This window comes from Hypomesus transpacificus, chromosome 3 (genome assembly GCF_021917145.1).
Source record: "Hypomesus transpacificus isolate Combined female chromosome 3, fHypTra1, whole genome shotgun sequence".
Taxonomy (NCBI): Eukaryota; Metazoa; Chordata; class Actinopteri; order Osmeriformes; family Osmeridae; genus Hypomesus; species Hypomesus transpacificus.
In genome coordinates, this window is record NC_061062.1 from 4,514,837 (window position 1) to 4,657,670 (window position 142,834).

General features: G+C 47.1%; 6 protein-coding genes and 1 long non-coding RNA gene across 16 annotated transcripts in view; 5 read left to right on the forward strand and 2 right to left on the reverse strand.

Annotated features, from left to right (window-relative positions):
- Positions 1-4,066, forward strand: part of plekhh1 (pleckstrin homology domain containing, family H (with MyTH4 domain) member 1) — a gene marked incomplete at its 5' end in the record, with an annotated part of 11,871 nt that extends 7,805 nt beyond the window's left edge. Inside the window, 5 exons of the mRNA XM_047051444.1 lie at positions 1-50; positions 757-886; positions 1,371-1,454; positions 2,442-2,588; positions 3,686-4,066. The exon at positions 1-50 is cut by the window's left edge and continues 244 nt beyond it. Coding sequence (XP_046907400.1) covers positions 1-50; positions 757-886; positions 1,371-1,454; positions 2,442-2,588; positions 3,686-3,874 — 600 coding nt within the window. The remainder of the gene's footprint in view (positions 51-756; positions 887-1,370; positions 1,455-2,441; positions 2,589-3,685) is intronic.
- A 2,368-nt stretch (positions 4,067-6,434) lies between these two features.
- On the forward strand, positions 6,435-86,516 carry slc25a21 (solute carrier family 25 member 21). 8 transcript variants are annotated; one of them, XM_047018158.1, is made up of 11 exons: positions 6,435-6,607; positions 6,849-6,945; positions 59,012-59,060; positions 70,281-70,364; positions 78,583-78,649; positions 79,421-79,480; positions 80,828-80,935; positions 81,255-81,419; positions 83,580-83,761; positions 84,749-84,801; positions 85,215-86,516. In XM_047018158.1, exons 2-11 carry the CDS (start codon positions 6,876-6,878, stop codon positions 85,274-85,276), a joined length of 900 nt encoding a protein of 299 aa, XP_046874114.1. In that variant the 5' UTR covers positions 6,435-6,607; positions 6,849-6,875; the 3' UTR covers positions 85,277-86,516. The 8 variants fall into 8 exon arrangements, with proteins under 8 accessions (XP_046874114.1, XP_046874130.1, XP_046874103.1 ...); XM_047018174.1 differs by lacking the exons at positions 6,435-6,607; positions 6,849-6,945 and adding an exon at positions 9,043-9,079; XM_047018147.1 differs by lacking the exons at positions 6,435-6,607; positions 6,849-6,945 and adding an exon at positions 19,512-19,594.
- Positions 15,421-35,556, reverse strand: LOC124466375. The gene is made up of 3 exons (XR_006955930.1): positions 34,280-35,556; positions 17,413-17,584; positions 15,421-16,840 (listed from the first exon to the last, which is right to left on the reverse strand). It is a non-coding gene; the product is annotated as an uncharacterized LOC124466375 (long non-coding RNA).
- Positions 86,517-89,471: 2,955 nt separating the features above from the next.
- On the reverse strand, positions 89,472-97,946 carry pax9 (paired box 9). Of its 2 annotated transcripts, none has more exons than XM_047018121.1 (4): positions 97,774-97,946; positions 96,642-97,277; positions 94,506-94,645; positions 89,472-90,602 (listed from the first exon to the last, which is right to left on the reverse strand). In XM_047018121.1, exons 1-4 carry the CDS (start codon positions 97,775-97,777, stop codon positions 90,342-90,344), a joined length of 1,041 nt encoding a protein of 346 aa, XP_046874077.1. In that variant the 5' UTR covers positions 97,778-97,946; the 3' UTR covers positions 89,472-90,341. The 2 variants fall into 2 exon arrangements, with proteins under 2 accessions (XP_046874077.1, XP_046874086.1); XM_047018130.1 differs by lacking the exon at positions 89,472-90,602 and adding an exon at positions 90,877-91,044 and having other exon boundaries at positions 97,774-97,945.
- Positions 97,947-98,028: 82 nt separating this feature from the next.
- nkx2.1 (NK2 homeobox 1) lies at positions 98,029-120,789 on the forward strand. Of its 2 annotated transcripts, XM_047018144.1 has the most exons (3): positions 98,029-98,190; positions 118,968-119,202; positions 119,796-120,789. In XM_047018144.1, the coding sequence occupies exons 1-3, from the start codon at positions 98,155-98,157 to the stop codon at positions 120,467-120,469; spliced, it is 945 nt and encodes a 314-aa protein (XP_046874100.1). In that variant the 5' UTR covers positions 98,029-98,154; the 3' UTR covers positions 120,470-120,789. The 2 variants fall into 2 exon arrangements, with proteins under 2 accessions (XP_046874100.1, XP_046874098.1); XM_047018142.1 differs by lacking the exon at positions 98,029-98,190 and having other exon boundaries at positions 118,310-119,202.
- Positions 107,672-112,235, forward strand: nkx2.9 (NK2 transcription factor related, locus 9 (Drosophila)). Its single transcript, XM_047018201.1, has 2 exons — positions 107,672-111,046; positions 111,194-112,235. The coding sequence occupies exons 1-2, from the start codon at positions 110,893-110,895 to the stop codon at positions 111,733-111,735; spliced, it is 696 nt and encodes a 231-aa protein (XP_046874157.1). The 5' UTR covers positions 107,672-110,892; the 3' UTR covers positions 111,736-112,235.
- Positions 120,790-135,190: 14,401 nt separating the features above from the next.
- Positions 135,191-139,377, forward strand: LOC124466297 (MAP3K12 binding inhibitory protein 1). Its single transcript, XM_047018096.1, has 9 exons — positions 135,191-135,375; positions 135,879-135,995; positions 136,174-136,401; positions 136,987-137,083; positions 137,515-137,580; positions 137,783-137,950; positions 138,097-138,194; positions 138,675-138,713; positions 138,858-139,377. Exons 1-9 carry the CDS (start codon positions 135,226-135,228, stop codon positions 138,963-138,965), a joined length of 1,071 nt encoding a protein of 356 aa, XP_046874052.1. The 5' UTR covers positions 135,191-135,225; the 3' UTR covers positions 138,966-139,377.
- Positions 139,378-142,834: the final 3,457 nt, after the last annotated feature.

Below are 142,834 nucleotides of genomic sequence, written 5' to 3' on the forward strand. Positions count from 1 at the left end.
CGCTTCTACCCCAAACACTACAAGCAGGACCTGAGTGCGGAGCAGCTCAGGTGGGTCTGGAACGCACCTGGAACACACCTCTCGTTCTCCTGTAATGCTCCTGGAACACACCTGGCATGTGTCTGTCATGGAACGATACAGTAGTCATCACTGCTTATTCTGACAGATATGGTACAGTCCTCATACAGACAGGGATACTATAAGATACTGGCTCCGGATGTATGGAAGGATGGATGGAGTCCTTCTATAACAGAGATACTGCAGGATGCTCTCCTTGCGCAGAGAGACATTTACATTTACATTTAGTCATTTAGCAGACGCTCTTATCCAGAGCGACTTACAGTAAGTACAGGGACATTCCCCCCGAGGCAAGTAGGGTGAAGTGCCTTGCCCAAGGACACAACATCATGTGGCATGGCGGGGAATCGATCCGGCAACCTTCTGATTGCTAGCCCGACTCCCTCACCGCTCAGCCATCTGACTCCGGACCCAGCCCTTGGACGGGCAGAGAACCTGTGCAGCAGAGAGACAGGACCCAGCGCTTAGACAGGCAGAGAACCTGTGCAGCAGAGAGACAGGACCAAGCCCTTAGACAGGCAGAGAACCTGCACAGCAGAGAGACAGGACCCAGCCCTTAGACAGGCAGAGAACCTGCGCAGCAGAGAGACAGGACCCAGCCCTTAGACAGGCAGAGAACCTGCACAGTACACAGCCTCTCACCCCAGCGCTTATCCCTGTCCACTCCTGGCTCCGCAGAGACCTGTCTGAGTGCCTGGCCGCCAAGTGGACAGTCCTCAGGGGCTGCAGCGCGTCCGAGTGTGTGAGGATCTACCTGACCGTGGCCAGGAAGTGGCCTCTGTTCGGCGCCAAGCTCTTCAGCGCCAAGGTGAGTCGTCCCCAAAGGCTGCAGACGGCACGGGGCCGAGGAAAGAGGATGTCGCCCCGGAAGGAACACCGGCGCGGGTGTCTACTGTTCAGGGGGTGTCGTCGGCTGGGGAGGTGTTTCTGGGAGTGGGAATGTGTATGTGTGTGTGGGGGTGAGTCAGAGGACTGTGAATGGAACAGGGGAGAAGGGGAGTTCTTCTTGGAGGGGGAGGGAGGGAGAGACACGGACGAGTTTGTAATGCTCGCGACTATGTGGAAGACACGTGTCCAGACACATGCCTTATATCTGACCCCCCCCCCCCCTCCTCGTCCTACCCCCTCCTCTCCTCGTCTCACTCCCTCCTCTCCTCGTCCTACCCCCTCCTCATCCTACCTCCCCTCCTCGTCCTACCCCCTCCTCTCCTCGTCCTACCCCCTCCTCTCCTCGTCCTACCCCCTCCTCTCCTCGTCCTACCCCCCTGCTTGTCTCCCCATACTCTCCCCAGCCTGTACCGCCCTCCTCAGTGGAACAGACCCAGGTGTGGCTGGCGGTCAACGAGGATGGACTGTGCGTGCTGGATTATACCATGGTACGAATCGATCCTCATGTATTAGTTCACAAGCTTAGCCACGGCCCACAAGGTGATTGTTTGACATCATAAACTACTGATGACGTCCCATAGCTATCCACACTACGAGAGAAACGTATTTGTGGTAGTACCCTGTCTAACCACTAGGGGGTATTGCATCGTCGTCCCAGAAGTAGGACGAATCTTGGGCATGTATTGACAGACCGGTTTGAACATTGTCAAACACAATTATTACCTTTTCACCAAAAGAGAGAGGCTATTATTGTCAACTTTTCACAAGTAGCTGGAAGACGAAGGCATGACAGTGCCGTTCTTCTGGTCTGTCTCCAAGAAAAAGCCTTACTGAGAATCCAACCATTCAGATGGGATTCAGCTGGTTAGCTAACCATCTGTGTTTATGTTGTCTGTGGCACGACTTAGCTGTTATAGTCGAGGGATTTCTCTTTTAAAAATCTGGTCCTGACCTGGCCCTGGCTCTGGTCCTGGTCCCAGTCCCAATCCTGGTCTTGGCTCTATTCCTGGTCCTGGTTAGCTAGCCCCACATAAGCTATGGTTTGTTGATCTCCTGGTCTGGAATGATTTTGTGCTGCGGGGTTTCAAACACCAGCAGCCCCCAGGAAAGCAGGAAGAGGTCCAGACTCCGATTTGGCTTCTTCCACGCAGAGATATTCTAAAGTTCCAGGATATAAACAACGTCTGCCCAGAGCTCTGTCATTTCAAACAGCCCTTAGTCCTCCGTGTCATTTCTGGTTTGGCAGCCCACTCAGCTATGTACTCTCACTGGCTCTCTGGGGGGAAAAATAGGACCAATCAAAACAAAGCTTTAGAAAGATGTCATGCTACTCCACACACAATTTGTCTCTTTTCACCAAAAGAAAGACATCATATTTCATAAGCCGCTTCACTGGTGTGCTCCAGTGAGGGAGTGAACGACAGCTGTTTGTCTCTTCCTGTCTCTCATACCGCACTCTTATTGGTCATTTTCAGCACCCGCTGGTCACCTACTCCTACCAGTCGGTGATCACCTTTGGCGGTTGCCGTGACGACTTCATGGTGGTGGTGAGCCAGACCAGGGAGATGGGAGGCCGCAAGAAGAGTGTGGAGAAGCTCGTGTTTGCTATGCTGAAACCCAAGGTAAGAATCTGCACTGCATCAGTACTGCCCCGAGTCACAGAACTACTGCCCTGTCTCCACTAAGTCACTGTCTCCACTGAGTCACAGAACTACTGCCCTGTCTCCACGAAGTCACTGTCTCCACTGAGTCACAGAACTACTGCCCTGTTTCCACTAAGTCAATGTCTCCACTGAGTCACAGAACTACTGCCCTGTCTCCATTAAGACACTGTCTCCACTGAGTCACAGAACTACTGCCCTGTCTCCACTAAGTCATTGTCTCCACTGAGTCTCAGAACTACTGCCCTGTCTCCACTAAGTCACTGTCTCCACTGAGTCACAGAACTACTGCCCCGTCTCCACTAAGTCACTGTCTCCACTGAGTCACAGAACTACTGCCCTGTCTCCACTAAGTCACTGTCTCCACTGAGTCACAGTAGTACTGCCCTGTCTCCCCTTCATTTATATTTATGCATTTAGCAGACGCTTTTATCCAAAGCGACTTCCAAGAGAGAGCACTAAGTCACTGTCTCCACTGAGTCACAGTACTACTGCCCTGTCTCCACTTCATTTATATTTATGCATTTAGCAGACACTTTTATCCAAAGAGACTTCCAAGAGAGAGCACTAAGTCACTGTCTCCACTGAGTCACAGTACTACTGCCCTGTCTCCACCAAGTCATAATAGCACTGCCCCGTCACCTGTCCAGGACCTGGGGGTGTTCCAGCAGGTTTCTATTGTGGAGGTGGTTATGCCTGGGGCTGATGGAGAAAGCAGGTCCAGACTGTCTTTAATGTGTAAAGGATCTCTGAGGAGCTGGAGCTAAGAGTCACATTACTACAGTAGGAAGTGCTAATAAGGTCGTCCGTATCCATGACTGGTGGACAGGTGGGGTTTCCATGGATTTCTCTCTGAGTTATAGTCACGCTGTGAGCCAGGGTCGGCCACATCCCTGAAATCTCATGAAATCCAATCATATCAAATGGTAAAGCCATTTACTTTCTTTGACCCCAATCTCTTCCCTCTCCGATCCTCCCCTACTCCTTTGCCCCTCCCTCCCTCCCCCTCTTCTCCCCCTCTCCACTCCTGTCCTCTCGTCTCCCCCTCCCGTCCACAGATCCTGGAGCTGACCCTGTTGATGGCCAGCTACATCAACCACTGGACCCCCAGTCTGCCCTCCTCTGCCACCCAGCAACAGGGATCCAGCTCATCCGCCGGGCCCTGCGGGGACAACAAGCTTTGGGACGTGGACAGCCGCCATTTCCCTTCCATGAACTACACCACCAAGGGCCCGACACTGCTGTAGCCACACAGCACAACCACGCGCAGCATCCGAACTGTCGAGCAACGGTGAAGGGGTCTCATGTGGGAGGTGCAGTCCACAGAAGACTGGGCTTCAAACGATCACACCACTCCTGGGTCCAGTGGCGTGTTCAGGGAGTGGCCTAGGGTGGCACGGGCCACCCCTGAAATCTGATTGGCCACCCCAATATCTTAAAATATGATTGGCTATATGCCCAGTCAGAGGCGGGCCACCCCTTGTGCCACCCCTATCAAAAATGCCTGGACACGCCCCTGCCTGGGTCACACCTTAGCTGTCGTTCCCCTGGAGCGTATGGAGTTCTGTTGAAGGCACACAGTAGGTGTGTTTTGTTCTTTTCGTGTCTTTTATAAACGATTAGGGTGTGGGGGATATTTTTGTGGCGATAACTTATGGCGGTACACAATTGTTTGGTTTTTCGTTAGTCTAATGAATACACTATTTATATTAACAAACGAGTGTTCCAACTCTGCTTCGCCGACTAGCATGCTCACACTTTTCTTTGTTGTGAAAAAATGTGGGCCTTGAAAAATATGTGGGTTGCATAAAAACTGACTGAAGGACCAAAAGCTGGCCCCCACATGAGACGATATCCGCTTGGCGAGGAAATCATCTTAGTAGCTGGCAGCTCCTCCCGTCGACCTTCGCGGGTTCCAGGCTTCAGCCTCCCCGACGCGAAGGCCGGTAGGAAGGAGAGGCTGTTGTCCTTGTTGGTACTGTTTGGAGCGGATGTCTTTCAAGGGATGAGCTGAGAACTCCACTGAGGCAGCTCACTGCCTGGATACCACAGCTCTAACTTACATGATCAACATTACGGGGTGTCTTACTGACGGGCTAGGTTTTTTTTTTGTATTCTCACTAGGACGTGTCACCTCATACTTTGGTGGGTTTTATCTGTGTTTTTTTTTATATGCCTCTCACATAACATACTGTAGTTAGACAAGGTCCCCGCTGTCAGTGCCTGTGAATACACTCGTCTTTAAAATGTTTGAACATTTCCAATGCCGAGACGCTGAATGGATTGGATTTGTCTCCACTAGCACCTGCCTGGGTCAGTGGGCCGGCGCTAGGGGGGGTCATGTCTTCCTACACAGGCTGCACTTCTCACCTGCCCCCCCCCCCCCCCCCCCCTTCCCCCCAGATATATAGATATGTACATATATGAACAGACAGTCCTGCTGTAACGTGGACTTAGACTATAGAGCTACCAAAATGTTCTTAATGACTTGAATTGTTCTTGGATCAAACCACTGTCTTGATCGTTTTTATGGTTACTTATTTATTTCATTTCCAGCATTTTGGGGCTTTTGCTGAAAGGAAAATGTGTCTGGTTTGTTACATTTTGAAATGTTCTGAAATGTTACATATTTCCAGTAGCAGAATCAGTGGATGACTGCTTCTTTCACCACTAGTTTGCTGTATGATTTGAGAATAAAAAAAATAGCGTTTCAGTCAACACTGTGCATCGTTGCTTGGGGATGTGTGTGTGTTAAAAATAAACAGTATGAATTTGAAATAAACCGTTTTTGTTTGAAATACCACCCACTTCCCTGCTGACAGACCCAGACACCCCACATGGACACCACTGTTGGTTTTTCTTTCCCTTCTTCTAGAATGATCTGGTTGTATTTCTACAGAACACCTCCAGACCCTCCCTCCGTGGGCCCGTGTGGTGGCTGGGTGTGTCCGCTGTGGCGAGGGAGGCCGGGTCTGGTGATGCAAGCAGCTTTGACTCGCTTTCTCCCGACAGGTCAAAGTGGTAATGACGTTTTCTTGCCAACTGCACAGCTATAAATCCTTTTTTTATTATGAGAAAAACTCCTTGTTGTTCCAACAGTCACTTTCGTATGAACTGAAATACTCATTATTTGACCCACTCTGCGGCCATGGTGTTCAGTCAATGCTCATCTAGAAACATTTTATAACATTCCTATGGTGCTCCTTCTAGAGTTCACTTTGGTGGTGTTGCTGGGTTAGGATATTCCTTTTGAAATACTTTTCTTCATGATCTCGATGATTTACTCTAGTGATATCATATATTATTCCTTAAATGTATTATTTAGTGAGAATGACAACAATAAAGTTGTTTTTTATTCCAACAAGAAACAAGTGAATTATTCTGTCTCCAAATGTAAAGGTGCACTAATAAATGTCTTCAATCCCCGTGCAAATGTGGGCTATATAAATATAAAAGTCTATATTTTTTGTGTGTCTTTAAAGATTCCAAAAACGCATAACAATGAATTGATACGCATGATAATTATTTTGAAATAGGCCACTTTTGCTTATGTAGTTTCTAAATAATTTCCTAATCAGCACGTTTCTTTTGATAGTGTGAATTCTAAATTACCAATTATTTTTTATTTAACAAAAAAAAGGTGTTAAGCCTATGCATTGTACGGCCATAACATTCTTAGATACTATTAATTATATTATTAATTAGGCCTACGCCATATCATAAAACGTAGCCCACAAGACCTAATAACAAAAGTAGGCCTAGACGAGTTATTTGTGTTTAATTCAAATAAGCCAAGTGTTGTTAGGGTGTAGCCTGATCTCAGAAACGGGCGTTTAAAATGTAACCACGGAAAGTGACTTTAGCAATAAGGTTCACAAAACTCGGAATGATATTCATGCTGCGCTCTTCCGAGCGCGTGTGGAACGTCTGCTGAAGTCTTTTGGACTGTTTCAGTTGGAATAGGCTACATTTTTGGACAGGTAGTCTACATTTAAAAGACTTTGCAATAAGCTACAAACTAGCACTGTCCTATAGGCCTACATAGAAACAGTTTGCAGAAAGTGCTGTTGTCGGCAAAGTTGCTACTTTAGACTTAAGATTTAGCAAATGTTTCAGGAATTCCAGACATTTACAGACAATTAATCATTATAATAACGTTAGCTTATAATTTACGTTACAATTGAAGATATAATATTTTGTATTGTGTTTGTTCCTTTGCAGGATTCCTATTTCATTACGAAATTAAAGATGACCACGAAAAAACAGCAAAGTTTAGTCCGGGAGGCGTCGCATCAAATCATTGCCGGTGGATCCGCAGGTCAGTTTAAAAAGCGGGGTCTACATAAGAGCCTGCTTATAAATACATTTATATGTATTTTTTCCTCATTTTACACGCCGAAAATGTTTTGTCAAATTGTCTGCAATATCAGGGATTCGGTGATCATCCTAACAGTAGAGACTAAAACATGTAGATAGAGTTTCGACTTTTGATCACCGGATGGTCTCTGTCACACCGATCCTGCTGCAAAGATTCCAGTCACATTGGTTCCGCGTTCATGCTTGCAACTTCCATTGATTCCGGACGCATTCATTCCATAAAAAAATCACTTGTGAGTCTCTTGATACTATTACTCAAGCGGAGCCCGCTGCTTCTGCTGCAACACACACACAGGGTGTTTTCAGCTTGTGGATATCTGACGGGTCGGATCAAGGTCTGGCCGTTTACTTTATTCAAAGTAAAGGTGAAGGTACAGGTTTCACCACAGATGTACACTAATAATTATCTTCTTCTTTACCCTTCCAGCAGAACTTGATATTATTATTATACCAATAATCATTATATCATAAACACATTGGCTGTTTGTCATGAATCTACTTTGCTGTCTGTCTTATCCCGTGTCATTTCTAAATGATACTTTTTGAAAATTTCACAAGGAATCCTTTAAGTAACGACCAGGTTGTTACTTATTAAGCCATTTGATGTGTTATTTACAAAGTCTGAAATCATCACAGAATTAAAGTCAATGAATTACCCTACAAGTAAAGGGAGCTGTTGGGCCCTTATGGGACAAGCTCACGACCTGGTTAATCCTCCTAAGAATTCATCATAAATCGTCGAGGTGTGGGCCTAGTCTCTGGTGTCCCTGTTCCGAGACGCTCTGTGTTTCATGGGGATGAGGTGTTCTGTGTACTCTGGCATCACTGCTGGTTTCCCTCGGCTGTTGCGGGGCACTCACTGGCCCTCTGGGACAGGGACGTCTCCCCACCCCCGTCCCCACCCCTTCACCTAACCCGAGGGGCTCTCCTCTGCCACCCGTCCACTCAGAGAGAGGACCCGGTTCTGTGCTGGGGTGGAGCTGGAGGCCGGGACCAGATCTGGGGGCTAGAGGCCAGGGCTGAGTCTAGGATGGAGGCCGGGGGTAGGACAGTGGATAGAGGTTGGGGCCGTGGCTGGGGCGGACTGCTGGGGCCAGGGCAGAGGCAGCAGCCTTGAGTAGAATGACCTCAGTGTTTCCCCCTCACCTTCCCTCGGCCCCCAGGCCGCGGGCTCCTGGGGGTGTCGTTGGCGTCCTGATGGGCCTGTTAACGAGCTTGCAGAGAGACCGCCGTTCATTTATGTGAGGCCGGGTCACAGAGCCGGAGCTGTGCGTATAAATTGGAGGGAAAATGGCAGTTTGGTGCTCTGTAAAATCATCTGCGCGGACTCTGTCTGGACAAGCTGAGGTAATTTTTTTTACCTCTCACAGAGGTCAGCACACGCACTGAGACCCCCCCCCCCCCCATGCTCATTGGCTGTGGAGGAGATCTCTTTCTTTTTATTGGCCTGTTCGTTAGTCCGTCGCACTAGTATGCCATCAAGTCCATGGTCAGTCGAACTGTATATTATGAACTTGTGCACTGCTGCTTTCTAGTAACCGTTTAGAACGGATCATGTCTACATAGTGTGTCTGTTGCTCTGCGTAAATAGCCCATGTATTTTAGACCATAGATTTTATTCATTTAATAAGTGGCTTTATTTCTTGAAGCTTAGTAAAAATGGTGAAACTTATTTGTTGCTCCGATTTGCTTCTGATTTCTCTTGTTGTTAAGCAGGACTCAGGTTGGCGTGCATCCTAATGTCTTTTGCTGGTTTCAAAGCAGTCATTTCACCACTAGGGGGAAGCACTAGTTCATTCACTTGTCGTACTGACTGATATACCTGGCATATTACAATAAAGAGATTTTCCCAGCCTAGTTTTCTTGCATGTGGTTTAATAGTAATACTAGGTGTATACGTATTTGTGTAAATGTTCATGTTATTTAATGTTTATATACACAAACCCACGCGATATTATTTACTTTTGTCATTTTGAAATATAGGTTGGATAGAAAATGATGCTGTTATGAAAATGTACGTAATGCATAATATAGTAATGCTAAGAAATGAAGAATGTTCTTGAACAAACATCTTGGTGAGTAGTATTTTTCTAACCTTCATATAGAGCTAACTACTGTAACTTTCGCATTTTTTCTTTGGGTAAACGTATCCCTTTCCTGCAAATGGAGTGTGTCGACATAAGACAGACATCCTCGGTATGATTAGATGCACTCCCCTGCTCTGGAGTAGTTAAATTACACTCAAACTCTCTTTACTTTTAATTGGGTTTTAAACTGTGAAACTCGGATTTGGCGTCGCCGGACGAATCCTTCCACTTAGCTTAAATAAAGAAGAAGAAGAAACGAGATGGAGGGAAAGTCAAATAAATAAAGTCAAACAAGAGGGTAACTTTATGAGGATCATTCACTGACAGATATGTCCGTTAGCCATCAGGGTTTCCTCTCAGCTGGCTGCAACAATCACAGCTGAATTAGCCCTAATATTTATTTCCAGAAACAATTGTACATGTTTTAGCCGGGCTTTGATAGAACTCCCGGTGGACATGTTGGAGACAGATGTTTAGATGACCTCATGTTTGAAGTAATGTTGATTTTGGACGGGTGCTTCTCCCTCTCTCTAAATCAGCCTCCTCCTCTCTCCCCCCCCCCTCCCCCCCCCACCTTCCACCACACCACTGACATCCCTCCTCTTCCCCTCACCTCCCTCCATCTGCTTGACTGTGTCTCTGTGTGTGTGTGTGTGGCCTGGGGAGGTTTCCCGTCCTCTGCACGGTTTGAGCGACAGATGTCTGTGAAGTTGTGGCTGGCTGCGTGAACGTGGAGCGTGTCAGTGCTGAGGGATGACTGGGTCTGCCTCATACACACGTCTGTCTCCTGTCTGCCATCTGTCTGTCTCTCTCTCCAGCTCTCTGCGCTTCTGTCTCTATCCCAGTCTCTCCACGTCTGTCTCTCTCGAGGTGCCTGTCTCTGTTTCTCCAGGCCTCCGGATATCGGTCTCACTCTCCAAGTCTCTCCGGGTCTGTCTCGCTCTTCAGGTTTCTAGGGGCCTGTCTCTCTCTCTCTCAGGCCTCTGAGCGTCTGTCTGTCTGCTCTGGGTGCCTGTCTTTCTCTCTCAGGCCTCTGAGCGTCTGTCTGTCTGCTCTGGGTGCCTGTCTCTCTCTCAGGCCTCTGAGCGTCTGTCTGTCTGCTCTGGGTGCCTGTCTCTCTCTCAGGCCTCTGAGCGTCTGTCTGTCTGCTCTGGGTGCCTGTCTCTCTCCAGGTTAATTGACTGGCTAACCAGATTGGTCTGACAGTAATAAATAAACACAGCTTTGGGGAATCAGATTACTAATAGGATTCTCAGAGTTAAGATATCTGACACAGTCTTTGCTGTTTCAAAAACGTTTGAAACGTTTTGCCAGTAATGAGGTAGTTTATTTTTTGATGATGTCAGAGATTTACATCGAAGAATCTGCTCAGATGTTGCCTTGTGAAGCTTTTGCATGTTACAGAATGATCCATTAAAATCACTGCTCATTTAATATGGAAAAAACAACCTCCATTACGAAAAACTAAACATGACTGGAAAACAAACCAGAGAGATTTATTATCTGTCAGAACTAATGATCGTCCTGAGGAGCTGTGGAGGATCATAACATCACCAGACGTCAGCTAAACCGAGCATGATGGCTAACGCTAACCCTAACTACTGTAGTGTGGCACAGACTCACTCAAACGAATCTGATATTCGAACTAGCTAACTAGCATACTAGCACAGACTCACTCAAACACACCTGATATGCTAACTAACGTAGCACAGCAACACTTAAACACACCTGATATGCTAACTAACGTAGCACAGAAACACTTAAACACACCTGATATGCTAACTCACGTAGTACAGCACAGACTCACTCTAACACTTCAAACATGTAATATGTTAAATATGTAAATATCAAATATGTACTCATACTAAGTGACCTGAATCTCCGACGGTGATTGTAATTGTTACGTCTTAACAGAAATCATGATGTAACCTAGTAGTTATGGTCATCTCCCAACGTTTGATGATGTCATTGTTTAGGTTTTAGCAGAACTCCTGCCATCTTGACATACAGTGGTTGTTAAGGTTATGACAGTGACAGTAAACCATGCAATATGCTAGGCCATATGTCTCAAAGGAGGCACAATACAGTTTATTATAGTATAGAGTAGTATTGTATAATACAGTTTATTATAGTATGGGGCATTATTGTATAATACAGCTTTATTTCTTTTTTTTTAGGAATACCTTTATTTGACTTCTTCTTTAGCATCATGTGGCACTTACATCTTGTTGACTCCATGTGCTCCAAACAGATACTATGAGAACTGGTCGCTATTCCTCAGCTGTGTGTGTGTGAGTGTGTGTGTGAGTGTTTGAGTGGTTGGACGGGGGGACTCTGTGGCCGGTCTAGTGTGTGATTTACGAGCGTGTCTCCCGTTCAGGACGTTATCTTAATGACATGATCTAAGGACAGGAGGTCTGACAGAAGGGCTTCTCTGTGGCTCAATGATTTGTGACAGTAGAACTTACCATGAGGTAGGCAAACACACACACACACACACAGCACTGTGCATTTACCCACTTTCTTAAACTCTTGCGCATACTTTCTCTTTCGCACCCCCTCCCCACCCACCCCCACCCCACCCCCCCACACACACAGGCCATCCATCATGGATGCTAGGTCGCTGTTAGCAATAACAGTAATTACTCTGTTATGGTAAGAGCAGAATCAGGAGGATAATTATGATTGTTCGACATGGGAGGCAGCTCGGACCCCTGGCTTCTCGTTTCCAGCGAGCAATTATTAAAATGTGCGGCCGACGCAGGAAGTCGAGGCGCTTCCGACGTGGACTGTGACGTCTGAGAGAGGGGCGCCATTGCTTGGCGCGACAGGACGTTTGTCCATATCGGAGATCGACCGTTTTTTGGTTTGGTTTTGTTTCAGCCCCAGTTTCCCTCATCATACACGGTGAAAACGGTTGTGTTTTGGTGTCTCTGGGTCGAGAAGGAGAACCCAGGGAGCGAGCGGTCAGAGGACAAAGCTGCAGCGAGGCTGAGGGTGAGGCTGAGAGCGAGGCTGAGGGCGAGGCTGAGTGTAAGGCTGAGGGTGAGAGCGAGGGTGAGGCTGAGGGTGAGAGCGAGGCTGATGGTTAGGTTGAGGGTGAGAGCGAGGTCGAGGCTGAGGGTTAGGCTGAGAGCGAGGGGTGAGGCTGAGGGTGAGAGCGAGGCTGAGGCTGAGGGTGAGGCTGAGGGCGAGGCAATCTCAGACGAGGTGAAGACAGGGCTCCAGGCTGCACATGGCAGCAATAACAGAGCAGGGAAGGAAATCAGCTAAGCAAGCTCTGCTTAATGGAGCACCACCACTAAGTAGTCAAGGGGCAGGGTGAAAACAAGCCTAGGAGGAAAAGAGTATGTGTGCGTGTACAGTATGTGTGTGCATGTACAGTACGTGTATATGTGTGTGTACAGTATGTGTGTGTGTACAGTTTGTGTCTGTGTACACTGTACAGTTTGTGTGTGTGTGTGTGCACTGTGTGCCGATCTATTTGTATGTGGAATGCGTTTGAGAGATCTCTGTATTTTATAGACTCTGTTGTCCAGCCATGTTTCTCTGAACCCCCTAATTAAGTTCCAGTAGAAAGATGGTATTTTGGAGAAACCTTGCTGGATGCACCAACGTTCAGACTGATCATCATCATCAGTCCAAACAGACGCTAACCAACCGTCTTCTCTGCTCTGTGACGTCTAATGACGTCTGTTCTCTCGGAAGTAGTTTGACCGTGTGCAGTGTAAGGAAGTCTGTTTTCTATGAAGCATATAATACATTTACATTTAGTCATTTTTCATAATAAGAGTCTCTGCTCTATGGAGACCCTCTGTCTTCTTATCACCAAGGTCTTTATCAACTGTGCAGCGGCCCATCGTCTGTGCTCTGTGAGGTCAGAGATCGGAGGTTCTAGGCTGTTCCAACACAGACTTTCATTTGTGTCGTGCCCGTAGTGACATGGAGCAGTTTGACTTCACATTGAACCAGAGGTCAAGCACAAGCTCGGGGTCATTTGAACTGATAGAAGAATCAAGAGTCAGCGTAATGACAAACCCTCCGTGTTTCTGCTGGAAGAGCAGCACATATATATAAACATAATAAGTACTGTCAAAACAAGCCTGCAAAGGGGAAAAACTCTTGAATTACACACCGCTGTATGTGTCTGTGGGTGGGTGCGTGTGTGTGCATGCATGCAGACGAGCGTGCGTGTTCCTCCGGGTGACCCGGGAGGTCAGAGAAAACCGATTTTTTTTTTCATCCAGGCTGGCAACGGTGTAATCCCGCCTTCCCTTTCTTCTTCTCCTTTTTGAGCCCTCTCCATCCCTGCAGCTGAGGCCCTTCCCTGCTCCCCCCAGCCCAGCCCTCCTTCCTCCTCCCCAAGTTAACTCTATCAAGATGAAGAGTGTTTGGCCCAGTGCAGTCATCATAATGTGATTTGTTGTGCTCATGAGCCAATTACAGTCTTTACTGGCGGAATAGCCTCTGCCCGGTCGCCGGGAAGGATAGCCCTAAGAACCGGCTTTCATTAGAGAAGCTCGCGTTTATAGACACTTTGAATTATCTTTGAGGCAGAGCCGGGGCGGAGGGTGGCGTGGGCTGAGGGGGGGGAGGGCTTTGGCAGAGGAAGAGGTCAAATTCGATAATGAGAACCAAAAGTCAACAGAGGGGCCTGTGCCGAAATTTGTTTACTGTTCCATTATTGTTTCGAAAGGGGGAGAGCCTCGCGGGGAAAATCGAGACGGGCACACATGTCACAATCGCGAAAGGGTGCAGGGAGAGAACAAGGAGGGCAAGGCACCGCCGACTCTCTTCTCTTATGTTCGAGGCGGGAGCGAGGTCTAAAAGCGCTTGTCGGGTCATGGGAAAGGCCCGTGTGTCGGTTCCTGTGCTCTCCTGTGTTGGGGGTGGGGTCCAGACTGACCACACAAGCCCGGGAGGGGGGGGGAGGGGTGGAGGGAGGAGGGAGGGGGGGAGGGGGGCAGAACCATGGGGACCGTTACTGTTTCGATCCATCATAGTTCTTGACCCACTATTTGATGAGTCGTAGGTATTGATGCGCGGTTGGGTCAGTCATATTTATGGATCCACTCCTTGATCTATCCTAACGCTCTGCTGGGACTGTGAATTAAGGACGACTCATGGTCCAGCCTGAGAGTGTGTGTAGTAGCATAGCTTCCATGCTAAGTGGCTGTGCTCTTATCTGAACACGTGGATCTGCTCACTGACTAGAGGGCAGGAGAGAGCTGCAGTTCAGATCACCCTCGTCTTCTCTCCGGCCTCGTCCTCTCTCCGGCCTCAGTCTCTCTCCGGCCTCGTCCTCTCTCCGGCCTCAGCCTCTCTCCGGCCTCGTCCTCTCTCTGGCCTCGTCCTCTCTCCGGCCTCAGCCTCTCTCCGGCCTCGTCCTCTCTCCGGCCTCAGCCTCTCTCCGGCCTCGTCCTCTCTCCGGCCTCGTCCTCTCTCTGGCCTCGTCCTCTCTCCGGCCTCAGTCTCTCTCCGGCCTCGTCCTCTCTCTGGCCTCGTCCTCTCTCCGGCCTCAGCCTCTCTCCGGCCTCAGCCTCTCTCCGGCCTCGTCCTCTCTCCGGCCTCGTCCTCTCTTCGGCCTCAGTCTCTCTCCGGCCTCGTCCTCTCTCTGGCCTCGTCCTCTCTCCGGCCTCAGCCTCTCTCCGGCCTCAGCCTCTCTCCGGCCTCGTCCTCTCTCCGGCCTCGTCCTCTCTTCGGCCTCGTCCTTTCTCCGGCCTCGTCCTCCAGAATGTATAGTTAGTAGGTCTACATAATATGATTTGTAGTTTGTCTCGTAACTAGATAGTTTGTAGTTGTAAAAGTTGGTGTATGTAGGTTGTAGTTGGCAACAATGCCAGCTGCAAACAATGTTCGAATTTATTTGGACTTCCATCTCGACCTGCCCGTCAGATGTGATGCTTTGATAACTGCCACATGAGCGTATCCCTCCCAGCACGTCCTCGTCATTCGTCTCTCTCAGCCTCCGCAAGGTGTTGAGAGACCGGAGCAGGATAACAGCACGCTTAGGCGGACGCCATTTGGAACAGCGCCCCAATCCCAGGCTCTCGTCCGACGAGGCTGGGTCCCTGTTGTTCCACTTCCCTCAGCTGGGCTCCAGCTATGACTCACGGGTGACGATGACTCGGGGGATGTTGTTCCAGGACCAGCGTGGTGGTGGAACAGCAGCTCACGCTGACTCGGGCCTGGAGCAGAACAGGACCACACAGAGAGAACCCAGCCTGCTTCTGAAGTGAGCCCAAAGGGGAGGGAGGGAGGGAGGGAGGGAGGGAGGGAGGGAGGGAGGGAGGGAGGGAGGGAGGGAGGGAGGGAGGGAGGGAGGAAAGGAGGCAGAGAGAGATGAACTGGTGGAAGCCAGGATGGATGGAGAGAGGGAGGAGGGAGAGAGGGATGGAGAGAGTTATCAGTCCTCAGATGAAGGAAGCGCTCAGCTGGATGTCTGTGTGATCAGAGGCCTGACAGATGCTTTTTCCAGAACAGTCTCCCAGAAGCCTCTGCAGGAACACACAGGCCGGCGGGCCTTTGCTAAAGCGAGGGGGCCAAGGGGGTTGGGGTGGGGAGGGGGGGGAGTTTTGAGTATTGATGTTAATGTCTTCAAAAGTAGGAAAATGTGACTGCAATGGTAAGTGAAGCCTGTCAGTGGAGTGCTCCGGAGTCCAGGAGCACTCTTACATAACGTGTGAGCACAGGTGATGGTCCCCCCCCCACCCATCTACCTCACAGGAAGAGCCACAGTGAATCTGCCCCGTCCTGATTTGCAGTGCTCTGCGTTTCATTACGCTACTGGTCCCAGAGCGGACTGGAAGAGTAGCCCACGGGGGGCTGGGGAGGGACACCCCTCCCCCCCCTCTCCCCTCCCTCCCTCCCTCCTTCCTTCCTTCCCTCCTTCTTCCCTCCCTCCCTCCCTCCCTCCCTTACTGTTACTCTAGGTTGCTAGGAAATCTATTATCTCTTTTTACCCAAGGTTCATTGTGATTATACAATTATAGATATGATATTTACATTTAGCTGACAGCTCTCAGTACAGTTTGTGTTGATTTAGTTTGTTCATTTCCAATTACATTAGGAAATGTTTAATCATTTCTTAACCATCCAGTGTTCTGGGTAAATTGTTTTGGTTTCCAGTCTGTGGTCTGCAGCCTAAAATGATATTATGGTTATTATTATTAGCAGTATTAGTAGTAGTAGTAGTAGTAGTAGTAGTATATGTGCATATAGCGTGAAAGTAAGATGACTCTGGCTTTTCCTTGCTAAGTGCTGGAATGGGCAGAGCAATTACCCCGGGGCTGTTAGGAGAAGGAGCACTGGGAGAGGCACAGTCATTTTCTAACACAAACATCCTGGTCCTAGGCTGAGGCTGCGGCTGAGGCTGGAGATGGGGTCAGGGCTAGAGATGAGGCCAGGGCTGGAGATGAAAACAGGGCTGGAGATGAGGCCAGGGCTGGAGATGAGGACAGGGCTGGAGATGAAAACAGGGCTGGAGATGAAAATAGGGCTGGACATGAGGCCAGGGCTGGAGATGAGGCCAGGGCTGGAGATGAGGCCAGGGCTGGCGATAAAGACAAGGCTGGGGCTGAGGCTGGGCTGGAGATGAAAACAGGGCTGGGGCTGAGGCTGGGCGTGGGGCCAGGGCTGTGGCTGGGGATGGAACTGGGGCTGGAAATGGGGTCAGGGCTGGAGATAACTCTCTGGCAGGGACAGCCAGTTCCAGTCCTGGAGGCTGCATGCCCGCTTGCATGGAGCAGTCTGGAGAGAAACGGATCAGAGTTTGTTTGCTCAATCTGGCTTTAAAGGTTCTGCCAGATGAGCAGCACCTGAACCCCCCCCTCCTCCTTACACACACACACACACACACTCCTACCCCACTCAGTAAATCCTCTCTCTCAAACACAAGCTCCCTCAAAACGTTTGCAGGAACAAGTATTCAGACCTATAAGGGGTTTAGGTAACACTGGAGGAGGTAGATCTTTCAGGAATCAAATGAAAACAATCAACGACGTCAGAGAACTGGGTGTAAAGAGACAGACAGAGAGGGAGACGGAGAGGGAGACAGAGAGGGCGACAGAGAGAGAGAGAGAGAGACAGAGAGAGAGAGAGAGAGAGAGAGAGAGAGAGACAGAAAGAGAAACAGACAGAGAGACAAAGAGGGAGAGGGAGACAGAGGGAGACAGAGAGAGAAATAGAGAGAGAGACAGAGAGAGAGACAGAGAGGGAGACGGAGAGAAAGAGGGAGACAGAGAGGGAGACAGAGAGGGAGACGGAGAGGGAGCAGGACGAGCGGCTTGGAGAGAAGCGTAGAGGTGGAGCTCCGTCCATACCTGCATGCGGTATGAGAGGAGTCTGAAACCAGAGGGGTCTGGAACCAGAGGGGTCTGGAACCAGAGGGGTCTGGAGGAGCCGGAGCAGCTTCAGGGAAGCCTGTCGAGCCGTGACCGCTGTCGAGCCATGGCACCCATCGCAGAGCCATCCAGCCCTGCTTGAAGAGCTGAGCTGTGTGGGAATGGGAGAGAGAGGGAAATGGGGGTTTTGCGTGTGGGAGAATTAAACGTCATTCCAGCTGAAGTAGTAAGCGGACTAAATGACAAACCCAATCCGTTTATTAGTCATTCCAAAGAAGTCTCTCCCTCGTTCTTTTTTATTTGATTTTACATTGGTACTGATCTTGGTGTAATTTCCCCAGCTTGTGCTATTTGCATTCACGACTGAATGGAAATTAGTGTTGGCCCCCCTCCAACACGGTCTAATGAGCAAACAATGGAACTACATCATGTTGGGGTTTGGAGGGAATTATCTTGATTGCAGTAACCCTCCAGTCTCACCTTGGCTGGGGACCTAGGCAGCCAGAGACGTCTGTCAAACAAACCCTCTCTGGTTAGGGCCAGGGCGGGTCTCCTCTCCCCTCTGTGGTGTGTTAAACCGAGAAGAAATAGTCCGAGAAACGAGTAGCTGACGTTTGGCTGGGTTCAGTTTTTGTTATGTTGCTGGACGTGCAGAGCCGTTTAGAGGAGGAGGGGGCCGGAGGTGTATTTGTCACTGTGAGTTTGCACAGTCCCTTCAAGCCTGGCACCAGAGGGGCTTGCCATCAGCACTCTAAAAACAACAGTTCTCTCCCGCCAACCCTCCTGGATAATTAGTGAAATGTTTCACATGCTGCGTCACATCACAGAGGAGATGGAAAAGCCTCCCAGGAAGCAGTCCAAGTCAGGGAAGCTGGAGGGAGGAGAGGGTGGACCTAACAGAGGTGTTGGTCGCCGTAGAGACCTAACGGAGAAGTTGGTCGCCGTAGACGCCACACCTGGAGCATTCTTTTATTCATCCCTGCGTTCGTTCCACGGTGATAAATGGTGTATGTGCTGTAAATCCATTAGAGTTAATGGGTTCCCATTTGTTTATGGGTTAGGCCCCGGAACTAATTTTGAGACTTGAGATAGGAGCAAAAAGAATGTGTACAATTGTATTTTAATGAAAAAGTCCCTTGAATGAGATTCTTAGACAGCGAGTATGTTTATCTTCTTGTTGGAGCATTTCCTGGGAGGGTCGAATTGGCCCTCTAGATGGAATGGACTGTTTCATCTGATCAAAGTATGTCTGGGATTGTCTAAATGGTGATTATTTAAATCTTGCCTGTTTTGAATTGGCTGCCTCCACCCCTCTCTGCTCTCATTAATACTACATTTACATTACATTTAGTCATTTAGCAGACACTCTTATCCAGAGCAAAGTACAGAGACATTCTCCCCGAGGCTAGTAGGGTGAAGTGCCTTGCCCAAGGACACAATGTCATTTTGCACGCCGGGAACCGGCAACCGTCTGATTAATAGCCCGACACCCTAACCGCTCAGCCATCTGACCCATCTAATACTAACATCCCTCCCTGAGGTTGGCACTGCTATAGAGAACATAACCTCTAAACGTTTAGACAGATAGATAGACCTCAGACAGACAGACCTCAGACAGACAGACAGACACATCAAACCTTAAACAGACAGATAGACCTCAGACAGACAGACAGATAGACCTCAGACAGACAAACAGACAGACAGATCCACCGACCTCAGACAGACAGACCTCAGACAGACAGACAGACAGACACATCAAACCTTAAACAGACAGACCGACAGACAGACAGATAGACAGACAGATAGACCTCAGACAGACAAACAGATAGACAGACAGACCTCAGACAGTCAGCACTTTGTCAGTCCGATGTACAGAGAGTTACCAGTGGCTGCTAATAGAACGGCCGAATGTCCGCAAAGTTCAAGACTAAACAGCACCTACCCGAAAGTACACGCACCCTATCCGTCTCGCCCCCCCCTGCCCACCCCCACCCCCCCCTCCTCCACCACCCGCCCCACGTGGGGGTGAGCTGTCACCGCACTGGCCGCAGCAGTCTAGGGAGTTGAACTTGACTCAAACATATGTCTTCAATTTTAATAGCTCTGCGTTCCCCCCAGATGGCCTGGAGGAGAGAAGCTTGCCTGAGAAGCGGCGTTTCATGTAAGAATAATTTGTGTTAAGTAGCCGGCCGATCTGTTTGTTACGCTAGAGCTGACGGTTTGTTTGTGTTTCTTGAGCAGCATGATGGATGGGGCAGGAGTTGATGCTAATTAGGCTAAATTGTAGCGAGGAATGCTGAGGGCTAGCGACGCGCTGCCCAGGCCAGGTTCCATTGTTCCTTCCTCCTCGCACCCGGGACCTAATTGAATGGAGCTTGAGCCCATTCATCATGGTAGTATGACTGGGCTGGGCTGGGCCAAATGGATTGGGCAGGGCTAGGTTGGCCTTGTGCTAGGCTAATCTTGGCTGGTTGAGTGCTAAGCTATGCTAAGTTGGCCTAGTGCTTAGCTAGGCTAGGTCAGTTTAGTGCTAGCCTATGCTTGATTGGCCTTGTGCTTGATGAAGTTAGGTAAGGTTTGACTGAAACATGTCAGGCTGGTGTGGGCTAGACTAGGCTAACCTAGACTAGTCTAGGGCCAGGCTTGGTTGGTTGGTTTGTGCTAGGTAAGATTAAGTCAGCCTGGAGTTAGACTGAAACATTGAATATGAATAAGCGTGGTCAAGGCTTGGCTAGACCAGGCAAAGTTGGGAACATACTGGTCTTGGAGTCAGGAAATACATGTCAAAGAGGCTAAAGGAGGAGGAAGTAAATTGGGGGCGGAGCCAGTACTGGCCATTGATTGGTGGTGATGGAGGGTGTTCTGCTTTTTTCCGACCAATTAAGACGCTGGGCCCGTTGGACACCCTGAGTCCAACAGGCCATGAAATGAATGTTTACTCAGAGACGAGGCCAGGGAAGATTAGCAGCTTCTTAAAGCTGCCTTCCGCCTCTCTGACTGACAGACATGACCAACCGCAATGAGCCTATTATAAACAGTGTCACTGCACGCAAGCTCATGGAAGCCCATGTCATCTGTACCACTGGAGCATTTCCTTCACTGTCAGAAGTTTCTCTCAGTTTCTCCTTCTTAACTGCTGTAATCTGCACAGACCATCATTTTTGTACCTTGATTTATGGGACTTAAGTTATGACGTAGTAATGGAAGGTCAAGTATGTGGTAGTGAGCTGTAGTAATGTGTTAATTGATTGCAGTGTGGGGTACTGTTGTGTAATTGGTACTATAGTGTGTTGCAGTGTAAAATGGGAAGTTTAGCGTGTGGTAGTATAGTGTGCGTGGCAATGTAGTATGCAGTGGTGTTGTAGTGTGGTTTGGTAGTGTAGTTTGGTAGTGAAGTGTGTACCATGATTGTGTAGTTTGAAAGTGTAACGTGTAGTATGGTAGTGTGTCCTAGCGTAGTGTGTAGTATGGTAGTGTGTAGTTTGGTAGTGTAGTGTGTCCTTGTGTAGTTTGTTGTATGGTAGCGTAGTGTGTGTCCTAGCGTAGTGTGTAGTATGTTAGTGTAGTGTGTGTCCTATTATAGTGTGTAGTATGGTAGTGTAATGTGTGTCCCAGCGTATTGTGTATTATGGCAGTGTAGTGTGTAGTATGGTAGTGTAGTGTATGTGCTAGCGTAGTGTGTAGTATGATAGTGTACTATGGTAGCGTACTGTGTGTCCTAGCGTAGTGTGTAGTAGGGCTGCAACGATTAGTCGACATTATCGACAACGTCGACAATAAAAAATTGTCGACAAATGTTTCAGTTGTCGACAAATCGTTTGATCTCATAGGACCAATTTTGAGTGCCTGCAATAACGTGATTTGACCAGTGCGGCGCTGTAGTGCTATACTAATGCAGCCCTCCCGCATGCTATCCAATAGATAGAAGAAAACAGTGCTAAAATGTCCGCGTGCAAACGGAGCAGAATAAGTTGCGTCACTAAAAATACTGTCATCTGTAATGCGTGCAAGGCAGGAACTTGCTTTCCATGGGAGCACAACGTGAATGCTGGAACATTTAAAAAGGACACATCCAGGCACGAGAGGTGATGTTAACGGTGAGAAGTGAGTGTGCTCCAGGGACTAAGCAAGATGGCCAGTTAGAGACACCAGTTGATAAAAACGCATTACACAGTATTTCACGCATACTAACACCGTAGCAACATGTCCAAAGACAGCAGTTAATAATGCATTACAGACATGAAGCTAGGAATGTAAACAAATCTCTTACTTTAGGCACCAGCATTAAGAGCTTCATTTGTAAGACAACAGGGTTATGTTCAATGAAAAACAGTGAATAATTGGACAAAAAGAGATTGGCCTTTTCAGTTGGCTCAAAATGCAATACAAATATTTTTTTCAAAAGCTGAAGTGATTTCCTAGTTTTATTTATTAGTTAGAATAAGTATAACTCAACCTTTTAACACATTACAAAAGCTTAAGAATCATTCAAAGCCTACAGATTAATCAGTGAAAAAATTGATGATTAGTCGACTAACAATAATTGTTAGTCGACTAATGTGTAGTGTGTAAGTATGGTAGCGTAGTGTGTATAATGGTATCGTAGTGTGTATTATGGTAGCGTAGTGTTTAGTAGGGATGGGCATAATTAATCGACGATCGATTATCGATCGTTAAGAATTTAGTCGATAACATTATTTGTTCATCGATAAAACTAATGCGTGTTCTGTTGCGTAGTGTGAGTCTTGAAGGATTGCAATGGATTTCGCTATGTGGCAGCAATTAAACATTTTACCAAATGAAGCCAATGTTTGGAAAAAAACGCCACAGGCCCACTCAATAACCGGCGAGTTTCCATGTAGCTATTTCAAAAGTAAATATGAAGAGGTCACGGCGAAGTGTAGCGTGAGACTATATAGACTAAAAAATTACTTTTTTCACTGCCAACACTGCAAAGCTGAGTATAAATACAACTCCTCCACGACTCAAATGATGTACCACTTGAAGAACGTACATCCGACCCTGGTTAGTGGCGGTGCATCCTGCTCTTGGTGCTAGCACGGAGGAGCTGCGAGTGCGATGCACAACGAGCAGAGAAAATTACCCAACGGATCTGTAAGTCCATCGAGATGGATATGCTACCCTTAAGTATTGTTGAGGGCGAAGGTTTTTATGAAGCTCTGTTAATTAGCCGGAAAAAAAACGAGGGTCAGTTGAGTTTGAACACAGCTTCTAGCTGTCGGCTCCGCTTCTAGGAGTTACAGAAATAGTTGTTTTTGTTGTAATACCTAGTAAGGGGTCCCATTATCGTCCACCTAGTTCTCGACGCTCGTTAGCAATGTTACCAAAATGTCGTTATAATACAAATTAAAAACGTTAGGCCTATGTCACAGCATTATACTTTAATATATAGATACACACCTATATTATAACATTCCGGTATTGAAATCCAATCCGGATATGCCTAGAAATGTTACTTTCCTGATTTTAGCAGTTAGCCAGGGGGTCCCATTATCGTCCACCCAACCACTTTCAATGGAGAATTGTCAGTTTGACGCTGCGGAAGGCAGATGCTACACATACGGTTTGAGAGCGTATTTACATACTCAAATCTCGAAGTAAGAAGCTGTCATTTGGTGTGCAGCAATATAAGATGTGTACATATCGATGAGTTACTTTCTTTCGTTGCTGCTGCATATCTTCTTTAAGAAATTAACGGAAGAAACGGTTGTGGACGATAATGGGGCCCCGAACGTTGGAGATTTAGAGTGGACGATAATAGGGCCCTTTACACTACAGATCTCAATGCGGAAACACGCTGTTTTTTCTATTTTCACTGCATTTTAATATAGCCTATAAATTGTGAATTTTAATATAAAATTTTTAATGATTAATCGAAAATCGATCGTTAATTCTCCCGACGATCGATTAAGACAATTTAGTCGAATGCCCATCCCTAGTGTGTAGTATGGAAGGGTAGTGTATAGTATGGTAGTGTAGTGTGTAGTATAGTGTGTACAGCCTTCAGGGTGTCTGTCAGTGTCGCTCATCTTCATTTGTTTTTGTTTGGTTTCTTTAATCGTTTCTTTCCCCTCGTTTGCTGTTTTCCTGCTGCAGGAACTGCTGGAAAAGCGTGAGGAAATGACTTCCACAAATACTGAGACCGTGCCAGGCACCGACACACAAACACACCTCCCACCCAGAGCACACACACGTACCCCCCCCACACACACACACACCCACAACTCCCACCCAAAGCACACACACATGCCCCCCCCCCACACACACACACACGCACACACACATTGGTCCAGCTCAGAAGGAGAGAGGTTGCTTATTCTCCTGTGATTGTATTGTCGTTGTGGGACCCACGTAACCAAACATGTGTGCAGGCCCCACCTAGAACCCCTCCCAGAAGGACCCCCCCCAGCTCAGAGTAGCGCTGGCTAGTGTTCTCCCTGCCCGCCACCCTGGCAGGTTCCACTGAACCTGACCACACCTCACGGCTGACCCCCTCCCCAACCCATCACTCCCCCTGTCCTTCCCTCCCTCCCTCCCTACCCACCCCACCTCCCTCCAACATCCCTCCCCCTCCCTACCTACCTACCCACTCCACCTCCCTCCCACCCCCGCCCCTCTCCCCCATCACTCTCACCCCCCTCCCCCACCTGCCACTCTTGCCCCACCCCTCCCATCACTCCCCTCTCCCTCTCCTGTCCCTCCTTCCTTCACTCCCTCCACCCCCCCACCCCCCCCCATCCCAGCATGTTTGCAACACCCTCCCTGGAAACACACCCTGCGCGGCATCTGCTAGTCGTTAACCTTAAACACGCAGAATACAACAGTGTTGTAAACAACATGGCATCGCTGTGATCCCGGGGAAGGGAAGTGTGAAGGCTGGGCTAACAGAGAGCCGGGCCGGGCCACGCTGGGGGTAGACAGCCTTGCATGTTCAGGCTCACGCGGCAACCCACCACGGCAACATGCCACGGCAACATGCCAGGGACAGGGATTGGGTCTCTTGTCTGTCAGACTAGTTCAGGATGAGTAGCACACCACTTAGAGAATGTAGACTTAGTGCAGCCCTCTCGTCTGGAGAACTCCCAGCCCCGCCGTCCGCTGGCAGGGAGATAGAAAGAACCAGAGTTATTCTGCCGACTGAGATCCGTTCCGTTTGACATGGCATGACATTTTATTCATTTCTCGGACGCTTAAATGAACCAAAGGAACGTAAAATGTCATTTGTTCATCGCTGGGCATGGTTGATGAACGTACGCTGTCGTTTGGGATGAGGGGAGGGCTTTTCCGGGGCTGGTTGCAGGCTAAGGGGAGGGGGAGGGGGGCTGTTTGGGGTAGAGAGAGGGGACGAGGAAGAGGAAGTGAGTTAGCCTCGGATGGGCGAGAGTGTAACCTGATCATGATTGAGTTAGGGAAAAGGAGAGGGGAGCCTGGGGCTGTCATTTAGACAAGTGTGTGTGTGGCTCAGTGTGTTTCGGTCTGTCTGTGTTTGTGCGCGTAGGCGTACGTGTGTCTGTCTGTGTGTGTGTCTCTTTGTGTGTGTATGTGTACATGGCGGTCTTGCCATGCCAGGCTGTTAGTAGGGAGAGATTGTGATAGAGTTACCGCTCGCCTAAACGTCTTGTCATGTTGTGTATACACGGACACAGTGTTAGTCTGTGTGCAGGCTGACTGGTGCCTCACATATTCGTTTCTGGGTCAACCTTCCATGTTCCATCTGCGCACGTTTATTTCAATGCAAAACAAAGGAACCCTATGAATGAAATGAAATTCGATTTTTTTGTCAGAGAGGGGAACAAAATCGAATTCATCCTCAATTCTTTTTCAATTTGCCAGTTTCATGGTTCAGGTGAAAATGGATTTGAAAGTGTAGTATCTCCCTGTAATAACATGTCATGTCATGACAAGGATTTCCTTTATGTCTTTTTCACAATAGGGAGCTAGGCTTATGTTCCCCATGACTGGACCTCTCTCACTCTCTCTCTTCCTCCTCCCCCCCCCTCTCTCTCTCCCTCTCTGTCTCACTCTCTCTCTCTCTGCCCCCCCCCCCCCTCTCTCTCTCTCTCTCTCTCTCTCTCTCTCTCTCTCTCTCACACTCTCTCTCTCTCTCTCTCTCTCTCTCTCACACTCTCTCTCTTCCTCCCCTCTCTCTATCTATCTCTCTCTGTCTCTCTCTCTCTGTCTCTCCCTCTCTCTGGCTCTCGGACTGCCACTCTCCTTCCGTCAGTCTCTCCCTTTCTCTCCTCTCTCCTCTGAATTTCTATCGCTCTCTCGTCACTTTCTGGTCTCCGCCTCGTCTCTCTCTGTCTCTCCTCTCTCTCCTCCCTCCAACTTTCCCAGTGTGTGAGGTGCTGTTTAAACTGTGGGAAAGCGCTCCGCAGAGCCACGGCAGGAGACAGTCTCGCACTGCACCGGCGCTAAGCAGAAGCAGATGTTATCAAGTTTACAGAAATCAGAACATTATTTTCCTGTTTCCATTGCATTCTTCTAAACACTTAGCGAACACGCTTTGAAGTCACCCAAGAAATCTAGTCTGCTGGAGGAACGATAGGATCTCTCACCCCCCCCCCCCCCTCCCCCCCGAGCATCAGGGGGAGAGGGAGGGGGGGGGGGGGGGGGGGGAGGAGGGAGAGAGGAGGAGAAGGGGAAGGGACTGATTGGGACAGGGGAGATTTTCCTGTCTGTGACTGGGATGTTCTGGTCGGCGTAGCCACTCAACACAACTCAATGTCGAATCCCAGGCTGATTTGCCTCAAAGACTCTCCAGAACCACGCCACAGCGCTGAGCCAAACAACGCGCGTGTCGCCACGGAGACGAGCGCACGCGCGTGCGTTGGCCCTAACGGCTGTGAATGCGATGGTAGCGAGAGATAACCGGACCACAGGCGGTGTGTGGCACGGCCCTTTAGCCCACATCAGGACCCACTGTAAACACAGACCGACACGGTTCCCATGCACAATACTGCTGTATCCTACTCGCACTGTGACTGGAGTGAGGGATAATGCCGAGATTTGGAGCGTTAGCCAGCATTCTCCCCGGTTCCCTCGACTCCTCTGACTCGCCCTCGAATGGACGACAGCTTGTCACGGGCCGCACATCTGAAACGGGTTTGAAGGGGCCTCTGGTCCCTCCGGGATGCACTGGACTTCAATGTCACCGGGCCACTTGGTTTGGATTTGACTGTGCAAATCCCTCTTATGACCCTGTCCTGTGTGGGCCGCAAGGCACCCCTGTCTGTCCGCTGAACTCTCCGCCTCCCTTCGGCCTCTTGTCGGACTGGAGCGTGGCCTGGCACGTGAAGCACACACACACCTCACACACACACACACTCCACGCACCACACACACATGCCACTCACCCCACACAGCACACACATACGGCACACACACTACACACACGCACACACCATACACCAGGGCTTCCACTACAAGACAGGACCTCACAGGACAGACACAGCACTGTACTTCCTGCTCTGCCAACAACCCTCCCCCCCCCCCACCCCCTCCGAAGGCTCGGCAGGCAGTTCTGCTCCCTGCATAACTCAATACAGAGTCTGACAATCAGAGAGGGAGGGAGATAGGGGGAGAGAGAGGGAGGGAGGGAAGGAGAGAGTTAGGGAGAGAAAGAGGGGGAGAGAAGGAGGGGGGGGGGACAGAGGTTGAGGGAGGGAGGGAGGGAGGGAGGGAGGGAGGGAGGGAGGGAGGGAGGGAGGGAGGGAGGGGGAAAGCAGATAGGTTGGACAGGTTTACCCCTAAGCTACGTCGCCACAGTATACAGGCTATAGAAGTCAGAGCAGGATGCCCAATCATGATCAAAGTTGCCAGGTTTGAGGAGCACTAAGCCCCTTTTTGGGAGCCAAAACGTTATTCTTTTTAGAGGGGGGTCCATGTGGATGTGTGCATCAGGAGTTGGCTGACAGGGGCGGGACGATGAATAAAGTGAGAACTGGAGGCATTTCCACCCCGGCGAGACCCTGCGTCTTTGTTTGGATAGCTTCTCCTCTCGCTCCTCTGTTGTCATTGGCCGCTCGGTTGGTGATGCCGAAGCACTGGAAAACGGCTGGTGTGAATTTTACTGGAGGACAGGGAACACAGGTCATAAAACCCTCCGACGTTTTCCATCAGGAGAGGGCTGCCCCCACCCGCAGATGGAGGGGAGGGGGGGTGGAGGATGGGAGGAAGGGGGGGAGAGAGAGGTGAGTGGGTGGGAGAAGATGGGAGGGAAAGAGAGGGAGGGAGTAGAGATGGAGGGAAAGAGGGGAGGCTGGGTGAAGATGAGAAGAGGGAAAGAGAGAGGGGGAGAGAGGGGACAGTGGGTTGAGGATGGGATGGGGAAAGAGAGAGATGGAGGGAGAGAAGAGGGTTTGTGGGTGGGTGAGGATGGGATGGGGGAAAGAGAGACGGAGGGAGAGAAAGAGGAGATGGAGTGAGAAGGGGAACAGAGAGCTGGCGAGTGGGCGAGGATGAGGAGAGGGATGAGAATGGAGCGCTTAGGGAGAGAGGGAGAGGATGAGAGTTACGGGGGCAGTAGGGGGGGTAAGACAAGGGGAAGGAGGGGTGAGAGGGAGAAAGGAAGGGGAGGCTACACCGGGCCAGTGGATGACCTAAACAAACGAGGAGAGAGAAAGAGAGGGGGGGGGGGGGGACGACAGATGGGCATATTTGAACTCCAAGCACCATAAAATAACACTGCCGGCTCATGACATCATGACCTGGACATTTTTCAGAACGTCCATGAATTGCGTTGTGGTGAGGGGGGCTGAGGTGGCCCCAGGAGACCCTGAGACAACAGCAGGCTGTCTCTGGAGGTCTGGGAGATCGACCCCTCCTGCAGACCTGCAGCATTCACGCCACATGACCAGCCCTCCATCCCTCTCCCCATCCCTCCCTCTGTCTCTCTCCATCCCTCCTTTCCAGCCCGCCCTCTGCCCATCTCTCTCGCTCTCTCCATCCCTCGTTCTCTCCATCTCTCTGTCCCTCCTGCTCTCCATCCCTCCCTCTCGTTCTTTGTCCCTCCATCCCTCCCAGCCTGCATCATTCAGCGGCCACATGGCCAGCTCCCAATCCCTCTCACCCTCCCTCTCTCCGTCTCTCCCTCCCTCTCGTCCTCCATCCTCACCACTCGGCGGTGGGCGGGTGGTTGCCCGTGTCCTGGCTCTGGTGACCGTAGGTACAGAGGGGGGTCTGGTGAGTTATTGGGGGGTCCTCCAGCAGGGCGTGTTGGGATGGGGCAGCAGGGGTCAGCTTGACCGCTGAGCTGATCAGGCCCAGCGGAAGAGGGAGGGGTCATGACTTCCCCCGTGGGGGGGGGGGTCTGCTTGTGTTTTCCTACGTGTGTTAGTGTGCGTGTGTGTGTGTGTCTGCGCGTGTGTGTGTACGTGTCAGTCGGAGGAAGCTTTTTCCGCTGCGTGCTGTTTTCCAGGGCGAAGCGGGGCGGGCGGAGGGTGAAGGATGACCCAGGAGGAGGAGAGGCGAGCCGTGAAAGTTTAAGTCAATATGGAGGAGAGAAATTCGCTGGTGGTCTGGGACTTCTGCCTGCTGGGCTTTCACTCTCCTCTGACCCTGTTTACCCAAGCCCCGGGCACGGGTGAACACTGTAGTACACTACAGTATAGTACAGAAAAGCATAGTACAGCACAGTATTGCATAGTCTTGTACAATATCGTTTGGTATAGTATAGTAAAGTAGAACATATCAAAGAATTGTCTTTTACCAAAGCGCCTTAGTTCTTTTCCATAGCCTGTACAATACATGTATAATGAAACAGATGAATGCCTATACCATGTACATATTATGTTGTATTATAGTGTAATATAGTTGAGTTTATAGTAGTACAGCACAGTATCATTGTAGTGTAGTGTTGTGTAGTAAAATATAGTAGGCAGTATAGTATGTAGTAGTGTAGTGTGTAAACATATGCTATTGTAAAAGCCTTCAAAACTGTTGGAATACAACGTGAACTCAGAGTTCAACAGAGGGAACTTGCGTAGTTACATACTGAGTGAACTTGCGTAGGTACACACCGAGTGAATGATTTCAATTGTGGGTAGCAGACGGTGTTCTCCTCTGTTTCCCAACCATCCATAAGCAGGTCATTGGATTGAAACCCGCAGCGCTGGTTAAGAACAACAGGAATTCCTATATTAGGCTTGTGAAATCTGGACACTGATTGGCTCATGAGATCGGTGTTCTGGAAGGCGGAGCAGGTGTGTGATGACGCCTGCTGAATCCGACCCAACTGCATGACATGTTTTCTATTATGGTCTGGCCTGTGTGTCTTGGCTTCCTGCTGCCTGCGCACTGATTATCTCCCACGGTAACTCAGGACAGATTGAGAATCGGAACGGTGCTTCTGTCAGATAGCCCTTCTGCTCTCTCTGCGGAATACCCGGCTCATCTCTGGCCAAACAGTGGGTTGCACAGGTCGAGGCACAAACTGTCAATTCATTAGTGTTTTAAAAGTAACCAAACACCATTTTATTTGATAGAAATACATTTCGCAAACCATGTGGGTAATGTACTGCTAAACTCATCAATCCTGATCTATGGTCTGGTCAAATCTTTGCAAAAGTCTTGTTTGGGCTTGGTTCCAGGGAGCGCTGGGCTATGGATAGCTGGGCTAGGGAGGGCTGGGCTAGGTAAAGCTGGGCCAGGCAGAGCTGGGCTAGGTAGAGCTGGGCTAGGTAGGGCTGGGCTAGGTAGAGCTGGGCTAGGTAGAGCTGGGCTAGGTAGGGCTGGGCTAGGTAGGGCTGGGATAGGTAGAGCTGGGCTAGGTAGAGCTAGTCATAGGTAAGGCTGGGCTTGGTAGAGCTAGTCATAGGTAAGGCTGGGCTAGTGTTTACCCGCAGGCTGGTGTGAGGTGTTCCAGGGCTAGTCCCAGCAGAGTGCTGGACTCTAGCGCAGGGGCCTGCCCTCCCGATAGAGGCCCTGAGAGCCGTGCTCTAAATCTGATGCTTTATGTTCGAGGAGAAGAATGGTCGAATAACAGAGCGTGCACTTTGTTCACCCCAGTCTGCAGTAAAAGCCAAGGAAATACAGAGTGAAACAGTTTAACTCTGGGTCGTAAATATGTGTTTGGTCTCTCTACTCTCTCTCTTTTTCTCTTTCTCGTTCCCCCCCCCCACCCCTCCTCCCTGTTCTTCGCCTTCCATCTTGCTTCCTGTGATGCTCACATTGCATCTTAACACTAGATGGAGTTTTTTTACTTATATTTCGGTTTCTCTGTGTGTGTGTGTGTGTGTGTGAGAGTGTGTGTACAGACTATGTTTTGTTGGCGCAATACACGTTTACGTTATTTTTCCTTTTCCCCCAAACACCCACACACTCGGATAAGCTCGTGGGAGCGTGCGCGTGTGTGGTTTGTGTGCGAGCTCGCGCGCGGACCCCGTCTTGTTTTCCGGGCCTATGAGAGTCCCTACCCTAACCACAGCAGGGTAATAATCACTTAACCCAAATCAGAGGCAATCAGGGGCACACAGACTGCAGCTGGGAGGGGCCCGGCCGCACCCGGGGCCGGGCCCTGCACTGATGACGACGACGACGAGGAAGAGGAGGAGGAAGAGAGGAGGCCTTTGTAGTACCAGCGGCCTGGTGAAGAGCTGCTTCCGCCGGTCAGAAGAACAGGGGCAGAGAAGCTCTGCAGCAGATCGAGGCTTCCCAAGAACGGGCCTCCTCTCCCTGTGCTGTGTGGCAGCACCCTCTTCCCCTTCCATCTTGCTTCCTGTGATGCTCACATTGCATCTTAACACTAGATGGAGTTTTTTTACTTATATTTCGGTTTCTCTGTGTGTGTGTGTGTGTGTGTGTGTACGCCTGTCTTTCCACAGTATGTCCTCCAAACTTGCACGCGTGTGGCACATGTGGGCGCCTCTGTGTATGTGTGTGAGTGCTTGTGTGTGTGTGTGTACGTCTGTAACTGTGTGTGCGTGTGTATGTATGTGTGTGTGTGTGCTAGGGTTAACCCTAACCCTATGCCAGCCCAGACCTCCAGCATGCCAGCCCAGACCTCCAGCATGCCAGCCCAGACCTCCAGCATGCCAGCCCAGACCTCCAGTACATCAGCCCAGACCTCCAGCATGCCAGCCCAGACCTCCAGCAGGCTAGCCCAGACCTCCAGCAGGCCAGCCCAGACCTCCAGCAGACTAGCCCAGACCTCCAGCAGGCTAGCCCAGACCTCCAGCATGCCAGCCCAGACCTCCAGCAGGCCAGCCCAGACCTCCAGCATGCCAGCCCAGACCTCCAGTACATCAGCCAAGACCTCCAGTATGCCAGCCCAGACCTCCAGCAGGCCAGCCCAGACCTCCAGTACATCAGCCCAGACCTCCAGCATGCCAGCCCAGACCTCCAGTACATCAGCCCAGACCTCCAGCATGCCAGCCCAGACCTCCAGCATGCCAGCCCAGACCTCCAGCATGCCAGCCCAGACCTCCAGTACATCAGCCCAGACCTCCAGCATGCCAGCCCAGACCTCCAGCAGGCTAGCCCAGACCTCCAGCAGGCCAGCCCAGACCTCCAGCAGACTAGCCCAGACCTCCAGCAGGCTAGCCCAGACCTCCAGCATGCCAGCCCAGACCTCCAGCAGGCCAGCCCAGACCTCCAGCATGCCAGCCCAGACCTCCAGTACATCAGCCAAGACCTCCAGTATGCCAGCCCAGACCTCCAGCAGGCCAGCCCAGACCTCCAGTACATCAGCCCAGACCTCCAGCATGCCAGCCCAGACCTCCAGTACATCAGCCCAGACCTCCAGCATGCCAGCCCAGACCTCCAGCATGCCAGCCCAGACCTCCAGTACATCAGCCCAGACCTCCAGCAGGCCAGCCCAGACCTCCAGCATGCCAGCTCAGATTTTTGCTCCTTCAGCCCTGCAGCCCTTTCCTCACTGGGCCTGCTGCTACCAATCAACTGATGGCTGCAGCAATCCTGTATCAGGAAGAGAAATCTCTGATTTCTTCTGCGTGTGGGATCATGTGTATGTGTGTGTGGCTTGGTATGTGTGTGTTTGGGTTGGGGTGTGTGAGTGAGTGCATGTTATGAGGCGTGTGTGTGTGTGAACGTGGGAGTGAATGTGTATGTGTGTGTGTTCTCTGTGCGTGTGTGTGTGAATGTGTGTGTGTGTGTGGTTGCCTCTCTCCTTTTCGTAGTTTACCTCAGCATCTGACATTCATTTAGAGTGAAAGACAAACACACTGATGAAAATGGCTGCGACCTCAGGATCTCCTCTCTCCCTGTCTGCCTCCCTCTCTCTCTCTCTTCCTCCATCTCTCTCGCTGTCTCTCTCTCTCTTTCTTTCCTTACCCCTCTGTCCCTGTACATCCTCTTTCTCTCCTTACCTCCTTCTTTCTCTTGCTCCCCCTCTCTCTCCTTACCCCTCTCTCTCCCTCCCTCTCCTCACCCCACTCTCTGTACTTTCCTCTCGCTCTCTCGACCTCCCTCTCTCTTTGTACATCCCTCTTTCTCTCTCCCTCCCCTCCCCCTCTCTCTCCCCTTACCCCTCTTTCTCCCTCTCTCCTTCCTTCCTCCTTTCCCCCCTCTCTCCCTCTCTCTCTCCCTTCCTCTCGCTCTCTCCCTCTCTCTCTCCCTCTCTCTCCCTTCCTCTCTCTCCTCCCTCCCTCTCTTTCTCCCCCTTTCCTTCACCCTCTTTCTGTCTGGGAGGGAGGGAGGGGACCATTACTACACTTTTGTATACTTCCACTGAAAGGTATTTAGAACCTTAAACCTCCCAGGGCACATGGGACCTATTTCACAAACGGGACCTGCACAATTGAATTGAACTTTGTTTAAAAGCACAGCAGTGCAGTCTCGTTGATGTCTGCATGTTAGTATCTGTGTGTCGTGTTCCTTTTTGTCTCGTTTAAAAGTACCTCATTGTAGGTCCCCATAGAGAAACGTCTGGGTTCAATATCAGGGTCATATGCTTCTAGAACCTTCTAATCCTTTTTGGGTCTGTGCTGAAGGGTAGGAGCTACACTCCACATCAATGAGGGGGACCTGTCCACACTGCCAGTGACCCACAACCCTCCAAATCCTCTCTCACACTCACTAATGGAGGATCACACACTCATATGTATGCAGACTCTCTCTCCCAGATCGCTCAGTTATCAAACTTAAACACATACACATACACACACACACACACAAGGGTGTGCACATGCACATTTTGACAAAAGAGTGTGTGAGAGTGTAAATGTGTGACTGTGTAAGTGTATATTTACATTTATATTTTGTCATTTAGCAGACGCTCTTATCCAGAGCGACTTACAGTAAGTACAGGGACATTCCCCGGTGCAAGTAGGGTGAAGTGCCTTGCCCAGGGACACAACATCATTTTGCACGGCCGGGAATCGAACCAGCAACCTTCTGATTACTAGCCCGATTCCCTAACCGCTCAGCCACCTGACTCCCAGGTGTGTTTAAGTGTGAGTCTGTGTGTGTGAGAGTGTGTGTGTGTGTGTGTGGGTATACGAGAGAGAGAGAGTGTGTAAATGTGTGAGTGAGTGTATTTGTGTGTGTGGGAGTGTGTGTGAAAGTGTGTGTGTGTAAGTGTGTAAGTTCGAGTCTGTGTGCGTGAGAGTGTGTGCGAGAGTGTGTAAATGTGTGAGTGTATATATGTGTGAGTCTGTGTGTGTGTGTGAGTGTTTAAATGTGTGAGTGTGTGTGTGTGTATACATGTGTGTGTGTGAGAGTGTGAGTGTGTAAGTTTGTGTAAGTGTAAGTGTATATGTGTGTAAGTGTGAGTCTTTGTGTGTGAGAGTGTGCGTGTGAGAGTGTGTAAATGTGTGAGTGTGTGTAAGTGTGTGTAAGCGTGAGAGTGTGTATGGAGGGGGGTTACCTGTCTTCCCTCCTGAGCTGCAGTTTTGATCAGATAATGGGTGCAGTTCCCCGGGGTGTTCCGAAGCACCTGACCCCCTCACCGGAGCCGTGAGGAGGCCAGGCGGGTGAGGGCAGGCTCAGGGTCTGTTGACTTAAGCGTTGAGCCTCGACCATCCATCATGTGCTGGTGACGGGGGGAGGCCTGAACCCTGCTGTCCTCCCCCTTCACACCCCTAGTGCAGCCCTGTCCGCACATGCACAGACCTGCTCCCTCTCAAAGAAAGCCAAACACCAGAGCCCACTCGCTGGTATTCCCCCTCTTGTCACCCTCGCCCGAGCGCCTTTTCAAACTCGCTTTCTCTCTCGTGCGCGCGAACGCTCTCAGTCCTCGGATGACGTTTGGCCTCCTCTTTTGGCTCGGTCTTTCTCTCTTCACTCTCTCGGTTGCACTCACAATCTTTCTCTCCCTGTCTTTCTTAGTTCTGTCTCAGCAGCTCACACAATTCTCCTTCTTTCTTTCATTCTTTCTTTCCTCCGTTCTCTTTTGCGTTCCCTTGTTCTCACCCTCTCCCCACTTTCCGTTTCCCCCCCAAAGACAAGGAAACAGCTAAGTCCTTCCTTCCTCCTCCCCCCTCCTCCCCGTTCTCCTGCGCCGCTGAGGTAATTATATTTAATCATACGCGGTCGTCCTAATCAGGGCTGGTCGTGATGATGCCATCTGCGGGGGTTTAAGGTTCACCACCCTAGTCAGAGCCATGCCCGGCGGGCACGGGACCGCGGACCACCTGGGCGATCCTCCCGCACTCCTCCTCTCCCTCCCTCTGCTCTACCCATCCATCCCTCTTTCCCCTCCGCCGACTATCCATCGCTTCAATGTTTCCATCTCTCTCGGTCTCGCTCTCCCACTCTCTCCTGGAATCCTGCGTGCTGACCAGAGTGTGTGTGCGCGTGTGTGTGTGTGGGAGGGACTTTGGTGGGAAAGGGGCTCATGGGAGAGTGAGTTTGAGTTAGCATGACAAACGTTAAACATTATTGGAACATAATTACTCAACAAAATAAACCGAATGGTTAATAATTTCGAGGAAATCTTTGTATTTGTTTTTTTACACCATCGACCATCCACGTGCAGTTGGTGGGATGTGTGCGAGAGCCTGTGCCTGTGTGTAAGTGTGTTTGTGTGTGTGTCTAGCGTTTTAGCAGAAGTCCCGGATGATCTGGACAGTTAAGACCAGCTGACCAGCCCACCCACTTTGGATGAGTGTGTGCCTTCGTGTACCTTCTCCCTGTGGACCTTAAAGGCCAGCGCCCGTGTGTGTTGGAGAGAGAGAGGGAAGGGAGAGAGGGAGAGAGGGGAAGAGGGAGAGAGGGGGTGGGAAAGACACAGGAGAAGGGACGGAGAGGAAGGGCGAGAGAGCTTGAGAGAGAGAGAAGAAAGCAGAGGCCCTCTCTCCTGCTCCTCTCGTTTTCCCCAGTGAAAGGCGACATTATAACTGATTTCCATGACCTCAGGCCAGGGCCTTGGTTACCTTAGGCCTGTGTGTGTGCGCGCGTACGTACGTGTGTGTGTATATACCCTTGTCCCTGCGTGCGTGTGTCTGCAAGCATTTGTGCCTTTTGTGTTCTTACATATGTGTTTGTGTGTGTGCTCATCTGTGTGTGTGTGTGTGGGTGTTATTGCTGCTTTCCATGTCATCCAGCCAGGCTCCTCTGTGCAGCCTTGCAGGGCTTGTTTAGACAACAGTGGTGCACATGTTGGCTGAAATATGGCCGCTGTGCTTGCTGGCTCGGCTGAATGAAGCCTCGGCATGTGTTCTTTAACCCAGACAGCTCGCTGATTTATCCACAGCTCTCAGTGATTGATTTAAGAGTCGGCTAGCCAACACTTGTTGGGAGGCGGGCTGAGGCGAGGAGGGGCTAGGAGAGGAGGGAAAAAAGGAGAGAGGGAGAGAGAGAAGGGGCTAGGAGAGGAGATAGAAGAAAGGAGAGAGGGAGAGAGAAGGGGCTAGGAGAGGAGAGAATAAAGGGGAGAGGGGGAGAGAGAGAAGGGGCTAGGAGAGGAGAGAAGAAAGGGGAGAGGGGGAGAGAGAGAAGGGGCTAGGAGAGGAGAGAAGAAAGGAGAGAGGGAGAGAGAGAAGGGGCTAGGAGAGGAGAGAAGAAAAGAGAGAGGGAGAGAGAGAAGGGGCTAGGAGAGGAGAGAAGAAAGGAGAGAGGGAGAGAGAGAAGGGGCTAGGAGAGGAGAAAAGAAAGGAGAGAGGGAGAGAGAGAAGGGGTTAGGAGAGGAGAGAAGGGAGTGAAGGAAAGGAGAGTAGAGAATGGCCAGGAGAGGTGAAAAGAATATACACCGCGTTCGCAAAGATTGCGCTATTGACATAATCCACAACAGGACCGGCCTATGTCATTCCAAGGTGTGTTCAAGACACACCTCAAGTCTTTCTGAGGTGATTTCTTGATTGATCGTGGACACGGCTCATTTTTAAATGAGCTGCAAAAGGTTGTTTATTATGCTTTCGAAGCGGTCATATATTCAAATGTCCAGCGTGACAGCAGGAAAGTGTATGAAAACATGTCCAACCGTCTGCCTGATATATAAGTGTGTGTGCGAGCGCGCGCGCGTGTTTTATTACCTGTCTCATTATTAAATGTGTTGGAGGCAGCCTGAGCTGGGACAGAACATTCCAGCTCTTTAATGTCTCCCACTCGTCCCCCAGTCCCCCACACTACTCTCTTTGATAATATACTTTTCCTTATGAGCCCATAAAAGCCGAGTGCTTCTCAGAGCACCACCTCTCTCCCCTCTCTGGTGCTCCTCTGCAGACTCCCTCAGATCTGGAGGGCAGCCCTGCTCCCGGCCTCCCCTGCCCTCTCGGGTACACGCAGGAGAGGCATCCTCTCCGTCGGCTCGGTCTCTCCCCTCCGCCCCCACGATGAGACTTCCCCTCGGATGTCCGATGGGATTTTAGGTGGACCTCGGAACGGTTTTTCGCGGGTGTTTTTCTTTGCCTCTCTCGCTCGCTCTCTCTCTCGCTCTCTCTCTCCCTCCGTTGTCTCCATTTTTCTCTTTCCCCCCATCTCGTTTCCTCTCATGGCGATCATTTTCTCTCCCTCGCACTCCCCCCCCCCACCCCCCTTTCGCTCTCTCACTTTCTTCCTCCGTCGCTCTCCCCTGTCCCCCCCTTCGCCGCTCCCCCGTCTCGTACAGGGCAGAGTTAGGCATAAGCGAATAATTAGGTAATTGCCTCCTTGATTGAGCTCAATAGGAAACGTTTCAATTAGGCCAGAACTGCAGAGGGAGGAAGCAGGCTCTTACAGAGGGAAACATTCCTTGTCATGCAACTGTCAGGGGCCGAGCCCACACCACGAGCCAACTGGTGCTGGGGAGAGCAGGAAGTCCTCCTGGAGAGGGAGGGAAGAGGGGGGGAGGGAGGGGGGGAGGGAGGGAGGGAGGCGGAGTGTGGGCCAGGGTAGGGGGGCTGGGGGGGATAAGGGACAGCTAGAAATGATTGCTGTAATTAGGGCTATATTTAAACAGGACTTCTCTGTGATATGATTTGCTGGTGATCCCCTGTCCAGATAAGACTGAGAGCCCTCGCTCGCCCCGGCCGCCTGTTACACATTACTACCTCCCAGCCGCGGAGGAGAGAGAGGGAGAGTGAGGGAGAAGAGCGGAGCGAGGTGAGAGAGGGTAGGGGAGAAGAGGGGGGAGAGGGGGGGAGAGGGGGAATAGGATGAGGAGGGAGAGAGGGAGAGAAAAAGAGAGAGAGGGAGAGAGAGAGAGGGAGAGAGATGGGGAAGGGATCATGACAGAGAGAGAGAGCGAGAGAGCGAGAGAGAGAGAGAGATCAAGTGTTTGAACAGAGAGGGAATTGGAGAACCAGGAAGACAGAGTGAATGGCTCTGAGAAGGTTAGGAAAAAGGGAGAGAGAAAAAAATGCTAAAGAAATGAGAAGAAGAGAGAGATTTACGGTCGAGGAGGGGCAAGTGGCCTGTGTGGGAGAGGAACAGTAGGAGGTTGGGAACAAGAGAGAGAGGTTTATGTCTGAAATACAGTAATCGCCTGAGAGGATGACTAGCCTTCACTCTGGGCTTGTGTCTTGTGAAGTCCAGTACAGCAGGTCATTCTGGTCCTAGTGTGGACCTAGTCTGGACCTAGTGTGGTCCTAGTCTGGTTTTAGTGTGGTTTTAGTCTGGTCCTAGTCTGGTCCTAGTCTGGTTCTAGTGTGGTTCTAGTCTGGTTTTAGTCTTGTCCTAGTCTGGTTTTAGTCTGGTCCTAGTCTGGTCCTAGTCTGGTTCTAGTGTGGTTCTAGTCTGGTTTTAGTCTGGTCCTAGTCTGGTTTTAGTCTGGTCCTAGTCTGGTTTTTGTCTGGTTATAGTCTGGTCCTAGTCTGGTCCTAGTATAGTTTTAGTCTGGTCTTAATACTTACCTGGTGTCTCACACTCAACATCCAACATTTCAAATCCTTGTGTGTCTGGGGTGATAGTGACCCCAACCCCCCCCCCCCCCCCCCCCCCCCCCGTCAACAGAGGAGCTGAGCCCTGATCCTAGAGAGATAATGGATTGTGTGTGTGTGTTTGCACTTGTGTGTGGACATATGTGAACAGAGAGAGATGTTTGTCTGCTGGAGAAAGATCTACTCTGAGGTGAGTCTGTGTGCATGTGTGTGTGTGTGTGGTGTGGTTTGTGTGTATGTGCACCTCCATGTCAACTCTACACCGCGCATGCATGCCCATGTATGTTTATATGTTTCTACAAGAGCACACTCATGTCAGCAAAAATGTGTTATTATGTGTGTGTGTGTGTGTGTGTATACAGGATATGTGTGTGCGTGTGCATATGTAAACATTGTTGGAGTGTGTGTGTGTGAGAGAGAGAGAGAGAGAGAGAGAGAGAGAGAGAGAGAGAGAGAGAGAGAGAGAGAGAGAGAGAGAGAGAGGCTAGAAGGGTCTGGCCTGTGCTCTGTCCCATAGGGACACTGTGTGGTCTGGAGAGTAAACTGAGGTCCGTGTTAATACACTTCCTTTAGTCTAGCCCACGGCAACACACACATCACACACACACACACACACTCCCAGAGAGGAAGGAATACATCTAGCCCACTCTGTACCTTTCTCCTTTGGCCACTCTCTCGCACACCTATTACACTTTTGTCACCCCACACACACACACCACTCTTACCACACACACACATAGCATTCACCCCACACACATACACCACTCACACACATCACGCAAACCACACAATAATACCACACACATGCATGCACACACACACGCATTCAACCTCCCCATATCAATTATCCATGTCAAAATGAAAGCTCTGCATGTTCACAAACTCCTATTGACCCCTACTGGCCAGAGTACAGAACCGTTTAGACTGTCACTGACCTGAACTTCCCTATGTAGACCCATTCAGACACATCCAGACCCAGATAGACCCAGACAGACCCATCCAGACCCAGACAGACCCATCCCGACCCAGACAGACCCATCCCGACCCAGACAGACCCATCCAGACCCAGATAGACCCATCCAGACCCAGACAGACCCATCCAGACCCAGATAGACCCATCCAGACCCAGACAGACCCATCCAGACCCAGATAGACCCAACCAGACCCAGACAGACCCATCCAGACCCAGATAGACCCATCCAGACCCAGAGAGATCCATCCAGACCCAGACAGACCCATCCCGACCCAGACAGACCCATCCAGACCCAGATAGACCCATCCAGACCCAGACAGACCCATCCAGACCCAGATAGACCCATCCAGACCCAGACAGACCCAGATAGACCCATCCAGACCCAGACAGACCCATCCAGACCCAGATAGACCCATCCAGACCCAGATAGATCCAGACAGACCCATCCAGACCCAGACAGACCCAGACAGACCCATCCAGACCCAGACAGACCCATCCAGACCCATCCAGACCCAGATAGACCCATCCAGACCCAGACAGACCCATCCAGACCCAGACAGACCCAGACAGACCCATCCAGACCCAGACAGACCCATCCAGACCCAGATAGACCCAGACAGACCCATCCAGACCCAGATAGATCCATCCAGACCCATCCAGACCCATCCAGACCCAGACAGACCCATCCCGACCCAGACAGACCCAGACAGACCCATCCAGACCCAGACAGACCCATCCAGACCCAGATAGACCCATCCAGACCCAGACAGACCCATCCAGACCCAGATAGACCCATCCAGACCCAGACAGACCCATCCAGACCCAGATAGACCCATCCAGACCCAGATAGATCCATCCAGACCCAGACAGACCCATCCCGACCCAGACAGACCCATCCCAACCCATCCAGACCCAGATAGACCCATCCAGACCCATCCAGACCCAGACAGACCCATCCAGACCCAGATAGACCCATCCAGACCCAGACAGACCCATCCAGACCCAGACAGACCCATCCAGACCCAGATAGACCCAGACAGACCCATCCAGACCCAGATAGATCCATCCAGACCCATCCAGACCCATCCAGACCCAGACAGACCCATCCAGACCCAGACAGACCCATCCCGACCCAGACAGACCCAGACAGACCCATCCAGACCCAGACAGACCCATCCAGACCCAGATAGACCCATCCAGACCCAGACAGACCCATCCAGACCCAGATAGACCCATCCAGACCCAGACAGACCCATCCAGACCCAGATAGACCCATCCAGACCCAGATAGATCCATCCAGACCCAGACAGACCCATCCCGACCCAGACAGACCCATCCCAACCCATCCAGACCCAGATAGACCCATCCAGACCCATCCAGACCCAGACAGACCCATCCAGACCCAGATAGACCCATCCAGACCCAGACAGACCCATCCAGACCCAGATAGACCCATCCAGACCCATCCAGACCCAGATAGACCCATCCAGACCCAGATAGATCCATCCCGACCCAGACAGACCCATCCAGACCCAGACAGACCCATCCAAACCCAGACAGACCCAGACAGACCCATCCAGACCCAGACAGACCCATCCAGACCCAGATAGACCCATCCAGACCCAGACAGACCCATCCAGACCCAGACAGACCAGACAGACCCATCCAGACCCAGATAGACCCATCCAGACCCAGACAGACCCAGATAGACCCATCCAGACCCAGACAGACCCATCCAGACCCAGATAGACCCATCCAGACCCATCCAGACCCAGACAGACCCATCCAGACCCAGACAGACCCAGACAGACCCATCCAGACCCAGATAGACCCATCCAGACCCAGACAGACCCATCCAGACCCAGACAGACCCAGACAGACCCATCCAGACCCAGATAGACCCATCCAGACCCAGACAGACCCATCCAGACCCAGATAGACCCAGACAGACCCATCCAGACCTAGATAGACCCAGACAGACCCATCCAGACCCAGATAGACCCATCCAGACCCAGATAGATCCATCCAGACACATCCAGACCCATCCCGACCCATCCAGACCCAGGCCACCCCTATGTGACTGGTTACTCCCTCTCAGCATGTCTGATTTGAGCAGGACGCACACATCCGCAGTTATAATTCAGTAATCTATGTTTGTGCATTGTGTGACAATTGTGACTAATGACTGCCCTGGAGTCAAATGCCAACTTCCTCCTTCCCCCTTAAGACTCCCCCCCCTCCTCTCCTTCCCCTCTCCATCCCTTTCCCCTCCTTTCCCTTTCCTTCCCACTCTCCCCTCCCTCCCCCCCCCCCCCCCCCCCCCCCTCCCCTCCCCCCCCCTCCCTCCCCGCTCTGTTTGTTTTCACTCTGTTATTCATGGGACAACATCCACTAAGTATCGTATAGGTGTTTACCTGACATTGAGCCCCTGGGTGGTAAACGTCTGTTTCCCCAGAAGCCCTGCTGCACTTGTGTGTGTGTGTGTGTCCATGCGGCACACCCACATAAACACACACAATTACTCACTCAGTTATAGGCAGTAATCATTACATTCGGTCGGCTCCCTCATTTACATTTTCCGGGACATTTTTCATCATAAGCGCATTCTGTCATCGATGTTTCAGTGAGTGTGTGTGTGTGTGTGGGAGCGTGTGTGTGAGGGGGGTGGAACACGGAACCCATTATAGAACCCTGGCTGCAGGAGAAGGAACCGCCGGTAAGGTTTTACCCTCCAGAAGGAATCCCAGTCCCAGCCTAGTTTCATGTGAGGCTTGTGATAGCACGGCTAACCGCTTCTACTCAGTCTGGAGGACCGGGCCAGGCTCGTCCAGGCCTCCTTCGCATCTCTCCACACTCCTGCCGGAGGAGGAAGAGGAGGGGGATGGTTGTGGTCTGGGTCTGGAGGGGTAGATGTTGGGCCAGTGTACGAGGGGGTAGTTTGAGTGTTGAAGTGTGTGGCGTTTGCTGGTTGGTTAGGAGCTATAGTACAGCCCAGCCACCATGTGTTGGTCAGCAACAAGCAGCCCCGAATGGACCCAGACCGCAACCAGCCCCGACTGGACCCAGACCACAACCATCCCCGACTGGACCCAGACCACAACCAGCTCCGACTGGACCCAGACCACAACCAGCCCCGAATGGACCCAGACCGCAACCAGCTCCGACTGGACCCAGACCACAACCAGCCCTGACTGGACCCAGACCACAACCAGCCCCGACTGGACCCAGCCCACAACCAGCCCCAGTCTACTGTAACAGAGCCCTTCACAGCACCAGCCCTGATGTATGAGAACCAGCACCTGTGACAGGTGGGTTAGCCAGCTTCATACCAGCTCGAATCAGAATCAAATCTAGAAGGAACCTCTGGCATGTTCTTTGGTCTAGAATGTGCTTCCTACAGTAGTTGTCCTATGCATCCAGCAACATCATCAGGTTCCTATGGAGGTGTATGATCTCTTCCAGCCCAGTCTGTGTGTGTGTGTGTGTGTGTAAGGGCTCTTCAAAGCTGTTTGTTCATGTGTATAGCCTCCTCTTTGTATACACTGGTGTGTGTGTGGAGGGGGGTGGAGAGGAGAGGGGGAGGGAGAGAGGGGGAGAGAGGTGGAGAGCGTGTGCATGTGTGTGGCTTTTCTCCGTCTTTTTCCCAGAAGGAGCGGGTCTCATGTTCACCCTCTAACTCGTCCCAGTAGAGGGTCAATTGCAACCAGTTGGCCGCCAGTCTGGTCCAAAGTAAACATTTGGAGAGAGGGGACCATACAGACAGGTACCTGGGGGCCAACGGGGCTACTCTGCCCCCTCCCCCTCCCCCCGCCTCCTCTCTCCACACGCTCTCCTCTTCCTCCTCTCCGCGGATCGCCCCCTCCCTCTCCATTTCTCTCTCTCTTTCTCTCTCTCTCTCTCTACGCGTCCTGCCCACTTACTCTCACTCTCACTACATCCCTCCGCCTTTCTTTCATGTTTCTGCTCTCCCCCTCTCTCCACCTCCGCACCCGCGCCTCTCTATATTCATCTCTCCCCTCTCTCGTTCTCCACCTTTCTTTATTTCCTTCTCTCTCTTTCTGTTTACCTCTCTCCCTCTCCCAGACCCCGTCATCTCCCCTCCCTCCCTCCCTCCCTCCCTCCCTCCCTCCCTCCCTCCCTCCCTCCCTCCCTCCCTTCCCTCTACCTCTCTCTCTCCCTCCTTCATGTGTGGTTGGGGGTGCTAAGGTGCAGCTGCAGCTCTCAGGCCCCAGTCGGGACGGTTGCCAGGGTGCCCCCGGGGAGACGGTCTCCAGGCAGTGGGTGTGTTGTGGTGTAGCCTGGTGAGGTTAGAGGCAGAGGGGTTGATCCCAGACAGACGGACAGACCCAAGTGGCCCTGCCCTGTCGCACGCTACCCCTGCCCTCATGGGCATGCCCACACACACGCACACGCACACACACTGCCTGACTCTGCTCTCGGAGGGGGAGAGAGAGGGAGGGGGAGAGAGCGTGAGAGAGAGAGAGGAGGAGAGGTAGGGAGAGCAGAGAAGGAGAAGTAGAGGGAGAGAGAGCGTGAGAGAGGTAGAGGGAGAGAGGGAGGCAGTTTGATCTTGATGTCAGGCGACTCCTTTAACAGGGTCTGGGGAGCGGTCTGCACTGCTCAATTTTGCCCACATTAATCAATCTCACATTTCCTCCCATCAGTCTACACGCCTATCAGCACCGCACGCTCGTTAGCATAATGAATTCAGGTGATTCTAGACAGAGGTCCACAGTTTGCCCGCCCGTTAGCCGCTTGGATATGAATAAAACAAGATCATACTTTTTCCGTTGAAGCCGATTACATTTGAATAAGTTCCAATGCTTGGGGAAGCCGCGTGCAGTTTGTTTTTTCCGTTCCATCCAAACGCGTTTCACTCCTCGTTATTGTTTCCGTGCGACAACTGTGTGACAAACGGGGGGCTTCTCGAAAGCTTTTACCTCAACACTTAATGCGTGCGTGCGTTTGCCATTATTTATCAGGTGTGCTCCCTCTGGGTGAATGTGAAAGGTTCAGGGTGGACGTCGGGAGGCGAAAGGTGGATGTTGGGGGGGGGGGGGGGGGGGGGTCGGAGGTGGTGGGGTTAGGGGGGGCGTTCTGTCTGGGAGACTGAGAACACAGAGACAGTATGAGAAAGCAGTACAGGCCTCTCGTACAGGTGCTTATAATTTTCCGGGCGTGATTAATCATTGTTGTGTTTGGGGGTGACACCTTGTTTAATGGATCTGTCTATCTCGCTTGCTTCTTGGGGGGGGTCATGGAGAGTGGGGGGGGGCACGGAGAGTCGGGGGGCATGGATAGTGGTTAGGGTAGGGAGGAGAATATAATATAAGTGCTTATTGCGTCCCGCCCATACGAGAGCACGACGGAAATCAGTGTACGCGAGAAATCGTACTCTTCTCCCTCATCTCAAATCAGCTTCCGAAAGAGCTATCATCATAAGAAAAATCCCTCAGCGGGTCCTATTTGGACTACAAATACCATGAGTAAGGTATAAACACACACACACACATGCGTACAGTACAAATACATAAGATAAATGTCCGCAGGAATTTCAGAAAAGCTCTCTCAAGAAGAGCCATAATCATAATAAAGTCATTCATACAGTCAACACGTCTTATTTAGTGTGGAAATACAATGTTGTGACAAGCCATTAGAGGGACAAATACATACGCATACTACCCCCCCCCCACACACACACACACACACACATGCGTGGGCTAGTGTTTTGAGTGTGTGTTTATTTTGGGTGGAGGGCAGGCTAGCAGGCAGGCAGGGTGGCTGTAAATCTGGTATCTCTGGTACTGTGACGGACACCAACCTAATGAGGTGTCCCTGGTGTGTCATTCCAAACAACCTCCCAGATTGCTCCTGCTGCTGCCCTCATCTCTACCCTCGCACACACACACACACACACCCACACACACACACACACCCACACACACTCTCACGTACTGTATAGTCACATGCAGACACGCACACTCATAACACACATACACACACCAACATGGCATAGTCACACACACATACTGTACATACACACACGCACGCGCACACACGTAGAGACATCCAGGAAGAGAAGCTTCGGGGCCCCAGAGCCAGTGACAGACACACATGTTGAACATAAACTGGCTGAGTTAGTGTCAAGAGTTCATCAGCAGCATCTGTCATAGCAAGCTGCAGTCCCCACACAGCTAGATCCACTGTCACACACACACCACACACACACACCACACACACACACACCACACACACACACACACACACCACATACACACACACCACACACACACACACACCACATACACACACATACATACACGCATACAGACACACCCGAACACAAACACACCTAACACACGCACACACCACATACACACACACATCACACACACACACACACACACACCACACACACACACCACACACACACATACATACACACACAAACACTTTCACTCGCACACATACGTACACACACACGTTCACTCACACACACACACACACACACACACACACACACACATTTGCACACCTTCACATACATAAATTCACACATACTAATACATTCACACACTCACACACACACACACACAGTCAACTACCTGGGAGAACCACTGACAACCCGACACTGTCACTAAACACAAGTCCCGCACAGACAAATCCTCATCCAGAACTCCACCATCCTTCTAGAACTGGACTGGCTGCTGTGTGAGTCTTGGACAAGGTCACTCTCCTGATGGGAGCAATCCTGGTGCAATTAAATCCCGGAGTGTTTCGAGTTATTTCAGATTTTCGGACAAATTGCCGGATGAAGGAGATCAGAGTGTCCGTGCGTGGTTAGGTTGGAGGCTGTCCAACGCAGCTATCTGGACCCTTCAATCCCAGCAGCATGGAGACAGCTTGCTTACGTGGGGCTGAATAACATTAACCACCGCATAAGGGTGCCTTTGGTGAACCTTGTAATTCTCTTAGAGGCGAGATACATTCTTTAGTTCGCCTTTTTTTACCTTGTTTCTTTTTTTTTCTTGTATGTTTTGGTGACGCATGAACCCTCAGTTAACAGAGAGAGAGAGCACCTGAGAGAGATAGAGAGAGAGTCTGAGGGAGGTAGACAGAGAGCCTGAGAGAGAGACATAGAGACAGAGAGACAGAGAGAGAGAGAGAGAGAGAGAGAGAGAGAGAGAGAGAGAGAGAGAAAAGGAGGCCTAGAGGAACAGCTTGTCTCTTGTGACATTTGGAAGATCAACTGCCAGTATAGTGAAAGAGAGAGAAGGAGGGGGGTGTATGGCCCACAGCACCCCTCCCCAGCCAGACCTGTCCTTGAGGCCTGTGCCAGAGCACCATGTCACACAGTGCACCCCCGCCCACCTAGGACACCAAGTCGCCACCCTCATCCCAATAACGATCATAAATTACACGAGCAACACAAAGCCAGACCGCTGATTGCATAATTATTGCATCAAACCGCCGGTGTATGTAACATAATCACTGGATCTCATCAGGCACTAACCACCAGCGAGCATGTGGAGCTGAGTTATGTCATGTTGGGAAGCAAGAGATGGAGAGTTCCCACTCCGTGTCTCACTTTTCCTCTGTTTCACACTCTCTCCCCTCTCTCTCTCTCTCTCTCTCTCTCTTTCTCTCTTTCTCTCTCTCTCTCTCTCTGTTTCTCTCTCTCTTTCTGTCTCACTCTCTCTCTGTTTCTCTGTCTCACTCTCTCTCTCTCTCTCTCTCTCTCTCTCTCTCTCTCTCTCTCTCTCTCTCTCTGCCTCACACACTCTCAGTTCAGTTCAAAGGGTTTTATTGGCATGAAAACATCAATTGTTCATATTGCCAAGGCAACGGTAGGATTATAGAAATATTCATCAATATAAATCATGGCCTTATATATACTTATGTTACATACACTCATATACAGAGAGATACACACGGTAGTTAAACACGTGCATGCGTGTAATTCCACCACATAGTTGTACAACTTGTATCCATGTTATTATTATTCAAGTTCAACTCTCTGTCTCATTCTCTCTGTCTCTGTCTCACTCTCTCTCTCTCTCTGTTTCACACTCTCTCTCTCTGTTTCACACTCTCTCTCTGTTTCTCTCACACTCTCTGTCCACCTCTCTATCTCTCTCTCTCTGTGACACTATCTTACACACACAGTCTCGGCATCTCTTTCTCTCTCTCACCCTGTCTCTCTCCCTTACACATTCTCTCTCGCTGCGTGTGGGTGGGTGTGTGAGGAGGAAGCCAGGCGAGGGGAAGGCCTTCCATGGCGCGTTGCGTCCGAGTCAGAGGGACAGCACGCCGCAGCATCACCCCCACCCGCTGCCGGGTCTGCATGGGAGCTCGTCTGCGGGACGCTGGAACATGTTTGGACTGTGTTTGGACCGTGATGGCTGACTGCGTTTACGCTACAGTAATGGCTTCCTGCCCCTCACTCTCACGCTAATGACGGGACGAGGGCGCGGGGAGGAGAAGCGAGTCGAGGCGAGGAGGGGGGGAAAGAGAAGAGGCTGTTCACCCCCGTGCCCCTCCGCCCCTGCACTCCAGCCACCCTGTGCCCCAATGCCACTGCCCCCCTGGACCCCCTCCTCCACACCCCCTCCACGTCACCCCGGCCCAAGGCAGAGCACACAGACCACCCTGCCCTTCCCTCCACTGTTCTGCTGTGCCCCGTCAGTCCTTCCATGGATGCTGCCTGGATGGAAAGATGGTATCACTCCCCAGGAATGTCCGTTGGTCCCGCTGCGTGCTTCATTTGCATGTATCTACCTCACGGCCACAGATGGAGTGCTGTAGCACTGGAGAGCTTCAACCCCAAGTGAACTGCCGGCCGTCAACTTCACTCGGGCCCAGGTTCCCTTAGCTAGCCTCATGCTGTCTCTGTCCTGTCATTGGGAAGGGACACCTGGGACAGTCGACAGGTGAGGGTGTAGACGCCGTGGAGAGGAGAGAGATGGGGGAGAGAGGTGAGGGACACCTGGGACAGGGGAGACAGGTGAGGGACATTAGGGATAGGTGAGACAGGTGAGGGTATAGACTTCAGGAACAGGTGAGACAGGTGAGGGACTCTAGGGATGGGAGTCAGGTACGTTTTGCGTCACGACTGCTCATGTGCGCCACTCCAGATTCTAGTTAACCAGCAGACTGTAAAATAACAAAGAGGTTTCCTGCTTCTCCTCTTTCCAGTCTCCGGTCTCACTGGTGTGTCGTCTTCTGTCCCCCCTTCCTGTCTCCAGCTCTGCTGCGTGTCCATCTCCCTCTCCTAACTGGCCACTAGGTGACAGTAATGACACAGTTCTGCTCTGCTGGCTGATTGGATGAGGAGGGTGAATCCTTGTTTGCTATTGGCGGATGGGTTGAACGATGGGGGTGGGAAGACAACAGGGGAGAAGAACACAGAATGATGCATGTGGCATTCGGTTCCGGGTTAGAGTGTGTGTGCGTGTGAACATGTACATGTGCGAACATGAATGTGTTTTATTTTGGGATGATTTGAGAACCTTACAGAGAAACAATCCGTTTTTTACACCCGAAGTACGTTTACAAACAAGCTATTTTGAGTGTTGCACTTACAGCCAAGAAATTCCACAAAAGTCTGCTTTAATAAGACCCCACCTCCAGAAACTACACACAGGCATTCATTGGAAGGCCTTACCTTCAGATACAAAATAAAAGTCCTACCAACATCTTATTTTCCACAGAATGCCTACCGACAGGACAGACATCCTACGTCATGAATGTCTGACCGACATACATTCGATAGAAACCTATTTACAGGTGTTTCCTTGAAAGCCTCATTTGCATTCAGTACAGTATGACCAATAGACATGGTTGCGCAACTGCCATCCGACATTGACGGTGTTGATTTGAAAGGGATGGGCACTGTGGGTGGCAGGACAGGGAACTTCTTCCTGGATGTAAATGTCAGGGTTGCAGATAGCTGCTCAGACCTGCTCGTCAGATTCGGTTTAATTGCTGTGAACTTCGGCTTTGCATGGGTTGATCCCCATCTTCTGTCACTTTGTTTCCCTGTGGCTTTGTCAACAAAAGAGACAGTCTGTCCCTCTCGCACAACAGGAACATCACAAAAGGGAGGATTGTTCCTCAGAATTCTAGACAGGTTGAATAGTTGGCTCTGCGCTTGAGGCGTTTGTCGAAAGGCTGGAACAATGTTGACTTTCTGGAGCTTGCTCTGTTGTGATTATGAGTTTAGACGGGGTGGGGGGCTCTCAACCCTAGAACCCTACTTAGATTTCCTCAGCACAGCTACAACCGGGAAGATTACTGCTTACTGCCGGGAAGATTACTGCCGGGAAGATTACAGCTACAACCGGGAAGATTAACACTTTGGAAAAAATACCGCTCCCAAACGTCAGTTTTCAGGATTTGACACGTCTAACCTCATTTACAGGCGTGGAACAGGGAATCAAGCACATTCGGTTTCGTCTTAGTTGTGAAACTCTTCGATGGAGGAGTATCACACACGGATTCTGTGATGAGGGAGAGCTGGAGCTGACCATGAAACAGAGCATCAGCCGCAGGAAGCTGGGGTTTGCTCGGAGCGACTTCCTTCCGTTGCCTACAGAGGACTGATGTGTTCTGGAGATCTGGGGGGGATGCCATAGAACGTTCTGGAAAGTTTACAGAGTCTGAAGTCAGTACAGTTGGCAAGCAGGGTTTAGCCTGGGGGAGGTTACATCTCTATTTCGTCCCAAGCTTGGTAGAAAGTCTTCTTGTTTATCTGGCAGGGATTGAGTGGTTGTCTCCCGACAGGTGTCCTTCTGTAGTTAAGGGATTTGTTTAAAAGTCAGTGGGTGGAACAGGATAGGATGACACACTGCACCTCCTCTCAACCATCAGTTACACCAGGTTTTGCATTTGTTTATTCTCCCTTTCCCTTCTCCTTTTCTTCCCTGCTTTCCTTCTCCTCCTCTCGTCCGCTTCCGTGTGGTTGGCCTGGGCATTTGCATCTGATGGAATGAGGTTTCAGAGTGGCACCGTGTCTGTTTCGGTGAGAGGAGAAGGGGGATGGAGGAGAGAGGGGGGCCGTGGTGACATACAATGAGAACTGCCCAGCCTCTCCAACTCCCCTCTCTCCTGGCTCTCTCTGGTGATTTTGTCCCTCTCTGTTCTCTCCCCCCCCCACTCTCTTTATCTTACCTGCTCTCTCTCTCTCTCTCTCTCTCTCTCTCTCTCTCTCTCTCTCTCTCTCTCTCTCTCTCTCTCTCTCTCTCTCTCTCTCTCTCTCTCTCTCTCTCTCTCTCTCTCTCTCTCTCTCTTCTCTCTCTCTCTCTCTCTCTCTCTCTCTCTCCCGCCACGGAATAGTTCTCGCGGAAAACAGAGAGCGGGATTAATCATGCCTCCTGTCTCATTATCCCTCCCTCCTTCCGTCCCTCCCTGTCTTCATCTAACCTGATTCATGGCTGTTGACCTGAGAACAAGAGAGACAGAGAGAGAGGCAGGGCAGTAGAAACTGACACCGCTCGCCCACAGAGGTGATAACAGACAGCGCAGCAGTCCCAGTAGCAGTGGCAGGCCCCAGGAATGCCTGGCTGTTTGCTGAGACAGGGCAGATGAGGCACAGCACTCCACAGGGGCCCTCAATAAAATCCCGTGCTGTCATTGGAGACGAGCTGGCTTGTTTTTCTAAGTGTCCTTTGAGCTTGTCGGAGGGCCAAGTCAGGGTCTGTTTGCGAGCTGGCTGGTGATGCCGTCGCACTCGCTCCAGACAGGAAGCCCGATTGTGGGAGTTCCGCGGTGAATTGCCGCGTCGTCCTCGCTTTGTGCAGGCTTCTCTCTCCTCTTCTTTCCCCTTTCTTTCTCTCCTTCTCTCTCTCTCTCTCTCTCTCTCTCTCTCTCTGCCTTTCTCTCCTCCTCGCTCCTTTTTCTTTCCTCTTTTCTCGTCTCTTCTCACTCTCCTTCCCTCTCTCCTCTTCTCTCTCTCCTCTTTCCCCCTCCCTCTTTCCCCCTCCCTCCCTCTATCCCTCTTTCTTTTTTTCTTTCTTTCTGCCTTTCTTTCTCCCTTTCTCCTTCTCTCCTTCGCTGCCCCCTCATTACTTCCTCAATGTTTTTCGAGCTGTGGGCCTTTCCCAGATGTCCCGAACCATTACTAGGTTTTGTTTTTTATATGTAAATTCCTTCATAATCAGTACCTTCACGCCAGTATTGGGGTTAGGGCTTAAGGATGTTTTTTTTTCCACTGGTTATGATATTTGTTCTCCTCTCATGTAGTCTGAGAACAGGATGGTATCCTGGACTGACAGAGCAGAGCTGGACAGGAGCATAAATCACTCGCCATAATGGCCGCCTGCTCCTGCATTAATTTCTTTCCTCTGCTAAAGCCTTTAATTGCCTTTTAATATCCAGGAGTGTGCATGAAATACCATACTTCATCCGTTCCCTCTAAAATGAGGTGATTATATGCTTTGGACGGATTGGTCTCTCACCCCTCTTGGTTTGAGAGCAGTTTCACTTTAATAGGATTATATTTAAATTGTTTGCTGTAAAACCTGGTCACCAACCAGAGGCAGTGTTAAAGTGTACCGTCTCCGTCATACGTTTGCTTTATTGGTTGAAACCTCACGTGAATGTGGTCGACCTGTGTTTTACTTCGTCTTTAACTGTGCGCACGCAGAGTTTACCAGAAGCCGTAAACATCTCGATTGAATTGTAGTGTATCGAATTGACTTTAATTGAATTGCCTAGCATACAGACATCCCACCTTTTTAGCTTGCTAGCTGAAGCCTGTAGCTAGCCGAAGCCTGTAGCTGGCCGAAGTTTGTAGCTAGCCGAAGTTTGTGGCTAGCCGAAGTCTGTGTAATAGCAAGGCAGTGACAAATCCTTCAAAGCTTTCACACCTTTCACACCTCATTACTCGTGTAACTCCCATTGCATGAATGCAATACCCATTGTTCAAATGGTTCCCAAAAGCCATTATTCCACTTGTCTCTTTCCACGTGACAATGTGAAGCACGGTGTTTTTGTTTCGCGAACACCTGGGTGTTGCTGTCAGACTGAGGACTGGAGCAGGAACAGTAGCCTCTGCTGTCATTTAGTGCATTCTTCACACTTTCACCTACTTTTCTGTCCTTTTTTCTTCTCTCTCTCTCTCTCTCTCTCTCTCTCTCTCTCTCTCTCTCTCTCTCTCTCTCTCTCTCTCTCTCTCTCTCTCTCTCTCTCACACACACACACACACTTTCTCTCTCATCCTTTCTCTCGCCATATCTCTTTCTTTCTCTCTCGCACTCATTCATCCTCTCTCTCACCCTTTCTCTCTTTCTCTCTCCCTCCCTTTCTCTCTCTCTCTCTGTCTCACTCTCTTCCTCCCCCCCTCTCTGTTGGCTGATAGATGGTTAAATGTGCTTGGGTAACTAAGAATAACAAATGGAGCTCCGCTCATTGGCACTCTCTTTGTGTGTTTTGCATTCCAGATATGATGGGTTATTGAGATGTATGCTTAACTGGGGGGCATGAGGGCAGTCTCTACGGCTCCGGGTTCAGCCAAGGGCTCGGCCAATGACAGTGCATGCCTGCATCACATTACGTTTGATGCTTCAGTCATTTCTCGGCTAAATACCTGTATGGCCCACAGACGGAACTGTCTCTTTGTAGGAGATCCCAGCTGTTAGAACATTGTTGACCTCCTACCTAGACCTAGCTTGTGTGACAGAGTACCGTACTGTAGGTGAGTCGTCGATCAGACACAATGGCTCGGTTGAGATTCATGGCTGTTTGGATGACAGCGTAGGAGAAAGTGGGACATTCGCGTCAGTGGCATTGCTCGCGACACAACCTGATTGATGAAAGTGAGTTCCCTCCGTGAAAAAAAACCTTTTGTGACTTCCCCCGTCTATGACATGGGCGTTCCACTTCCTGCGTCTGTGACCTTTGCCCCGCGACAACCGACTGTGGATCTGCTCCTGTGTGATGGATGACACCTGTGCGTGTTGAGCAATCGCTCCCTGTCACAACACTGCTTTTCTTTCTTACTCACTTTTCTTTTTTTTCCCTCCGCGTGGGAGCATACCTCTCTGAGCCAATACCAAGGCAGATAATCATCTCCGTGATGTATGATCGCTTATTTTCCTTCGTGAGAGAAGATTTCAGGCTCCTTGGAATGCGTGTGTGTGTAAGAGCGAGAGTTGGCAGTGCCGGGGAACAACTGCAACACTCAGCGTTGACACACAGTAGCAACCCCAGTTGTGGAGGAGTTTCCACCTGCAGAGACCGCCCGCGGAACCGCCGGAGCTGTCGCGCGCCTTCCTCGAACCCGACGACAGCGCTCCACTGCGCATGACGGAACCCGGTTCCCGTGCTAGAGCACCGGCGCCTCGCATCCGTGTGTCTGTCCCCTCGGGATCCAGTTACAGATCGGTGCGATTACAGCGTGAGGCGCAATTAGCTTGTACTGTGTCGTTTGCTGCAGGTTTTGCGGTTTGGGGCGGGTCTGTCGTTGTAGGAGAGGTGGATGCCTTTGGCGAGAATCCAGACGCCGCTGTCTGTGCTGTTGGCATTAGCCAATATGATTAAGTGACAAGTGTTTGTGTGAGCGCGTGCGCGTGTTTGTGCGTGCGCGTGTTTGTACGTGCGCGCGTGTGTGTGTGGAGGCGTATCGGCCCTAAGATGACAGGATCTGTCAGCGCCATTGTGACTCGGAAACAAAGAGCTTCTAAATAATGGACTCCACCGATATTTCACCCAGCGAGGCGGAACCAAGCCAGAAATGTCATCCAGATGTCAGGACAGTACCGTTCTGCTGTGTGTGTGTGCGTGGGTTTGAGACAAAAGGTCTCGCTCAGTGATAGCATGGCTTGTGTGGAGGTGGTAGACTACTGTGTTGTAGAGTAAAGGGGTGGAGGTGGTGTTGGGGGGGTGGGTGACTGTGTTGGGGGGTGGAGGAGTGTGTTGGGGGGAAGTTGAGGAGTGTGTTGGGGAGGTGGAGGAGTGTGTTGGGGGAGGTGGAGGAGTGTGTTGGGGGGAAGTTGAGGAGTGTGTTGGGGGGAGGTTGAGGAGTGTGTTGGGGGGGGTGGAGGACTGTGTTGGGGGAGGTGGAGGAATGTGTTGGGGGGAGGTTGAGGAGTGTGTTGGGGGGGTGGAGGAGTGTGTTGGGGAGGTGGAGGAGTGTGTTGGGGAGGTGGAGGAGTGTGTTGGGGGAGGTGGAGGAGTGTGTTGGGGGGGTGGAGGAGTGTGTTGGGGGGAGGTGGAGGAGTGTGTTGGGGGAGGTGGAGTGTGTTGGGGAGGTGGAGGAGTGTGTTGGGGAGGTGGAGGACTGTGTTGGGGGGAGGTGGAGGAGTGTGTTGGGGGGAGGTGGAGGAGTGTGTTGGGGGGGGGTGGAGGAGTGTGTTGGGGAGGTGGAGGAGTGTGTTGGGGAGGTGGAGGAGTGTGTTGGGGGAGGTGGAGGAGTGTGTTGGGGGGAGGTGGAGGAGTGTGTTTGGGGGGTGGAGGAGTGTGTTGGGGGGGGTGGAGGAGTGTGTTGGGGAGGTGGAGGAGTGTGTTAGGGGGAGGTTGAGGAGTGTGTTGGGGGAGGTGGAGGAGTGTGTTGGGGGGGGTGGAGGACTGTGTTGGGGAGGTGGAGGAGTGTGTTGGGGGGAGGTTGAGGAGTGTGTTGGGGGGAGGTTGAGGAGTGTGTTGGGGGGGGTGGAGGAGTGTGTTGGGGGAGGTGGAGGAGTGTGTTGGGGAGGTGGAGGAGTGTGTTGGGGGAGGTGGAGGAGTGTGTTGGGGGGAGGTGGAGGAGTGTGTTGGGGAGGTGGAGGAGTGTGTTGGGGGAGGTGGAGGAGTGTGTTGGGGAGGTGGAGGAGTGTGTTGGGGAGGTGGAGGAGTGTGTTGGGGGAGGTGGAGGAGTGTGTTGGGGGGGAGGTGGAGGAGTGTGTTGGAGAGGTGGAGGAGTGTGTTGGGGGGGGTGGAGGAGTGTGTTGGGGGAGGTGGAGGAGTGTGTTGGGGAGGTGGAGGAGTGTGTTGGGGAGGTGGAGGAGTGTGTTGGGGGAGGTGGAGGAGTGTGTTGGGGAGGTGGAGGAGTGTGTTGGGGAGGTGGAGGACTGTGTTGGGGGAGGTGGAGGAGTGTGTTGGGGAGGTGGAGGACTGTGTTGGGGGGGTGGAGGAGTGTGTTGGGGGGAGGTGGAGGAGTGTGTTGGGGGAGGTGGAGGAGTGTGTTGGGGGAGGTGGAGGAGTGTGTTGGGGAGGTGGAGGAGTGTGTTGGGGGGGGTGGAGGAGTGTGTTGGGGAGGTGGAGGAGTGTGTTGGGGAGGTGGAGGACTGTGTTGGGGGAGGTGGAGGAGTGTGTTGGGGAGGTGGAGGACTGTGTTGGGGGGGTGGAGGAGTGTGTTGGGGAGGTGGAGGAGTGTGTTGGGGGGAGGTGGAGGAGTGTGTTGGGGGGAGGTGGAGGAGTGTGTTGGGGGAGGTGGAGGAGTGTGTTGGGGAGGTGGAGGAGTGTGTTGGGGGGACGTTGAGGAGTGTGTTGGGGGGAGGTGGAGGAGTGTTAAGAGTTCCCAGGGTTCCTGTGGGCCCCCGGGCTGCTTAGGCCCCTCAGTGGTTAAACAGTAGCACGTGCTGACAGCCTGACGCGGCAGGACCATGATGCACTGGGGCTCCACGGGGTTAGGGGTTAGCGAGTGTTCACCGTGTCGGTGACCCTGGACTAATCTGAGCTGGAGGTTCCAAAACCGGCGTCATCTGAGGGAGACCGTCCACGGGCGGAGGTTACCAGGCGGCCATCTTGCGTCAGACCCGTCTGTCAGGCTGGCTGTGTCATTTCCCGGAGGATTCTCCCTTCACCTGCCATTGCTCGTTGGCCAGCCATCATGTCTAGAACCGTCAGGCTGGGCGCTCAAGCAAACATACTTTCCCTCCACAGTCATGCCTAGCACGGCTAATCCCTGAAGAACTCACATCTAAAAACTGCTCCAAAGTCTTAAAGGCACCCCAGGACAGAAAACATACAGTCATAGAGCCCACGATAGTAAACCAGATTACGTTAGATTTGGATTACATTTGACTAGATTAGAATACAGGGCATTATATTATACTTGATATGCCATTTAATCCAAATCGATTTTGATAGATGTGAGGTTTAATAGCTTGGTACTGATATAGATCATGAAGTCTTTTACGGATTGTTTGACTGTGTTATAAAGCTGTTGTCCTGGGTTCTGAGCTGTTCCAACAGTCATCCACTTGAATGGATCGTTGCTTGTCATCAGGTCTGAGAGGAATGAGGCTGTGTTGATCTCCTAACCCAGCTTCATTCCAACGGCTGGAACCATGTGAGAGAAAACATCGTTTGCTCATGAGAATGAGAGCTTCAAGTCCCCCTGAGCTATTCTGGCAAAGGTCGATGCTAAACGTCGCCTTATTATGGTGTTTCTGACTGGTTTCCCACTTGTGGTGCTAAAACTGATAGACGGGAAGGAGATTGGGTAAGGTCTGTGTTTTCCCATACTCAGCTGTCTCTCTTTCCAACTCTCTCACCATCTCACTCAGCACTCACCCCTCCCTCCCTCCCCCTTACCCACCTACCTACCTACCTCCCCTCTACTTCTCTCTCCCTCTTAATCTCTCTCTCCCTTCTCTTTCACAATTTGCAGTCAACTCTTTTTCCCTTTTCCCCCTGTCTCTCTCCCTCTCTCTCTCTCTCTTTCTCTCTCTCTCGCTATCTCTCTCTCTCACTTTCGCTATCTCTCTCTCTCTTTGCACTCACCCTCTCCCTCCCTCCTTGTCTCTCTCTCCCCGTTGGTCACCTGTCGGGGCGCGTTCTCTTCTTTCCCAGAATGCCGTGTGTTTGAACAGGTTGAGCAGGCAAGCAGGCAGGTCTGGCTGAGGAATGTTTCCCTGTGTGATCGCGGCCTCGACAGCGAAGGAAAGCATCGCATTTCAAGACGTGTCGGATCCCAGAACTGCCCACGAAGAGCAATCTATCTGAAACAGACCCGTAATCCCAAAACTGCCTTTGTTCTGTGGACTTAATCCCTCTAGTTTGACGGCTATCCATCGAAAGGTTTCGACAGAGATTAAGATACAACTATAGACAGTAATTTCTCGGTGGTATTTATAGTGATAATTACTTTCCGGGAAAACCCCAATGGAGACACTGTCTTGTTTATAGACAATATATTAAATAGAGCAAATTAGAATGAAGTCTATACTGCAGAGCAGCTGTGTACACAGTGCGGAATGTGCTGGGGAAACCATTAAATACAAGGCATGGAGTGAGAATATCAGCCTGATTAAGCCTGAACGTCTCCCAATGCCAAACTGATGGCTTATTAGCACCGATGCACTTAGTAAGGACGTGTGTGTGTGTGGGTATGTGTGTGTTGATGTGTGTGGTGTATGTGTTTTTTCTGTGTGTGTGTGTGCACTTTTTGTTTACGTGTATGTGTGTGTGTGTGTGTGTGTGTGTGTGTGTGTCGGTGAGAGAGACAGATTGGTAGTCAACATCGCTCACACATGACCGGGGTGCAGGCCATATGTGGCACATCACATCAGCAGATCAACCAAGCTGCTACGCTTGTTGAGTCGGACCAGTCACCACCATAGAAGGGAAGATCAAAATCCATGTCTGGAGGGGATGGTGTCTTGAGGGGATGGTGTCTGGAGGGGATGGTGTCTGGAGGGGATGGTGTCTGGAGGGGATGGTGTTTGGAGGGGATGGTGTCTGGAGGGGATGGTGTTTGGAGGGGATGGTGTCTGGAGGGGATGGTGTCTGGAGGGGATGGTGTCTGGAGGGGATGGTGTCTGGAGGGGATGGTGTCTGGATGGGATGCTGTCTGGAGGGGATGGTGTTTGGAGGGGATGGTGTTTTGAGGGGATGGTGTCTGGAGGGGATGGTGTTTGGAGGGGATGGTGTTTTGAGGGGATGGTGTTTGGAGGGGATGGTGTCTGGAGGGGATGGTGTCTGGAGGGGATGGTGTTTGGAGGGGTAAGACACATCACATCCAGCCCCGCAGTCAGACTGCTCACCATACTCCTGCCAGCTGGATCAGATGGACCAGGATGGCACAGAGAACTTCAGACTGATGTGTGCTGGGGTTCCCTGTCTGCTGAAGGAGACCTTGAGAGGCTTGCAGACTTGACTGTGAACAGGGCTACAGCCTTGAACGCTCAATGATGTCCTACGAGTGCTGTTGTGACCTAATAGGATTATTACAATCATTTTGCAGATGCTTTTATCCTAAGCAATGACAGGTAGGACTAGAAGTCATATGTTCTTCCGCTGGGCTTTACCTACGTTCTCTCAAGCCGGGTGGAGATCTGTCTGGTGTACGTACTGGACACTGTAGTGTCATGTGACCTCATGGGCCCTAATATGGTTGTGGTTTCCTCGGCAGGTCTGGTGGAGATCTGTCTGATGCACCCCCTGGACGTGGTGAAGACCAGGTGAGTTCGTACAGTGTGGACCTCCACTGTTCCTTCCGGAATATTCTGGAGAGAAGCCAGGCACAGTCAAAAGTTAGCCAATGCACATCATAAGTAACACAATGATTTGATAGGAACCATGAAAAACAATGGCCGACCAGATTGTGGAAGGTTAAATCATTCTTCGTGGTGGACATGGTGTACCTCAATTGTTGTCTACAAGAACTAAGAGATGAGTTGGAAACCTCAACAAAAACCTCATTGATACAAATCTGAAAAACAAACACAATCAATAAGCACCTTTTTCAGTCTCTCCCTCTCATTTATGCATGTCTTCTATTTGAAGGCAGGAGGGCCTTAAGGCATTTTTCTCCCTGCCGATTTGTTTGACTGGCAGTTTCATTGATTGCTGACAAAGCATTGTCTCGGAATAAGGTTGGTTCAATGTAAAAATATTTATAATTTGTTTTATCTAGTAAACTACGTTTGCCGTCTTGCTGTAGCTTATCTTCACTACATTTCTCTGGGGGGTAGTGAAACTTAATTTCATGTCGAATCTCTGGTAGCTTAGCTCTGGTAGCTTAGCTCTGGTAGCTTAGCTCTGGTAGCTTAGCTCACTACATTTTCCAAGTAGCTTGCCCAACGCTGCCAGTAGGGTGGTTAGTAGGATTCTCTCCAGGGTCCTAAGACCCTCTCTAGGGTAGTTCTCCTGCCAGACCTGCTCTTGCTGCTCTGGGGCCGGCCCCCTCCTTTCAGCGGGCACTGGTGCCAGACCTCGGCCATTTTGTCGAAAATGAAATGCATCATTTACCCCCTTTCTACCGCGGTGATGTTTTTAAGTAATACGTTTTTTATGTTTGCGAGACGCTCACATTTTTACCTCATTATTTCATTAAATTCCATCCCTCGGCTTTCACGGCCTGTGGTTGCCTGAACAAGAACGGAACGTGGAGAATAAATCTGATGCTGGGAGAGTAGCTGTAGTTCATCTGGGGGGGTTTATTTCCTCCTGTTTTCATCCCTCCCTCCCTCTCTCTCTTTTTCTCTCTCTCCTTTCTCTGTCTCTTTCCCTTTTTTTTCTTTCTCCCTCTCCCCCCTCTCTCAATCTCTCCCTCACGCCCCTCTTTTCCTCTAGGTCTCTTTCTCTCTCTATGTCTCCCTCTCCCTCCCTACCCCTCTGCCTCCATCCCTCCCTCTCCCTTCCCCTCTCTCCCCTTCCTTTTCTCCCTCTTTCGCCCTCTCCCTCTCTCTCCCCCCGTCTGTGCTGCCACGGGACTGAAGCAGGGTGGAGTGTGACTAGGACCCTCACACCACAGCCTCTCAACCAGCCGTAAACAGGTCGTGGGTCACTACTAAAGCTTTATGGTCTTTCACAGGCCCAGCCAAGACCTCTGGCTCGGGCTCAGCCCCCTTGCCAGCCCACCCCCCCCCCCCCCATCCCCTCCTCCCCAATACTCCTCGCCCCACATCCCCCCCCCCCCCCCCCCACCTCCACCCACCCTTCAGTAAATTGTGCTGCCTTTCTGTCATTTACTGCGGTCGTTTCTTGGTAAATAAACTTCTAGACGTGCCTTTTAAAGACTGGGAGACGCTTGCACTTTGAAGAGGGGACGTGCCACCAGCGACAGCAGCAGGGTAGAGAGGAAGTGGCAGGATAAAAGAGCGGCGTTGTGTCAGTCGATATCTGATACCCCGGAGGCCCTCTGATTTACGTCCCGGTGAAGAAGGTACAGGCTTTATTACAGGTGAGCCCGGAGCCCTGCCTGTCCATCTTCACACGGGGTGAGGGTTAAAAGTGCACCCACTATTTTCTTTGTAATGTGCTTCCTTAAAAAAGAGATTAAAGCCCCTCTAAAAAACGACAGCTTTAGTGACCTGTCTTGTGTTTGTGTGTCCGCGAGGATGGCGGATCCATACGGCAGCGTTGTGTGTCGGTGCCGTGCAACTGCTCTCGTCGTATCCTCTGCAAATATCCCCACAGGCAGCGTGGTCCCTTCCGCAACTGGGGTAAACTTAGTAGTCGCTCTGCTATTCGACAGGAACTTGTAGCCAAGGCCAAAAATATTGTACGTTTATGGAATTGGCCTCTTTAAAATTCAGGAGGTTCCTGGCTACTGAAGGACAACCACATGCTAACTGCATATGTATGTATGTGCTGTATATACATAATATACAGTACATACTGTGTGTATATATATACACACTATACATACACGCATAAGTTGGAATACACACTGGCAATATTAATCTGTGAACACATTGACACAGCACCCTGCTAGTCAGCCAGCTGGCTAATTGGGACACTGTGTTGGAGCTGAAATCTATTAGCAGGAGGCTGCACCGAGAGCTCAGACTCTGACACAAAAACACCTCAACCAGGCTGCTCTCTCTTACATGCTGCCCTCTCTCTTTACTCCACACTCTCTCTCTCTGTCTCTCTCTCTCTGTCTCTCTCTCTCTCTCTCTCTTTACTCCACACTCTCTCTCTCTGTCTCTCTCTCTCTCTCTCTCTCTCTCTCTCTCTCTCTCTCTCTCTCTCTCTCTCTCTCTCTCTCTTTACTCCACACTCTCTCTCTCTCTCTCTCTCTCTCTCTCTCTCTCTCTCTCTCTCTCTCTCTCTCTCTCTCTCTCTCTCTTTACTCCACACTCTCTCTCTCTCTCTCTCTCTCTCTCTCCCAGCCTCTCACTCTCCCTTTCTCTTTCCCTTTCTCACTCTCTCCTCTCTTTTTTCGTCTTCTCTTTCTCCCCCCCCCCTCTCTCTGTGCGTCTCTCTCACTCTGTCCCTCTCTCCTTCTTTCTTCCCCCTCTCATGCATGGCTCTTATTAGGACCTGGCTCCTGCTTTAATGTGTATTGGCCCAAATTGGAGCAACTGGAGTAAATGTACTTTTTTCCACCAAGCCGCCAACACGGTATCAAAGGGATTTTTTTTTTCTGGAGGGGGAACCTGACAAAAAAATATACATAACTAAAAGTTCATGTTTACTTCTTTTTCCAAATGACGTCTCAGTCCTGAGTGTGTGTAGGAGGGGAGGGAGGGAAGGAGGGAAGGAGGGAGGGAAGGAGGGAAGGAGGTTACAATCTCATTTTACTTGTTAGAGAGATTATATAGCCACAACAACGATTCAGGAAACATTTCCTGAATTTCTTCAGGTAAGCATGTGGACCATTGGGCGTATCTGGAGAAGACGTTCTCACTGTGGTCATGTGACACAGTTGTTGAATCCGAGTGCCTGGTTGCCTTGTCATCCCATGATTCAGACTGCACCTCGCCCACGCTGTTTTGACTTAGCTCCTCACAGTGTGTTACCTCCGTCAGCCTAGCTCTGACCCCAACCCCCCTCCTCCCCCCCAGACACAACCACATCTAGCCTCCCTCAGAGACACACCCTGCCACAGGCCCCCTTTCACCATCCTGACCAACGGTCTCCTTCGTCGCCTGCCCACCTCACGTGGTCCAATGAGTGCGAGTCTGGACGCGAGACGCGCATTGTGGCGTGTGCGTCGGCGCAGCATATTTCACACAAAGTAAACAGTTAATTGCCCCTGACCCTGACCCTCGCCACGGGTAGGGGGAAGGGGGGGGGGGGGGGGGTCAGGGGTTTGTGGAGGCGGGGGCGGGGAAGGGGGGAGGTTGTTGGGCCCCGAGACACAGAGACAGTGGTTCTGGAGTTACTGCTCTTCATTAACCTGGGAACCACCTGAGTTACATGGTTCACGGCCTGGTCTCAGCTCACTTGGAGGCAACAAAGGGTGTCGGGCGGCAAGGGCCCGCGGGAGGGCAGCGTGCTTGAGGCCCCGCCATCTGACTCTGATCACGAGGCCCTTCTCATTAGAGAGCAGCCCAGAGCTCAGGCAGCGCTCTTCATGTCGGGATCCCGTTACAGCAGGCTCCTCCCCCTGGGTTTGTACGCACGCACACGTAAAACACGTACGCACACATGTCAGACACGCACACGCGCGTGTCAAACACGCACACACAGGAACATGCCAGCTGGGCAACTGTGTTCATCTCCCGTCTGACGCCTCCCCTTTTCCGATGCCTCGCCCTGCTCTCCTCCTCAAACGTTCCCTCTACCTCACACAACATCTCCTCAACATCTCCTCTCAACATGTCACTCAACATCTCCTCTCAACATCTCACACAACATCTCACTCAACATCTCCTCTCAACATCTCACTCAACATCTCACTCAACATCTCTCAAAATCTCACACAACATCTCACTCAGCATCTCCTCTCAACATCTCACTCAACATCTCCTCTCAACATCTCACACAACATCTCCTCTCAACATCTCCTCTCAACATCTCACTCAACATCTCCTCTCACCATCTCACTCAGCATCTCCTCTCAACATCTCCTCTCAACATCTCACTCAACATTTCACTCTCTATCCTGAGTGTGTTTCTGAGTCTGTCTCTGTCCTGAGTGTGTTTCTGAGTGTGTCTTTAAATGTGTTTTCATCCTGAGTGTTTCTAAGTGTTTCTGAGTGTGTCTCTGTCCTCAGCCTGATTAGAAAAACCTGGAGTCAGCCTCGGCCCCTCCTCCCGGCGGTCACCATGACAACACAGCCTCCATTTGATCCCTGCACACATGAAAGCATGTGTGTGTCGGGGGGGGAGGGGTGGGGGGGGGGGGCAGGGGAGCGAACTTTGAGGATGGCCCCCTGACAGATGATGGCCTCTGTCCTGCTGGGAGGGGGGATGACAGTCAGTCAGAGGATGGCCCTCCACCCCCCCCTCCCCCTGCCCATCCCCCCCCCCCCCCCCCCCCCATCTCTCCAATCCTCTCCACCCCCGACTGCTAGCTGAACCCTGGCGCTCCTCTGGAGGAATCCCTGACACGGCCCTCAAACAGCAGGGCAGGGAGCCCCGCAGGCACAAGGCTGGGTCAGCGCTGCTCACGTCCTGCAGCCCCTCTCTGGCAGACGACGCTCCCTGGTTTAACGCGGCTGTGGGGGGGGGGGGGGGGGGGGGGGGGGGGGGGCGGCTCCCACGATGCGCGGAGACAGCGCCGTGGGGGTGGCCTCCCGTCTCGGGTGTACGGGGAGAGGAGGGAGGAGGGGGGATTTGAACCTGTGCTTAGGTCTTTGTTGTTTTTCGCGGTGAAAATGCCACACTGTCCCATGCAGCCCTATGCCATTCTATACTTTGGGAGTTCAGTTATGTTCCATACAGTACTGTACATGTGGTATACTGTACTGTATGCACTGTAGCTCTCCTGGATGTGCAATATTAGTTATATTTCCTGCTGCCACTGCATATTACGACCCTGTATTAAACAGGACTGGTCCAAGTAGGTGTCTCAGCCGCCCAAACGCATTATGTTACAGAGAGAAGGATGCCCCACAGAGCTGAAACGAGCCGTTTTAAAGGAGCTGTAAAGGGCCTGATGAAAAGTCATTTGTTTCCAGCGTCTGTGGGACGCCTGGTGACATGGCTAATGTCCTCCATGTTTCATCCTGGACTGGTCTGTGTGTCTGGGACCGGGCGAGGAGGTGGATGAGGATGAAGCGGGGGGCCGGGAGGCAGGGGTGATGAGGCAGGAGGTGAGGAGGCAGGGAGCGAGGAGGCAGGGGGCTAGGAGCAGAAACAGGGCCTGAAGTCATGCGCCGTCTCGGGTTTCAGCGTGGAAACACGCTTGCGTCCTGTCTCGACCGGAGGGCGTTCCTGCCCTCAGACGCCCGCTGACTGGAGACGTTCCCTAATCCTGAGGCATTTCCTCACATCAAAGTAGCTGTTAGCGTCCCGGGCCGCTCCAGCCAGCGCTGGGCTGTCTTGAGCTTAGCCGCTCGTCCAGTGCAGCCGTCTGCTACCAGACTGGACTCTACCAAACATGGGCACATCCTCATGGAAGTCGATATGACATGTCTGCCCTAGTCCAGTCCTGTGATCACCCAACCCTGCCTTAACCCCGGCCTAGACCCTCTCCGGCCTTAACCCTGACCTAGAACCCTCTGCCCTAACCCCTGCCTAACCCTGGCCCATCACTCCCCCGACCCCAGCCCTAAAACCTTCCCTGACCCTCCTTCTCCATAACCCTGCCCTAACCCTCCCTTGGCCTAACCCTGACCCTAACCCTAACCCACCCCTGATCCTAACCCCAACCCACCCCTGGCCTAACCCTGCCCTGCCCCCGGTCTCATCGGGCTGTTTTTCTGCATCTCTTCCGGCCCTGCAGTGGTCCAGCTGAGTGGTCCTCCATCACAGGGGTTAACCCTATCCTCTATACGAGGAGCATCTGGCCTGCCCCTGCATCCTGGTGGGGGGGGGGGGGGGGGTGGAAGGGGGGGGCACAGGAGTCCTTTTTTTATCTGTGAGAGGAGCCCATGGAGGGGGAGGGAGTATGGGGTGGGCGCGGGGGTGGAGCGCATCCTGACTCTGTAACAGCCATGTAACGATCCCCCCCCACCACCACCACCACCTCCACCCCCACCTCGCTCGCCATTCTGTCCCCCTGTCCCCCTGCTTCATAACCGGGCTTGTCCCGGCCCCAGTGGGCCTGTGGTGCTGCTGAAACCCAAGCTGGCCCGGCCCAGACCAGGCCCAGGCAACCTGCCGGGTCACCAGCGCCAAGGCTTTATCGCTTCCCCTCCCTCTCCCTCTTTCTCCCCTCCTCCCTCTCCCCCTCCTCCATCTCCCATCATCTCTTCTCCTTTATCTCTCTCCCTCTAAAGCCAAGATCTTTATTGGCCTCCCCCTGTCTCACTCCACCCTTCTACCCCTCCTCCATCATCCTCCCCTCCCATAACCGTTTGTCAAGGTAAGGGATGTATTTGATTTCAGAATGGGATTTGGTCGGTTATTACGTTTTCTCAGTTTACATATTGACACAGTATGCCGTCACATGAGATCATCATCAAACAGAAAGGCTGTCCGAGTGAAGAGATTGTTATTCCTGGTAGTTATGTGTCGCAGTCAGGCTCCTACATGTATTGCTGACTACTACAAAAAAGAAAACACATTGACACGGTGATTCATAGAGTCGAGAAGCCATTGGACGGGAGAGAAGCCATTTTGTTTGGTCTCTCCCTCAGCCGGACAGCTGATTGGCCGCCGCTGCTGGAGGCGCGATTGGCCGCCGCTTGTGGGGATGTGTGATTGGATGCTCCTTCTAGAGATATGAGTGGATGGCCCTTCTGCCATATTGGATCATTTAAGTTGGGAGTTTCTCTCAAGCTCATGTACTGATGCAGGGGACTTCTGCCATCTTTATGATCCCGCTCATTAAAATTAACTGTCTGGCTGTAAAAAATAGATTTCCTTTTAATGCTGCCTCCTGGAGTCCCTTATGTACTAATATGAGGTATAGTTGACTCTTTACCTCTCTCTCTCTCCATCTCTCTCTCTTCTCACTCATTTATCTCATTTTCTTTCCTCTTGTCTTTCATTTGATATTGTTTCTTTTCCTGGTGCGTGTTCCTGTGCTGAGTCCCACAGGAGGGTTTAAGCAGGCGAGGCCCACAGCTCTGCAGAGAGCCAAACAGATACTGACCAGCAGGCACACATCCCATCCAGACTCCCCGGGCCGGTAAAGCATTTCGAAGAGGAGCCAAACGGCCAGCGTTCATGTCCTGAACGTAACTAACGCAGCAACGGGAAGTCCTGAGAGCCTGCATCACAGGCTCCCTGAACGCATCATAGGCTCCCTCAGAGCATCACAGGCTCTATGAGAGCATCACAGGCTCCCTGAACGCATCACAGGCTCCCTGAGAGCATCACAGGATCCCTGAGAGCATCACAGGCTCCCTGAACGCATCACAGGCTCCCTGAACGCATCACAGGATCCCTGAGAGCATCACAGGCTCCCTGAACGCATCACAGGGTCCCTGAACGCATCACAGGCTCCCTGAACGCATCACAGGCTCCCTGAGAGCATCACAGGCTCTATGAGAGCATCACAGGCTCCCTGAACGCATCACAGGCTCCCTGAGAGCATCACAGGCTCCCTGAGAGCATCACAGGCTCCCTGAGAGCATCACAGGCTCCCTGAACGCATCACAGGCTCCCTGAGAGCATCACAGGCTCCCTGAACGCATCACAGGCTCCCTGAACGCATCACAGGCTCCCTGAACGCATCACAGGCTCCCTGAGAGCATCACAGGCTCCCTGAACGCATCACAGGCTCCCTCAACGCATCACAGGCTCCCTGAGGTTTTGTATATGCCGCGGTTGCCGTTGGAATGGCACCCACATCACACACCCCCCCCCTCGGGAAGCTGGATGTCAGAGAACGACCCGATCGGCGTCTCGGTGCCCTCCCTCCTCCCCCACACCCCCACTCAGGGGTGTTGCAAGGGGGAATACCCCCCACATTTAACGAAGCCAGGACGTCCAAGACGCCTCCTTTCAAAGAGCGGCCCGCCCCTTTAGAGCGGGCCTGTGATAAAACCCTGTGTCTTTTGATCGGCCCCGTAACTGCCACGCGTTCCCAGAGGGGTCCCTTTTACACCGTTCATTATTGGCCTTCACCTCAGAGACTCCTCCCCCTCCCGGGTGACGCGACCTCTGGTTGGTCACGGGCCGGGCCGGGCCGAGCCCATTACCTCTGGCACTGGGAGCAGACCAGGCCCTGGGCCCCGCTTGGCCCTCTAACACCGCTCTCCTGTCTATAAAAATACAAAAGAATGGGGCCGCTAGCCCGCTAGCCCGGCCTTCATCTACCCCGGGCCTGCTTTGGGCTCCGCTAGACTTGACTCTTTTATAGGGAGTTACGGGTTAGTTGGAGAGACCAGACTCCAGGGTTATTTACCCGGGAGTGCATGTCTCACTCACAGAAGCTCCAACCTGCCCTCGCCTTCACCCTCACCTGGGCAGCTACAGGGCCGCGCGGGGCCAGTTAACCAGGACAGGCTGGAGGGGGACGAGGGGAGGGGAGGGTGGGTGTGTGGGGGAGGGGGGGGGAGTTGTCGTCGTCGTCCCTGTTGATGAACTCACGCAATTCGTCACCTCCGAGTGCATCTCGGCAGTGTGTGGGAGCAGGCCCAGGAGGATTGTGGGAGTTTTAAAGAAGCCCCAGGGCGTGCCAGCGTTTCCTCTGTCTGCTGTGTTTACGACCGGGAGAGCCGGCTCCAAGGCCGGGACCGTCCCCATCTCCTCTCTTTTTACCAGCAGGCCTGGACCCTTCACCGCTCGCCTGGGTCGCGTTAACGCGCCCCCTCCTTACCTGCGTCTTCCTCCTGTTAAACATGTCCGCCAGGCCTTGCCTTGTGCTTGGCTTCCCTCCGCACCCTGCCTCGTCCTGCCTGCGGTTCAGCGAGCACTGCCGGCGCGTGTAGGATGACGGGTAAGAGCCACAGTAGCAGCCAACCAGCAGGGGCCCCTGTGCTCCTCCCCGTCATCTCTGCGTCCCTGAGCCTGGCTGTTTGGTCCCTGGCTTTATGACAGGGTAGAAGAAGGCCATGAGGAAATGAGATGACCCCTGGGTCAGAGCCGGAGTCAGGGGTCTGGAACCGGACCGTGGCCCGGCCACCCCCTCTCTCCTTGGGCCAGTCGGGGTTGGGCAGCCGGAGGAGGGGAGGAGGACTGAGGACAGGACTCTTTCCATCCTTGACCCTGGAGTCATATGCCTTTCATTAAGCGAGTTTTGACTTTGTTTACAAGCCCCACTGGTCTTAAATCTTTCGGGTCTGTGCCCTTATCCCCAGTGCTCCCCCCCAACCCCCACCTTTACCCTCTCCACCACCTAACCCTTCTATCCCCCCCCATCCCCAACTATTTTCTTCTGCTGCTTTAATATGCTGTTGGATGTCCATTTATTATGCTGTTTTAACTGGGTTTCAACCAGGGGTTACAAGCAATTTGGGAATCCACAAAATAGCATTTTGGGGACACCCCCGTAAGATGTTAATCTGTTGGCGATATGAAAGGCCTCTCACCCCACTAACCCCCCCCCCCTCCCTCCCTGGATCCTGGGGGCTGTTTATGGGCCCATCAGGCACCCGGACGGACTACTCAGTGTTGACCTCGCGACCTGCCAGAGCCATATGAAGAGAAGATCATTCTCCTGTCCCTGTCCCTCCTCCTCACCTCCTCACCTCCTCTCTTCCACTCCTCCCTCCTCCTCACCTCCTCTCTTCCTCTCCTCCATTCCGCCTCTTCTCCTCTCTTCCTCTCCTCCATTCCTCCTCTTCTCCTTTCTTCCTCTCCTCCATTCCTCCTCACCTCCTCTCCTCCATTCCTCCATTCCTCCATTCCTCCATTCCTCCTCACCTCCTCTCAACCTTTTCCCATTCTCTTCTCCTTCTCCCAGTCCTTCTCTTCTGCTCCTGTTCTCTCACCCTCTCCTCTCATTTTCTCCTCCCCTACTCTCCTCCACTTGCCTTCTCCTGCTTTCTCTCATCTCATTGGTCAGGCACTCTCTGCTGTCCTTCTCTTCATTGGCCTAGAAGATATAGCCAGACCCCGAGGGCTTCTACACAGTAAAATCCCTTTAAACTCTACCATAGCAACCCCTCCCCCCCAAAAAAAGAAAAAACTCGACCCCACCCCAACCACCACCAGCTATCTGCTTACCTCCGTCCAGTCATATCATGTAAAACATTGCCACAGCAACTAGTGTGCTCATAAGCCCCACTGTCAACCCAATAAAAAACAATCAAAGTTTATTTACATACCACGTTTCATACATGGAGGTAACACAAGGCGCTTCACCACCATCCCTTCTATCATGTAAAACATTTACACACATCTTGGCTGTCTTTATAAGGGAGTAACCAGCATGTTTGCTACAACAGAACCCCCCTGACCCAACTGCTTTCTATCTTATAAAACATTTACACGTATCTGAAGAGCTGTTACAATGGGCTTACTAGCGTGTTAGCCAGCGAACGGCTAGCTACTAAAGGCCTGTTCCTGGGGAGTTGTGTGGGCTAATTGGATCAGCTGGGTTAAGTAAATGTTTGAGTTCTCCTCTGGGCTGGAGGGACTGCTGGTAGGAGAGGGGAGGAGAGGAGAGGAGAGGAGAGGAGAGGAGAGGAGAGGAGAGGGGAGGGGAGGGGAGGGGAGGGAAAGGAGAAGGAATAGGAATAGGAATAGGAATAGGAATAGGAATAGGAATAGGAATAGGAATAGGAATAGGAATAGGAATAGGAAAGAGAGAATAGGGCACGAGAGGAACGCATAGGAGAGGGAGAGGAAGAGAAGAGGGGAAAGACAGGAAATATGTAGTAGCGGAATGTTTGTTCCTGTGTTGCTGATGGGTAGTCAGTGCTCTCTGCTGATGTGTGCTTGTGTTGTAGGTTTCAGATCCAGAGAGGGACCAGCGAACCACACAGCTACAAGAACCTGGGAGATTGCTTCAGGACTGTCTTTCGCAACGAGGGGTATGGCCTGTTCACACACACACACACAAGCCCACACAAACACACACGTACACATATGCAAACAACCGTCAGAGGTATATATCCGTAGAGCATGTTGTTTAACCTTGGCAGCACGCTGTGTTTCCACCTGCCTCACTCAGCTCCCGAACATGTACACCCCCATACTCGGCTGGGACAGGTGTGCAAGTGTGACCCTCCGTGTCCACGGTCGTATCTCTGTTTTTGTGTCGAGCAATAACACATAGAGAAGCACCTGGAGGGCTGGGGGGGGGGTCGCTTTCACCCAGCCAGCCCAGCTTGCATGTCAGCCCCGTATGTAGAACCGTGCGTAGCTGGATGACAATCCGTTGAACCAAAATTGCTTTGGTCTGGAATGAATTAGCGCGCGATTCTCTCTCAAAGGAGTCTCCGCTTGAAAGCATCGATGATGATTTAGGGAAAGTGAGAAGAATGGAAGGTCGTCTATTATAGAACCCCGTCCCGTAACCCCATCTAGTCTAGAACTATGTTGTAAAGCGTCAAATGTGCTAGAACTGCAATTATTCTAGGACCTCATCCATCCCCATCTATTTCAAAACCCCATCTATTCTAGAACCCCAGTTAATCGAGAACCCCAGTTATTCCAGAACCTTATCTACTCTAAAACGATATTGTAGAGCCCCGTCAATTCCAGAATCCCATCTATCCTAGAACTACATCGTGGGGCCCTACCTATTCGAGAAATCCCTTCTATTCTAGAACCTTCTCTGTTCCAGAACGGCACAGAAGAGCTCCATCTGTTCTTGAGCCTGTGGGCTCGGGCGTCTGCGCGTGGCCATGTGACAGGTCTGTGTGACAGTGTGCAGGGCCAGGTGAGAGAGCACACCACTCCATCTGTTTACGGCCAGGCGACAGCTTTATAGCGGATATAAAATAGATCGGCTGTGAGGTGTGACTGAGCGCCACGAGAGGCCGCGCGGTGACAGGCTGAAGTCCTCCGCGGCCTGCTGCCCCTGCCCTGTCTTCTCCCTGCACGCCCGTGTGCGTGTGTGTACGTGCGCGCGTGTTTGTGTGGGCGCGTGCGCGCGTGTTTGTGTGCGTTTGCGTGGGTATGCGCGTGTGTACGTGTGTGGGTATGCGTGTGTGTACGTGTGTGTGTGTTTGTGTGGGTATGCGTGCGTGTGTTTGCGTGCAAGTGTTCGTGTGTGGAGGAGTTTGGTGTGGTTACGTCTGTTTGGGCATGAGTGAATTTCGGAGGAACTTACAGGATGCGACTGAAATAACCAAACAAAAACAGTCATGTGACCTACCCTTGACGACATATGAGACAGTCTGTCATCTCACTGTTTGAAACTCAGGCAGGTTCCTGGAATCCTCAAAGACTCTTCTTTGCTCTACAGTGATTATCACCCAGAGTATGTTTGGCAGAGGCGGTAATCACTCTGCAGTAGCAAGCAGTAGATCATCTCCAGACCAAACCACTTAGTTATAACTTATACAAATAGTAGAAGGGCCCACTGTTGTGGAATTATTATTAAAAATAAACTGCTCATGTCAGGGCAGCAGAGAACTAACTGTGGGCCCCTCGTTTTCTCTCAGAAACCCAAGCTCTTCTGCTTCTCTTTCGTGATTGGACTGGGGAAAGACGAGGGGATGTGTCAGCTTCAGTCTGCTGGCTGAAGGACGTAGATACAACGTTCCAATGAGGCACTTAGCAATTATTGATTAGGGTTATAGCACTGTGATACCACTAATCCACATGTGTCAAACTCGCGCGGAAAGACCCGTGGAAGCTTAAATGGTGTATTGAAATAAGTTTACACTGCTTTACAGTGACCATAAGCTACATCTCTCACAATGCATTTCGATTATGTTCATCCCGTCTCTAGAAAGCAGTGTATATACACATCAGTGTTTAACGCTAAGTTTAAAATGTAACTGTGGGTGAAGGCAAGCATGGTTTGAATGACAGCACTCAAATGCAGCCGGTTCTGCAAACCTATACCATGCGCACTTTCAGCCAAAGTCCTCGGGCATTTAAACCAAGTTGGTATCGCTCTTGAACTTGGTTAGAGTACTCCGAGTTTATAAAGTCACAGATTTCCTAGAAAATAAACTAGTAAATTTTCGAAGAAAAAAACTCGACATTATTAAGTCGAAAATATGGAGAACATTTTATTTTTCACGGAACCTCATTCCTTCACTTTGTATGGTCAACCTCATCACAGCACAGACGCCATCGCTTGCCATGGATCAAGCCTGCAGTAGTGGATGACCTGATCAAATTATACTTTTCAATAGGTTCGTGGGTCAACAGGACACGGCCAAGACGCTGCTCTTTTCTAAGCTGATCCACACTTTGAGGATCCACTAATTTGAGGATCCGTCGTATTGTGTCTTGATGTTGAACCACAAATCGAATTGGAATTGCCCCTAGTTGTAACCAGCGATATCCTTGCATCTGTTCATTGCATTGTAAATCCGAATGCTTATTATAATGAATCTGGGGATTCTGGGCTAAAATCAGGAGTAGGCCTAGCTTATTGCTGAATCCTATTGAATGTATAATTCTGACATTTTCTCGCAAATATGTGACTTTATAAACTCGGAAAATCTCCGATCTGCAATCGCAGCAGACTACATGTTCACAAAAGCTACAGCTAAACGCAGTTTTTACATCGTAAACATCGTTGCAACTGGCCCTTTGAGGGCAACCATAATGCTGATGTGGCCCTCGGTAAGAATGAGTTTGACCCCCCTGCACTTATCAAACCATCTTTATGTCATTTTATTACTTGAACTAATCCAACATTGTGACTTTTTTAATGTAGTATACTGTACACTTGAGGATAGAAGTGTATAGATGAACGAATCTTAAAAAGGATTCTATTTTCAACCCCGAGGTTCCATAGAGCCCTATTTAGTTGCTGTTTGGAACCTTTGCAAAGTTCTTTCTAAACTGAAATGTAAAAGGGTTGTTAAGAAGGGGTTCTCTCTCTCTCTCTCTCTCTCTCTCTCGCAGCTATCTCTGTAGTGTCTGAGCTGGCCAGCAGCAGGGTTGGTGAAGAGGTGCTAAGTGGTTCAGTGTGGTAGCAGACAAACTGCCTGGCTGACAGAACTTTCTCTTCCGCCCATATTTATGGACGTGTCACGCCACACGAGCTGCTAATGACCGCTGGCTAACCATCTCCAGAGGCTCTTCCTTGAAGCTCTCTACTCGACATCACCTTCATGTCTCTGTCACATTCTTCCTTTTCCTCAAGCCCTCCTCTTCTTCCTCACTTCCTCCTCTTCTTATTATTTTCTTCGTCGTTGGACAGTTCTTTTGAGTCAGATGTCCTGGTTTGGGGTTAGAAAGGTCAGTTGCTCACCTCCAGGAAGTGTAGTTAAGTGTGTTTGGGATGTGGGTGACCTGTGCAGCCTGACCAGTCATTTTCTAGCCTTTCTCAGCTTCAAGGTGACAACAGTCATAGGGGAAACAGCAATGTTTGCAGATGAAGCATGCTGGTTGTTGACTGGTGTGTGTGTGTGTGTGTGCACGTGTGTGTGTAGTGGTGTGTGTGTGTAGGGAGGGGGGGGCAGATTCTTCGTACCCACTTCAAATTTGATATGGTTTAGTCATAGTAATGTGGAACACAGTCTGTTCAAAGCAACCCAGAGCACAATACCCTAAACACTGGTTGTGGTTTTGAATATGTATTTAAGGAAGGAATTGAGTGTGAATGATCTGTTTTATTGTTCATCTTTTCATTTTATCAAACAGAAATTGTGAAATAAAACACTCTTTTACTGTCATTACGTAATTAGAGTTGTTAAATAAAGGAAAGTTTTATGAAAATGAATTACAAATTGAAATGAAAAGACAAATTACTTGGATGCACCTTCGCACACACACATACAAACATACATACACACTCAACTATTCTCTCTCTCTCTCTCTCTCTCTCTCTCTCTCTCTCTCTCTCTCTCTCTCTCTCTCACGCTCACTCTCACTCTCACTCTCTCTCTCTGTCTCTGTCTCTGTCTCTCTCTCACACACACACACACACTTACACACACCAGCTGGCCACTAACAAGTTTTGTATCTGGAAGGACATTTGTTTAGGAAAGCCAAAAGGGGACTTAGTGTGTACTTTACATTTAAAATCAAATCAGGAGTCAAATGAGGGCCACTCTGGTGCCTCTAGTGATCCTGTAGCTAACTCCAACCTCTCCTTCTCATCCGAGGGCCCCCGCACACTGACCACACCCAGGAAATCAGTGGCCACCATTTGCATGGTCAAAGAAACAACAGGACAGGGCCTTCCGATCGCTCCAAACCCCAAAAGGCAAACAGCCACATTCACCACACTGACTGTCCATGTCACGTGGAACAACACTGGCATCATACAGATACCAACCACCTGGACACGTTGATATGTATCTCCGTTTGTGGATGAAACCGAGTGATTTTGGTCATTTGATATCATGTGGTTTGGTAATTAGCCCCAGGATGTATTTTTGGCGCTGTAGTGGTTGGCTGTTTGCTGCTAAGAGGTATTCACCTTTCTTTTCTTTTTTGGGGAAACAATAATATTTGCACTCAGACCTAATCTGTGCAGAACATCTCGGTTGACTTCTGTGTTTCCACAATAGAGCTGCAGGATCTCCCGTGCTGGAGTCACGCTACACTGTCCTGCTGTCCACACACATGTTTAATATCAATACACACTCTCCGATACTCTCTCTTTCTCGCTCTCCCCCTCTCTCTCTTCCTCTCTTTCCGTTTCACTTTTCCCGATGCTCTTTTTTAGTGCCTTTCTTTGTCTCTCTCTTTTTCTCTCCCTCCTTCTCAAACACCATCCGTCCCTCTCTCTTTCTGATGCTGTATTCCTCGCTCTCTCTCATTTTCATTTCATTTTCATTTCAATGGGCTTTATTAGCATTAAGGAACAAATGTTCATATTGCCAAAGCAACGGTGGAATTACAGAAATAGTATTTATATTATTATTATGGAGGTCGGTATATTATTAATGTTGCCAAATAATCTGATATCAATTAAATATGGTAAATTCAGTTGAAAGATTAAAGCAGGAAAACCTTAACATAACATTAACATTGATTAATATATATATACATATATACACACATACACACGTCAGTCACACACAAAGGATATGTTGTGTGTGTGCTTTGTGTGTGCATTGTGTTTCTAGGCCACTCTCTTTCTCTCAGGTTGTGGCATATTGATAGATTGCTGGGCAGCTAGGTCTGCCCTGTCTCCTTCTCCTAGGAGAGCAAGGTCTGCCCTGTCTCCTTCTCCTAGGAGAGCAAGGTCTGCCCTGTCTTCTTCTCCTAGGAGAGCAAGGTCTGCCCTGTCTCCTTCTCCTAGGATGATTATTACCTCTGGGTCCAGAGGTTGCATCACAGTGTGGTATGGTAGCTGCACAGACAGGGGCTGAAATGCCCTACGTAGTGTGGTCCGTTCCGCAGAGTTCATAATCGACAGGAAGCTCCCAGCCCTACAGGACATTTACCACACACGTAGCCTCAGGAAAGCTGGCAGGATTCTAAGAGACTGTTACCACCCATCCTTCAGTCTCTTTACCCCTTGCCTTCTGGCAGGCGTTACCGCAGCATCCAGTCGCGCACACGCAGACTGGACAACAGTTTCTACCCAAGGGCCATCAGGCTTCTGAATGGACATTGATATGGACATTGATTCACGTCATACTAGTCACTTTACACACTGTCACTTTCAGCTACTGGTTGACCTATCAGTAACATTGCACTACTGTACCTCACTGTATTTCGCCATCAGGCTCCTGAATGGACATTGACATAGTCATTGATTCACTTCTTCTCTTTCTAAGACGAGATAACATTCCAATCTATTTTGGCTTTTAGTTTCCTCTTTCCAATGTTCCAGGTAGGTTTCTTTACATTGTGTTATAATTTGGTTGACTCTGATTGGTGTTTGGAAAGCAGTGTTGGTGTGAGACTGGTCAGGGTGTGTCTGAGTGGGGGCAGTTAGTCTCAGCACCAACTGACATAGGGGACTCTTATCTGGGTTCAGCTCTTGGGTTTGAAGGGCTTTGGAATGGAGGGTGTCTAGAGGGCTGGATTTAAGGTGATAACAAAATTGAGTGCTCTCTTTTGGATATGAATCATCATTGGGTATCTGCCTAATTCTGCTCTACATTCTTTCGTTGGCGTTTTTCTGTGTACATGTAAGATGTATTTGCAGAATTCTGCATGTAGAGATTCTGTTGAGTGTTTGTCCCAGCGGGTATAGCTATGATGACTGAGTGGACCCCATACTTCACTACCATACAGCGCAATGGGCTGGATCACACTATCAAATATTTTAAGCCAGATTTTAATTGGAATTTGTAAATTATAAAATGTTCTCTTAATTGCATTTAGGGCTCTTCAAGCTTGTTCTTTTAGTGCCACTAGTCATAGCCATGTTGAACCTCCCTGATGCTGTAATGGTTAAACCAAGATAGTTATAACTCATAGTATGTTCAATTACATGATTATTTAGAATAAACTGGTATTTGTCTTCCTGGCAACTTGGGCGTTTTTGAAATATCATGACATTAGTTTTCTTTATATTTACTGCAAGGGCCCAGTTTTGACAGTACTGTTCAACAATGTCCAGCTGTTGTTGTAGTCTTTATTTGGTGGGAGGCAGTAAGACAATGTCGTCAGCATAAAACAGAGACTTCACCTCTCTGTCTAGGAGGGAGAGGCCAGGAGCAGTACATTGATCTAGCTTCAACAGCAAGTTCATTTATATAGATATCAAATAAGGTTGGACTTTAATTACAGCCCTGACGAAAACCTCTTCTCTGAGTGAAGAAATCAGTTTGTTTGTCTCCAATTTTGACAGCACATCTATTTTCCAAATACATTTATTTAACCAGTTCGTATGTTTTGCCCCACTGTAGAAGTCTATAATAGAGCCTTTCATGACAAATAGAGTCAAAAGCTTTTTTGAAATCAATAAATCAAGCAAATATGTCATCATTTTCTGTTTGGTGTACATACTTGTTAATTAAACTGTGAAGGGTATGTACATGAACGGTGGTGCGATTTTTCAGGATAAAGCCAATTTGATTTCTGCTCAAGATGGCCTGTTCATCAAGGAAATCTAAAGGAAATCTAGTATTCTTGTGTTTAGTATGCAACAGAACAGTTTACTTAGACAACTGCTTTACAACCTAAACAACCTAGACATCTCTCTTTCTCTCTTTCTGTTGCTGTATTCCTCTTTCTGTTGCTGTATTTCTCTCTGCAGACAGTATATCTCTCTTTCTCTCAACGTGCCTGTCGTTTGTACGTTAAGAGTATGCTCAAGTGATGCAAATACAACAATGTTTATCGAAGAAATTGACCAATGGCAGGCAATGACCAGGCAAATGAATTCAACTTCGAACAATGGAAGTCACCAATCTGTTTTGGAGGGTAAGTTATCAAGGACTTATCCTCTATGTTCGTAGCTCTAGGGCCTGCTGTGGTCGTTTTCTTATCACACACCCAACTGCCCTTCTGTGGAACACCTGCCTGCCTCCTTATCTCTGGTGTAGATTGTAGTATTGTCCATGTATTCTCTGCAAACAGGAAGTGTCTCCAAGCCTGTAATTTGGGCCTTACCTTGGGCTCTGCTATTGCGTTTGTGCATTTAGTACCTTGATTAGACACATGACCGTTCATCAAGCACAGCAGTTTGCCCAGAAGCCCGTCTGCAATGTATTGATGGACACATGCGCTCTAAGGCACAGGTAAGGTATTTATCTCTGTTTGTGGTTGTGCTTGTACAAAGATTAGGACCTGCCATACCAGTTTGCTGGCTGGAGGCAGTCTCAGAAAGGAGGAGGAAGCCATATGATTAACACTGCTGAGGTTCCCTCGAGCGACAACGTTCTCGAGGCGTTCGGACGTTCCGTCGGTGCACGGGGTCACGAATGAGAAGGACAGGGAATCTGCACATGCAGACACTTCTGGAATGTATAGACGACACATTTTGTGCTCTGTTTGCAGAACCCAGACAGTCATGTGTGTGTGAAACCATGTTCCGTATGTTGGCTGGAAATAACTGTACAGTGGACATCGACACTGAAGACTGACTTTCTCTCTCTCTGTCTCCCTTCACTCTCCCCTTCCTCTCCCCTTCCTCTCCCCTTCCTCACCCCTTCCTTTCCCCTTCCTCTCCCCTTCCTCTCCCCTTCCCCTCCCTCCCTCCCTCTCCTGCAGTGTCTATGGCTTCTATAAGGGCATCGTCCCACCAATCCTGGCTGAGACTCCTAAGAGGGCAGTTAAGGTGAGGACTGGGACCTGCTGTGCGTCTCCTACTGCGTCACATGACTTCTTCCCAGCCCCCCCCCCCCCCCGGCCCCGAGCATCATCTAACACCCTCCGCCATGTCGCTGCTCCTGTTCTGCATGTTTGCTCTGGGGGATTGTCAATGTTGATCAGCGGGGATTTACAGCAGCCACCACACAAACGCACACACACACCCTCTCTCCCCTTACCCCACCAGTCTTCACTTCAGATACATGCCAGGTCTACCATCTGGGGGGATCTGGGGGGTGGAGGGGGATGGGGGCAGTGGGGCTTGGGGGGAAGGGGCGAGGGCAGGTATGTGTGTTCTAACCGTGATACTCGCTGTCTAATGGGCCCCAGTCACAGTATTTGGAAGGCTTCGCGGGGATCAGTCAGTTCATGTACATCCTGTTCAGATATTTCATTGGATGTAGGCTAGTGTTTGTGTATGCGAGAGGGTTTGGTTTGTGTGCATTAATTTGTGCGTGCACATTTTCTGTGGGTGTGTGTGTGTGTGTGCGTGCGTGCGTGTGTGCATGAGATTGTTTGCGACTGCATTTCATGGGTGTTTGAGCGCAGTGAGTGTCTTAGCGTGTGTAGGTGTGTATGTACCGTATGTGTTGCGTGCATGTTTGTGTGTATCTGTGTAAGTGTGTCTAGGTGGGCGTTAGTGTCGAGGTGTGTGTTTGTGTATGCAGGTGTGTGTCAGTGTGAGTCACTACTTCCTGGTGGTGACGGCTCATTTCTCCTGGTCTGTTCCCCTCTTCAGTTCTTCACCTTCGAGCAATACAAGAAGCTGCTGACACTCACCCCTTTGTCTCCGGGCTTGGTGAGTCTGTCACACACCTGAGCACATTCCATCCTGATCACCTCACCACAAGCCCTTCCAACGACGTGCCATCCCAGTCCACAAAGACTCTGAAAACAAAAGGTGACCTTGTCACGGCCGATGACACGCCGAACCAGGAAGTGGCCGTGGCGTTGCCGCTCAGACGCATGCTGCCGGGCTGACGGGGGACATGACTGAGGGCAGCTGTCGTAACCCGGGGAGACGCCCTGGGGCCCCAGCTTTGTTGACAGCCCGGTGTCAGGCGTGATGGATGACCCACCTGAGTCACGTCCACGAGGGCTTGGCCACAAGCCCACAGTGTGGGGTTGTTATAGACAGGAGGAGCAGGAGGAGTTCCCCTGCTCCATCCATCATGTTCTCCTGTCTGTCGCTTTCCTCCTCCTCCTCCCCTCTACACGCCTCCTCCTTCATCTACCGCTCCTGTTCCTTCTTCTCTCATCCTCCTGGTGATCTCGTCCTCCTCCGGGTTATCTCGTCCTAATGGTTATCTCGTTCCGCTAACCCTCCCTCATGCTGCTCTCTCCTCTTTGTTCCCTCCTTCTTCTTCTACTTCTCACTCTCCCTCTTTGTCCACTAGCCACATCATCCTCGCGTCATAGATTCAAAGCGTCAGATTTTTAACGCCTGATCATTAGTGTCGATGACTTAGCCACAGACGCACACACATACACTCACACACACCTGAACAGACATACAGTATTCGAGAAACGATGTGAATCAACACCACAACAGGTGAAGCATCGAACTTTGCGAAACATTATTTTCACCGCCAATACTTTTGGCCATGACGGTACACACCTCTTGCGTTCTGTTTTCCTCGTACAGGTGATGTTTGTAGAACAATGGCTGTCAGAGTGAGATGGATGGTTCTGTAGGTGAGAGGAGCAGTCAAAGAGAACAGTTTCACAACCACCATCTCCCTTTAGGCTCTGTTCACTGTGGTCCTGTCCACGCATGCACCTCAACATCTCACTAACTCACGTCCAATCATTCACCTCAATATCTCACTACCTCACATCAACGCATTCACCTCAACATCTCACTAACTCCCGTCCAATCATTCACCTCAATATCTCACTAACTCACGTCAACGCATTCACCTCAACATCTCACAAACTCACATCCACCCTCTCGTTCACCACCTCACCACTCCTGGGCCAATTGCGACTGTAAAAAGCCTGTGCGCTTCGGTTCATTTGCAATGTCTTCTGTAGCCACTGGTGCTATCATTTGTGGTATTCATCTCTTTCCTTCTATTTCTCTCCCTCTCTCTCTCTTTCTCTCTCTCTCTCTCCCCACCCCTCTCCCCACCCCTCCCTCCCTCAGGCCCTGTCAGTAGCAGGTCTGGGGTCAGGCCTGACTGAGGCTGTGGTGGTCAACCCCTTTGAGGTGGTGAAAGTCAGCCTGCAGGCCAACAGGGACTCTTTCAAAGTGGTGAGGAACCATCAACTCCATCCTACCTGCGTTTCTTTGTCTTACATGTCACATCGGACGTTTTCTTTGTTAAGCTGACGCATTTTCTTTTTTTTTTGAAGGGTCAAAAAAGAATTCTTTGTCATTGTGATTCTAAATAATAACAATGTTAATTCATTGTAAAAAGCAATAATAACTCATTCATTTACCAAAAGCATTTATCCATAAAAATGTATGGGTGAGATTTGAACCTCTGCAGTCAAATGCTCTACCACTAAGCTCTACCAATCCCTGTATATGATGTTGAAATGGGAAGATCTTGTGATCTTTCCCTGTGTAGCAACCCTCCACCTTTGCCCAAGCAAGACACATCATCAACTCTGGAGGCCTGGGTCTGCGAGGTCTGAACAAGGGCCTGACCTCCACTCTGGGCCGGCATGGAGTCTTCAACATGATCTACTTCGGCTTCTACTTCAATGTCAAGGATGCCATTCCTGCCAGCTCGGTAAGATCTCGCTCCATCTGTCTGCTTCAAGTGTCTCTCTCTTGTTCTGGTGTATCTCTGTCTGTCTCTCTGTCTGTCTCTCTGTATCTCTGTCTGTCTCTCTCTCTGTTGGCCTTTATCTCTGTCTGTATCTCTGTCTGTATCTCTGTCTGTATTTCTGTCTGTCTGTCTCTGTCTCTGTCTGTCTGTTTGTCTGTCTCTCTGTCTCTCTCTCTCTGTCTGCCTCTCTGTCTCTCCATCTCTCCATCTCTCTCCGCCCCTGGTACGTACAGCACCTACATGGATCAGGGCAGTCATGATGCGGGGATGCCTGGCCTTCCTTAAGAAGGCGTCGTCCATTCCCAAGAGGACCTGAAGGACTACAGCGCTGGGAAGAGAAGCGTTTGAGGAGTGTGTGAGAACAGCTCTCCAAGAATTCCCCAGTTCTCTCCACATCCTCTACGGTTCACATTACACATCCGGCAGGGCCCGAATCCCAAACAAAAGTTAATTTTCTTTAACGGGAACGCTAGCATACTAACGCTGCACAACCGGGGCATTAGATTCACTCCAATAGGCTAATTGGAAGCAGACAGTGGTACTTGTTCAGGAGCACATTGGAGTGGAAGCAAACCTAACCCCTGCTCTGTCCTGTTGGAGCATGTGCTGGCGTTTATGGAAGTAGACACTCATACAGAGCCTAGAATAGAATCTAATAGCATAGCACAGTACAGCATAGCATGGGATAGCATAGCATAGAATAGTAATAGTATAGTATATAATTTAATTTCACAGAATAGGAATAGACAGAAGTGTCTGACAAGAGGAACCTCTGGTCGTTTGTTTGGCGTCGAGGAAGACTGGAGCTTGTTCTGTCATGTGGGAGGGTGGACGTGCTCTCCAGGCATGAGAGTAGGGTGGAGAGCAGGATGAAGTCACCTGGTACGGTCCCTGACTAGCTAGCTGATACCCCTCCACCTTCCCTCGCCTTTTGTCTGCAACATGAGCTCTCAAGTCAAACGTGTCTGTAGTCAAATCCACTGTTTCACTCTCCGGCTCTTTCCCTTCGCCCATTTGAATAGACGAAAGTGAGCAGATGACACTGGACCACGGGGACCGACGAGCTGTTTGCTTTAGGCTGTCAGGAAGTGGGTTGCTGGGTAACTTAGGACCAGTAGGCAGGGGGTGGGGGGGAGGGGTGGGAGGGGTGGGAGGGGTTGCCCTAACACCACATACGTCCTATCAAAAAAAAAGAATGCGGGCGAAAAAAGGAAGGATTAGCTGTTGATTTACCACTTAGGGTGTCCTGCCACTCCAGCCAGGTCCGGAGCTACTAGGCCACTGTCATTTGTAAAAATATCTCGGCCAATTAGCTGTCAGAGCTCTCTGAGTCTGGGCTTCTCTGGTACAGTAATACCACTGTGCCGAGTCACAGCCCAATTACCCAAATTGTCCCCATATGCCTCCACAGTCTGCCTGTATGAACCCTCTTTAGAAATCCTCTCTTCCCAGGCTCGCCCAATCAGAGAGCTGCACCGCAGCCAGGAAGCACTAATCTGCCCCCCGCTACCATAAAATGATCAGGGCTTTCATGCCAGCTTTGCAATCATATGCACAAGCCCCCCTGCACTCTTTCGCTCACACATGCACACACTCACGTGTGCTCTCTCTCCTTCTCTTCCTCTCCCTCCCTTTCCCCCACTGCCTTTCTCTCTATCAGTTCCTTTCCCCTCCCTCTCTCTCTGTCTTTTTTGGACAAGTCAACAATTTGACTCTTACTTGTTTCGATCCAACTCTTTCTCCTTATCGGGTTGTCATTTTCTGGTCATTTTCACATCCAAAAACTGGGATTTGATGTTCTTATACAGTCGGATATTATCTTCTGCCAGACTGTTTCTTGTAAAAGTTTCGACTGATGTATGAGAGATGTGCACCAGATGCAGCTGTGCTTCATGTGCCTTTCCCTCCACTCTGAGGAGCTGTGCTCCCTGTGCCTATCTCTCTCCGCTCATTGTTGAAGTCTCTCTCTCTCTGTTGATGTCTCTCTCTTTCTGTTGATGTCTCTCTCTCTGTTGATCTCTCTCTCTCTCTCTCTGTGGATAGTTCTCTGTTGACGTTTCTCTCTCTGCTGATGTCTCTATGTTGATGTCTCTTTCTCTCTACTGTCCCCTCACCTGCCAGGACCCGGGTCTGGAGTTCCTGAGGAAGTTTGCCATTGGCCTGCTGTCTGGAACCATCTCCTCCTGTGTGAACATTCCCTTCGACGTGGCCAAGAGCCGCATCCAGGGGCCACAGCCAATCCCAGGAGAGATCAAGTATCGCACCTGCTTCCAGACCATGGGTCTGGTATACCGGGAGGAAGGGTGAGGAGGGCTGGGTGTGGAGGTCTGGGGCTGGGTGTGGAGGTCTGGGGCTGGGTGTGGAGGGCTGGGTGTGGAGGTCTGGGGCTGGGTGTGGAGGTCTGGGGCTGGGTGTGGAGGTCTGGGGCTGAGTGCAGGCCTGGTTTACAGGGCACAAGATTAAGGAGTCAGAGACCAACATCAGGGACCGGCTCAGTTTTACACATTGGTTTTGAAACAATTCTACATATAGCAGTTAAGAATGTCGGTTTAGCTGTGCAGTTGAACTGTGTCTTCTCTGGGCATGTCTGTAGCAGAGTGATAGAGAGTTCTCTCAGGATTACTAGTCTCACTCAAGACTTGGTCTGTGGACAGATCCTGCGTTTTCACAACGGTGGCTGCCCTTGATTTGCTCCAGTCCCCATGCTCGCTGGGCAGCACCAAGGAGATGGTAGTCGTTAGTGGCCCCGGGACCTGGAGGGGGGGAGGGGGGTCGTGGGGAGTGGCACCAACTGAAGGCCCCTCTTTCCAGGGCCGCTGAGAGGGGGTGCCCCCTGCGCCACATCCAGTCCCCTTCCCTAACACAACACAGTCCCAGCTAATTAGTGGTCCCTATGGGAGACGTCGTTAAGCTCGTCCTAACGAGGCACACGGCGCTCGGCGGGTCAATCTAATCAGACAGAGGGCCAGGGAGGAAGTGGGTCGAGCCTTATTAACGCCATCAGTGGCGGGGGCACGGGGCGGGGGTGGGGGGGTTGGAGACGGCCTGGCCAGCCAGCGATCACCTTGAACGCATTAGCAGGGCAGGTACACCTCCAACACTGGTCATTAGACCTCTCTGGACCTTACCTGGAGAGACAGGCAGACAGGCGCCTTCGCAGGGCCCTCCTCAGCACCGCTTCTACGGGCACGCCGGCCCTTTTAGCAGACGTGGGATCTAATTATCAAGAAGTATTGGAAGTATAGCTGTTTTAATGGGGTTTTCTCTCTCCTTCTTTCTCCTTCTTCCAGGTACTTGGCCTTGTACAAAGGATTGGTTCCCAAGATCATGAGACTTGGACCAGGTGACATTTTCTGTGTTCTTGTGTTTCTGCTGGCCCTGGTTGTTGTGAGAATGAAAGGCTTGTCTTGGGTTGTTAGGGCAGCCACGTTCACTGTGCTCTCTCTCTTTCTCTCTCCTTGTCTGCGTCTTTCTCTTCCTCCATCTCCTCCTGTGTCTCTTTCTTTGTCTTTTCTTCCCTCCTTTTCTCCCTCTCTTCCTCTTTCTCACACTCCCTGCCTTTCTACCTCCTTCCATCTCTCCCTCCCTCCTTTCTTTCTTCCTTCCTTCCTTCCCTCCCTCCTCGCTCTCTCCCTCTCTCCATCCATCTCTCCCTTCCTCTTTCTCTCCCAACCTACTTCTCTTGGTCTTTCCCTACCTCCTTCTCTCCCTTCTTCCTCTCTCTCTCTCCCTCCCTTTTCCTGTCTCTCCATGTAGGTGGAGCTGTGATGTTGCTGGTTTATGAGTACATGTCTAAATGGCTGCAGACAAACTGGTGAAGTAAAGGTGCCACAGACAGCCCATCCACTGCCTTCAACCTAGATCTAGGACCTGTAATTCAGTTCGTCCACAACACACACACACACAAACACTACACAAAACACACTCAGACACAAACCCGCGCACCACACACACACAAATACGTTCACACACAAACATGCACATCCACACACACACACACCTTTCATAACCCAGCCAGTATTACAGCCCTCTCCTGAACTGGACTGACTACACTGCCTTCCCTTTCCCACACCCTAGCGAGCTCAACACACCATCCTACATCAAACGCACGTCATCCTACATCAAACATCCTCCATTCTGCATCAAACATCCTCCATCCTCTATCCAGCATCAAACATCCTCCATCCTCTATCCTGCATCAAACATCCTCCATTCTCTATCCCGCATCAAACATCCTCCATTCTGCATCAAACATCCTCCATCCTCTATCCTGCATCAAACATCCTCCATCATCTAACCTGCATCAAACATCCTCCATTCTCTATCCTGCATCAAACATCCTCCATCCTCTATCCTGCATCTAACATCCTCTATCCTACATCAAACATCCTCCATCTTCTATCCTGCATCAAACATCCTCTATCCTGCATCAAACATCCTCCATTCTGCATCAAACATCCTCCATCTTCTATCCTGCATCAGACATCCTCCATCCTGCCCAAGTAAACCTTCACATTGCACTGCAGCTCCATTTAATGTCTACAACAAATGATCAAAAACCCCAACCACAGACACAGTCCCACACACACACTCACACATCTGCACGCGCTTAGACAAATGTGTGCACACACACACCACACACACACACACACACCACACAAAGGTACGTAAACACAGCCACAGACACAGCCACTACGTGCTTGTCACTTTGACGCTGTTCGACAAACGACCGTGAAAAACAGTAGGATGTCCTTTCCTGCTTCCCGTACTGTGTTCCTGAAGCTGGTGCCAGACTGGAGCAAGCAGAGAGAAACTCTTCCTGGAACATTCGGAACATTTCTTGAAGCTTTAAGATCGTGAGACATTCACGCCAGTGTTTCATTATAGTTCATGATACCTAAACAATTCCACATCCTGTTAATCGCATTAGGCTATGTGTCTGGAGAAATTGTATCTGTCCTGAGGAGGAAGCTTGAAATGGTTTGACTGTGAGACCTTTATGTGCCTTCAAAGCGTTCTGTACTGATTTCACAAATTAATTAAAAGCACATTTCAGTGTTTGTGTTTAAGTGTATTTGTACAATGTGTGTGTGTGAGTACATGTCTACAATGTGTTTGTGTGTGTGTGTGTTCTTGAGAGCCAGACTCTGGGCCGCTGGAGGCTGGATTAGCGACTCAACTTATTTTAGCGATGGCTACAACAACAATCCCAACATATTCAAATGTAGAGACTACAATGTTTTCCCTTTGTCTCTGTCACATACAAACATGCACGCCAGGACACACACACACTCACAAACACACACACCCACCTGTAGCTAAACATCGAGGGATGCTCCCTACAGGACGTCATTACCCGTCTCTACCTCTCTCTCACCTCTCACTCGCTCTCTTTTTCTCCGGCATCTCCCTCTCTCGCTCTTCCCCTCCCCTCCTCTTTCTTTCTCTCCGACCATCTCTCCCTCTCTCAGCACCTGGCAGTGAATGGCAGGTTAAGTTGCATCAAGTTTCCGTTTGACAGGCGTGATGAGTGTGTGAGTTGGGAGGGATTGTGGCTGGCCCAGGGGCCAGCGGTGACGACGGAAGAACAACTGAAGCCTGAAGATGGATGGAACAGTAAACGCTTCACCCGTCCGCGTCCTAATGGAGTGTTGAATGCCTGTGTGTGTGTTTTTGTTGGGGGGGGGATTATTTCGTGGCACGTGCTACATGTGCTTGAGTCGTATTACAATGCAAATGCCGAACTAGTCCTTTGCCCCCCCCCCCCTTTCTCACCCCTTTCCTGAACCTCGCGTAGTCAGAAACTGACTCGGGGGGCCCCTCCCTCACCCCCCTCATGTTCTCACCTCACTCCCTCTCTTCAGTCCTCACCCTCACTTGACAGAACACACATTTACTCCATTTCCCTTTAGACAGGCACTGCAATCATACATAAACTGCCTTTTTCCTATAGCAATCCCATATATGGTGTCTGCACAGCAGATCAGTGTATGTGATTATGTGTGTATGTTTGTATTAAAGCCTCCAAGCCCATTAATTAGTGTTCCGTCAAGGCCTGATTAAACGCAGAAGGCACACCCTTCACAGACACAGACAAGAACAGAACCGCCCAGAACATTCCCTGAGAGACCCAGCGCACTTATGCTTTTTACTCACCTGTGTGTTAAATAATGTTGTTATTTTAAAACATTTAGAAAATAGTCTGGCTGTTATCAGTATGGTTTTTCAAATATTCCAGTGGACATGAACCTACATGAGCGGTGTCTTGCCGTAAGAGTGAGCTGCTTAGTGTATCTGCACCGCTGTCGGTCTTGTTTCTGATTGCGCGTAGGCAAGTTTAAAGATAACCATATGACAACTGACCCAGACTCAACACCATTAATTAGAAACATGTGTTTATCCCCAGTTTAGAAATAGAGACGTTTTTAGTCCTCAATCCTGTAACATAGGCACTGGGACAGCCTCAAGGTTATTAGGCTTTTCTGAAACGTTGTTTCTTGTTTACTAACATACTGATCACAGACTTACAAACGCTGGCGTTGATTAGCACAACCACATTTCGGTTCCTGCTCTGAGTCAAAGGAAATCTGAAAGGCTATGCGTGCTTTACCGTTTCGCTGTTACTGTAGCTAGCGTACAGTGGAATGAGACCTGTGCTCCTGTCTGTAAGTTTGAGGATTGTTTTTTGTTATCATCATCATTACTGCAATGCCTGATGAGTGCCGGGGCATCGTCTGCCAGCAGCCCTATGATGTGGTTCGCATACGGTCAAAAAAACACTACGATCCCTGAGCAACGGTCCGTGACCACTGGATGCGGGAGGGAATGCTTTCCAAGTCAAATCAGCCTTCGCGTCGGGAGCAGTGTTTACATTGCCACACGAAAGGGGCTGTTTATGCTGTAGCGTTGAGGGGGTGGGTGGCTTGGGGGGCCCACGACTAAACACACCCATCCCCTCTGGTTTATGGATATTAATGAGAAAGGGGGGGGGGATTCATATTGCGAGGCTATGTAAAAGCTGCCAACTTTTATAAAGCTCTCCGCAACCTCAGTCCCTTGCTGCCTGCCTGTTTGCAAAGGACTTAATGAGAGCGTGCTTGGAAGGTCACGAGCCAGGTTGCTTCTGAGACCACAGTCAAATTAGTCCAGTCTTGGTGGCTCTCTCACTGCGGAGTTAATCCAACATGGCGCTGACCTTTTGTAAACACACAACCAAATGTCCCACTGCGCACGTTCATTGTATGTTTCTCCAAATGTGACTAACTAGTCTGCTGGATATTTAGGCTATAGAAAACATGAACAACATGGCTTTCACGTAAAATAGAATGCAATTATTAGAGTGAGAAAATGTAATCACACGTTTTGATTTTCTCTTGTATGACGTGTTCAAGTCTTCAAGAAGCGAGTCGTCCGCAACATTCCTTAGCATATAGCCTAGCCGCCATAAATAGCCTGCTCTATTTCCACACTCTTGGCGCCTGCCAACCGAGCACCGTTCATATTATCACATAGGCCTACTAGCCTACACTGAATCTCATTTTGATGTATATTTCAATTGTATATTAACATTTCACCTAATTAAATCATTTCGACCCGTTTACTCTCTGGAGATGATTGGATTTTAAAGATTTCAAATGACATTATGGTGGGCCTAATTTTCCGCAACATTTCATTGACAATAGGCTACACAGAGGATACCTTTTTTTCGCAGTTTAAGTAAAGCTGGGACGTCCAAAGTATACGGGTCATGTTGACCTGTGGTCCTACCATGCAGAGAGGCACCTTTAAGGACACTTCCACTTGGTAGCATATAGGCTAGCCTACAAGCACTCATGGTTACAGGCTAATAGTTTCAAGGTGCAATTTAGGTCTAGAATTCATGCAAATGTAGAGGTCATATAAAAACGCTTTTGAAGGCTGATTGGGGGCGTCATTGTCTCGTATAGCAAAGCCATTTTGGCCTTTAAGTTACAGCCACCATTTTGGCTCACAGACAGCTACAATTCATAGAAATGAGTAACATCCAAACAATTTAATAAGATACATTCAATTTCATTGTGCAACGTTTAGAACTGTGCATCCTCTCCGTTCATAATGTTTAATGTTCGTAACGACATTCAACAAAATGAAAACCAAAGCCAATCTTGTCTAAATGTGCATTGAAAAAAATCCCATATACTGTCTCTGTGATGATGTCCGCCGTTTGGAATTGCACTTCGTTCAAAGTACCTTAGTCTAATAAATAAACATAATTAAAAAAAACTTCCCTCCGGAGCTCATGATAACGCTACATTTTGAGAGAAGTGATAAAAACGATGGTCAGTAAAACTGATGCTTTTATGAAAACAATAAAAACAAAAATCAAATACAAACATGAAAAAACAATGGAAATTGATAAACACCCTGAAACACTTAAATGCAAACTGTTTTCTTTTTCTTAAGATTGCTTATTTGTGAAGTCATACTGCAGGCCTACCCCACTTTCCCCCAGAGACAGTGAAGTGTGTAGACACGAAATTCAGAGACAAGCTCTCCGTATCAGATATCACAATGTTGACATAAGAACACCACACGTCCCTCAGTACACCTGTCCTGTTGAGTTGTGTTGTGTAGGCCAGCAGGCCAGGCCTGTAATTTAGGATGGAAACACTTTCCTTCCACATGTCTTTATTTTAATGACGTGTTGAGCTGGTGTAAAGCAGATCTTCCCCCCCCAGACGAACAGCACTGGAGTTGGTCCTTGGAGAAGGTCCTTCATATAAATACAGAGGAGAGGACGTTGACATACCCACACAGGACACCAGGGGACCAAGAGCCTCTGTTACTCTCTTCCCTCCCTCCCCCTCTTTCTCCACCCCTCTCCTTCCTCCACCCCCTCCGTTTTCAGTTTACAGTGCTGAGGCCGTGACAGGGGTGAAAGGCTTCCCGGTTGACTGTCATACTCTTGAAGGCCAGCGGGGCGGCGACGTCACAGCTGTGGGGAGAGAGAGCACTGCCACTGGGCGGTTGCCATGTGTGACCGGTCACATAGGCCGACGTGGTGACGCTGTACCCCATGTAGGGCGACACTTGGGTGGGAGGGTGGTAGGGAGGGATGCTGGGCACTGTGGCATAGCTGTTCACTGTGGGCAAGCCACTCTGCGTCTGCGTCAGAGAGAGGGGGGAGAGAAGAGAAGGGAGAACGGGTGAGATGCGGAGGGAGAAGAGAGCAGCCTTCCCGGTTTGCTTGCGGAGTGGTGAGAAAAATGGAGAGAGAGCAGCCGAGTTAACGAAAGAGAACGGTAGAAAGATATGACAGTGAGAGCAGGAGAGAGACAGGGTTGGAGATATAATAAGAAAGAGTTGGAGAGAGTTTAAAACAGGAAAGAGCGAGCAAGAAAGAGAGAGAGAGACAGAGAGAGAGAGAGAGAGAGAGAGAGAGAGAGAGAGAGAGAGAGACAGAGAGAGAGAGAGAGAGAGAGAGAGAGAGAGAGAGAGAGATGGGGGTGTAAACAGAAGAGGTCAACAAGAAGAAATAAGGTCAGCAGAAGGACATAGTTTCTATAGTCACGAGTTCAGGAAACCATGTAAGACAGAAGGAGGAGATCTGGGAATTTAATATGAGGACAGAGAGAGTGGAAATAAGGATATCATCGAAAATAGGAGCAAATATGAAAGAAGATGAAACGTAAGAAAAACAGAGGGAGGTCAAGCATGAGTACGTTTTTTGGCAGTGTGACAAGAAATAACTTGAGGAATTATGCCAAGGAGCCTATTTCATAGAGTCTGAATATCTATGCCTGGGTGGTCCGTGACTACTAGAATCGTTTCTGCAGTTGAGATCCTTCTTGTTCCTGCAAAACAGATTGGATATTATCTACGTCTATTTTTTTCGAAAAGGTCACGAAAAACTAACACTGACTATGCGTGGCTGGTTCTGTGTCTATGCCACAGTCATTAACAAAAATGTCTCATGTTGATAATAAATCAAACATTATCAACCAATCCTGGTCATTTTTACATTATTTCAAATATTTCTTAGTCGGGCTTTAACGAAAGATTATATGCAACCTTCTTCTAATACTAAACACAGAACATCAGTGTAATTTATGTCGGTGTTTTTTATACACATAAATCCAACGTAGCAATTGGGTTAATAGAGAAAAGCAATTGGGTTATAGAGAAACAAAAACTCACGATAAAAACATTTTGTTCTAGAACAACATTTATGATTTTGGCTGTGTTCACAATAAATCCTTTGCGCTCTGTTTTTTTAGGTCACAACTACATCCACTGTGAGTTTTAAAAACATGTGCAACGTTTAGCCCATTTCACTTTTATCAATGAACACATTAAACATGTTATTGATGATAATATTAACCTATCGCCTTTATCATCATTCAAGTGTCGAACAGTGGTGTTATTCTCAGCGTCAAATTGAGTTATTCATTTCTATTGCTCCACTGGTCCAGCATTTATAAGGATATTTATGTCCATGCATTGAGAACTAATATTCACAAATAATCGAAAGTGTAGATTAGAAATTCGATCTGTGATAAGGGTCTGAGAAGATCCAACAAATTAGACTACTATTGAAATTAACATTGTGTAGTCTACACTCCACTCCACATCTCATCTTTATGTTTAGGAACAAGCACTGATTTGTTATCAGCGTGAAAGATGATTTGTTGGAGAGAACGATCCTGAAAAGAGAGCAGGAACGGAAGAAGTACATTCATCACGTCCGCGCCGCTGGCTCTGTTTACCTATGTGCGTGCCTTCACCTTAAATCGAAATTTAATGATCCAATTATTCTTCCAAATGACACAACAGGCCTTCCCATGGGTGCATTGGATTCCTGGGATTGCTCAAGTATGCCTATTCTACAAGTGCATTACTGCATGGCAACTTTGAATGTTAAATGTATAGATCTGAAACAGTTTAAGGGCGCTTTTTTGGAATTCAGATAAATAAATATAAAAGCAAGTAATTTTTTGTTATTTCTATCTTAACGACGGAAAAGGCACCTAATTGTCAATCAGTTGCACAACAAATGACCCGCAACATCAGACATCAGTCCCCCAACCTTCATTCTAGTTGTCCCGGTTGTGTGTCGGGCGGCAGTGTGTGTGCGTTGATAATGTTATTATGTACTAAATTATGAAATATGACCTCTAGTGATCAAGGTGAACAAAAGTGTTTGTGAACAAAAGTCGTGCGTGTACATGTAGACCGAACGAAGACAGCCGTATGCGCTCGGCAATATTAAATGTGGATGATTTACGATTAAGGCATTATATCGTAAGTTATAGCCTAAACCTTTTGTGCTTAAGAATGAAATTCCTAAGACCGGCATCTTCTTTTTCAGGCTAAACATTTATGTCACATCCGTCTTATTTGGGGAGGTCTGCATCGTTTGTCTCCTACCAGCCATAACCAATGTATGGATGATTTGAAAGGCGTCAGTGTGAATAAGGCGAAGAGAGTGTATGCATCCAAAAATACCTTTCAATTTTCAGTCTATTGTCATTAAAATTATTAATTTGGTACACTATCGATAATCGAACCATCCACATTGGATTTGTCCACATCGGCGTGGTACTGCTTAAATGATTTAACCTTTAATTTAGGTTACAGCAAATATATCGAGTGTCTCTGTTGGGTTTGTTTTATAGAACCTGCTTTAATACTCTCCTCGCTTATCACAGTGGCCTATCGGTGAATGTACACCCCATCACGTTCCTTCAAACACAGACCCATGCTATACCACGCGCACGCGGAGCACAATCCCCTTCTCCACAGCCTCGACCAATGACGATATACTTTCACAGACATTTATTTTAAAACACGAATGTGAATGCTTTGACTCATACGGCCTAAATCATCAGGGTGACCAATGTGTGAACTAAAAACATAAAATCAATCGTTTTGACAAATGTGACTTAAACTTCTAAACTTCTATGTTATGAATCAGTAAGGTAGTTAGGCATTGTTTCCATAAATATTAGCGTAAGTCTACAGATGATCAAGATAATCGTATTAGACCTATAGGTTATTTCAGTTCTTCGGGGCAATTGACTGAAGCTATACAAACCTGTACAGAAATAGTATAAAAATGACCAATATGTGAGCATGAAAGAAAATTTTAATAATATGCTACATTGAAATCAAACAACCAATAAATTATTTTATCGTAAAAAGCACAGATTTGGGGTTTCCACTTCAGGACGTGGTCTGCTTGGTTTTTGTTTGTCATTAAAACTTGTAATACCGTAATATGACGAAAATCAACAGCAATGAGTTATATCTATCTCTCTTGCTCTCTCTTCCGGACTGACTTCTAGTAAACACATAATTTACAAAAAACCTGCTATAAATAAACAGGTTAGATGAAAATTTCAATTTCACAATAATTAAGGGTAGGATATATAGCATATTTTAAGGTGTACTTACAGGTTTTCATTATGTAGGCCACTTAATGCAACACGTGTTTATAATCAGTATCTAGCCTACATCATTATCTATTAGGCCTATTAGTAATCATTAACAATATATTGTTAGGCCTAATGAAGCCCTTGCTATCCTCGTGACATTTCATCCATTACACGTAGTTTAGGAAACAAAACCTTTCCGAAAACCTTCAAATTTGACTACATAGTTTTTTTGAATTTACATAAAGTGTCTTTAGGTTTGTAAGCATTTTCTATTAAAACGTAGGCCCTACCAAAGATTACATGGTTATATACCAATCGTTAAGGGGTGGTCAAGTCGATCAAAGGCTAAAACTTCCGCATCACACATTTCTGTATGCACGGTAGGCCTAATAACCGTAATCACAAGTTACGGAAGCCCATTTAATATGTATGATAATGAAAAAAGCTGGGCTATATTACATTGGCGCAATAGTGCACCCAAGCAATGAACTCTATGCTGAAAAAAAACAAAAAGTAATTTCAAGATCATCATAATTTGTTTTAAGTGCTAGTAATTTCATTTTTGTATTGTTCTTACTTCAGATTAATTCAGACTGGGGATTTATTCTGATACAAAAGAGAAGTTTCCTGTTACCTGTGTGTATTTTGCTTCGGGTTCTAAATGCGCTTTATCCAAGCCATTGACTAGTGGAGAGATTGCTGGAGGAAAGTAAGTCCTGTTAATAGCGCTCCATTCCTCTAGTTTGGCGGTGGAATAGGACGGACTGTCACTAACTGGGGGCAAAACACAGACAGAGGAGAGAGAAGCAGGTCAGAGAAGACATGAGGAAGCCTCCACGCTACCCCTTCCCCGTATTTAGATGGTCAACACCATGGCCTCGTCATGTTGAGATTATTTGTCATGTAAAACCGAGAAAAAGACTTCTTTTTAGAATTCTTTTTAGAATAACTGGGTTTTATGCTTTCCTTTTTAAAGCCTGTTTGAAGTGTGTCAGGCATTCTGAAATACCATAGGCCTAGTTTTAACCACAGACTGTGCCATCCCTTCGTTATCGTGTGTTTGTGTGTGTTTGTGCGCGCACGCGCTTGGGCCCGTCTGTGTGTTCCGCTGATCAAGCTTAAGCTGCAGTCAAAATGGAATGCAGTAAGACGATTCTTTCTTGTAATGTCCATGAATATCCTACCCACCGCCTTCCTGTGGCGACAAATTAGATTTGCTCTAACCGTTTCCCGTTTTGTGCTTGATGGATATTATACACTGTTCCCGGCGTTCAGAATTGGAAAAGCTTGCCCACCAATGTTGTAACTCGAGAAGGTCGATGAGTCTGTTTTTTACATATTTCTTTTAACATAGGCAATTTATTTTACTTCTAAAAACTGTTATTGACTTTGCTAAATATTATAAATGTAATTTCCTTCTACAAGGTGTAACGTGTTGGCATTTGAATGTTCAATTTTGCATTGAAGTAAACTAAAGTTAGCCTATTGATTGTTTTTGCAGATAACGTAAGAACACTGTTTTGCGCTCAAGCGTGCCTGTCAGTCTGTAATGTATAAAAGCCCCATCGAAGAAGCCAGGCTTAAAATATATTTTCATGTTTTAATGTTGTCAGATGTAGAATTGAACGGTTCGCGTACAAATACAGCCATATATCATTAGAACAGATTTGTAGTGAAAACCTGTGTCAGAGGCTGGTGAAGTGTGGCGCTAAAAGGTCTGAAGTCATTGACTGTACGTTTAGTTATTTCGGCTTTCAAAACCTGCCGCAAACATCTGTTAATCATTTGGAAATGCATAAATTGTTTAAAAAGGCAGCTTTTGAGAACACATTCCTCCCAATATTTCTAGTTCTTCACGGATATCTGTGTTTCCTTTGAGAAAAGATATCTTGCTGTTTTGTTTGTCTAAGTTACGTTAATGGGCCTACTGAAAGGCCGAGTTCTCATGACTCGGAGCCGAAGGAACATGTTTCGGTATCTTGGTGCTTTAGAATATTCTTCAGACACACACTCATAGGCTACTACTACCTGACAACTTTCTTATGTTTCCCACAAGAAACATGGTCCCAAAAAATGGGATTTGCAACACTTAGAATTCCATTAATAATGATTTATGGTGGCTCATATTTCAATGTTTCCAAAACAGTTAGGGAAAACACAAATACTTAAACGGTGTCTGTTTAGGAAACAACATTAGCATGTGTGCCATAACATACGTCACAGCTTAATAACTATATGATAGTTCAAGGTAGTGTACAAAATAACATTAAAGTGCACTCAATTGTTTGAACATTTTTGGGTGTATGGATCAGTGTTGGAGACAAAGCGAGTAGCCCACAAAATATATGGCTGCAAGACCTAATGCTTTGAACACCTGATTCTGCATTTCACTGCATCACCTTAATGCAACTTCCCCTCGTTATCTCACTAATATTCCACATCCATTCTTTAATTGTTACTGCAAGCCCTAGACCATATGTTTATTTGCAATAATTTCAACTGTTAAAATTACCCTTTCAAATCACTCAAAATAACATTGAGAGAGCCCTTGACTAACATTATGCTTGGCACCATTTGAACATCTCTTTCTGTGTTGTTTTTGTAGTTTATCATCTTGAAACTTTCGCAAAGATGTACTTAGACCTACTATTCAAATCGTACATACACACACACAATCTCTCTCACACACACACTCCACTGGCGCTAAAAACTCGGAATTTCTAAATGTTTAAAGCCACTGGCCCACTCTCCATAAGAACGTCGTGCTTACTTTGTTGCTCTGTTATTGATCGAATTCCCAGAATATCTGTGACGGAGTGCGAGGAAGGCCATATCCTGTGCATTGCCATGTGTCCGGGAAGGGTGGGCATGCCGGGAGGAGTTGGTACTTTGGTTCCAGTAGCTGCGATTGGAGTTGGATATGAGTATAAGTGGTTGTACGGCAACGTAGGTTGTGGTGGTGGTGGGTGAGGCGCCTGCTTGCTCGACTCGTACTGGTTCTGCTGGCTCAGATTCCCAATCTTGTTGCGCAGGATTCGGCTGATGGAACTGACGGATGGTAGGTTGAATTTGTCGCAGACGCCGTCGGCCAGTAGCCTGTCCCGAATCTCCCAGGCGAAAATGCCAGGATCTCTCTGCTTGTATGTCCGAATGTGCTTGACCACTGTGGGCGTGGTGACCCGTGGCTTGCTGCCCCCGATCGCTCCAGGTAATATAGAGCCAGTCTCGTTGTACCGGGCTAGTATCTTGCTGACGCAGCCGTGAGAGACCCGGAGCTGTCTGCTTATGTCGCAAGGCCTGATTCCCAGCTGGGCAAGCTCTACAATCCGGAGCCGGATGGCATTGGGCAGCGGTCTGCCGTTAACAAAAACACCACCTAATTGGTTCACCTCCCCAAAGGCTGGCTCTGGTAGTATGGAAACAAGTATAGAGATAACAAAATGAACTGTTGCCCATTAAAACTTCACATTCAGTCATAACAGTTCTTAGGCTATAACCAACGTCAACTAATTTCACTTTAACATATGTGATACTCTGTACATTTGGTCTGTAACAAATAGGTCCACATGTGTGCAACCGGGAAGGTTGTCCTAATGGTTTTATCTAGACATGATGTAGCGGATCTATCATAAAGCAGATGGAGTAGCGTAGAAACATGGCCCACCACCATGTCCCTTTATAAAAACACATCGGCTATTCGTTTGGGCAGCATCGTCCACAATAATCCTAAATGGACGCAAATGAAAATCTATTTTCAATAAAGTACCAGTGGAATTAAAAGTTGTAAGCTAAGTTACGGCTGTTGAATATGTTTACTGTAGCTAATTTATCTCTATAACAAATGCTCATGTCGGAGTGCCTACTATACTTCGTCATTGACAAACACATTTTTATGACCTTACCCATTGTGTTAATTCCACAAAATAATATTGCGATATCGGAGTTACGCTGTCCGTCCAGTCCCGAGTCCAGTTTTGCTGGTGTCCAAACTTTTGTTAAGCAAGAATAAATTGTCTCACGCGCCACGGGTGCGATAACGATAGTAGCGAGAAGGACAAATTTGTGTTCTGTTTCCTGATGGCAAGGGAGACAGGCTTACATTTCAATCTGGAGTATTCATGGGCTGGACTTCCAAAATTCTCTCCTCTGTGAAGATCAGCCCACCAATCAAATTTTAGCTCCGCGTATAGAAGCGTTCCTATTGGTCTGAAACTTTGACATGACATGTCACGTTTTGCTATGCTTCTCCCTCTTCCATCCAAACCAAAGACTGGGTTACCACCATGAATTACAATTGTTATAACCTACACACTGAAATGGTAAGTAGACAAAAATATTCAGATTCATTCAGGATCATGGACACAAATGTGTTTGAAATGCAAGTGAAATCAATAAAAAAGGACGTTAATGGCAAAAAAATTACTATGGTAAAAGCTCTGTGTTCCTGTCCAAGAGCATGTCACATGTGGATTTGAAAATTATACATTTAGATGTACATCATAATATTGTTTTCTCTAAATAAATACATTAAATGCAACGATGCTCACCTCTTGTAGTATTTATGGCTGTGCTCTGAGATGTTCATCAAAAGCACACATTTGTAATTGACGTAGGCCTGTAGGCTGTAGCCTAAATTACGCAGTATATGTCCGATCTTGCCGTTTCTTTAGTTATGATGCAATATTGCTTTATCAAACATGTTCCGTCATTGCAAAGCATGTTGTAGGCCTCCATTCAAACACAATATCTAGTGAAAAGTTCACATTTGTCCACATTATTTTTTTTTACTACATGGAGATTTCACCCTAATAGTAAGCCTGCAAGTGTTGAACATCTCTTCAGGTGTCAAGGTACCAACGGGACCATTTCAAATCAGATGTCTCAAACATTTCGAACCATAACGCTCTCAGAAGGGTGTATTTTAACTAAATAAGCAATAGGTTTTCATGCGTTATTTACGCATAAAGACACATCCTACTTCGTCTTGTTTGTATGTGATCATTATTTTCTTAGCATGAATAACTTCCGCAAAATACATTTCATGCACTTGACAGACTGGATGTCTATATCCGCAAGTAATCCGAGTCTTTGTTTCCTGTTGACATGAGAACTATAAGTTAACTAGCTGAAAGTTCGGTTGGACTTGAGCTCGCAGTCACATTCTCTCTTATTGCAAAGGGACACTTAACAAACACGTAAACTTTGACCGATCTACGTTGAAAAAATGGTATCGGGGATCAAATACTTGCTCATCTTTCAGCTCAGCTCAATCAATACAATACATGTGTGCACATTGATGGAATACAGGCCCCCAATTGTGCCACAAAGACACAAAAACTTGTGACTGAGACCTTTCTTGATATTATTCTTAGAGCACATGCACCCTGTCACGCTCTCTCGGTGTATGGGTGTTCCTTACACATTTGCGAGGGCTTTCCCCCCGGCCCCCGCGCCACTCGCCCTAACGCGTTAAGGATAATGTTTACCATTGGAAAACGTGCTCAGCTTGTTTCCATTTAGGTGTTTCTGATGGCTGAAAAAACAAAGGGTCACAACCAAGCGATCAGAGGTCTTCCCTGGGCAATTGGAGTTTGTTGATCCTCCCCGTTAGTTTTTTTGGGGGGAAAACCAACAGATATTCCCAGACCTTTTCCCCTTTCCTGTGATTCAGGATTTAAAGATTTGTAGGATATGACATTTTGTGAAGTATTGTGATGGCCGTTCTTCGCTCTCTTAGCATGCTCATCTTCGCAGAAGCGCATCTGTGCCAACAAGGCCACAGTGTAATGTGCATGCCACCACACCTACTTAAAACCCGTCAGTGTTTTCTTTGTGATGCAACCGGTGTCCACCAGTGGGGCATGATTTATGTCTGTCTTAAGTAATTCTGGATTGACACTAACCCGAGGAGAGAATTGTGCTGTGAAAGATAAGCGTGAAGACGAATGTGAAATTGATTTTTCACGGTGCAGAAAAATCTGTCATCGGGATCGGGTGCCTTCAAAATAAGGTTGATCCACTGATGGACGCACAGCACTTTCCAACGGCTGATTTATAATATGTATTTATTCACATATAGCCTAATAGTAGTATCGTCGTTATAATACTACTACTAATAATAATAATTATTATTTAACTTTTATTGTTGCATCCATACAATTATGTTATTTAGAGAAATTTACCAAATTAACGCACAGTTATTCTTAGGTTTTAAGATAGGTTATTTTTAATGCAATTCACTCCAATTGAATTGCTATCTATGCAATGAGTGTAAATATATTTTGTGTTAATTATCAACTACAGTGTGTATAGCATGGGGCATTAGATACTGCATCTTGTCAAAGATGAACCCAGCTAAACATGATGAAGATAATGATTAGTATCAGTCATCGAAGACATGTGCCTGCTAAACTGTGATCTTTGAGTACAATTAAAATGATCAGATTAAACATGAGTTTGCTTTATAATGCTAAACAGCTGGAACATGTTATATATTTATCGTTCTTTAGTCAGAATCGCATCAGTGCTCCTTGCTCCTCACTCAGTATCGTCACACAGAGATTCTAAAGAATGCGTCCGTTTTATTCGACAATTAGACCACCATGCAAATCACCAATCCAGAATTATCCAAGGCAAATAGTTTAAACGGCATGTCAAAGCATCACATCACTCATGATCCGGCAAATGGGATTTTGTCAGATTTTTAATGCGTGTAAAATTCAACTAGCCTTTCTTTCTCAATTAATCTAGTTTTTGGACCACATCCATCATTCAAGCTCAGTAATGCAAAACTATGTAGCTGCTAACACGTCCTAAGGTGTAATATTCCAAGTTTAAGTGCATCCATGAATCAAATCAGATACTGTAAATCGTGTCACATGTCTTGCATTGTACATGGGAGATAAGAAGACCTGTCAATAGTTTTTTTTAATGTATAAAATGTGCTTTATCTAAAGCTCAAATGATAAATTGAAGGGGCTTTGATCAAAATAATGACTTGACTGAAAGAATACATGAGTTAATGCTATTAACATGACTGAGATCATATACATTGCATTCGGTCCATAAAGCCTAAATAACGTGGGCTAAATTAAATAATCTCATAGCCTAATGTGGGTCATGATGAATATCTTATTACCAAGACATTGATTGTATTCCTCCTTGAAGATGATCTAATGTTAGGCCTTAGTATTTGCTAGTAAAAGCTTTGTTTTAGGAAATTCCGTTATTGTTGGCAGCACTGTCTTTAGCGCAAACATACCGTGCATTGTAGAGCAGCCTGGCCTATCGGCTCTGCAGACCATCACCTTCTAAACCCTGTGGTCCTGTCCTCTCCTGCCTGGAAATATGAAGCGGCACATAGAAACAGGTGATTATAGTTGACTCATCTTCTTTTAATAGTCTACGTCTAAATGAGCTTATTCTTTCTATAGGGGCCACTAGAGATTACTATCTACATACTAGATTTTTACTCCCACGGTTTAAAAACACTGAAATACTGAAAGTTTCCTACATTATTTGCATTTCGCTTTTCCATTCACATTTACGTAAACCAGGCATCTTGCGGTATCCTCATCACGAAGTCCATTCAAATTCCTAAATGGAACAGAGAGTGGACTTGGCTGGGTCCTTTTAGAGCATATAGGGTATGTGTGCGTGTGTCTCAGCATCAGTAGCACCACCCACCAGAACACAAACTGTATCTCAGGTAGCCTATTCTGACAATTGTTTAGTGCAGATGTTGCATTTTAACACAATTCAAAACGGCATCCTCTGTATTGCTAGTCTGTCAATGGTTGGAGGATTTTCTGAAAATATAGTTCTAACATAGAGCTCGGGAATTAAGCTTTTCATTAATTTCAATATTTGCTAAGAAGCAAATTAGAGCAACGTGCGGAAATTAAATTGACTGAAGACAGTTTAATTTATAGCCAATGTAGGCTACCTTGAAACGTCGTTTTCAATGAACAGTATAGCCTATAACTCGAAAAGATTGCTAACACTGGCATGATTCTTTTTGCATTCTAGAAATAGGGTAGCCTAGGTCTACCGTCACCTTTGTAGGCTACAATAATTTGTTCTCACGTATAACCTTTTAGATTGAGATTAACATAAACCACAATGATAATTAATTGATAGATCTTCTTTTCACACAACAAAATCCCGTATAGCAGTTGTATTTTGGGGGCGCTACAGGCCTAAGCAATCAAACAATAGCTTAGAAGTTCTCCAGTGCAGCAACTAACAGTTATTTAATGCATAGCTTCAGCCTATGATTCTTATTGAGTTATGCTATTCACTATTCAAACTCGTTCACATCGTGTGATCTGTTTCATTTTTTACATTTTAAAATGTTTTTGAGAAAGTTTCAACCATGGCATCCTTTTGATGGATTTTGAAACACGCAGATAAAACCGTTTTAACCAATGCCTATATTTCTCCGTCCACAAACCAAATGTCCACCTTCTCCTCTTTCTTATGACCACTATTCGACTGAAAAGATGTGAGATTGTTAAATTGGGGTGGATTCAGAAAAAATGAACCCAGTCGTGACTGTTTGTAGCGAATCATTGCAAGTTGGAAAGGGCCCATCTCATGCAGTTGCCATACAGTAAGGCCTACAAAGCAGTTTGGGCCTTCATTACAGCTACAGTGAATGAACAATTACTCTTACCGTCCAGCGGCTACAGACACCTTAACCATAACCGAGGTTACACATTTGGTCACGGCAAAACATTTACATAATTTAAGCATGATCATTTTAATTTCCGCTATCTTAGCTAAGGCTATACTTTTAAAAAGGGTTCTATACCTAACGAATTTTGTGATTACGTAAAGGTATTCCTATTACTGTCCCATAACGTTTAACAGGGCATCATAATAGCCTAGGTACATGATTATCATCATTATTTTATAAATGCTATTATTATCTTAATGAAAAAATATATAAGTAGGATCTCAGCCTACGTGGTATAGGCCTAGGCTATTTGTTGCTTGGAAGTCGTTTTGTTATTAATATTGTCGTTATTGTTATATGATTGGATGGCATTTATAACGTAAATACAATGATTTACTGTACATTTAAAGGAGGCTGCTCATCCGTTAAACTCGTCTGCATATAATTTGAGCCACGAGCTGCACCATTTATTTTAGGATTTGGGTCCGGCTCTTCAAATCCCCATGTTCCATGTCGCCGAGGTGGTGACGATGCGGTGGTGAGCACAGTATCAGTGTGTTGACGTATGGACGTAATGTTCTCCAGAGCACATCTAGACATTAGATTATATCAGATTTAGCAGTGATGAGGACAGTGAGCCTGTCTCCCCATCTGATGTGGCCTAATAACCTCAATCAAGCTAATCGCTTGGAGTACGGTCAATTACTGCTCTGGAAAGGCTTGTCTAAAATCAAAATGTATAAATGTGGTAGGATATGATCATATTACTGCTGCCTAGCAAATGCCTTGTTGGTCGAGCGGTTTAAAGTACCCATTGATGACTCTCACCTTTGTCGTCTAAATGGCATTGACACCATTAAAGCCCTTTAACAGGTTAACACTTCTCAAAGGTTGAGTGGCCCTGTAACTTTAGTGCTGCCTTAATGAGGACGAACGCAGGTTAACGACGTATGTAGTCGTGTTTCAGAGGGCTAGATTTCACGTGAGAAGGACAAAAGAAACAATATTTACGACACTTTTAAGCATCCATCACTTTGACATCTGCTAGTCTGGCACCTGGGATTCATTAGCATTAAATATGACATTCCTCTCTAATGTGGAGCCTTGTTTGTCCAGTAAAAGGGATTGGAAAATCTGAAAACTTGAGATTTAAATTTAGTGCACTTTCGAGTTGTGGTCAGTTGTGATTTACAAAGAGTGGAAGAAGAAATTACTGCAGGCTATTCTTTGATTAAATCGTGACAAAATAACCATGAAGATCACTGATAATCTTCTTTCTGAAGTGCCCAACATGGCTGAGCCATTAGTCAGAGTTTTGTGGAGCCTAAATTATGTGGCGTAACGACCACATTTCTAGTGTTTCTAACCTATTCTGATTACTGAGGTTGAGCAGACTGAACTTCAACTCTACCCTAAGTCTGAACAGTTGTGAGATAGGCCTACTGTGTTTTTCTAAAGGCTGAGGCTTGCCTTTCACAACAAGCACGGAAAGCCATGCAGTAGGGCAAACAGTCCAGGGATTTTTAGAACTGGTTAATTTACTTAGCTTATATTTAAAAAAAAACATTTACATGCAGTAAATTACATGATGTGATGACGTTGTGTTTGTATCTCTTTTTATTTCACTGAAAATATCCAGGCCCTTCTTGTCTAACTCCCGCCACACCGCTGCAGTGGCACCGTTGGCAAGATGAAATGGCACGGGGGCAGCAAGCGGTAACAGCCACAACGGCCGTCATTCAGCATTGGAACGACTAGTCTATAATAATTCAGGTCACTAGGCTACTAAAACAGATGCTTTTTAACTAACCCGCGAGCCAATCGCTCCATAACACCTTAGTTTACTACAATCAAATTATATTTCTGTATCTGGCAAACACGCCCTTCTTGTATGCTTCATTTTGATGGTTGCGCACCGACATAATATAATTTCTGAACCAGTGGCGCCCTCTTGTGATAGAAGATATGCCTAGACCCTGGGCGGTGCAGGCTTTAACCCTCTTGCGGTGCGTTTCCCGTAAGTATCGTAAGCCAAGGCCGTAGCCATGGAGTCAACATTGGGGGGACGAATTAACTTTTTTATGATAACTTCGGACAGCGTGCGTTGTTGCCTGTCGTAGCGTAGCACGTTAATATTAATATATTATTAATAATATATTGTGTGGGACATTTTGACCAGATTTGAATATTGGGGGGGATGTGATTACGGCCTTGTCGTAAGCCTAGTTGATCGTAGAGTCCATCGTACGATGGATCTTAGTTGTACGGGCCGTTTCCCAAAGCCATCGTAGCTAGGGAGGCACTTGAAAATGCTCGTAGATTAACGAGAGCTCCAGACCAGTCGTAGATCGCTAAATGCATCTTGAGCAACGAGACTCAGTGGAGGCCCTCCCTAAAAACGAGGCTGGATGCGAAATGGAAAATAGATAACTTTACATATATTTGTATCATTTTCTATTATTTTTACTTTAATAATTTTAAACTGAAAATGTTCTATTTTTCAATGAACTAGACTACACATGCCTTTAATCAAATGGTGTGTGAATTACGTAATTTCATAAATGCATCACGCTGACTGTAAAGTGATGACACCTGCTAGGCTATAATACGTAGACAATATGCCTATATGTGAACTATGTTTAACCACATACGATATAACTTACATAAAAAACTCAATATATGACTCAATATATTTGAAGTTGCGACAGAAGTCACAGAACAATTACATTTCTGCATCCGGGAAGCGTCTTAAGTGGGCCTACTTCTTAAGACAGGTAGGCTACGGACGTTCTTGTTAAGAGCATGTGCGGGAAACGCACGTAAAATGTAACAATCGTTCGTTTTTTTGCTCGAAGAAAACAGTCTTAACAACTAAGATCAATCGTTATCGGGAAACGCAGCCCAGTTAAAAAAATGACTCATGTGTATAATTCATTTCAGACATATGCCCATTTATCAGATCAGGGGTGCGTTTCCCGAAAGCATCGTAAGCCTAAGTTGATCGTAGAGTCCATCGTACGATGGATCTTAGTTGTACGGGCCGTTTCCCGAAACCATCGTAGCTAAAGAGGCACTTGAAAATCGTCGTAGATCAACGAGAGCTCCAGACCAGTCGTAGATCGCTAAGTGCATCGTAGCACAGAGACTCAGTGGAGACACGCGTAGGCCGACCATGAAAACTACATTGAACTCATGCTGAAAGTTACTTCCGATGGAAAATAAGATTTTTCTGATTCTCTTTTTACGCCAGTTACGCTGGAACTGGAATATTTCTTAGTGAACCATACAAGTTTAACTGCCGAAAAAATATCAGAATCCGGTTTATCCTCAAGTAAATTTAGGTTACACAAAATAATTTGATTTAGTGGGTTTGGCGCATGCAATGAAGGTATTTAAAAAACAAATGTCAGTCTTATTCAAAATACTATAACATTGAAATATGGCTGTTGTAATGTGCAATAGAAACTAGAAATGCATTAACGTAACGCTTTTACGAGTACAATAACACAACAACAATTGAACATTGAAGATGTTTATTAGAATTATAGGGCTGGTAGCACGCCAAGCCCGGTGGATGAAGAGGCCGGTGGCAGAGCCGAGCCTGATGTTAGGAGATGGTGGCGCCCAGGAAATGGAAAGACTCCACAGGGTTGACTACGAAGTCACACAGGGTGAAGGGGCTGGGAGGGAGTGAAAACTCGTACGAAAATCATAAAAGCCATTGAAGATAGCCTAAGTCCTGCACTGCAGACTTGTCCCCTCTGATATGGGGAATTAGATGTGGTCTGGGATGTGGCAAAGTAATCCAGTTGTGACAGCCTGCACAGATCTTGACACTGAGGCCTTGGCGAGCCCATGTCCATCTCCAATAACCTCCAGAAAACTGCCAATGGCATAGAACCTTAACACTGCCAGTAGTTGGGTTACAGGGGTCAGTGCAAAGGACCTCCTTGTTAGCCTCTGCAGGTCTGCTTCTATGTGGTTCAGGAGCATCATGATATCATGATGTCATCTGAAATATCTTACACTCATAATGAGTATAATTGATCAACCATCAATTAAAGTAGAGTTGATTATTCATGTCAGAAACAATGATTCCATGTTGAAGACATGGGGTATTCATTACTTATGTGTTTGTCATTTGTCACAATGTCATTTGTGGCCAATATGTGATAATTATGAGATTGCAAACATGGTCTTGGGAAGCTGTTGGCCTATGCAAGATTGTAGATATAGTCAGCACTAGAAAATAAGACAGTAAACATGTTGGATTGAGATGCTTGTATTTGTACATTGAATTGTTTAGGATGCTAGCTGGGACATGCCATGTGTGATACCATTCATATGCATTGTTTTTAACCTTGTAGTTCAATCAAGTAGTAAATATAGGACTCATATATATATGCCTATGGAAAGTGGAGTACCAAGAAGAGTTAAAAACCAAGGCACAAGTAATTTGAGAAATAGTTGTTTTATGGGAGTTTTTTCTCCCTGCTCCTGCTCCTCACATGGATCTATAAGGTAAACATGTAAGGATTGGACAGGCAACACTGAATATATGATACAATACACAATTCAGCCTTTACTTTAAATAAACATTGTATGCTTTAGGCTATAAGGTAACCTAAATGTGACACTACCTTGTTGATTGGGCAGAAGAATAGGCACAGAAATGGAGGGCCTTGTGAACTTCATCTCTTCAAACAAAAGCTTCCTCACCTCAATTTGGAGACGAGCCCACTTAATTTCCAATACCTCCTATTGGTATTTAGCATCCTGTGTCGCTGATTGCAAGGTCCTAACACCGGTGTAAAACTCAGATGCAGCATAGTTTGCACGTTCACCTTATTGTCTTTACCTTCATGTAGCATCACATTGAAAAGTACTCAAATAAGTAGCCTATAATAAATGTAAAGTTTTCTGTAGCTACAGAAAATATTTTTTTGTGTACCGTAATTCGTCAAATATTTTGGTTAACGTTTTAATTTTAAAGTCTTCAAGTTGCGTCAGAAGAATCACATTTCAGTACAATGGACAGCGTCTTGTTAAGTGCAACTTAAGAGATACGTACGATGGTTCTCCTTACGAGCATGTTCGGGAAACGCACGTAAGAAATAACGATGGATCGTTATTTTCATCGTAGAGAACCCTCGTAACAGCTACGATCCATCGTTATCGGGAAACGCACCCCAGGTCAGTGAGGCCTACATGCCACCAATGCCAAATAGAAGTTCAAAATGTGTAATATTCGCAAGAACTTAAGTTGATTAAAAATATAGGCTAACAAGTGATAATATCTAGTTTATGTAGGCTGTTCATTCTGACTTTATTATCATCAATATTATGATTATTACGGTTATTTTGGACCGCAGACACATAATTGATTGACATGAAACGTACTCAACAGGCGGGTTCAAGCTTACTCTCTACCAAGCAAGTATTTTATCCATTCATTTCATTTAGAGGGGGGCTCTTATCCAAAGCGTTGTGCAGGGTGGTAGTTGAACTGGGGAACTAATGTCAAATGCTCTACCACTGAGCTTTACCCGTTTGCGTTGAATGGTTTAGCTGATGGACACAATGTAGACTACAGCTGGCCTATTAGGCTTCCCTTGTGGTTCCCCAACTCTGAAATTAACATAAGCAAGTGGGTAGGTCTACGTGTGTCTGATGTCTGAGTGTAAAGACTCACGTGATAGTTTTTGATATTCAGACATCGTTTAGACAGTGTCATTCGTCCAAATAGTCCTTGCAGTGTCGCTGGAGGCGTGTCGGGCCTGTCCAGCACACTTTAGACACGCCCATAGGATTTCGGATCAATGTGAATGCTTGTCCTCACGAGGGCAGCACAGCATTACAGAGATACCATAGCTGAAGCTGAACACTCAACAACATATTAGCAAGAGTTGAGATCAAAGTGGCTGTATGTATGAAGAGATTCTTTATACAAATCGTCGCCAGACTTTGTTTTATTCTCACGTAAGAAAAATAACCACAACTCTGAATCAAATAGGCTAATGTTTTTGTTTTACAAGCCTTGCCTTCTAGCATAAATGGCGGAATAGCCTGCACATAGGCCATAGGCTATCACGGTTTTTTCGCGAACACGTCTTAAAAGCACATTGCCTTTTTCATAGCCTAAGCATAAGTTAGAGTGAAAATAGCAGGTGTGCCCACCAGCAAGTGTCTACCTTTGTCTAATTGATTCTATTATAAACATGTGTTGGTCCCATTTATTTGTATTATTTATTTTAATAACTGTGTTTGTCAGTAGGCAGTAGGCTTATAGGCTAATTCACAACATCAATGCCATACTTGATGCAAAAACGCTCTATGTTGGCACATGTTACTCTGCAACGGGGTTTGAGAAATCTCGTTGAGTAGATCCTGAGATAAGAGTTTAACAACCAGAGTAAATATTTGGCGGTGAAGAGCTCTTGGGAGTGTGAGAGCCCTTTTTCGCTGTTGAAGCATGTGGATGTTTAATAGATTAAGGGGCTGTGAGGTCATTGTGGCCGCGCATTCCCAGTCTGTGAACATGACTTCTCTTTGCCCAGAGAGTTTGTGCTCTCTAATCAAGAGCTCTCTGTAAACCTACCCACTCCAACGACCATAGACCGCCATACTGTAGCCTAATCCGTTTGTGTTTGTCAACCAGTAGTCTTGTGGGCTAAAGGTATACAAAAATGCAACAGTTGACACTTCACTGCAAGAACAGACACGCAAATATTGTTTAGTCCGATTTGCGAAGAACCATTAATTGTGCTTGACTTCTTCTCATGTATTTTCAAGTGTTTGATGTTGTGCAGGCCTGCGTGTGCAGTTTAAATTCCAGGGATGTAACTAGGCCTATGTCGGCCCAAACATGCGTTAATCCTAAATGTTTATAATCCAGGTCAATATAATTTATTGTATATAGCCTAATGGTAAATCGTGGTGAGTCGTTACATTTGATTCCCAGATTTAAAAAAATAAAACGAGTTCGTTTCAAGTCATATAGGCCTATTGCAGTTCTTGGTGGCAGTAGACGAAGGCCTACACCAGTATATAGCGGCCCATTCCGCTCCATTCAAAACCATGACAACAAGCAACAAGCTCGGATTTATCCTCAAAAGTTAAAGGACATTGTGTCGGGGCGTCAATCAAGCATTATTGCGGGGCTGAACAAATGCAAAATCTTGACTGGAACAAATGCTTCCAACGGGTCTCCGACGCGGGGCTACATTTCCCTCTTTTGTTCTCTCCTCTGGTTGGCATGTATTTGTGTTCCCTCCCGTTCGACCACCCAGGACGACTGGGAGCCGTGTCCACTGCTCTTCTCGCGGGGACTGGCGCGTTGTCACCATGCGCTCAGAGAGCAAACCGTCCTTGGCTATAGGAACTGCACCAACCTGCCTCTTCCACCTAACTGAAGTGTTGGATGAGAGCCACTGTCAGACTCTCTTAATTCTTAAAACACACCTCTAGAGGAGATTCATGCCTAATGCCTGTATTTGTTTGACAAACACTCTCTCGTTCTACGTGACGTTCGGAAAACGCAAAGAGGCTGTAGCTGCTCTGTTTTATAAGGTAATGGAGCAGACGTGCGCATCTCCAAAATAACTCGAGCAAAGTATTATGATTTTTTAAAACAGAACAGTCTCTAAAATGTCTAAATTCACATTGAACTTTATTAGGCTCAACTTTTAAGTTTAAGTTTTCTTAAACTTCCTAAAAATAAAACAAAATGCCCTATACGCATACTTTTCGTTGTTTTCTTGAAAATACAATAATCAATGGTTTCAGGGTTTTTAAAATACCTGTTTTGTGGTTGCACATCAATAATATCATTAGTTAAACCAACTCCGGGCATCACACTAATTGCTCACTTTGTGTGCCAATATTGGACATGTTATTTTGGCGGGTGCAGTGATGGGTTGGGCTCTGTTGTCACTTGCCACCCAAGACGTGATTCAGCTGCAACAATTACCATTATCTGTTCCCGAGTTTTCACGATACGGGACGAATTTGTAATGATGACGAGTGTTTCCTTCAGCCTTTGTTGAAGAGTCGGGGTATTCTTCTGCGTGTTCACACCTACCGCCATTGGATAGCCGCACTCCAGTCATTCAGGTACTTAGCATCCTCACAGAGAGGGGGGCACTTTATAAGCGGCTTGTGTTAGCAGCGTGAAGTGCTGTTTATATAAACACTGAGCCCCATGTGCACAGTGGCATTCTAGGTTGTGTTTGACAGCGTGCGCCTCGCTATTTCTTGAGTGGAGACTCTGCTGTTGTCCCACGGCATCCTCTCGTGGTTTATTTGGATAGTTTTGCGTAAAAGGATTCGATTTCCTCCAGACGTCATGGCTGCCTCTACGAAGTTCAGTTTTTCCGTCAGGAGCATCCTGGATTTGCCAGAGCATGAAGGCCATATCATCCCGCAGCCATCCCCGGCCCATTCCTGTTCCAGCTCGCCGTACTCCTCGTGGATGGACAGCGACCCGAGTCCTTGTCCATGTAAGTCTGCTAAATCTATATATACCATATTATGCGTAGTAGTTAGCCTACATTTCAAATGATGTTTATATGTGAATTGTGTAAAGCTTATTCTTTTCATTCTTTTTCTTTTTAAATTTGTCTAAATGTAATAACTATTTTCCTCAGCATCCGACGAAAGCAGCCTGGAGAGCAAGGCGGATGTGTCCTCCATGGAAAATGAGGCAGAGAAAAAGAAGAAGCGCCGAGTTCTCTTCTCCAAGGCCCAGTCCTTTGAGCTGGAGAGACGCTTCCGCCAACAGCGCTATCTATCCGCACCGGAGCGCGAGCAGCTGGCTCACCTCCTTAGCCTGACGCCCACGCAGGTGAAGATCTGGTTCCAGAACCATAGGTACAAGATGAAGAGATCACGAGCTGAAGAAACTCAGGACATAAATCAACCACCGATGCTGCGCAGGGTTGTAGTGCCCATCTTGGTGCGCGATGGGAAACCGTATCCGACCTGCATCATTGACGCAGATAAAAGAAGTTGTTTAGCACCCTGCACCTCTCAAGCACCCTTCAGTTTGGCCTATCCGTCTTTTCAGCATCCGTCGCCTTTTGCTTTCCCTTCCCGATATCAGCACTTTTCCCACCCGACAGCATCCAGACACACCTTTGCATGGCGCGACTTTCTTAACGACTCTGTTCACTTCAGCTCTTTCAAATGACAATTGCCAGTAGCCTACAAGTTTACCACCGGGGCATCTTGTTGATTCACCAAAATCGACATTCCAAGTTTTATTAATCCCCATAAAAACAGTATGAGCTACTTAAACTCACATTGTATGAAAATTATTTTGCACATATTTTATTTTTGTATTTTATCAAATGTTGGTTACGAATGATATACAGATTACTTTTGACTAATGTGTGTGATTTTGGTATGGGCGTATAAGATATGAAGAGCACTGACAGCAGGGCCTATACAACACAAAAATGTGTTTGACTACATAGATTATTGTATGCTTTCTAGTCTATATTTTTCCTAATTGGTTTTAATATTTCGTGTTGTGTATAAAAGCACGCAATATAATTGTCCACGTTTACAAGAGCTGATCATTGTTGTATCAGAAATTAGAACTGTTAATCTTAATTTGTAAAGTTGTAGGCCTATGTTTTTTTAATCTAATGGGCATATATTCCAATTCTCAATGTGTTGTTCTTAATGTTTTTGCCCTTTTTATAAAGTATGAATAAACAGTTTGTCATATTTGCTTTGTTCAATGAGTGTATTTTCCTACTTTTAGTACAGTTTAATTTGACATATATCAAGTTATTTCAGGTATTCATATGGCCCGGATCAGTAAAATGTTAGTTTAGGCAATATTTTGGAACATTCTACAGTAGTTCTGGGACATTCTAGTTTTGGTTATATGTGGCTTAAATATAGAAAAAATAATATAAAAACAAACTTATGTTTATGTTTTTATATAGCCATATATATTTATATATATATATATATGGCTATATCATGTAGATTAGTAGTTTGCGAAATACTACATCCACTAGTTTGATCGAAACCCAGATATTCACATTCCTTGTAAATTTGTCTTGAGTGTACTGAATATATCGAACGCATCAAGAAATTGGCTAACATGCCTTTTATGATGCAACTTCGTTAAGAACCGGAAAGCTGAGTAAACATTCTTAAGAGAAAAGGCCTAGAATGAGCTGAGCATCACAATACTGGTAAACATTCAGTTCTGGAAGTCTAAAGCTTCTCTTTCTCTCTCATGAACACAAGTATTGGCTTGTGAAGTCTACAGTAGGCCTCTTTTGTAAACAGGTGCAAGAAGTACATCTAAGCAAATACTTTCCAAATCTATAATTTGGAAATCGGTTTGAAAAAAACATAGGCATCCATTATAAAAAATACAATAAAATGCTGTATACAGTTGCTGTCAAATACAATGCTTTTTTGACACTTTTAATTAGTTTTGGGTTAAATTCTTACATTAAATTCTATTTCTGCTAATTCAAATGAAATATTATAGACATAGGGCATGACACCATGGATGAACGATACGTTATTACGGCTTTGGGGGTGTCTTTCACGACCTTAGGATGTTGTTTGCTCGTCCTGTGACCCAGTGTGCGTATCGTCGCTGTCACCTGGTCCTTTGTCCCGCCCGCTTGGGCCACCTTGTATCACATATGGAGAGGACTGGCCAAAGCCCTCTGCTCGCTACATCTCCCCTTAAACACTCTTTGTGTGTATGTGTCTCTCTTTGAATGGACTATTGTCCCTTCTCCAAAAGGGACCCAGACAAAATCCTTAGTGTTTCAATTCTCGTGATGTTTAATCAGTCCCTGCGACAAATTTATGAGGTTTAACAGCACAATGGCGTTTTAGAGCGTGGTGGGTTTTAAGGGTGACAAAGACAGGCTTTTAGAGGTTGCCATTGTTTTTTTAAGTTGGTTGGAGGAACTTCTCTGAATAGGATGAGTTCGATATTACCCATCCATCCTCTTCGTACAACAGCCCCTTGGGGGGCATTTATATAACGTTTTTTTTTTTAAAGCAACTCACTGTACGTGAATGTCAAACTTTGCTTTCCGAAAGCATTTTTTAACATGAACCTAATTTGATTTTTTTTTTCATATAGTGATTGATAAACGCAGCAGAAATGTGGTTTCGTTTCTCACTGGATGTGGGCCTTATGGTTCTTCTGAACTGCACTCTATAGCCTATGATGTGTGCCAGTCCCCTGATGCTCTTTTGCGCCTCAGTGTTGGTGACCACTGACGGTATTCCACACTAAGGATGTCTTTCTCACATCCACCCTCGTGAAAAACCATATTTCACCAAAAAATAGTCTGAATGGTTTACATGAATGTGTGAGATGATCCATGTCACTTGACTTTGGGAATTCCAAGGTCTCTGTTTTTGTTCAGTTCAGTTCAGTTTCGTTTTTTTTTTTTTTTTTGTTACAAGAATGTAGGCCTATATCACATTGTGAACCTCACATACTGTGCGAGGAGCCCTGAATAGGGTCCTTTTAGCCTCCTAGAGGGAAGCGCCGTGTCTGTGTCGAATACTGGTAACGCGTCATCTGCAGGCGGTATACCCGCCCTTGCTGCTCTCGTGGACAGCATCCTCCTTGTCAACCTCACTGACAGTAGCGCGGACTCCATCTTCCGGGGGAAGAGGTGAACTGGTTCAACCTCGAGGTAGTGGGGCAGTGAGGCCATTTGATGTTTTTCACTCAAACGTCCACTAGATGACAGCATAGCACATGCTATTCGTCGAGCTAGCCTGACACATCAACCACGCGTGGCATGAAATACACAGCAAGATGTGAATCTCTTCAGGTTTCTAGCCAGTAGCTTGCCTTGATTTCGTATTTCAGGTATTACTCTGAATGTTGTCAAGTTCAAACGTCTTGTTGTCCTCCATCCAAAGTAAAGTGATGGGGTGAATTTTATGATTATGTTAAAGCAATGTATTAAATAGGCTGTAGGCTACAATAAACAGTACGCTATACTTTCATCAGAAAATGTTTTTTCAAGAGCATTATCTCCCTCGCGATCAGCTCACAAACAACAGGCTGAACAAGAACAAAGCCCCGCACGCGCCACTTCAAAATCTCCTCATTATTCCAAGGAATTAGCATGAGCATTTGGACTAATTAACGTTAATTGGCCGTAATAGCAGTGTTCCAGAACAGAAAAGAGCTCCTGATTTAGATGATTGCGTATGCCTTTTGAAATATGGTAATTAATGAAGGCATATACCCTGAAGGAAACACGTTATAATTCTAATTGCCCGTAATTGTATGTGTGTCGCGCATGGAATTATCACTGTAGGTGCGCTCACCTGTCGTCGAGAAATTATTTATTGAGAGAATTAACGGATATGAGATAATAATGAATATCCAAGGAGTGACTTCTCTCAAATCAAAATGCATTTTAAGGCTCGGGAAGAAATATGTGATGGATGAAACGTGTCGTTTTGGATGTAACTGCGTTTTCTACTAACACCGAGGTGGCGATTTAGCCTACAGGCTCATTCAAAAAAGTTATTGCACGACACATTGTTCATTTGTGTCAATTTCTCATTTGTTTGTTTTTTATCATCATTAGAAGTAGTAGGCCTGGCCTACCATATTTCTTCGAACAAACACAAGTTTATTACACAATGATAATGTTTGGTGAGACGTTTATTCGAGGGCGGCATTTATTCGAGGGCGGCTTTTATTCAAGGGCTGCGTTTACTTGCAGGCTAAGAGAGATTTTGAGAATTGCAGCTGCAGTGCAGCCATAGACAAACAAAGACTAGACAAGTAGCCTAGGTCAAACGCAAAGCCTAGTATAAAATTGAAGCCCCGTGTGTCTACATTGTGTAGATATCTGAACCAGCATGCCAAAACGTTCTTACACTTCCAGCTTTCAAACAGAAAGCTGTGCAGAAAGCACTCACCAACAGCAACAGATCTGTAGCAGCACTCGAAATTGTGGTTGATGAAAGGCGAATTCGCCATTTTGAAGTCAGCTACCTCACAATATTGTAGGCTACATGTAATTGTCTCGATTACATTACTATAATGTTAAATTTGTTTTCAACCAATGTCATAATCTTTAATTTTATACCGTCATTCAGTATTATTAAGTGACTTTATTTGGTAAGAGTACAGTGCCTTTATTTTGAAGGCCTTTTGGAACGCTCGTCTATGGGAGAGTCGACAAGCAAGCGAAGCACGGACGATATAATGCTCCGATAAAGGTTTAAGGTTGTTGATCGGATGTTAGCGATCTAAGGAAACCTCTATTCCCTTGCATGCAGCCGACAAAATATGTTGTTTAGTGTCTGTATTTTAATTTGGTGAATGTTATTTAGTACATGCTGCGCATGTCATTGTATGTAAGCTAATGGTCTTTATGTTCTCGTTATACGTTTCACGGTGGATTTGGAGAATAAACTTCAAATAATCCTATAGCAAGATAGCCACCTGTCTGATAGTGCATCGGAATTAGGCAACAATACATTTGTGATTTACTCATGTAATACACACTGTGTTTTAATTTAACCAATTAAATAACCGTTTTCAGATTTTTGGTGTGTGGCGTTTAATCAAGGATAGCGTTTTACACAGTGTTCATTTTTGGTGCGGCGTTTATTCGAGGGCGATGTTTAATCGTAGAAATAGGCCTACGGTATTATATTGGCTATATATATATATATATAGATTATTGTTTTATATACAATTGGTTGTGCACAGTGCACGTGGTTTTTGTATGCATGAAACATGAGCTGTAGAGTCGACTTACCAAGTTTATCAATTGCATCATTTGGTGGTCAGTAGATAATATCCAATGTTCGCCAGCAGAAGACGCTGTCCTTCCTTCATTCACTTGGACACGTTTCTTGGCTTTGTCACTTGCATGTTAAAACCAAGCAGTCTCGTTTACTCGAATGTAGGTCTATGTGGCTAAACGTACAGCATAGCCTATCGTGGTTGTACAACGAGGATCAATTAAACGAACAAAACTGTATGGTTTGGATAATTAATCAATAATATGAAGCAATAATATTGCCTATACGGATTCGGTCTAAAGGAAGATAAACAGGCCGATGCGATCTGGTCTAGAATAAAGCCTAATAATCCATATTTAAGGTTTAAAAAAGGTGTGATTTACGAAAGCGGAGGTCCAGCGACAAGGTCTTTCTGGAGGCTGATTAGACATCCATAGAAACAAACTACAATCGGTGATCACTATGACATCATTATATAGCCTATGTCCTGTTAATGTAACACCGCTCACCAGGCTAGGCTACTCTAGCCTGGTAATATTATTAAATAACTAATAAAATGACTAGGTCTATCTATAGCCGAATATCACCCTTACATTATGAAAAATGATCTAGATAAAATTGCCTACTGATCATTAGGCTAAAAGTGAGTTAGGTTATTAGGTTATTAGAATATAATTGTTTTCACCAAGATGGGGACATCGAAGACTGGAGTGTTAAGCTGTTGACCTAAAAGATCAGACAGTATTGTAAAGAGTTGTGTATTGTCGGTTCATAAACGCTGCAGAAAATGATTCAACGGCAGAAATCCCGTTGGTAAAAAAAAAAACAGGTTACATAATACATACATGACTCAGTTTGGCTCAAACCAAGTCAAACAATAGTTTTATACAATCAACTTAGCTACCGCATTTAAATGAGTGCAGCTTCTTCATTTACTGGACTATAGTTTACTGCATTATTACGAAATTTCTGCTGCTACTAGCCTGCCACTATTAATTAAATCAACAACGACAATATTAATTCCTATGTAATACCACCACTATAATTATATAATTGTAATGAAATACAAAATACATAATACAAATACAACTACGGTTTTACTACTACAACTACAAATAATAACAATAAAATAAGAAGCTGTATAGGAAGATGAATGATATAGCGCTTAGAAATTATAATATGTATGTATAAGCTACATCGTATCCTAACAGCGAAGGCTGTTAGACTTATATGTAGGCTATTTTTCATTACTGTTATGGTTATTTTGTGTTCTGTTCTGTTGCAGTAATCGTTAATGTAATTTTAATTAATGTTAAAAAAAAATAACGGAAAACGTTCATTTTCAATCGTAGCCTACTCCTATGAAAAAAAGCACAAAGTTATTCATAGGCTAACCTGAGATTAGACCGTGCGTATCTGGAGCTAGAGATGCTTGTGTAATCCCCTACTGGGTGGTGCGCTCGACAATGTGACCAGTTCTGGATCGCGGCCTGTAGGTGAGGCAGGAAACATATCGCGTTTTACTTTTACGCAGAAACGAAGAATGATTGGCTTCGAACATTAAGGCTCCTTGAACATTAGAGGGGGACGCGGCTGAGGGCTACCTGTCTGTTCTGCAGGAGAGGAGTACTTGAGCTCCGTACCTGAGAGACTCTTCTGCCGAACACATTTTTTTCTCTTTTGACTGAATTTCTGAGAGAAGTGCATCTGAATTTAGGCGACACGCTGCTTGCGTCCAATGATATCAAATTTAAAAGGGGTTAATCATTTACGCAGCCACTTAACACGCGGATGTGTATTTATTTACTTATCCGTCAATTTTCCTCCCTTGTCGCAAGTGCACTTTTGTATGTCTGAGTACGATAGGGCATAATACAAACACGCCTGCAATCACCAGAAGCCTCTCATGGCCATTAAAAGTCAGTAGTTCAACTGAAGCTTTTTCATAGACGGAGTGGTTCTCCAACTCTCAAGTCCAGCTAGGCCTCCTTTCATCAAGAGGTCCTCGTAAACATCACTACAGTTAATAAAGTGTATTGTGGCCACTGCGACCACGAGGCTACTGCGGCATGTTTATCCACGGTGACCTGACAATAACACTTCCACACCCAGCTACAACTAGGCTAAAACATTTCCGGAGCTACTTCAGGAAAAAGAAATAAAACATTTATGCTCATGTGTTTCGATTATGGGTTTGTGGGAGGGGAACTCGTGTCTTGCAAACACGCAAGTCAAATTATGCTGGGCGCAAGGAGGATAGAGCAGCTATGTATTGTTGAACTAGTTGCTGATGCCCCGCCTCTGATGGTAGCCTTAAACCTGGCACCCAGCTAAAACAAACGAAAGCCAGCACCGAGCTCCCACTCAATCCAATTAAGGCGGACTTCAGGCGCTCTCGTACGTGTTCATCTAGCAGGATCGACGTTGAGACAACAGGAACAGAGGGGCTTTGGCCAAAAAAAAACAGAAGGAGAGATTGCCTTGCCTTCTAATTTCTCCCTCTCCAGCCCCAGAACAATGTCGATGAGCCCTAAGCATACGACTCCTTTTTCTGTTTCCGATATCTTGAGTCCTCTTGAGGAGAGCTACAAGAAAGTAAGTATGGAGAATAACAACTTGGGGGCACCTCTCTCATCGTACCGTCAGCCGCAGGTATCTCAGGCGATGCAGCAGCACCACATGGGCCACAATGGGACAGTGTCCGCGGCTTACCACATGACTGCTGCCGGGGTATCTCAACTATCACACACGGCTATGGGGGGCTACTGTAACGGCAACCTGGGAAACATGAGCGACCTTCCGGCTTACCAAGACAGCATGCGGGGTAGCGCCACAGCCACGGGCTGGTACGGAGCCAATCCGGATCCACGCTTCTCAACCAGTAAGTACAATCGACAGATTTCTGACTTGATTCGGTTAGGTATAATTCTGTGGTTTCATTTATTCCCATTTACTCGTCACTGGCAATCGGCAACTTTTCTTGTCAATTCCATGTTTTAATTTGGACTTAGACGGTCACTGTGTCCCCGCCTTAGTTCAGCTGACTGCTCTGACAGTTGGTTGCCTAGACACTCTGCACTTGATTCGAAAGCAGTCCACAAAATTAATAAGGATGAATGTAAAATGGTATTTAGCCAGTTAATGAGTTAATGACTCTCAGTGGTTAATGGTTTTATTTGCATTGGAAATATAATATTGGATAGTTGCTTAACTCACCTGATATGATATTATCTCAGTCATTAATTCAGCAAGGCTTGTATCTATTTCATGCCTATATATAAAATCCTGTAATTTATTTAATTACACAGAGCTTGAATTCCCCAACTTAAAGTATACATTTAAAAAGGTTTTCCCTTTTTTATTCTGAAACTTGCTCCCTTTTGCTGTCACACCTAACAAATGGTGCCTTATTATTGCAAATTCTTCCCCAAACCTCATGCATTGTCACTAATATAAACATGTTTTTGCTTCCAGTCTCACGCTTTATGGGCTCTTCATCTGGAATGAATATGGGGAGCATGGGGAGTCTGGGGTCCCTGGCGGACGTGGGCAAGGGCATGGGCCCTCTGTCAAGCACCCCGAGGAGAAAGAGGCGAGTGCTGTTCTCCCAAGCTCAGGTGTACGAGCTCGAACGACGGTTCAAACAACAGAAGTACCTTTCGGCCCCGGAGAGAGAGCACCTGGCGAGCATGATCCATCTGACGCCAACCCAGGTGAAGATCTGGTTCCAGAACCACCGGTACAAGATGAAGAGGCAGGCTAAGGACAAGGTGTCGCAGCAGCAGATGCAGCAGGAGAGCGGCTCCTGTCAGCAGCAGCAGCAGTCCCCTCGACGGGTGGCTGTGCCGGTTCTGGTGAAGGACGGCAAGCCATGCCAAGGTAGTGCTCATACTCCGACCACTGCAGTGCAAACTCACCACCAGCAAGGGGGTAATGCAATGATCATGTCCAATAACAGTTCGGCCCTTGGGCAGCACCAGAGCCAGCAGGTGGGCAGTGCAGGTCACTCTCCAGATTTAGTTCAGCACTCGGCCAGCCCGCCGTCTCTACAGACCCAGGTGGCCGGCCTCTCTCACCTCAACTCCTCCAATGCCGAGTATGGAGCGGCATTGCAGTGCTCTGCATTATTGTACGGCAGGACATGGTGACAGCAAAACAGACATAAATAACAAAACACACCACTGCAACAAACAAAAAACATTTGCAGCTTATGAGAAATTTTACTTAATGTGCGTGTGAACAAACACCATGCAAATTGGTTTCCATTCTCCTGAAAATGTTTATTTCATTTTGACGGCTGGATTTCCTACCAGCATCTGGAAGGCTTGTGGACACGATTTAGTAATCCCAAATACTATGAGGATATGGGAGTTCAATCCTTACACCTGGAATTATTTATGTAAATTATACCGAGATCTTTAGCCACTTCAGAAACTCATACACCTTTTTGTGGCTCAGTTGGGTTTAAATTGTGAGAATCTTCAGGGGATGGGGGATGGGGTGGGGGGCTATTGTATGTGAGTGCTTATGAACTTTTTTCACAGATTGCTCTGATTTATAATAGAACTTAATGTACGACGTAGCTTGTATATTTCTGTAAAAGGTTTGAATATATAGTTTTTAGCAATATGTTGTACAAAGTTTTTAATGATATTGACGGTTTGTTGTTATTTGAGTTCCATCGGTATTTGTATGTTTTATTTCCTTGTAACTTATATAGATATTTGACTTAAATACAGGCAAACAATCCTATTAATAAATTATGTAAACTAAATTCAGATCCCTTTATTGACATTGGTTGTATGCCAGCCTTCACTGGTTTGCTACAACAACAACCTAGAGTATTATCTAGCAACAGATGTAATGGATTTTTTGGGGGAACATTTTACGCTATATAACAAATGATTTCTCATCCATCTTAATCCGTCATTCAGCATGTTAGGTCCAAACACGGCAGTTTAGAACGTAAGATATTTTCTTTTGCTAATCGAACCTAGTGGGGTGTTTAGCTCCTTGAAACTGAGCAAAAACTACAGATGAAGTTTGCCTGGGAGCAAAATTCATGTAACAAGTTTTTTGTTGATAAAATAGGCTACAACCTCTGTTGCTACTCTCTCGAGTGTAGAATGTTTTATAATATGCAACGGTGTTTTTTTCTTTTTACTAAATCAGAATTTGAACGTGTTTTTCAGATATATCATTAGGATTTCAACAGAAATATTATTTTATTTTGTTCTTGTTTTGAAGTTGGCCTTCATGTGCATTCGGCGTGTAGCTCTTTCAGGGCGCGCTGCAGCATGTGAGTGTGGCGTCTGAGTAAGTCAACTGAGGTGGGGATCAAACAAATGTTACTCAAAGGCCGCTTATCGTTCAGATTCCTGACCAAACAACGTTATTCATCTCAAATAGCCAAACTAAGAAAGGCTAATTCTCCTGCTTATCAGAGGTACGTCTATCAATAATCAGTCAGTGAATTGAAAGGAAAAAGGTTTCCTTTGTTTACACCTTGATAAGTAGAAATGAAACGTCTTACGTATTTTTTCGTTTAAAAGGTAAAACAACTTTACGACGTGTTTACGAAGTGTTTACAACCTTCCAAAGTTAACAGCATTTTTAAATGAAGCAACGTCAGATACAAATATAAATTCATACCTGAGTCACTAAACAAATTCGAGGAAAATGCTCGTGTTGACATTTAGTGATATTATTTCGAAGTAGCCATTAGGATGTTAAAGATGCTTCACATAACGTCCATCATTTATGTCGTTTACTATTTACGATCCTCTACGTTTTAGTGGATCATAGTTTATCTGAAAGGTTACCCATGATGTGGAGTACTAATTTCAAATTATTTGTATGTGAGATGGAGTGGCCGGGGCCAAAGAGAAAACCAGATTAACCGTCTTTCTCACGATCAGGTTAAATAAATTGTCTTGGTGTGAGACGTTCTTAAAGCCCTGGTTTAAATATTTGCTGACATTTTACATCCATCCTGACGGACCCGTTATTGTCTACCTCTGTGAGATGTAACAGAACCGCCAAAATGTATACATTATAATACATTTATATTTTTCAGATGGCCTTTGCATAGACTACGATACAAGACCGTTGCGATTAAATGTTATTTTGTGGTAAATGTTACTTCAAAGAAGCACGTCATCGTAGTCGAAACCTGGCGCACAAATTCATGATGAACAGAAATGGACAGCCACATTTGGAACCTCTTATCCTTCATGCATTGTTATCAATCTAACTAAGATCACTCTTTTTTTAACTTTGTGCTCTAGACCTCTGCTACAAGCTACAATCATGAACTAATGGTTATAGTCATGAGTAAGGATATCACCAAATCCATAATGTGATGAATGTAAAAGAAAGGCCCTAGTACAGTCCCAGTCCGGGCCATTGTTTACGTGGATATTTATATTTATATTTTTGGTGTAGTAGCCATACCTCTATTAACACATCAGCTATGCGGGGTTTTGCATAAAACCCTGCAATGAAAATGTTTGTAAATAAATCAACTAAAGACAACGTCAATACAGTAAAGTCGTAGACCCTACGCTTTGACTATTTTCATTTTGTAAAGGCCATCGTTTGCCTTGTGCATGAAGTGACCGGATATTACTGTAACGTGTCGCTTGTTGATACACTTTCAATATTGAAAAGTAGTCGGTATGGATAGAAGGTTGTCCGTTTTGACAACCCTACCAATCAACCAATGGGGACGTCCGAGGATATCTGTACAATAAGACTGTAACAATTGCATACTATGAACCTAACCGTAACCCCATGGGCCTATTATGTGGTCTATACTAGTTTGGAATTGTAACCTTCCATCTGGTACATAATACAGTGAAAAGATACTTTAAAGGATGTTTGCCATGGACATTTGAATAATCTGTATTTTATTGTCTGGTGAGGCTCTGGGGAAAACGTAAACGTTTGACAATGTGACAAACTCTTAGCCTACTATTTGATCATTTGCACCTCAAATTATTCCAGGATTATAGCCGACTACAGTCCTGGAGAAATCTTGGAGAAACCTTAACCTATTCAGATTCCACCAACTAAAAAAAAAAGATTACCTTTTTCAAGTTCCAGCACTTTGAACCAAGAAAAGTATTGTTGTCGGACATTTTCAAACGTAGTAGTAGCAGCTGAATGTACGTTCTATTAGGTATTTGCTGTGGTGGTTTTGTCCGCAGAAGCACTAAGGGTCTTCGGATTACATTAGCATGTCTTTAGCGCCGTGTGTGGTCTTTGTATGAAGCTTGTAGCTGTTGAAAATGACTTGTAGGAAGCGTGTTTGCTCTCATCGCTCTCTTTTATACAGATTCATAGTACAACTCCACAAGTCCTTCTCGCTTTACCTCAGGCAGATCTTCACCAACCCCAATCAATTATTCCCTAATCTCAAGGTAATCATATTAGAGTAATTAAATTAGAGTTGACAAAGTTCGGAAACCTCTCACTTTGGTAGGTCTGAATTTTGTGTTGTATGGTGATTATTTCACAATAAAAAAGCCAAATCCTCGAACCAGTATTGGCCCAGCTTTGACTGAAGAATCCCTTATTGAGTCACACTGTGATAAGAGGTTTATTTCAGCCAATGTATAAATATACCACGAGCTAATGGGAAAATCGGCTGCCAATGACGGCAACATGTCTTCATTTTAAGACATGTATAGCTTTGGCCTAACCCTAGCCCACTGAGCATAAACGATATTGACATTATCACCACCAGGCCACAAAATGTTGGCATGGCGGCTACGTCCTTGGGATGGCCTACGAGTCGCTGTCCGTGGTGCTGAAATGATTACCTCATAATCGAACAAAATGTCACGACACTCACATCTTGTGATGGACAATCTGCACTCCAAAAACACACTTAGAATGAAATACAATGAATATATGTTGAATGTGTGCATATTTGCAGCTACATTTCCCGTTATTTTGGCAAGAAATGTAGACAGGGTTTTGTTTATTTACTCCAGATTAAAACACCGCGAATGTTTATAAATCGTAAATGCCAATCAATCTTTAGTTAGTTTCTTTGACATCTTGGGTATGAAGCTATCAGTGTATAGTTGCGACATTTGCAGGTTAATCATTCACAGGGACACAAAACCCTGTAAGGTTGGGATGTAAACTTGTATTTGGTGGGTCCCATTTTGTACAGTCTGATTGAGCTAAAAAAGAGTAGGCTGTATAATGATTTTTGAAAGCGTAAACTCAGATTTCTTTCTTCCATCGAAAGAAGTTTATAAACAACATTACTCCAGTAAGCATTACATAATGTGCATGAAAAATACGACAATTAAAATGTAACAGCAATCATCTCCTTTGGTACATCTTATTGTCAACTGGTAGCAAAAATCGCTAATTGTCCTGCATTTATCTGGTTCTTGAAGCGGAGGGTCATTTGTGGACTGAAATACTTAGCATGCAAAACGGAACACAGAATGCTGTAATACTTGACCTTTCAGCATAATTGTTGCAGCAGTGAAATGCAGCGCATTCAGCGCGCGCTGAATAGAGTCCTTTCCCTTAGAGGAACAAAAAACACATTTTTATACCTTCGTTTTTCATTTGGTTTTGTTTCTTCTGTGAACATTATTCTTCTAATGGCCATAGCTGCAATCAGTCCCCCATTTGAATGGGCCTTGGAGACAGACGTGAATTGCAGAGAAGCTACGTCTCGTTTTTTGTGCATGAGTGAGAAAATTATTTATTCCGAAAATAGGTTGTATTTTCAAATGGTCAAATGTTGATTGCCCCCACTGATTCGGTAGCGGGTCATTTGGAGACAAGCATTAAATGACTCCATACGAGTGTGAATTGCCTTTTTAGGTGAAGGCTTATTTCAGTTATTACTCATGCCCTTTTTCCTTTAACTTGTAAGGTTTTCATGGACAGTATCTATCTTTACGTTTATACATTTTGGATGTTGCACATGATCAGTTTTCTCACATAAAGCAACGCTGCCCTGCGTGCGAGCAGGTCAGGCGCATGTGCAGAATCTAAATTAGAGGCTTTCATTGATACATAGGCTACCTCAATTAGCCACGTTTCTCGGTTAGCAGAGCTAACCTAAGACTGATAGCAGCACGACAGCCCGCTCTCTCTTTTAGCACACTTTCAGCTGATCTTTGAAACTATAGTGTGCATGGGTGTGTGTGTATGTGTTTGTGTGGCTGGGAGGGGCGGCTTCAGTGGGCTTCTCCAACGTTTGGATTCTTACGTTAGGCAAGAGGCTTAAGTAGCATGGCTGTAAAAAGACGTCATCAAATAATCTCAAATCTTCGCGTTACAAACAGTAAGTAATTATACAGGGTGCGAGTGCCTTACTGGATTAAGTTTGAACACTAGGCTACAGCCCAGTAGGCTGGCCTTGGCCTTGGAGGTTACAGTACCAGCGGGAGTCCTTTCGAAGCCAACGAGCCATCACTAACCGTGTTAAGACCACGTCCTTTATTTGGTAATTTGTAATCGTTTCTCCCGATGTATGTTTCACCAACTTCATTCTTTACTTTATACAGACAGATAGCTGGCACACGTGGCTCACAAATTCCCCCAACAAAGCCGAGGCTATCTTATTTCAAGGTAATGGGACCTTAATTGCTGGACATTAGGCTATAACCCCCGCTGGGCTTGGGTCTGTTCGGACAACAGATTTACTGAACTGGATAAATGGATTCATATGAGAAGAAAACGCTCACAGAAGCCCATGCTTAGCAGAGGCATGATACGATACCAGCCAGGAGATGTCACTGACTGAGCTGGATTATTCTACATAATTTAGGCTAACATGAAGAGTTTGATTTGCCCAAACTGATATCCTATTAATAAACTGAGGATGAACGGATTATAACGAACTGTTTGTAATAAACCGAGGATCATAAACAGTTTTTTTCTATTGCGTATGAGTCTGATATAGGCCTAATTTTAGTGCTTTGGCGTTCGAGACCATAGGTCCACACTGTAGAGTCAACACTTCCCCACTAACCATTTTAAGATTGTTATAAAGACGCGAGTGTGATAACGTTTCTCAAATAATGATAACAAGCAACATAATAAGCAATCAAGAGACTTTATTCCAAATAGCCTCAGCATTATATGGCATGTCAGCTTGATGAGTTCCGACTAAAGAATCACTTTAAGTATATGTTTTGACCAATGCGGGGCTGGAAAGGCAAAGACATCTATTTAACTCACACCAAAAAAACAAATAACTGCAACTTAATGAAAATACTGGGGGTGGAGGTGTGAGGTGCGGTGTAGGCTATATTAGGACCTGTTGAGACTTATTCGGTTTTGTTCTGTAGCCGGGAGGAGGGGTGCTATTTGCCCCTAATGAAATATGTCATTACGAGGAATTCATTCGACACAAAGGGGACGGCAGTCAAAAATTGCCCCACTGCTGTTCAGTAATTATATAGTTTGCCCTGGCAGCGGGCCTTCTTGCGCTGAGGCAGGTGGCAAGTCCATCATGCAAATGGATGGCTGTGCCGACATAATTAGCCACAGCGAGTCGCTTAAATTAACAATTAGCTAACATGCAATTCTGTCTGCAACGCGCTAGTTCTCTTCTGTGTTGTCATTGTGTTTTTTTTCTTCCGGCAGTGGAATCGCAGATCATTGTTTCGTGGTCAATTCATAAATCCGAGGGAACGGAAACCAGCAGTAGGCCTGGCTCTATGGGCGACTCGACACGAGCACACTTAAAACTCGTTGAATAGCTGTTTCTTCACAGTTGTATAAACTGCTTGGGTTTCAAAAAAAGGCACTTAAACTCAATGTAGTTCATATAGCCTACTTTTACTCATACAAACCATGGCTATGATGTTCACGTTATCACCAGGTCTGTCACTGGACCTTGACGTTTCATACTTAGGCTATGTGAAAATAACATTTCTGTGCGGGATGTGGAGGAAACGAACCTTAACGTGGTAGAGAATAATGATCTGGCAGATACTGAGACTGGGGTAGGGGCCACATGCTGGGTTTCAGTCAACCCTAAGGTTTTGCTATTCTAACCTCTACACTGATCCCCTTGCACCCCTGTGTCCAAAATACCACTGCCTCACTACGGAGCAATCACAGGCCACCCACCCGCCTATTATGCTTCCAGCCCCCTGACACGACACAGGAACAAAGTAGACATTAAGCAACATTAAACCGGGCGACGGGAGTAATCAGTAACCCGTTATCTGTTAATGAAGACAAACACATGCGGAGCGATACACACACAGACTAATCAATAGAGACGTCGGACAAAGCGAATTGGAGCCCAAAAAGGGAAATGCAAATCAATGTGGAATCCTTGTTTGCTTTGAAACCGTTCAGTCCATTTCCAGCAATTACGTGTTCATTAAATGTAATTCGTCTGCACACAGCAATAACAGTTGTTTCTCACTAGCCGTTTCAGACACTGCGATGGACAAGACAGTCCACTGGCCGGTAGCCAAAGCATTTAAGCCCATAGACTGGTAGCCATAGGCCTGCTATTCAAGGAATGAATGGTTGACATGCAGAAAAGGTCTTTCTCCACAGGTTCGTGGTTGCCCATTACATTAGGATAGCCGTGAAGCAACGTCCAAGTCGTTTCATTTGATTGTTATGACTAAAGCTTTAGAAATACATTGTTTTTCCATGGACTCGCTGTGTTTATTTTTATTTTGACTGGAAATGTCATGCAAACGTACATGTTCCAATGTTGTATTTTGATATTAGGTATACCGTTAACTAAAATGTTTAAAACCTTTTAGAAATGACACGTCTTAATTTGTGAGATAGATATAGCCTTTTCAATGTGATACTCTGCTCCCTATGTGTGTAGCTCAGAGTTGCATTTTCCTTTGACTAGGCCCACTAGCTCTCTGTGGTTGCTATAGCATTCTCAAGCACCATTCTAAATCCCCACCCCCACATAAACCTGCTCTATGCACTTGTCATAAATTATCTTCAAGTGAAACGGCTAAAGCGATGGAGCTCCTAGACCAGGCTGGACATGCAGGCTCTGTTGTGCCCACAGACAACTCTAACATGTGACCCGCTGCTCAGATGCAGGGACACATGATCATGTCAGATTAGTCACATTCATTTCTCTCGTTTCACTGTGTTACTTCTCGCAAACAAAATCTCAGATGTAGGTTTGTGTGTGTGTGCGTGTGTCTGTCAGTTTGCCTGTGTTACGTAATCTCATTGGCACCAGTGGCAGAGACTCATCAAAGATACCTCTCACCCAGAGCCACGCCCACCATGTGAAAGTCTGAAGTGCAAACATATGTGTAGGCAGGCAACTGAGAAGAGCTCTGATTTGTCGATTAATTAAGGATGCCCCTGAAATGCCCCCCGAGCCAGACCTCCTCCGAAGACACAGCCTCCATGTTCAGCCGTGAACGAGTGGAAATCTGAATCAGCCTTTCTATTCCATGAGCTCCAAATTGAATGCCGATTGAAAATAATTTTTGAGCTCTTGACTTCTGCTATTCACGACCCCGAATCTATTTGCCGCTGTCACGTTGCCACTGTGTGGTAAATAAAAGCAGTTAAGGCTTAAGTTAAGTCCTTCTGATGATTGCCTGTTAGTCATTGAAGGTGTATGTAGCACATGGTGAGGGAACCATCTTCAAAATAGAATAACATTTCCTGAACAGCATTTGTTAACTTGCCAGAGTCTGTATTGAGTGTTTAGACTGGTGGAAAAAAAGATTAATCTGCATACTGTGTTATGTCTTTATAATACATTTAGCCTGACCGTTCTGGCAGTTATTATTACAGCATCTTATTTTGGTTTTAATCAATTACTATTTATCTGGGGCATTTGAAGTCCTAGATGTCACATGATGTGTTCTCCAGAATGAAACTTCTAGTTTAATGCAGTATTGAAAGACTAGGTTAGGTTTACATTTCCCCTTGTGCTAGCTCTTTTTGCCCTCCACCCCCATCCCCATCCCCATTCCCCCCATCCTACCCCCCCCCACCCCCCTCACCCCAGTTGGCTTCCCAGTGCAGGACCACTGCATGCTGTGTTTTGGCAGGAAATCAATAAAGGGAAAAATCTGTTCTAATCATCCGTACATTTACCATCACAATCAACAATCAAAGCCAAGACCTGAGTCTTTATTTGTAGGCCCGAGCCACCCAATTTTCCCACTGTGAAAGGAAGGCTAAATTAGAACCCTTGGTTCCTGTTAGAGGCTCTTAATGGCTCTGATTTGTGAACTGCTAAATGAGGTTATGTAAATTGATCCTGAATGTAGGCAGAGGCCCCCAGGTGACAGGTGCAACCATCCAACAGCGGTGGAGGGAGGGTGTCGTAAGATGAGGGGGTACGGGGTTCGGAGGCTGGGGGGAATTACGGCAAGATTCCCTCCCAAGGCCACCAACCAAGCAAGAGACAGAAATTAGCAGGATTGCTTGTAAATTCCACTAGTAGAAAGTTAAAAGGCATGAAAAGAAAATGAAAAAGAAAGCTGGTAAAATTGCTTCTCCAGACATCGTCAGGCCTAAGATCTCATTTAAATTGAAATATATAGTGGCTTCTCTCCTCTAGCTATTCAGATTTTTTTTCTGAAGTCATAATTTCTTTTTTTTCTTAGTTATTGTTTTTATTTTGTTTTTTTACCTACAATGGTGGTCCTCCACCTGGGTCAATAAGTGACAGTCTCTCTTTATATTTGCCTTGCCTACATTCATGCGGTAGTCCTTGCTGCCCACTAAACATTGCAGGTCTTTATATTCAAAAGTACCGTTACTACCAGTGAGGAAATAATATCCAATCTATTGAATTAGTGTGATGATCAGTGTGATCAGTCCTGTGTATGACCATATCTTGTCTTGGCAGGCATCTCTGCTTCCGTCGGGAGGCATATTTGTGGGGATATAAAAACAAGACAGCGATCAACATGTCCCATCTCCGGGGTAGTCAGACGAGTGATTGGAGCACTCCGACTCGTTGCTCTTCACCGGGGCCATTTAGGCTCCCCAGGTTACTGTCACAGCTGCTGAGAGAGGAGCTGTCCCGCTCTCTTGGTGTCAGAGTTTTGTCTCTCTTGCTCTCTCTCTGTACATTTTTCTATACCTGTCGCTCTCCCAGTATCTCTGTCTTTATATTTCTCTGTGTCTGTGTCTGTGTCTGTGTCTGTATCTTTCTCTCTCTCTCTCTCTCTCTCTCTCTCTCTCTCTCTCTCTCTCTCTCTCTCTCTCTCTCTCTCTCTCTCTCTCTCTCTCTATCTCTCGCTCTCTCTTTCTCTCTCTCTCTCTCTCTCTCTCTCTCTTTCTCTCTCTCTCTCTCTCTCTCTCTCTCTCTCTCAAAGGTGTGTTACTCAAGGGGCATGCCATCTTTGTGTTGACTGATATGTCATGACTATGTCATCGTTTTTTGTCAAGTGTACCATATGAAATGTAGCATACTTAGCAGAGGGAGGGATATAAAACCGTCTGAGTGGCGGCCAGGTAAAAGAGCGATCTCTTGAATCTCTCTTCCTGTGCGACAGAATCCTTATTAAGTGGTGCAATTGAACGTGGAACAGTTTGGGTGCTGATGTTGGTACACCCTGTCCATGCTAATCGTTTAATTCAGCTCTGGGGGAGAACAGCAGCATGAGGCAGATGGAGAGGTATGAGAGCCCTTAGCACTACATCCATATCATTACTGCTCTCCATAGTTAGAAGTGCTTTAACTTTACAGCAGTGAATTAAGTGCATGCCCTCATGACATGCTCTCATAGGAGCCCCGTAATGTATCCCTTTTAGATAACCCAGTAACTCTGTTTCAAGAAATTGTGGCTTTTTTCCCCTTTCCCAGGTCCACTGTGCTTGCATTGCACAATGCTGTGTACTGCAATTCTGTTGCAACAAAGGTGTTTTATGTCCTGGGTGTAGCCTAGGAGATCTTTTTTTGGGGGGGGGGAGTGAAATGTGTGCAGAGAGGGGTGAAAAGAATATACAAGAACAATGGGCACCCTCCAAAACACAGCCCAGCACAGGTGGGAGTGGATGCTAACATAAATCATTTATGCCTCAACATAAGAGGCAACTCCACTTGTATCTCTCTCTTTTTCCTCTCACTCTCTCCTGCCTGTCCAGCATGCCTTTTCTGTCTCATGCACCGTCAACATCATCTGTTGCTGTAGAACAGTGCAGACAAATAAGCCAGCCTTCTGCTTTCCTGCAGGTGGCTGATGGGCGACCAGCAAGAGGCAGCCTCAATCCCTCTTCAACCCCTCCTGCTTCCCCCTAAACACAAAATCCTTATTCCTGTAAATGCCCCAATTCCACGCTTGAATAACGTCTTGGCTTACTTAGTTTATTCATCCCAGTTATGCCAGCCTGAAACTAGTGGATCATATTGACACGTCATCTCCCACTTTGATTGACTTGCAGTACATGCAGATTTGTACTTGAAATTATTTGTATGACAGTGTGTTTGTAAATAACTGAGCAGCAGGCAAAGCATTCCAGTTGACAAGATTATAGATTTGAGATTAATCTATTAAGAAAGCAAAGGAGATCAATTAATATCCCTAGAAAGAAATCTTAGAGGGTCATGAATCATACAGAAATCATTTTTTTCTCTTTAATCAGATGTAAAACAAAAGTGTGACTCTGGCACATGCCGCCAGACAAATTAAATGAGCAGCTTTAAATGTTCCAGCTCCATGCTGCGTGGGAACATATAGCGAGCGTTCAGCGTGTCAAATGATGTCAAGTGTTACAGTTCCCTTCCTGCTGGAAAGAGGAGAAAAAAACTGAAATGAATTAAATTGAAAGGCCTGTCTTAAAACCCCCTTCCTAAAATGATTAACCCTTCCAGAGAACATTATGGTGTTGAACCCTGAGTACTTTGCGCTTTCTTGCCTCCTATAATTGTTTTTTTTTCTGTTGTTGGCTTCATCAGTCTCTCTCCTCGTTATATGAAAAGGAGAAAAAATGTCTGAATAGAGCAGGGAAAGTTTCCCACAGTCAGTCCACACAGAGAAATACGCCATTGTGGGTTAGGGTTCCCATCCCTAGGCCTCACACAACTGAGATGGCTTGATGGACAGTGGTTTTATGATTGAGTGACCATTCTTACACTTTGTTCCTAAAAGGAAATAACAAAGGATGTAGTTAATGTAGGAAAGTGAGCCAAGATCTTTCACTCGTGTTAAACAATTCATTCAGGTAGCAGCAGTGCCTTGCGGAATTTATATTTCATCAGACAGTGACTGTGTCTAAAAACTTGAGTTTTGAAAATCTACCATCCAATTTTATATAAGATTTTTTTTGTTATATATAGCAAAATTGTATGAATATATGTATCAAATGGTTACTATATGTAACAAACTATATGTTACAAAATGTAATTTATACACAATTAAAACAACATAACAGTTTAACAAATCCGGAAATGTGTTTTTCCTACATTTACTGTTTGGTACATATACCATGCAGTTCAAAGTTCAAAATTCAGGTGAGTCAGGTGGCTGAACGGTGAGGGAGTCGGGCTAGTAATCTGAAGGTTGCCAGATCGATTCCTGGCCATGCCAAATGACGTTGTGTCCTTGGGCAAGGCACTTCACCCTACTTGCCTCGGGGGGAATGTCCCTGTACTTACTGTAAGTCGCTCTGTATAAGAGCGTCTGCTAAATGTAAAATAATGTTTATGTTCAATAACCAATGTCCCGTGTGCAATACAAAGTTCCACATGTATTGCAATACTACTGTATGTGCTTAACAAAGAATGACTCACTAACTTGTCTGACCTATCACCTTGTATTCATGCTTCCATTGTAAACGGATATGTTCCATGGTGTCAGCTCATATGGCCACACAAGAGCTTGAAATCACGTGTGAACACTCAACACGTTCATGATGAGGCTCTGATGAACTAGGTAGTTTGACGTCCTAGTGCCATTTACTATTGTTGCTTTGTCTCATTTGGTTTCATTTAAAACAACAAGGTGCATTTATGTTTCCATATTTTTTAGCTGTTATATTCATTCATCATTCAATGCTATTGTGTTGAGTTCTGTTATGTTCTATTTATTCCCTTTTCTGTTCTGTTGAAATGATGGCTTCACTTGATTGGTATGAATATATTTATCTTTCATTATCACATTGCGACATTCTTACTCAAATAAAATACCCACATTGGCTTCTTTATTGAGTTTATTGGGGTGTGCTTGCCTCGGCGAGCACAAACCATTGTTATCTCACATATATATTTATTTATTATTGTTTATTGATTTATAGACAACGTCGATGTCAAAAGGTTCGTCTTGGTCGCGATTGCGTTGGTTTTATTGGGATTTATGTTCCGTTGCACGGTTTAGGTTTTAATTAAGTTTTTGTGGCAAAAGTGAAGCTAACGGTGGCTAACTTGGTAGCCACAGTCACTGACGCTACTGACGTCACGAAATATCGCGTTACTACCTCTAGCAGAACATAAGTTTAGCAGCTCGTTAACTTCTGGGAGATAGCTAGGCTAACTGCTTTACTGCAAGGGAGCTGCAGAAACACCACAAGCAAATAGGCCAGGGTGATAGCCATTTACTCATTTTACTTTGAGATATGAAAAACAATATAAGATGATATAAGGAAGTAGTTACATCTACTTTCGAAAACATTAGTCTACTATTTCACTGAAGCATTAGCATCGTGACATTAGCCTCTGTTGCCTGGGCAACACATACTACAGCGGTCTATGATGCATCTGTTTTCAATCGTTAAATAATAAACATTCCTCACAAATACATTTTCGTTGTAGGATTTATTATGACATTAGATTACAAGTAAACGATTTGTGGGTGAAATTATACCTGTGGTTTCAAACCAGTGTAGCTCACTGCATTGTAGCCTAGTCTAGTAGCTAACAAAAACATCTCCACAGCTGTTTACAGTACAGTACTAGGAAGTCAAATGGCGGCACATGTTCGGCACTACTGTACCCTCACTTAAATCAAAAGTCTTTCAATAGGTGAAACTATCTGACTAGTGACTACTAACCTGAACTCCATTGCCACAGCCTAAACTTCAATCTGTTCATGAAAATAATTCATTTCAGCCTAGATCGTACAACGGAAGTAACGTTAAATCGAATTCAACCAACGCAATCGCTACCAAGACAGTCTAGTACAGTAGTAGTTGAAGCCTACAATTTACCAGGGCAGCTTCTCCACACAGCAGGGCTATATCACATTTTGCCTTGTTACTGACAGTGATCGCTACCACTGACATTTTTATGAATGAGTGATTTTCCCCTAAATAAATGTCAAGCTGTCAAGCTTATTTACGTTTTTGGGGGCATATTTTCAGTTAGCAGATGATACTATTTGAATCGCGATTCCATCTGAGATAGCTACTTGTTAAAATACATTTCAAAGGGGGTTCTTTATTAATGAATGAATGCAATATGAGTAGGCTAAATGCCTGAAAATATCACGAGAAGGGAAAAACTTACAATGATGTTTAAATCATAGAGATTAGGTACATTTTTACACCGGTCTGCCAAATATATTCGTTTTGATTCAACTATGAGGTTGCTGATCACCATTCCCTCTTGCAGGGGAAATGACAAGACTATTTCATTCTACTCTTCACTCTTAGTATTTTGAGTTGTAAATGAGCAGAATGTTGTAATCTTAATAAATAATAAGTAGGCTATGCATTTTAATATACAGAAATATCAGTTGTAAAATGTCATTTAAATACGGACCCCTGCAAGTAAGCAAGCACACCCAACAATTTCCCCAGAAATTGTACCCCTTCTAGTTGTAACACGTTTTTGTATTCTCACGTCAGAAATGGGGATCAGGCAACCTGACTAAACCTCCCATTTCATTTCCTGTATTGGAGGGAAATAAATCCCCTTTTAACCAATCACACGGCACTATGGTATGCATGCGGAAACGCGATGGCGGATAGAAAGAAGCAGCTCGAAGGGAACAAAATGTGTGCTAAATCCGTGGAAAACGCCTCAGCTATGTCTTCCATCAGTGAGATATTTACCTACAGAGACTGTATATCCACAATTTTGAATCTGCTTTCACATTTTGGGAGCGAGGTTGGTTGATAATCTTCTACTTAGCTGAGTGCTGCAAGATTTAACGTACTATTATGGTTCACGGTCTCAGACAGAGATTTGTAATAATTTGATGTACGAATGAACCTAAGTTATAATGTAACTTGCGTTTTGGTGTGTTTCTGCGATGTTGCCTGTTATTTAGTAGCATCTATCATTTCTGAAATGAAGTTAGCTAGCCTAGCAAGAATGTTATCGTTTCATCGCTCTTTTGTTGCATTATAGCTCCTCCTTCTTGTTTACAACTAGCTTGGAACATACTGCCGAATAAAATTGGCATATTGAGTTATGGATAGATAATTTAATCCCGAGTCGTTAACTAATGAACCAAAGTATAATTTATCAGCCTCTAATGTACATCTTGAGAAAACATTTTGCCGTCTTCAGTCAACCCGCTGGGTCTTTGTCTTAAGTTAATACAGTATGGTACGAGTTTAAAAAAAGTGATTCAGTTTTTTTCTGGTATTTTTACAATTCTTATTCAGCTTAAATTAAATGAAGCTGTTCTCAAGATCAATGTCAGCGTAAACGCACTGGATGTGCCTTCCAGTCAACCAGCTCACGTGTACAACTGTCTACAGCGGCATATTTCAAAACTACAGGTACATTTTTGGGATTATACAGAGTAGCCTCGAAAAATAAACATTTGATCCTGCATAATTCTACATTTGCCCTACCTCATTCCCCATATTTGTGTGTTTGTGTGTTTGGGGGGTATGAGATTCACTATGAAATCATATTCACCATATTCACCACGTCAACATGCTGTCCATCCCTCAGGCCGTGTCAGAGAGCCTAAAGCCCCAGGTGGTGGACGCGGACTGGCCCTCGCCTGCGACCGCTGCACGCGGCCTTGACATGTCTGCCGCCAGGGCACCAGTGGGGGACGAAGTCTCGGGCTCTGAGCACATCCCACCCCGAGGCCCCGGAGATATGACAGAAGGAGACGAGGAAGGCAAGTCGCAGGATGATGACCTCACGGTTCAGATCAAAGCCAGTAAAAGCGAGGTGAGTTTCTGGTAGGAGCCTCTCACGAGATCTTAACTGGCCGCTCAGCAAATTAGTAATCATTAGGAATTGTCTACCTAAGTAGGCTACGGAAGAGACGTAATAAATCAAATGCCTGATCGGGACCTGATAACCCAGTTGAGCGCAAAATAAGGAGTCCTTCCCTGGGCTGGAGCCAGGGAGAGCTGGCCATGTTTCCAGAGGGTTGTGACTGAGCACCAGGTCCTTGATAGACAATGAAGAGGATGCTCATTATTCTCAGATATTGCATGTGAATGTAGAACAAGAGGGCCCGCATTTAGTTGTATATTTATTTTAGCAGCCAAATAAACTGTGTTTGTACTCTGTCCTTTTTTTCTTTTTCTCAAATGGCAAGCAATTCCACTTTTTTGGGAGGGGTGGAGGGAAGGTAGTTGGGAACGATTTTGTATGCTAAGTTGAGAATCACGGTGCTTCCCTGTACCAGCCCTTGCTCATTGTCAGAAGGAACGAAAAGGGGACAGGGGATTGATCTATCAATTGCTTATAAATCTGGAATATCTTATCTCTCCCCCGAAATGGCTACTCCTGACCTCCCTGCCACAGATTGACAGGAGGATATCTGCATTTATGGAGCGCAAGCAGCTGGAGATCAATGAAAACAATGTGCGGGAGTTCTGCAACGTGATCGACTGCAATCAGGGTGAGGACGGAGAGTGGGGTGGGGGTTTGGGGTGGAGAGGGGGGGCTACCGGCACACAGATTGCCAATGTTTGGGAGAGTGCTGATTTCCTCAGGCGAGAGGTCAGGCTGATCTGCAGAGAGAGAGGAGGCTCAAGTAGCTAACACACTCTGTCTCAAAAATAAGACTAGCTTTGTCCAGAAACCCTCCAGGCGAACGAAGGGGAGAAGTCTTGTACTCCAAAACAAGACTCGAGAAGCACCGTTGTAGAAATTAGGTCACCCTCACTAGACAGGGTTGCTAAAAGCTCTTTGCTCCTATTATCTCTATTATCTCGGCTGCATTAATTCATCTCTGGGTTACTTGGCTGATGCAAAGGAGATGTTGTGGATTTCAGATTTTCAGTTTCTTTTTGTTTATCGCAGATTTTTTTTGTTTCTTCTGTGCCACAGAGAACAGTTGCGCGCGGACTGAAGCAGTGTTCACACCCTACCCTGGCTTTAAGAGCCATGTGAAAGGTAAGCTCCCGGTTTGCTCCACCGTCACTTCACAGCCTTCCCAACCTTCGCAGTTTCGACAGAGTTCCTGGTTTTGTATTTCCCCTCGACACTTTCAAACTCGACACAAGCGTCAAAGTCTTCAAGACGTCGACAGTTTGATTCATGACTCGGTCGACTGATGTCCTGAAGCCCTGTGTCGGTGTCACCCCTGGTCTTGCAGTCACCCGTGTGGTGAACACTTATGGGCCGCAGACTCGAGGAGGCCAGAGCCAGGAAGGCCCAGTAGGGTCCATGGGGCCTGAGATGGGCCCGCCAATCAGAACCTGTGGAAACTCGGCCATCGAGGAGCGCCTCCACAACATCGAGACCCATCTCAAGCTCCCGACAGGTGAGAGGACCAGCTGGAGCAGGCGGGCCTGCAGATAAACACGGTTCTTCTCCGAAGATCCCTCTAACCGCAGCACGTCGCTTCCCCGCTCCTGTGATATCACTGCGCGTCATGGCATTTCATTATCGTTTTGTTTCGCTCCCCAGAGGGTCCAGTTCCCCTCAGTGTTTACCAGCGGCTGAAGAAGCTGGAGGATCGGATCCTGGAGCTGGAGGGCCTCTCTCCCGAGTATTTCCAGTCCAACGTGAGTTTGGCGTTGTTATTTTGAAGTTGAAATGGATTCAAACATTATCATGATAATGATCATGACAAATACATTATCATGTATTTGATAATGTATACATTATCATGTATTTGTGCGGCAGACCATTTCGGCCAGACTGATAGTAGGGCTGGGATGGGGGATTGGACCCTGCAACCTCTTGTTTTTCTACCACTGCTCTACCACTGAGCCATACATATCCTCCATTATACTTCAGGGCCACGGTTTGTGCTGTTTCTGGGTAGACAAAGGCTGTCTTTGGGTCCGACACGGGTTCGTGTTTTCACAAAAACGCCGGCCAACCTACAGCTTGACCTTACTACTCCTGACCTTGCTCTGTCTTAACCAGTAAACAGACTTTGTGCGTTAACCTTTTGTGGAATAGCTCAGAGGCAGAAAGACGAGTAGCGCTGCCGTTGTCCCCAGGAACATTGGTTTGACACGACCTCTGCTCTCTTTCAGAGTTACCTTCACAAGCGACCGAAGAGGGGGTCTGCTCAGGTGCGTTTGGCTTCTCTAACTCCTGTCACTTCAAATGTTGTGTAAATGACATGATTGGTTGGGCAGTGCCTAGAAAAGTTTAGGTTTGCGGGAGGTGTGTGTGTGCGCGTGTGCATGTGCTCACACTTTTGTGTGTGTTTTCAGGCCTGCAGTCTGTCTGAGTTGGAAGGGAAAATCAGCGCGGTGAAGGCGGCATTACTGAAGAGAGTGACTGAGTTTGGACCTGGATATGGAGCTGAATGTTCTCTCTGATCCATCACTCTCCGTCTCTTTGCCTCTTTCTTCCTGACTCTCTTTTTCTCTGCCTCTCTTTCTCTGCCTTTCGCTCTTACTGACTCTTTCTCTCATTGCCCCGCTTTATTTTTCTCTGCCGTTCTTTCTCTGACGCTATCTCTCTGCCTTTCTCGCTGCCTCTTTCTCAGCCTCTCTCTCTTTTACACACACACACACGCACATACATACACACTCTCATCATGGTAGAACATCCATGTCTGTCAGTACTGTAACATCTGTAAACCTATGAGGGAAAATTTCAACATTAGCCTGTTTGATTATATTAATTTGCAGATTAACATTGTATTTTTTCCCCTATCATCCAGTGCATATTTCATTGTGAAGTGGAATAGGATTGGTTTTGTAAATAAATATTTTTTTCACAGCCAAACTTCTTGAAGGGGACTGATTAATGGCTCTAATCACACATTGTTACATTTACATTACATTTATTCATTTAGCAGACGCTTTTATCCAAAGCGACTTCCAAGAGAGAGCTTCACAAAGTGCATAGGTCACTGATAATAACAACAAGACAAGTCAAAAACAAGAAGTACATATTGTGAACAACCAAAAAATAGTGCTAAAGGGAAGAAACCATAAGAGCATGTAGTTAAACAAGTTAAAAATTACACAACATTAATCTCTAAGTGCAGGTGTACCTGTAGGAAAGCAATAAAAATAGGATTAACTAAAAAAAAGAATACAACAGTTTAAATCAGCTACCACTAACCAACAAGAGCAACAGTCTAAGCAAGAGTCATTGTGAACCTTGAGGAAACTAGCGTTGGGTTCAGCAAACCATTCCTAAGTACCATTGTACTCCCGGAACAAGTGTGTCTTGAGCCTTCTCTTGAAGGTGGAGAGACAGTCCGTGTCTCTGATGGAGGTGGGGAGTTGATTCCACCACTGGGGTGCCAGGCAGGAGAAGAGCTTGTGCTGGGACTGGGCGGTCTTGAGAGGTGGGACCACCAGGCGGTTGTCTGAAGATTGTACATGAACAGTATTAGTCACGCTGTGAATTAGATGGTAATTAATTGTCTGAAGATTGTACATGAACAGTATTAGTCACGCTGTGAATTAGATGGTAATTAATTAAACTTTGAAGTTAATGTAATTCATGCTAGATGTAAAGAGTTTTCACGAACTTAAAATATCTATCAGCAATCCAACCTGTTTTTGTATGGTACTCAGACCCCAGAGCTCAGTGTGAACATGAGCAGGCAGCATTCTGTTCCACACCAGGTGAAACGTCCAAGCACGCTTCAGAGTAATGGATATCAATTCTGCTGGTTGGAAATGAGACTGTTGTGGTATGGCTCGGTGCATTGTTAGCGATGTCGGCGTTAGCCTTTGCCACGTGAGTTTGTATACCATCTCCTGTGTATATGAACAGGTTATTGAACTGTGTGAGTAATTGGTTTGCGCGAAGGTGCCGTTGATTCGTCTGCCAGGCTGCTGAACGAGGAGGATCCCCCTGATGGCTGTCATTAGAACAAATGACCTGATTACTGAAACGCTGTGTCGAAAACACACGGAGCCCAAACACACCAGCGGCAGATTGCTCTGTCTGGTGACGTGAATCGCGGGTTAACCCTCCCACCCCCTCCCCACCTTGACAGGTGATATTATACCTTATGTCGCGTTGATACGATTCAACGTTTCGACTGGTCATGAAATTCATATTAGCGTAGCCACACTCGCTCCTGACTCGCGCGAGTTCTAGAATGTCATGTCTCAACTGTGAATGGCGCCCTCAGCCGAACTGATTGATGGAGTGACCTGGAACACAAAACGAGAAACGCTGGCATTGTGCCTTTTCTGGGGGGTAGATAATAATCCATTCTCCTGGTAGAGCTGGGAGGGGGGGGGGGGGGGTCTCTTTCAGGTGAACCTGGCTCGCTCAACTCACTCCCTGGCAGCCTCTCCCAGACTCCTGGGCCCTGGGCCCACAGCACTCTAAGAGGGGCCACTTGAGTGTGGGGACAATGTGAGCAGGGGGGGGCTGAGTATTGTTCCCCCGGAGCCTTTGTCTCAGACACGGCTCCCTTATATGGGTTAATGAGAACCAATTGGTTGGAGTGTAACAAATGGATTATGGGTGTGGACAAAAGAGGCTGTATTTGGAGGTATGTCCAGTCCAGGTCCACCCATGGCGGGCCTGTTGAGTTTTGCAGGCACACTAATGGGCAAATGAAGTACAGCTCGCTAAATATCTCATTATCTTGATCCTGTCTGTTTTTGTGCAGGACTACAATGACGTTACTCTCACTGCCGGCTGTTAACCCTTGGGCAGATCTGTGGAGAACAGACTCATCTCTCTTTTTGAATGCTAGAGAGAGAGAGAGAAAGAAAAGAGCGGTTGCAATGCTTTGGTTACTAAGTTAGCTTAGATCCTACCTCAACTCCTCCAGACGGGATCCTGTCACAGAGAACCAACGAAAAAAATAGTTAAACTACAGTTTTCAAATGCACAGTTTTTTTTAACTCTCAGTCAAAACCCCAAGGCAAATGGGTTTCTTTTCAAACCCACGTTGCACACTACACTTTGGGTTCAAGACGACAAAGTCAACATGTCAACACAAGTGTCAGTAATAATGATGGCTGCATTTGGGTGGACCCTCTGTGCCTTTTCAGAGCCACAGAGAGGCCCCTCTCACTGACTACTGCCAGCCTGTCAATCTCTCTACTCCTGGTCTTGGGAATCTTTGGAGAAAATAGCAGTTTTCCTTCCTGGACAACCCCCCTCCCTACCCTTCATCATCAGTGAGGAGGTGGGGGGCGGAGGTGGGCAGAAAGAGATTCATATCCATTCATAACTCCCAAACTCTTAATGGGCTTCACCCCCCCCCCTCCCTTTTCTCTCTCCTGTGACTCGTCAGCTTCAGGCTTTATCCCTGGGAGCTCTGTGTCAAAAAAGACTGTTGCTCGTTTGTGTCTGGAACAATAAGGAACAAGGTTGGATCTCTCACAGGGGACAAAGGACAGAAAACAGGCTTTTCTCTCTGCAGAACATTAGATTCTGACACATTTTGCCATGGCAGTTTTTTTCTCTTTTTTTCCTTCCCTTCCTCTTTCTCCGTCTGGCCTGAGTGCTCTTGCTGGGGGTCTTTAAGCGACCACCTGTTGGCAGTCTGGTTTTCATTACTGGCACGGCTGTTATCACCGGGTGCGGAGGCTTGTGGGGGCTAACACGCACTCACAGCCTGCGCGTTCCGTAGCCGTGTCGCTAGGGAGGGACGGACTGCAGAGCAAGTTCCGTTCGGCTCACGGGTTCTGCGGTTCTATTCTTTTCCCTAGCGTTGTGTGTGAAGCTGGGGGGGGGGGGGGGGGGGGGGGGGGGGGTCTCCTGAGCATGAGGGAGTCATATAATCGTAGCTGTCATGTACAAACGCTTCGAAAAGACCCACATTAGCATAGCTCAGGCTCACATTCAAATGGAGATTCTCTTGTTTATTCCATAAGTACAGGCTACAGTTATTTTAAAAAGGCACGGACCCACTGGAATTATCTTTCTTTGATAGAAAATCCCACAGTGTTCAGTCAATTACTTTCAGAGCCACCAACCCCTGCGGGTGTTTGGAGATTACGTTTGTTCTTTTTCTGAATTGAAATTGGACCATTTGCCTCCTTAAGCAGCTATCAGAATGAATACAGTAGGACTATGATTTTCATGGATGTTGCTTATGCTACAGTAAAGGCACACGCCTTGCACACACATCAAACACAACCACCATCAATAAAAAGTGTTTCGAATTCAACATCGACCCTCTTTAGCAGTGGTCAACAAGCACCTGGCAAAGAGATTTGTTTGTTTTTTACGTCCTCCACATGAAAACAAAACTGAC

Bases quoted from the DNA above. Each gene is read 5' to 3' on its own strand.
- LOC124466297 (XM_047018096.1), top strand. From the start codon at position 135,226: ATGGCGGATAGAAAGAAGCAGCTCGAAGGGAACAAAATGTGTGCTAAA. The intron at 136,402-136,986 runs GTGAGTTTCTGG...TCCCTGCCACAG, and splicing joins TCAAAGCCAGTAAAAGCGAG to ATTGACAGGAGGATATCTGC. The intron at 138,714-138,857 runs GTGCGTTTGGCT...GTGTGTTTTCAG, and splicing joins CGAAGAGGGGGTCTGCTCAG to GCCTGCAGTCTGTCTGAGTT.
- nkx2.9 (XM_047018201.1), top strand. From the start codon at position 110,893: ATGGCTGCCTCTACGAAGTTCAGTTTTTCCGTCAGGAGCATCCTGGAT. The intron at 111,047-111,193 runs GTAAGTCTGCTA...TATTTTCCTCAG, and splicing joins CGACCCGAGTCCTTGTCCAT to CATCCGACGAAAGCAGCCTG.
- slc25a21 (XM_047018147.1), top strand. From the start codon at position 19,516: ATGTCTTCAATTTTAATAGCTCTGCGTTCCCCCCAGATGGCCTGGAGG. The intron at 19,595-59,011 runs GTAAGAATAATT...TTTCCTCGGCAG, and splicing joins CCTGAGAAGCGGCGTTTCAT to GTCTGGTGGAGATCTGTCTG. The intron at 78,650-79,420 runs GTGAGGACTGGG...TCCCCTCTTCAG, and splicing joins CTCCTAAGAGGGCAGTTAAG to TTCTTCACCTTCGAGCAATA.
- nkx2.1 (XM_047018142.1), top strand. From the start codon at position 118,839: ATGTCGATGAGCCCTAAGCATACGACTCCTTTTTCTGTTTCCGATATC. The intron at 119,203-119,795 runs GTAAGTACAATC...TTTTGCTTCCAG, and splicing joins GGATCCACGCTTCTCAACCA to TCTCACGCTTTATGGGCTCT.
- pax9 (XM_047018121.1), bottom strand. The intron at 94,646-96,641 runs GTAAGCACGACG...TTTTGCCCCCAG, and splicing joins ATCAATAACAGAGCAACAAA to TTAGTGACAGTCCGTCCTAT. The intron at 90,603-94,505 runs GTAACAGGAAAC...TCTCTGACGCAG, and splicing joins CCGAAGCAAAATACACACAG to ACGCAGAGTGGCTTGCCCAC.